Consider the following 144179-nt stretch of genomic DNA (forward strand, 5'->3'; position numbering starts at 1 on the left):
GAGCTTATTCCCTGGCTTCGACTCAAGAAGAATACCAACCTTCCACAAGCACCTCAAGAGGAGGCTTCTCTCAGCTACAGTATGTGATAGGGACCCTGAGTTTGTGGCCTCATGTGGAATGGACACCGAGATGCTCTGACTCGAAGTAAGGCCGGATATCCCTGCAGTGAATTGAATGCAGGCTCGTCTTGCATCTCCCAAGCCGAAGGGATGTCTGAATCCCGTGTGGACACCACAGAGAAAGACCTAGCTCTCCATCTCATAGCGACCGGAGGCCTCACATCCTTTGAAAACTCGAGAGGTCCGCGGAGATCAATGCTTCCAAAGGAGACGATGCCTGACTCCTCTTGAAAATGGATAGGAGTCCCAGGATCCCTGTGGCACGTGGGAAGGGACCCTGGGTCTCCCGCCACACGTGGAGACGCGTCCCAATTGCCATGCCAAGACTCGAGGAGAATCCCGAGGTTTCCCTCGCACCTAGGCCCGAGTCCTTACGTTGCTGAACAAACACGTGTCTGGAAGGGCCCTCCCCGTTGTAACTCGAGAATATACCCATGTTTCCGGCCGCTACTTGAGAAAAACTATGAGACTTCCCCCTCGCTGCGAGATGAGGCCCGATTCCCCTGCACTGCATGCAGAGCAATTCCGTGTTCCACATCAAACGTGAAAGGAGCCTTGATTTTCTTGATGGCACTCCAGAGAAAACCCAAGATCACTGTCTCAAGTCTAGAGGGATCCTGAGGTCAATGGAGCAACACGAAAGTGCTCTGTGGACCCCAAATCAACTCGAGATGTGAGCTTAGTCCCTGGCTTCGACTCAAGAGGAATACCAACTTTCCACAAGCACCTCAAGAGGAGGCTTCTCTCAGCTACAGGTATGTGAGAGGGACCCTAAGTTTGTGGCCTCAAGTGGAATGGACACCGAGATGCTCTGACTCGAAGTAAGGCCGGATATCCCTGCAGTGAATTGAATGCAGGCTCGTCTTGCATCTCCCAAGACGAAGGGATGTCTGAATCCCCTTTGTAGACCACAGAGAAAGACCTAGTTCTCCGCCTCATCGCGACCGGAGGCCTCACATCCTTTGAAAACTCGAGAGGTCCGCGGAGATCAATGCTTCCAAAGGAGACGATGCCTGACTCCTCTTGAAAATGGATAGGAGACCCAGGATCCCTGTGGCACGTGGAAAGGGACCCTGGGTCTCCCGCCTCACGTGGAGACGCGTCCCAGTTGCCATGCCAAGACTTTTCGGGAATCCGGAGTTGTCCCTCGCACCTAGGCAGGAGTCCTGACGTCGCTGAACAAACACTTGTCTGGAAGGGCCCTGCCCGTCGTAATTCGAGAATATACCCCAGGTTCCGGCCGCAACTCGAGAAAAACCATGAGACTTCCCCCTCGCCGTGAGATGAGGCCCGATTCCCCTGCATTGCATGCAGAGCAATTCCGTCTACCACATCAAACTTGAAAGGAGCTTTGATTTCCTAGATGGCACTTCAGAGAAAACCCAAGATAACTGTCTCAAGTCTAGAGGGATCCTGAGGTCACAGTAGCAACACGAAAGGGCTCCGTGGAACCCAAATCAACTCGAGATGAGAGCTTAGTCCCTGGCTTCGACTCAAGAGGAATACCAACTTTCCACAAGCACCTCAAGAGGAGGCTTCTCTCAGCTACAAGTATGTTAGAGGGACCTTAAGTTTGTGGCCTCAAGTGGAATGGACACTGAGATGCTCTGACTCGAAGTAAGGCCGGACCCTGCAGTGAATTGAATGCAGGCTCGTCTTGCATCTCCCCAGACGAACGGATGTCTGAATCCCCTGTGGAGACCACAGAGAAAGACCTAGATTTCCGCCTCATCGCGACCGGAGGCCTCACATCCTTTGAAAACTCGAGAGGTCCGCGGAGATCAATGCTTCCAAAGGAGACGATGCCTGACTCCTCTTGAAAATGGATAGGAGTCCCAGGATCCCTGTGGCACGTGGAAAGGGACCCTGGGTCTCCCGCCTCACGTGGAGACGCGTCCCAATTGCCATGCCAAGACTCGAGGAGAATTCCGAGGTGTCCCTCACACCTAGGCAGGAGTCCTGACGTCGCTGAACAAACACGTATCTTGAAGGGCCCTCCCCGTCGTAACTCGAGAATATACCCCAGGTTCCGGCCGCAACTAGAGAAAAACAATTAGATTTCCCCTAGCTGCGAGATGAGGCCTGATTCCCCCGCACTGCATGCAGATCAATTCCGTGTTCCACGACAAACGTGAAAGGAGCGTTGATTTCCTTGATGGCACTCCAGAGAAAACCCAAGATCACTGTCTCAAGTCTAGACGGATCCTGAAGTCACTGGAGCAACACGAAAGGGCTCCGTGGACCCCAAATCAACTCGAGATGAGAGCTTAGTACCTGGCTTCGACTCAAGAGTAATACCAACTTTCCACAAGCACCTCAAGAGGAGTCTTCTCTCAGCTACATGTATGTGAGAGGGACCCTGAGTTTGTGGCCTCAAGTGGAATGGCCACCGAGATGCTCTGACTCGAAGTAAGGCCGGATATCCCTGCAGTGAATTGAATGCAGGCTCGTCTTGCATCTCCCAAGACGAAGGGATGTCTGAATCCCCTGTGGAGGCCACAGAGAAAGTCCTAGTTCTCCGCCTCATCGCGACCGGAGGCCTCACATCCTTTGAAAAATCGAGAGGTCCGCGGAGATCAATGCTTCCAAAGGAGACGATGCCTGACTCCTCTTGAAAATGGATAGGAGTCCCAGGATCCCTGTGGCACGTGGAAAGGGACCCTGGGTCTCCCGCCTCACGTGGAGACGGATCCCAATTGACATGCCAAGACTCGAGGAGAATCCCAAGGTGTCCCTCGCACCTAGGCAGGAGTCCTGACGTCGCTGAACAAACTCGTGTCTGGAAGGGCCCTCCCCGTCGTAACTCGAGAATATACCCCAGGTTCCGGCCGCAACTCGAGAAAAACCATGAAACTTCCCCCGCGCCGCGAAATGAGGCCAGATTCCCCTGCACTGCGTGCAGAGCAATTCCGTGTTCCACATCAAAGGTGAAAGGAGCCTTGATTTCCTTGATGGCACTCCAGAGAAAACCCAAGATCACTGTCTCAAGTCTAGAGGGATCCTGAGGTCACTGGAGCAACACGAAAGGGCTCCTTGGACACCAAAGCAACTCGAGATGAGAGCTTAGTCCCTGGCTTCGACTCAAGAGGAATACCAACTTTCCACAAGCACCTCAAGAGGAGGCTTCTCTCAGCTACAAGTATGTTAGAGGGACCTTGAGTTTGTGGCCTCAAGTGGAATGGACACTGAGATGCTCTGACTCGAAGTAAGGCCGGTCCCTGCAGTGAATTGAATGCAGGCTCGTCTTGCATCTCCCCAGACGAAGGGATGTCTGAATCCCCTGTGGAGACCACAGAGAAAGACCTAGATTTCCGCCTCATCGCGACCGGAGACCTCACATCCTTTGAAAACTCGAGAGGTCCGCGGAGATCAATGCTTCCAAAGGAGCCGATGCCTGACTCCTCTTGAAAATGGATAGGAGTCCGAGGATCCCTGTGGCATGTGGAAAGGGACCCTGGGTCTCCCGCCTCACGTGGAGACGCGTCCCAATTGCCATGCCAAGACTCGAGGAGAATCCCGAGTTGTCCCTCGCATATAGGCAGGAGTCCTGACTTCGCTGAACAAACACGTGTCTGGAAGGGCCCTCCGCGTCGTAACTCGAGAATATACCCCAGGGTCCGGCCGCACCTTGAGACAAACCATGAGACTTCCCCCTCGCCGCGAGATGAGGCCCGATTCCCCTGCACTGCGTGCAGAGCAATTTCGTGTTCCACATCAAACGTGAAAGGAGCCTTGATTTTCTTGATGGCACTCCAGAGAAAACCCAAGATCACTGTCTCAAGTCTAGAGGGATCCTGAGGTCAATGGAGCAACACGAAAGGGCTCCGTGGACCCCAAATCAACTCGAGATGTGAGCTTAGTCCCTGGCTTCGACTCAAGAGGAATACCAACGTTCCACAAGCACCTCAAGAGGAGGCTTCTCTCAGCTACAGGTATGTGAGAGGGACCCTAAGTTTGTGGCCTCAAGTGGAATGGACACCGAGATGCTCTGACTCGAAGTAAGGCCGGATATCCCTGCAGTGAATTGAATGGAGGCTCGTCTTGCATCTCCCAAGACGAAGGGATGGCTGAATCCCCTGTGGAGACCACAGAGAAAGTCCTAGTTCTCCGCCTCATCGCGACCAGAGGCCTCACATCCTTTGAAAACTCGAGAGGTCCGTGGAGATCAATGCTTCCAAAGGAGACGAAGCCTGACTCCTCTTGAAAATGGATAGGAGTCCCAGGATCCCTGTGGCACGGGGAAAGGGACACTGGGTCTCCCGCCTCACGTGGAGACGCGTCCCAATTGCCATGCCAAGACTCGAGGAGAATCCCGAGGTGTCCCTCGCACCTAGGCAGGAGTCCTGACGTCGCTGAACAAACACGTGTCTGGAAGGGCCCTCCCCGTCGTAACTCGAGAATATAGCCCAGGTTCCGGCCGCAACTCGAGAAAAACCATGAGACTTCCCCCTCGCCGCCAGATAAGGCCCGATTCCCCTGCCCTCCGTGCAGAGCAATTCCGTGTTCCACATCAAACATGATAGGAGCCTTGATTTCCTTGATGGCACTCCAGAGAAAACCCAAGATCACTGTCTCAAGTCTAGAGGGATCCTGAGGTCACTGGAGCAACACGAAAGGTCTCCGTGGACCCCAAATCAACTCGAGATGACAGCTTAGACCCTGGCTTCGACTCAAGAGGAATACCAACTTTCCACAAGCACCTCAAGAGGAGGCTTCTCTCAGCTACAGGTATGTGAGAGGGACCCTGAGTTTGTGGCCTCAAGTGGAATGGTCACCGAGATGCTATGACTCGAAGTAAGGCCGGATATCGCTCTAGTGAATTGAATGCAGGCTCGTCTTGCATCTCCCAAGACAAAGGGATGTCTGAATTTTATGTGGAGACCACAGAGAAAGACCGATTTCTCCGCCTCATCGCGACCCGAGATCTCACATCCTTTGAAAACTCGAGAGGTCCGCGGAGGTCAATGCTTCCAAAGGAGACGATGCCTGACTCCTCTTGAAAATGGATAGGAGTCCCAGGATCCCTGTGGCATGTGGAAAGGGACACTGGGTCTCCCACCTCACGTGGAGACGCGTCCCAATTGCCATGCCCAGACTCGAGGAGCATCCAGAGGTGTCGCTCGCACCTAGGCAGGAGTCCTGACGTCGCTGAAAAATCAGGATCTTTAAGGGCCCTCCCCGTCATAACTCAACAATATACCCGAGGTTCCGGCCGCAACTCGAGAAAATCCATAAGTCTTCCCCCTCGCCGAGAGATGAGGCCCGATTCCCCTGCACTGCGTGCAGAGCAATTCCGTGTTCCACATCAAATGTGAAAGGAGCCTTGATTTCCTTGATGACACTCCAGAGGAAATCCAAGATCACTGCCTCAAGTCTAGAGGGATCCTGAGGTCACTGTAGCAACAAGAAAGGTCTACGTGGACCCCAAATCAACTCGAGATGAGAGCTTAGTACCTGGCTTCGACTCAAGAGGAATACCAACTTTCCACAAGCACCTCAAGAGGAGGCTTGTCTCAGCTACAGGTATGTGAGAGAGACCCTGAGTTTGGGGCCTCAAGTAGAATGGACACCGAGATGCTCTGACTCGAAGTAAGGCCGGATATCCTGGCAGTGAATTGAATTCAGGCTCGTCTTGCATCTCCCAAGACGAAGGGATGTCTGAATCCCCTGTGGAGACCACAGAGAAAGACCTAGTTCTCCGCCTCATCTCGACCGGAGGCCTCACATGCTTTGAAAATTCGAGAGGTTCGTGGAGATCAATGTTTCCAAAGGAGACGATGCCTGACTCCTCTTGAAAATGGATAGGAGTCCCAGGATAGCTGTGGCACGTGAAAGGGGTCTCTGGGTCTCCCGCCTCATGTGGAGACGCGTTCCACTTGCCATGCCAAGACTCGAGGAGAATCCCGAGGTGTCCCTCGCACCTAGGCAGGAGTCCTGACGTCGCTGAAGAAACACGTGTCTGGAAGGGCCCTCCCCGTCGTAACTCGAGAATATACCCCAGGTTCCGGCCGCAACTCGTGAAAAACCATGAGACTTCCCCCTCGCCGCGAGATGAGGCCCGATTCCCCTGCACTGCGTGCAGAGCAATTCCGAATTCCATATCAAAAGTGAAAGGAGCCTTGATTTCCTTGATGGCACTCCAGAGAAAACCCAAGATCACTGTCTCAAGTCTAGAGGGATCCTGAGGTCACTGGAGCAACACGAAAGGGATCCGGGGACCCCAAATAAACTCGAGATGAGAGCTTAGTCCCTGGCTTCGACTCAAGAGGAATACCAACTTTCCACAAGCACCTCAAGAGGAGGCTTCTCTCAGCTACAGGTATGTGAGAGGGACCCTGAGTTTGTGGCCTCAAGTGGAAGGGACACCGAGATGCTCAGACTCGAAATAAGGCTGGACATCCCTGCAGTGAATTGAATGCAGTCTCGACTTGCATCTCCCAAGAGGAAGCGTTGTCTGAATCCCCTGTGGAGACCACAGAGAAAGACCTAGTCCTCCGCCTCAACGCGACCGGAGGCCTCACATCCTTTGAAAACTCGAGAGGTCCGCGGAGATCAATGCTTCCAAAGGAGATGATGCCTGACTCCTCTTGAAAATGGATAGGAGTCCCAGGATCCCTGTGGCACGTGGACAGGGAACCTGGGTCTCCCGCCTCACGTGGAGACGCGTTCCAATTGCCATGCCAAGACTCGAGGAGAATCCCGAGGTGTCCCTCGCACCTAGGCAGGAGTCCTGACATCGCTGAACAAACACGTGTCTGGAAGGTCCCTCGCCGTCGTAACTCGAGAATATACCCCAGGTTCCGGCCGCAACTCGAGAAAAACCATGAGACTTCCCCCTGGCAGCGAGATGAGGCCCGATTCCCCTGCACTGCATGCAGAGCAATTCCGTGTTCCACATCAAACGTGAAAGGACCCTTGATTTCCTTGATGGCACTCCAGAGAAAACCCAAGATCACTGTCTCAAGTCTAGAGGGATCCTGAGGTCACTGGATCAACACGAAAGGGCTCCATGGACCCCAAATCAACTCGAGATGAGAGCTTAGTCCCTGGCTTCGACTCAAGAGGAATACCAACTTTCCACAAGCACCTCAAGAGGAGGCTTCTTTCAGCTACAGGTATGTGAGAGGGACCCTGAGTTTGTGGCCTCAAGTGGAATGGACACCGAGATGCTCTGACTCGAAGTAAGGCTGGATATCCCTGCAGTGAATTGAATGCAGGCTCGTCTTGCATCTCCCAAGAAGAAGCGATGTCTGAATCCCCTGTGGAGACCACAGAGAAAGACCTAGATCTCCGCCTCATTGAGACAGGAGGCCTCACATCCTTTGAAAACTCGAGAGGTCCGCGGAGATCAATGCTTCCAAAGGAGACGATGCCTGACTCCTCTGGAAAATGGATAGGAGTCCCAGGATCCCTGTGGCACGTCGAAAGGGACACTGGGTCTCCCGCCTCACGTGGAGACCCGTCCCAATTGCCATGCCAAGACTCGAGGAGAATCCCGAGGTGTCCCTCGCACCTAGGCAGGAGTCCTGACGTCGCTGAACAAACACGTGTCTGGAAGGGCCCTCCCCGTCGTAACTCGAGAATATACCCCAGGTTCCGGCCGGAATTCAAGAAAAACCATGAGACTTCCCCCTCGCCGCGAAATGAGGCCCGATTCCCCTGCACTGCGTGCAGAGCAATTCCGTGTTCCACATCAAGCGTGAAAGGAGCCTTGATTTCCTTGCTGGTACTCCAGAGAAAACCCAAATAACTGTCTCAAGTCTAGAGGGATCCTGAGGTCACTGGAGCAACACGAAAGGGCTCCGTGGACCCCAAATCAACTCGAGATGAGAGCTTAGACCCTGGCTTAGACTCAAGAGGAATAACACTTTCGACAAGCCCCTCAAGAGGAGGCTTCTCTCAGCTACAGGTATGTGAGAGGGACCCTGAGTTTGTGGCCTCAAGTGCAATGGACACCGAGATGCTCTGACTCGAAGTAAGGCCGGATATCCCTGCAGTGAATTGAATGCAGGCTCGTCTTGCATCTCCCAAGACGAAGGGATGTCTGAATCCCCTGTGGAGACCACAGAGAAAGACCTAGATCTACGCCTCATCGAGACAGGAGGCCTCACATCCTTTGAAAACTCGAGAGGTCCGCGGAGATCAATGCTTCCAAAGGAGACGATGCCTGACTCCTGTTCAAAATGGATAGGAGTCCCAGGATCCCTGTGGCAGGTCGAAAGGGACCCTGGGTCTCCCGCCTCACGTGGAGACGCGTCCCAATTGCCATGCCAAGACTCGCGGAGAATCCCGAGGTGTCCCTCGCACCTAGGCAGGAGTCCTGACGTCGCTGAACAAACACGTGTCTGGAAGGGCCCTCCCCGTCGTAACTCGAGAATATACCCCAGGTTCCGGTCGCAACTCGAGAGAAACCATGAGACTTCCCCCTTGCCGCGAGAAGAGGCCCGATTCCCCTGCACAGCGTGCAGAGCAATTCCGTGTTCCACATCAAACGTGAAAGGAGCCTTGATTTCCTTGATGGCACTCCAGAGAAAACCCAAGATCACTGTCTCAAGTCTAGAGGGATCCTGAGGTCACTGTAGCAACACGAAAGGGCTCCGTGGACCCCAAATCAACTCGAGATGAGAGCTTAGTCCTTGGCTTCTACTCAAGAGGAATACCAACTTTCCACAAGCACCTCAAGAGGAGGCTTCTCTCAGCTACAGGTATGTGAGAGGGACCCTGAGTTTGTGGCCTCAAGTTGAATGGACACCGAGATGCTCTGACTCGAAGTAAGGCCGGATATCCCTGCAATGAATTGAATGCAGGCTCCTCTTGCATCTCCCAAGACGAATGGTTGTCTGAATCCCCTGTGGAGACCACAGAGAAAGACCTAGTCCTCCGCCTCAACGCTAACAGAGGCCTCACATCCTTTGAAAACTCGAGAGGTCCGCGGAGATCAATGCTTCCAAAGGAGACGATGCCTGACTCCTCTTGAAAATGGATAGGAGTCCCAGGATCCCTGTGGCACGTGGAAAGGGACCCTGGGTCTCCCGCCTCAGGTGGAGACGCCTCCCAATTGCCATGCAAAGATTCGAGGAGAATCCCGAGTTGTCCCTCGCACCTAGGCAGGAGTCCTGACGTCGCTGAACAAACACGTGTCTGGAAGGGCCCTCCCCGTCGTAACTCGAGAATATACCCCAGGTTCCGGCAGGAACTCAAGAAAAACAATGAGACTTCCCCCTCGCCGCGAGATGAGGCCCGATTCCCCTGCACTGCGTGCAGAGCAATTCCGTGTTTCACATCAAACGTGAAAGGAGCCTTGATTTCCTTGATGGCACTCCAGAGAAAACCCAAGATCACTGTCTCAAGTCTAGAGGGATGCTGAGGTCACTGGAGCAATACGAAAGGGCTCCGTGGACCCCAAATCAACTCGAGATGAGAGCTTAGTCCCTGCCTTCGACTCAAGAGGAATACCAACTTTCCACAAGCATATCAAGAGGAGGCTTCTCTCAGCTACAGGTATGTGAGAGGGACCCTGAGTTTGTGGCCTCAAGTGGAATGGACACCGAGATGCTCTGACTCGAAGTAAGGCCGGATATCCCTGCAGTGAATGGAATGCAGGCTCGTCTTGCATCTCCCAAGACGAAGGGATGTCTGAATCCCCTGTGGAGACCACAGAGAAAGACCTAGTTCTCTGCCTCATCGATACCGGAGGCCTCACATCCTTTGAAAACTCGAAAGGTCCGCGGAGATCAATGCTTCCAAAGGAGACGATGCCTGACTCCTCTTGAAAATGAATAGGAGTCCCAGGATCCCTGTGGCACGTGGAAAGGGACCCTGGGTCTCCCGCCTCACGTGGAGAAGCGTCCCAATTGCCATGCCAAGATTCGAGGAGAATAGCGAGGTGTCCCTCGCACCTAGGCAGGAGTCCTGATGTCGCTGAACAAACACGTGTCTGGAAGGGCCCTCCCCGTCGTAACTCGAGAAAATACCCCAGGTTCCGGCCGCAACTCGAGAAAAACCATGAGACTTCCCCCTCGCCACGAGATGAGGCCTGATTTCCCTGCACTGCGTGCAGAGCAATTCCGTGTTCCACATCAAACGTGAAAGGAGCCTTGATTTCCTTAATGGCACTCCAGAGAAAACCCAAGATCACTGTCTCAAGTCTAGAGGGATCCTGAGGTCACTGGAGCAACACGAAAGGGCTCCATGGACCCCAAATCAACTCGAGATGAGAGCTTAGTCCCTGGCTTCGACTCAAGAGGAATACCAACGTTCCACAAGCACCTCAAGAGGAGGCTTCTCTCAGCTACAGGTATGTGAGAGGGACTCTGAGTTTGTGGCCTCAAGTGGAATGGACAGCGAGATGCTCTGACTCGAAGTAAGGCCGGATATCCCTGCAGTGAATTTAATGCAGGCTCGTCTTGCATCCTCCAAGACGAAGGGATGTCTGAATACCCTGTGGAGACCACAGAGAAAGACCTAGTTCTCCGCCTTATCGCGACCGGAGGCCTCACATCCTTTGAAAACTCGAGAGGTCCACGGAGATCAATGCTTCCAAAGGAGACGATGCCTGACTCCTCTAGAAAATGGATAGGAGTCCCAGGATCCCTGTGGCACGTGGAAAGGGACCCTGGGTCTCCCGCCTCACGTGGAGACGCGTCCCAATTGCCATGCCAAGACTCGAGGAGAATCCCGAGGTGTCCCTCGCACCTAGGCAGGAGTCCTGACGTCGCTGAACAAACACGTGTCTGGAAGGGCCCTCCCCGTCGTAACTCGAGAATATACCCCAGGTTCTGGCCGCACCTCGAGAAAAACCATGAGACTTCCCCCTCGCCGCGAGATGAGCCCCAATTCCCCTTCACTGCGTGCAGAGCAATTCCGTGTTCCACATCAAACGTGAAAGGAGCCTTGATTTCCTTGATGGCACTGCAGAGAAAACCCAAGATCACTGTCTCAAGTTTAGAGGGATCCTGAGGTCACTGGAGCAACACGAAAGGGCTCAGTGGACCCCAAATCAACTCGAGATGAGAGCTTAGACCCTGGCTTCGACTCAAGAGGAACACCAACTTTCCACAAGCATCTCAAGAGGAGGCTTCTCTCAGCTACAGGTATGTGAGAGGGACCCTGAGTTTGTGGCCTCAAGTGGAATGGACACCGAGATTCTCTGACTCGAAGTAAGGCCGGATATCCCTGCAGTGAATTGAATGCAGGCTCGTCTTGCATTTCCCAAGACGAAGAGATGTCTGAATCCCCTGTGTAGACCACAGAGAAAGACCGAGTTCTCCGCCTCATCGTGACCGGAGGCCTCACATCCTTTGAAAACTCGAGAGGTCGGCGGAGATCAATGTTTCCAAAGGAGACGATGCCTGACTCCTCTTGAAAATGGATAGGAGTCCCAGGATCCCTGTGGCACATGGAAAGGGACCCTTGGTCTCCTGCCTCACGTGGAAACGATTCCCAATTGCCATGCCAAGACTCGAAGAGAATACCGAGGTGTCCCTCGCACCCAGGCAGGAGTCCTGAGGTCGCTGAACAAACACGTGTCTGGAAGGGCCCTCATCGTCGTAACTCGAGAATATACCCCAGCTTCCGGCCGCAACTCGAGAAAAACCATGAGACTTCCCCCTCGCCGCGAGATGAGGCCCGATTCCCCTGCACTGCATGCAGAGCAATTCCGTGTTCCACATCAAACGTGAAAGGAGCCTTGATTTCCTTGATGGCACTCCAGAGAAATCCCAAAGTCACTGTCTCAAGTCTAGACGGATCCTGAGGTCACTGTAGCAGCACGAAAGGGCTCTGTGGACCCCAAATCAACTCGAGATGAGAGCTTAGTCCCTGGCTTCGACTCAAGAGGAATACCAACTTTCCACAAGCACCTCAAGAGGAGGCTTCTCTCAGCTACAGGTATGTGAGAGGACCCTGAGTTTGTGGCCTCAAGTGGAATGGACACCGAGATGCTCTGACTCGAAGTAAGGCCGGATATCCCTGCAGTGTATTGAATGCAGGCTCCTCTTGCATGTCCCAAGACGAAGGGATGTCTGAATCCCCTGTGGAGACCACAGAGAAAGACCTAGTTCTCCGCCTCATCGCGACCAGAGGCCTCACATTCTTTGAAAATTCGAGAGGTCCGCGGAGATCAATGCTTCCAAAGGAGACGATGCCTGACTCCTCTGGAAAATGGATAGGAGTCCCAGGATCCCTGTGGCACGTCGAAAGGGACACTGGGTCTCCCGCCTCACGTGGAGACCCGTCCCAATTGCCATGCCAAGACTCGAGGAGAATCCCGAGGTGTCCCTCGCACCTAGGCAGGAGTCCTGACGTCGCTGAACAAACACGTGTCTGGAAGGGCCCTCCCCGTCGTAACTCGAGAATATACCCCAGGTTCCGGCCGGAATTCAAGAAAAACCATGAGACTTCCCCCTCGCCGCGAGATGAGGCCCGATTCCCCTGCACTGCGTGCAGAGCAATTCCGTGTTCCACATCAAGCGTGAAAGGAGCCTTGATTTCCTTGCTGGTACTCCAGAGAAAACCCAAATAACTGTCTCAAGTCTAGAGGGATCCTGAGGTCACTGGAGCAACACGAAAGGGCTCCGTGGACCCCAAATAAACTCGAGATGAGAGCTTAGTCCCTGGCTTCGACTCAAGAGGAATACCAACTTTCCCCAAGCACCTCAATATGAGGCTTTTCTCAGCTACAGGTATGTGAGAGGGACCCTGAGTTTTTGGCCTCAAGTGGAATGGACACCGAGATGCTCTGACTTGAAGCAAGGCCGGATATCCCTGAAGTGAATTGAATGCAGGCTCGTCTTGCATCTCCCAAGACGAAGGGATCTCTGAATCCCCTGTGGGGACCACAGAGAAAGACCTAGTCCTCCGCCTCAACGCGAACGGAGGCCTCACATCCTTTTAAAACTCGAGAGGTCCGCGCAGATCAATGCTTCCAAAGGAGACGATGCCTGACTCCTCTTGCAAATGGATAGAAGTCCCACGATCCCTGTGGCACGTGGAAAGGACTCTGGGTCTCCCGCCTCACGTGGAGACACGTCCCAATTGCCATGCCAAGACTCGAGGAGAATCCCGAGGTGTCCCTCGCACCTAGGCAGGAGTCCTGACGTCGCTGAACAAACACGTGTCTGGAAGGGCCCTCCCCTTCGTAACTCGAGAATATACCCCAGGTTCCGGCCGCAACTCGAGAAAAACCAAGAGACTTCCCCCTCGCCGCGAGATGAGGCCCGATTCCCCTGCACTGCGTGCAGAGCAATTCCGTGTTCCACATCAAATGTGAAAGGAGCCTTGATTTCCTTGATTGCACTCCAGAGAAAACCCAAGATCACTGTCTCAAGTCTAGAGGGATCCTGAGGTCACTGGAGCAACACGAAAGGGCTCCGTGGACCCCAAATCAACTCGAGATGATAGCTTAGTCCCTGGCTTCGACTCAAGAGGAATACCAACTTTCCACAAGCACCTCAAGAGGAGGCTTCTCTCAGCTACAGGTATGTGAGAGGGACCCTGAGTTTGTGGCCTCAAGTGGAATGGACACCGAGATGCTCTGACTCGAAATAAGGCCGGATATCCCTGCAGTGAATTGAATGCAGGCTCCTCTTCCATCTCCCAAGACGAAGGGATGTCTGAATCCCCTGTGGAGACCACAGAGAAAGACCTAGTTCTCCGCCTCATCGAGACAGGAGTCCTCACATCCTTTGAAAACTCGAGAGGTCCGCGGAGATCAATGCTTCCAAAGGAGACGATGCCTGACTCCTCTTGAAAATGGATAGGAGTCCCAGGATCCCTGTGGCACGTGGAATGGGACCCTGGGTCTCCCGCCTCATGTGGAGACGCGTCCCAATTGCCATGCCAAGATTCGAGGAGAATACCGAGGTGTCCTTCGCACCCAGGCAGGAGTCCTGACGTCGATGAACAAACACGTGTCTGGAAGGGCCCTCCGCATCGTAACTCGAGAATATACCCCAGGTTCCGGCCGCAACTCGAGAAAAACCATGAGACTTCCCCCTCGCCGCGAGATGAGGACCAATTCCCCTGCACTGCGTGCAGAGCAATTCCGTGTTCCACATCAAACGTGAAAGGAGCCTTGATTTCCTTGATGGCACTCCAGAGAAAACCCAAGATCACTGTCTCAAGTCTAGAGGGATCCTCAGGTCACTGGAGCAACATGAAAGGGCTCCATGGACCCCAAATCAACTCGAGATGAGAGCTTCGTCCCTGGCTTTGACTCAAGAGGAATACCAACATTCCACAAGCACCTCAAGAGGAGGCTTCTCTCAGCTACAGGTATGTGAGAGGGACCCTGAGTTTGTGGCCACAAGTGGAATGGACACGGAGATGCTCTGACTCGAAGTAAGGCCGGATATCCCTGCAATGAATTGAATGCAGGCTCCTCTTGCATCTCCCAAGACGAAGGGTTGTCTGAATCCCCTGTGGAGACCACAGAGAAAGACCTAGTCCTCCGCCTGAACGCGAACGGAGGCCTCACATCCTTTGAAAACTCGAGAGGTCCGCGGAGATCAATGCTTCCAAAGGAGACGATGCCTGACTTCTCTTGAAAATGGATAGGAGTCCCAGGATCCCTGTGGCACGTGAAAAGGGACCCTGGGTCTCCGCCTCACATGGAGACGCGTCCCAATTGCCATGCCAAGACTCGAGGAGAATCCCGAGGTGTCCCTCGCACCTAGGCAGGAGTCCTGACGTCGTTGAACAAACACGTGTCTGGAAGGGCCCTCCCCGTCGTAACTCGAGAATATACCCCAGGTTCCGGCCGGAACTCAAGAAAAACCATGAGACTTCCCCCTCGCCGCGAGATGAGGCCCGATTCCCCTGCACTGCGTGCAGAGCAATTCCGTGTTCCACATCAAACGTGAAAGGAGCCTTGATTTCCTTGATGGCACTCCAGAGAAAACCCAAGATCACTGTCTCAAGTCTAGAGGGATCCTGAGGTCACTGTAGCAACAAGAAAGGGCTCCGTGGACCCCAAATCAACTCGAGATGAGAGCTTAGTCCCTGGCTTCGACTCAAGAGGAATACCAACTTTCCACAAGCACCTCAAGAGGAGGCTTCTCTCAGCTACAGGTATGGGAGAGGGACCCTGAATTTGTGGCCTCAAGAGGAATGGACACTGAGATGCTCTGACTCGAAGTAAGGCCGGATATCCCTACAGTGAATTGAATGCAGGCTCGTCTTGCATCTCCCAAGACGAAGGGTTGTCTGAATCCCCTGTTGAGACCACAGAGAAAGAACTAGTTCTCCGCCTCATCGCGACCAGAGGCCTCACATGCTTTGAAAACACGAGAGGTCCACGGAGATCAATGCTTCCAAAGGAGACAATGCCTGACTCCTCTGGAAAATGGATAGGAGTCCCAGGATTCCTGTGGCACGTTGAAAGGGACCCTTTGGTCTGCTGCCACACGTGGAGACGCCTCCCAATTGCCATGCCAAGACTTGAGGAAAATCCCGAGGTGTCCCTTGCACCTAGACAGGAGTCCTGACATCCCTGAACAAACAGGTGTCTAGAAGGGCCCTCCCCGTCGTAACTCGAAAATATACCCCAGTTTCCGGCCGCAACTCGAGAAAAACCATGAGACTTCCCCCTCGCCGCGAGATGAGGCCCGATTCCCGTGCACTGCGTGTAGAGCAATTTCGTTTTCCACATCAAACATGAAAGGAGCCTTGATTTCCTTGATGGCACTCCAGAGAAAACCCAAGATCACTGTCTCAAGTCTAGAGGGATCCTGAGGTCAATGTAGCAACACGAAAGGGCTCCGCGGACCCGAAATCAACTCGAGATGAGAGCTTAGTCCCTGGCTTCGACTCAAGAGGACTACCAACTTTCCACAAGCACCTCAAGAGGAGGCTTCTCTCAGCTACAGGTATGTGAGAGGGTCCCTGAGATTGTGGCCTCAAGTGGAATCGACACCGAAATGCTCTGACTCGAAGTAAGGCCGGATATCCCTGCAGTGAATTGAATGGAGGCTCGTCTTGCATCTCCCAAAACGAAGGGATGTCTGAATGCCCTGTGGAGACCACAGAGAAAGACCTAGTTCTCCTCCTCATCGCGACCGGAGACCTCACATCCTTTGAAAACTCGAGAGGTCCGCGGAGATCAATGCTTCCAAAGGAGACGATGCCTGACTCCTCTTGAAAATGGATAGGAGTCCCAGGATCCCTGTGGCACGTGGAAAGGGACGCTGGGTCTCCTGCCTCACGTGGAGACGTGTCCCAATTGGCATGCCAAGACTCGAGGAGAATCCCGCGGTGTCCCTCATACCTAGGCAGGAGTCCTGACGTCGCTCAGCAAACACATGTCTGGAAGGGCCCTCCCGGTCGTAACTCGAGAATATACCCCAGGTTCTGGCCGCAAGTCGAGAAAAACCATGAGACTTCCCCCTCGCCGCGAGATGAGGCCCGATTTCCCTGCACTGCGTGCAGAGCAATTCCGTGTTCCACATCAAACGTGAAAGGAGCCATGATTTCCTTGATGGCACTCCAGAGAAAACCCAAGATCACTGTCTCAAGTCTAGAGGGTTCCAGAGGTCACTGTAGCAACACAAAAGGGCTCCGTGGACCCCAAATCAACTCGAGATGAGAGCTTAGTCCCTGGCTTCAACTCAAGAGGAATACGAACTTTCCACAAGCGCCTCAAGAGGAGGCTTCTCTCAGCTACATGTATGTGAGAGGGACCCTGAGTTTGTGGCCTCAAGTGGAATGGACACCGAGATGCTCTGACTCGAAGTAAGGCCGGATATCCCTGCAGTGAATTGAATGCAGGCTCGTCTTGCATCTCCCATGACAAAGGGATGTCTGAATCCCCTGTGGAGACCACAGAGAAAGACCTAGTTCCCCGCCTCATCGCGACCGGAGGCCTCACATCCTTTGAAAACTCCAGAGGTACGCGGACGTCAGTGCTTCAAAGGAGACGATGCCTGACACCTCTTTAATATGGATAGTAGTCCCAGGATTCCTGTGGCAAGTGGAACGGGACCCCTGGTCTCCCCCCTCAGCTGGAGAGACATCCCAATTGCCCTGCCAAGCCTCGAGGAGAGTCCCGAGGTGTCGCTCACATCTAGGCACAAGTCCTGACGTCGCTCTTCATATTTTTCAGACCTTTTCATGCTCTTCATATGTTTCACACCTTATCATGCTCTTCATATTTTTCACACCTTTTCATGCTGTTAATATTTTTCACACCTTTTTATGCTCCTCATATTTAACACACCTTTCCATGCTCTTCTTATTTTTCAGACCTTTTCATGCTCCTTATATTTTTCAGACCTTTTCATGCTCTTCGTATTGTTCACAACTTTCCTGCTCCTCGTATTGTTCACACCAATTCATGCTCCTCGTATTGTTCACACCGTTTCATGCTCCTCATAATTTTCACACCTTTTCATGCTCTTCATATTTTTCACAGCATTTCATGCTCTTCATATTTTTCACACTTTTTCAATCACTTCATATTTTTCAGATATTTTCATGCTCTTAAAATTTTTCAGACCTTTTCATGCTCTTCATAGTTTTCAGACTGTTTCATGCTCCTCGTATTTTTCTGACCTTTTCATGCTCTTCTTATTTTTCAGATCTTTTCATGCTCCTCGTATTTTTTAGACCTCCTCATGCTCTTAGTATTTTTCAGACCTCTTCATGCTCCTCTGATATTTCAGACCTATTCATGCTCTTCGTATTTTTCAGAACTCTTCATGCTACTCGTATTTTTCAGAAATTTTCATGCTCTTCATACTGTTCACACATTTTCATGCTCTTCGTATATTTCAGACCTTTTCAAGTTCTTGATATTTTTCAGACCTTTTCATGCTCTTCGTATTTTTCAGACCATTTCATGCTCCTCATATTTTTCACACCTTTTCATGCTCTTTGTAATATTTCACACCTGTTCATGTTCTTCGTGTTTTTGACACCTTTTCATACTCCTCGCATTTTTCACACCTTTTTATGCTCCTTCTATTTTTCAGACCTTTTCATGCTCCTCGTATTTTTCACACCGTTTAATGCTGTTCATATTTTTCACACCTTTTCATGCTCTTCGTATATTTCACACCTTTTCATGCTACTCGTATTTTTCAGACCTTTGCAAGCTCCTCGTATTTTTCAGACCTTTGCATGCTCCTCGTATTTTTCAGAACTTTTCACGCTCCTCGTGTTTTTCACAGCTTCTCATGCTCCTCACATTGTTCACACCTTTTCATACTCCTCATATTATTCACACCTTTTTATGCTCCTGGTATTTTTCAGACCTTTTCATGCTCCTCCTATTTTTCAGATCTTTTCATTCTGCTCGTAAATCACAGCTTTTTATGCTCCTGGTATTTTTCACACCTTTTCATGCTCTTCATATTTACACACCGTTTCATACTCTTCATATTTTTCACACCATTTCATGAACCTCATATTGTTCACAACTTTTCATGCTCTTCATAGTTTTCAAACCTTTACATGCTCTTCGTATGTTTCAGAATTTTTCATCCTCTTCGTATTGTTCACAGCTTTTCATGCTCCTGGTATTTTTCACACCTTTTCACGCTCTTCATATTTTTCAGAACTTTTCAAGCTCTTCCTATTTTTCACAGCGTTTCATGCACTTTGTATTTTTCACACCGTTTAATGCTCTTCATATTTTTCACACCTTTTCATGCTCTTCGTATTTTTCACAGCTTTTCATGCTCTTTGTATTTTTCACATCTTTTCATGGTCTTCGTAATTTTTCACAACTTTTCATGCACTTCATAATTTTTCACACCTTTTCATGCTCTTTGTATATTTCACACCTTTTCATGCTTTTTGTATTATTCACACCTTTTCATGCTCCTTGTATGTTTTAGACCCTTTCATGCTCCTCGTATTATTCACACCTTTTCATGCTCCTCGTATATTTTAGACCTTTTCATGCTACTCGTATTTTTCAGACCTTTGCAAGCTCCTCGTATTTTTCAGACCTTTGCATGCTCCTCGTATTTTTCAGACCTTTTCACGCTCCTTGTGTTTTTCACAATTTCCCATGCTCCTCATATTGTTCACACCTTTTCATACTCCTCATATTATTCACAACTTTTTATGCTTCTGGTATTTTTCAGACCTTTTCATGCTCCTCCTATTTTTCAGAACTTTTCATTGTCCTTGTAAATCACAGCTTTTCATGCTCCTGGTATTTTTCACACCTTTTCATGCTCTTCATATTTTTCACACCATTTCATGCTCTTCATATTTTTCACACTGTTTCATGCTCTTCGTATTTTTGACACTTTTTCATGCTCTTCGTATATTTCACACCTTTTCATGCTCTTCATATTTTACACAACTTCTCATGCTCTTCTTATTTTTTAAACCTTTTCTTGCTCTTCTTATTTTTCACACCGTTTCATGCTCTTCATATTTTTCACACCTTGTCATGCTTTTCAAATTTTTCACACCTTTTCATGCTCTTCGTATTTTTTAAACCTTTTCTTGCTCCTCATATTTTACACAACTTTTCATCCTCTTCATATTTTTTAAACCTTTTCTTGCTCTTCATATTTTACACACCGTTTCATGCTCTTCATATTTTTCACACCTTGTCATGCTTTTCAAATTTTTTACACCTTTTCATGCTCTTCGTATTTTTCAGGTTTTATCATTCTCTTCGTATTTTTCAGATCTTTTCATGCTCTTTGTATTTTTCACACCGTTTCATGCTCTTCGTATTTATCAGATGTTTTCATGATCTTCTTATTTTTCACACCGTTTCATGCTTTTCGTATTTATCAGAACTTTTCGTGATCTCCATATTTTTCAGAACTTTTCATGCTCTTCGCATTTTTCACACCGTTTCATGCACTTCATATTTTTCACACCTTTTCATGCTATTCATATTTTTCACACTGTTTCATAATCTTCATATTTTTCACTTCTTTTCATGCTCTTCATATATTTCACACTGTTTCATGCTCTTCATATGTTCACACCATTACATGCTCCTCATATTTATCATAGTTTCATGCTCTTCAAATTTTTCACACCTTTACATGCTCCTCATATTTTTGACACCATTTCTTGCTCCTCATATTTTTCAGAACTTTTCATGCTCTTCATATTTTTCACACCTTTACATGCTCCTCATATTTTTGACACCTTTTCTTGCTCCTCATATTTTTCACACCGTTTCATGCTCTTCATATTTTTCACACCTTTTCCTGCTCTTCATATTTTTCATACCGTTTCATGCTCTTCATATTCTCACACTGTTTCATGCTCCTCATATTTTTCAGACCTTTTCATGGTCCTCGTATTTTTCAGACCTTTTCATGCTCCTCATAATTTTCAGACCTTGGCATGCTCCTCGTATTTTCCAGACCTTTTCATCCTCCTCATATTTTTCACACCTTTTCACGCTCTTCGTATTTTTCAGGCCTTTGCATGCTCCCTGTATTTTTCACACATTTTCATGCTCCTCGTATTTTTCAGAACTTTTCATGCTCCTCATATTTTGCACACCTTTTCATGCTCTTCGTATTTTTCAGACGTTTGCATGCTCTTCGTATTTTTCAGACCTTTTCATGCTCTTGATAGTTTTGAAACCTTTTCAGGCTCCTCGTATTTTTCAGACCTTTTCATGCTCCTCGTATTTTTCACACATTTCCATGCTCCTCGTATTTTGCACACCTTTTCACGACCCTTGTATTTTTCAGACCTTTCCATGCTCCTCGTATTTTTCACACGTTTCATGCTCTTCATATTTTTCAGAAAGCTCTTTGTATTTTTCAGACTTTTTCATGTTCTTGGTAATTTTTCACATCTTTTAATGCTCTCTGAATTTTTCACAACTTTTCATGCTTTTCGTGATTTTTCACAACGTTTCATGCTCTTCATATTTTTCACACCGTTTGATGCGTTTGTACTTTTCACACTTTTTCATGCTCTTTGTATTTTTCACACATTTTAATGCTCTTCGTATATTTCACACCTTTTCATGCACTTCGTATGATTCACACCTTTTCATGCTCTTCATATTTTTCACACCGTTTCATGCTCTTCATATTTTTCACACCTTTTCATGCTCTTCATATTTTTCACACCATTTCATGCTCTTCATATTTTTCACACTGTTTCATGCTCTTCGTATTTTTGACACTTTTTCATGCTCTTCGTATATTTCACACCTTTTCATGCTCTTCATATTTTTCACACCGTTTCATGCTGTTCATATTGTTCACAACTTTTCAGGCTCCCCTATTTTTCAGACCTTTTCATGCTCCTTGTGTTTTTCAGACCTTTTCATGCTCCTCGTATTTTTCAGACCTTTTCATCCTCCTCGTATTTATCAGACCTTTTCATGCTTCTCGTATTTTTCACACCTTTTCATGCTCCTCGTATTTTTCACACTTTTTCATTCTCCTCGTATTTTTCACACCTTTATATGCTCTTTGTATTTTTCACACCTTTTCATGCTCTTCCTGTTTTTCACACCTTTTCATGCTCTTCGTGTTTTTCACTCCTTTTAATGCTCTTCATATTTTTCAGGCCTTTTCATGCTCTTGATATTTTCCACACCTTTTCATGCTGTCCATGTTTTTCACACCGTTTCTTGCTCTTCGTGTTTTTCACACATTTCATGCTCCTATTTTTCACTCTTTTCATGCTCTTCATATTTTCCACACCTTTTCATGCTCCTCGTATTTTTCACACTTTTTCATGCTCCTCATATTTTTCAAACCTTTTCATGCTCTTCGAATTTTTCATTCATTTTCATGCTCTTCGTGTTTTTCACACCTTTTCATGCTCCTCGTATTTTTCACACCTTTTCATGCTCCTCGTATACTTCAGAACTTTTCAAGCTCTTGATATTTTTCAGACCTTTTCAAGCTCTTCGTAGTTTTCACAACCTTTCATGCTCTGCACATTTTTCACACCATTTCAGGCTCTTCGTATGTTTCACACCTTTTCAAGCACTTCGTATTTTTCACAACTTTTCATGCTCTTCGTATTTTTCACACCTCTTCAGGCTCTTCGAAATTTTTCACACCTTTTCATATTTTTCACACCTTTTCATCCTCTTCTCATTTTTCCGTTTCATGCTCTTTGTATTTTTCAGACCTTTTCATGCTCCTCGTATTTTTCAGACCTTTGCATGCTCCTCGTATTTTTCTGAACTTTTCACACTCCTCGTATTTTTCACAACTTCTCATCCTCCTCATATTGTTCACAAATTTCATACTCCTCATATTATTCACGACTTTTCATGCTCATTATATTTTTCACACCTTTTCAGCTCTTCATATTTTTCAGAAATTTTCATGCTCTTCATGCTCTTCGTATTTTCAGAACTTTTCATGCTCCTCATATTTTTCATACCTTTTCATGCTCTTGATATTTTTCAGAAGTTTTCATGTTCTTGATATTTTTCAGACCTTTTCATGCTCTTCAATTTTTCACAACTTTTCATGCCTTTCATATTTTTCCGACCTTTTCAATCTCTTGATATTTTTCAGACCTTTTCATGCTCCTCCTATTTTTCAGAACTTTTCATGCTCTTCGTATTTTTCCCACCTTTTCATGCTCTTTGTATTTTTCACACCTTTTCATGCTCTTCATATTTTTCACACCTTTTCATGCTCTTCATATTTTTTAGAGCATTTCATGCTCTTCTTATTTTTCACACCATTTCATGCTCCTCATATTTTTCACATCTTTTCATGAGCTTCATATTGTCACACCGTTTCATGCTCCTCAGATTTTTCACAGCTTTTCATACTCTTCACATTTTTCAGACCTTTTCATGCTCCACATATTTTTCACACGTTTACATGCTCTTCATATTTTACACAACTTCTCATGCTCTTCTTATTTTTTAAACCTTTTCTTGCTCTTCTTATTTTTCACACCGTTTCATGCTCTTCATATTTTTCACACCTTGTCATGCTTTTCAAATTTTTCACACCTTTTCATGCTCTTCGTATTTTTTAAACCTTTTCTTGCTCCTCATATTTTACACAACTTTTCATGCTCTTCATATTTTTTAAACCTTTTCTTGCTCTTCATATTTTACACACCGTTTCATGCTCTTCATATTTTTCACACCTTGTCATGCTTTTCAAATTTTTTACACCTTTTCATGCTCTTCGTATTTTTCAGGTTTTATCATTCTCTTCGTATTTTTCAGATCTTTTCATGCTCTTTGTATTTTTCACACCGTTTCATGCTCTTCGCATTTATCAGATGTTTTCATGATCTTCTTATTTTTCACACCGTTTCATGCTTTTCGTATTTATCAGAACTTTTCGTGATCTCCATATTTTTCAGAACTTTTCATGCTCTTCGCATTTTTCACACCGTTTCATGCACTTCATATTTTTCACACCTTTTCATGCTATTCATATTTTTCACACTGTTTCATAATCTTCATATTTTTCACTTCTTTTCATGCTCTTCATATATTTCACACTGTTTCATGCTCTTCATATGTTCACACCATTACATGCTCCTCATATTTATCATAGTTTCATGCTCTTCAAATTTTTCACACCTTTACATGCTCCTCATATTTTTGACACCATTTCTTGCTCCTCGTATATTTCAGAACTTTTCATGCTCTTCATATTTTTCACACCTTTACATGCTCCTCATATTTTTGACACCTTTTCTTGCTCCTCATATTTTTCACACCGTTTCATGCTCTTCATATTTTTCACACCTTTTCCTGCTCTTCATATTTTTCATACCGTTTCATGCTCTTCATATTCTCACACTGTTTCATGCTCCTCATATTTTTCAGACCTTTTCATGGTCCTCGTATTTTTCAGACCTTTTCATGCTCCTCATAATTTTCAGACCTTGGCATGCTCCTCGTATTTTCCAGACCTTTTCATCCTCCTCATATTTTTCACACCTTTTCACGCTCTTCGTATTTTTCAGGCCTTTGCATGCTCCCTGTATTTTTCACACATTTTCATGCTCCTCGTATTTTTCAGAACTTTTCATGCTCCTCATATTTTGCACACCTTTTCATGCTCTTCGTATTTTTCAGACGTTTGCATGCTCTTCGTATTTTTCAGACCTTTTCATGCTCTTGATAGTTTTGAAACCTTTTCAGGCTCCTCGTATTTTTCAGACCTTTTCATGCTCCTCGTATTTTTCACACATTTCCATGCTCCTCGTATTTTTCACACCTTTTCACGACCCTTGTATTTTTCAGACCTTTCCATGCTCCTCGTATTTTTCACACCGTTTCATGCTCTTCATATTTTCAGATAGTTTCATGCTCCTCATATTTTTCACACGTTTCATGCTCTTCATATTTTTCAGAAAGCTCTTTGTATTTTTCAGACTTTTTCATGTTCTTGGTAATTTTTCACATCTTTTAATGCTCTCTGAATTTTTCACAACTTTTCATGCTTTTCGTGATTTTTCACAACGTTTCATGCTCTTCATATTTTTCACACCATTTGATGCGTTTGTACTTTTCACACTTTTTCATGCTCTTTGTATTTTTCACACATTTTAATGCTCTTCGTATATTTCACACCTTTTCATGCACTTCGTATGATTCACACCTTTTCATGCTCTTCATATTTTTCACACCGTTTCATGCTCTTCATATTTTTCACACCTTTTCATGCTCTTCATATTTTTCACACCATTTCATGCTCTTCATATTTTTCACACTGTTTCATGCTCTTCGTATTTTTGACACTTTTTCATGCTCTTCGTATATTTCACACCTTTTCATGCTCTTCATATTTTTCACACCGTTTCATGCTGTTCATATTGTTCACAACTTTTCAGGCTCCCCGTATTTTTCAGACCTTTTCATGCTCCTTGTGTTTTTCAGACCTTTTCATGCTCCTCGTATTTTTCAGACCTTTTCATCCTCCTCGTATTTATCAGACCTTTTCATGCTTCTCGTATTTTTCACACCTTTTCATGCTCCTCGTATTTTTCACACTTTTTCATTCTCCTCGTATTTTTCACACCTTTATATGCTCTTTGTATTTTTCACACCTTTTCATGCTCTTCCTGTTTTTCACACCTTTTCATGCTCTTCGTGTTTTTCACTCCTTTTAATGCTCTTCATATTTTTCAGGCCTTTTCATGCTCTTGATATTTTCCACACCTTTTCATGCTCTCCATGTTTTTCACACCGTTTCTTGCTCTTCGTGTTTTTCACACATTTCATGCTCCTATTTTTCACACTTTTCATGCTCTTCATATTTTTCACACCTTTTCATGCTCCTCGTATTTTTCACACTTTTTCATGCTCCTCATATTTTTCAAACCTTTTCATGCTCCTCAGATTTTTCACACCTTTTCATGCTCTTCATATTTTTCAGACCTTTTCATGCTCTTCATATTTTACACAACTTCTCATGCTCTTCTTATTTTTTAAACCTTTTCTTGCTCTTCTTATTTTTCACACCGTTTCATGCTCTTCATATTTTTCACACCTTGTCATGCTTTTCAAATTTTTCACACCTTTTCATGCTCTTCGTATTTTTTAAACCTTTTCTTGCTCCTCATATTTTACACAACTTTTCATGCTCTTCATATTTTTTAAACCTTTTCTTGCTCTTCATATTTTACACACCGTTTCATGCTCTTCATATTTTTCACACCTTGTCATGCTTTTCAAATTTTTTACACCTTTTCATGCTCTTCGTATTTTTCAGGTTTTATCATTCTCTTCGTATTTTTCAGATCTTTTCATGCTCTTTGTATTTTTCACACCGTTTCATGCTCTTCGCATTTATCAGATGTTTTCATGATCTTCTTATTTTTCACACCGTTTCATGCTTTTCGTATTTATCAGAACTTTTCGTGATCTCCATATTTTTCAGAACTTTTCATGCTCTTCGCATTTTTCACACCGTTTCATGCACTTCATATTTTTCACACCTTTTCATGCTATTCATATTTTTCACACTGTTTCATAATCTTCATATTTTTCACTTCTTTTCATGCTCTTCATATATTTCACACTGTTTCATGCTCTTCATATGTTCACACCATTACATGCTCTTCATATTTATCATAGTTTCATGCTCTTCAAATTTTTCACACCTTTACATGCTCCTCATATTTTTGACACCATTTCTTGCTCCTCGTATATTTCAGAACTTTTCATGCTCTTCATATTTTTCACACCTTTACATGCTCCTCATATTTTTGACACCTTTTCTTGCTCCTCATATTTTTCACACCGTTTCATGCTCTTCATATTTTTCACACCTTTTCCTGCTCTTCATATTTTTCATACCGTTTCATGCTCTTCATATTCTCACACTGTTTCATGCTCCTCATATTTTTCAGACCTTTTCATGGTCCTCATAATTTTCAGACCTTGGCATGCTCCTCGTATTTTCCAGACCTTTTCATCCTCCTCATATTTTTCACACCTTTTCACGCTCTTCGTATTTTTCAGGCCTTTGCATGCTCCCTGTATTTTTCACACATTTTCATGCTCCTCGTATTTTTCAGAACTTTTCATGCTCCTCATATTTTGCACACCTTTTCATGCTCTTCGTATTTTTCAGACGTTTGCATGCTCTTCGTATTTTTCAGACCTTTTCATGCTCTTGATAGTTTTGAAACCTTTTCAGGCTCCTCGTATTTTTCAGACCTTTTCATGCTCCTCGTATTTTTCACACATTTCCATGCTCCTCGTATTTTGCACACCTTTTCACGACCCTTGTATTTTTCAGACCTTTCCATGCTCCTCGTATTTTTCACACGTTTCATGCTCTTCATATTTTTCAGAAAGCTCTTTGTATTTTTCAGACTTTTTCATGTTCTTGGTAATTTTTCACATCTTTTAATGCTCTCTGAATTTTTCACAACTTTTCATGCTTTTCGTGATTTTTCACAACGTTTCATGCTCTTCATATTTTTCACACCGTTTGATGCGTTTGTACTTTTCACACTTTTTCATGCTCTTTGTATTTTTCACACATTTTAATGCTCTTCGTATATTTCACACCTTTTCATGCACTTCGTATGATTCACACCTTTTCATGCTCTTCATATTTTTCACACCGTTTCATGCTCTTCATATTTTTCACACCTTTTCATGCTCTTCATATTTTTCACACCATTTCATGCTCTTCATATTTTTCACACTGTTTCATGCTCTTCGTATTTTTGACACTTTTTCATGCTCTTCGTATATTTCACACCTTTTCATGCTCTTCATATTTTTCACACCGTTTCATGCTGTTCATATTGTTCACAACTTTTCAGGCTCCCCGTATTTTTCAGACCTTTTCATGCTCCTTGTGTTTTTCAGACCTTTTCATGCTCCTCGTATTTTTCAGACCTTTTCATCCTCCTCGTATTTATCAGACCTTTTCATGCTTCTCGTATTTTTCACACCTTTTCATGCTCCTCGTATTTTTCACACCTTTTCATGCTCCTCGTATTTTTCACACTTTTTCATGCTCCTCATATTTTTCACACCTTTTCATGCTCCTCGTATTTTTCAGACCTTTTCATGCTCCTCGTATTTTTCAGACCTTGCCTGGTCCTCGTATTTTATAGACCTTTCCATGCTCTTACTATTTTTCAGACATCTTCATGCTCCTCTTATTTTTCAGACCTATTCATGCTCTTCGTATTTTTCAGAACTCTTCATGCTACTCGTATTTTTCAGAACTCTTCATGCTCTTCATACTGTTCACACGTTTTCATGCTCTTCGTATATTTCAGACCTTTTCAAATTCTTGATATTTTTCAGACCATTTCATGCTCCTCATATTTTTCACACCTTTTCATGCTCTTTGTAATATTTCACACCTGTTCATGCTCCTCGTATTTTTCAGACCTTTTCATGCTCTTCATATTTTTCACACCGTTTCATGCTGTTCATATTGTTCACAACTTTTCAGGCTCCCCGTATTTTTCAGACCTTTTCATGCTCCTTGTGTTTTTCAGACCATTTCATGCTCCTCATATTTTTCACACCTGTTCATGCTCTTCGTATTTTTGACACCTTTTCATACTCCTCGTATTTTTCAGACCTTTTCATGCTCCCCGTATTTTTCATACCTTTTTATGCTACTTCTATTTTTCAGACCTTTACATGCTCCTCGTATTTTTCACACCTTTTCATGCTCTTCATGATTTTCACGCATTTTCATGGTTCTCGTATTTTTTACACCATTTCATGTTCCTCGTTTTTTTTCAGACCTTTTCATGCTCCTCGTATTTTTCACACATTTTCATGCTCCTCGTATTTTTCACACCTTTGCATGCTCTTCGTGATTTTCACGCCTTTTCATGCTCTTTGTATTTTTCAGACCTTTTCATGCTCCGGGTATTTTTCAGAACTTTTCATCCTCTTCATATTTTTCAGAATTTTTCAACCTCCTCGTATTTTTCAGATCTTTTCATGCTCCTCAAATTTTTCAGACCTTTCAAGCTCCTCTTATTTTTCAGACCTTTTCATGCTCCTCATATTTTTCACACCTTTTCATGCTCTTCATATAGTTCACACCTTTTCATGCTCTTCATATTGTTCAGAACTTTTCATGCTCCTCGTATTTTTCACAACTTCTCATACTCCTCCTATTGTTCACACCTTTTCATGCTCGTCATAATATTCACACATTTTCATGCTCTTCATATTTTTCACAACTTTTCATGCTCTTCATATTTTTCAGAACTTTTCATTCTCTTCATGCTCTTCGTATTTTCAGACCTATTCATGCTCCTCCTATTTTTCAGACCTTTTCATATTCTGCGTATTTTTCACACCTTTTCTTGCTCTTCATATTTTACACACCGTTTCATGCTCTTCATATTTTTCACACCATTTCATTAACCTTATATTATTCACACCTTTTCATGCTCTTCATATTTTACACACCGTTTCAGGCTCTTCGTATGTTTCACACCTTTTCATGCACTTCGAATTTTTCACAAATTTTCATGCTCTTTGAAATTTTTCACCCCTTTTCATGCTCTTCGTATTTTTCACACCCTGTCGTGCTCTTCATATTTTTTACATCTTTTCATCCTCTTCGTATTTGTCCCATCTTTTCATGTTCTTCGTATTTTTCAGAACTTTTCATGCTCTTCGTATTTTTCACACTATTTCATGCTCTTCGTATTTTTCAGACATTCTGATGCTTCGTATTTTTCACAGCGTTTCATGCACTTCGTATTTTTCACACCGTTTAATGCTCTTCATATTTTTCACACCTTTTCATGCTCTTCGTATTTTTCACACCTTTTCATGCTCTTTTTATTTTTCACATCTGTTCATGGTCTTCGTAATTTTTCACAAATTTTCATGCACTTTGTAATTTTTCACACCTTTTCATGCTCTTCGTATTTTCACACCTTTTCATGCTTTTCGTATTATTCACACCTTTTCATGCTCCTTGTGTATTTTAGACCTTTTCATGCTCCTCGTATTATTCACACCTTTTCATGCTCCTCGTATATTTTAGACCTTTTCATGCTACTCGTATTTTTCAGACGTTTGCAAGCTCCTCGTATTTTTCAGACCTTTGCATGCTCCTCGTATTTTTCAGAACTTTTCACGCTCCTCGTGTTTTTCACAACTTCTCATGCTCCTCATATTGTTCACACCTTTTCATACTCCTCATATTATTCACAACTTTTTATGCTTCTGGTATTTTTCAGACCTTTTCATGCTCCTCCTATTTTCAGAACTTTTCATTGTCCTTGTAAATCACAGCTTTTCATGCTCCTGGTATTTTTCACACCGTTTCATGCTCTTCATATTTTACACACCGTTTCATGCTCTTCATATTTTTCACACCATTTCATGAACCTCATATTGTTCACAACTTTTCATGCTCTTCATAGTTTTCAAACCTTTACATGCTCTTCGTATGTTTCAGAATTTTTCATGCTCTTCGTATTGTTCACAGCTTTTCATGCTCCTGGGATTTTTCACACCTTTTCATGCTCTTCATATTTTTCAGAACTTTTCAAGCTCTTCCTATTTTTCACAGCGTTTCATGCACTTCGTATTTTTCACACCGTTTAATGCTCTTCATATTTATCACACCTTTTCATGCTCTTTGTATTTTTCACCTTTTCATGCTCTTTGTATTTTTCACATCTTTTCATGTTCCTCGTAATTTTTCACAACTTTTCTTGCACTTCGTAATTTTTCACACCTTTTCATGCTACTCGTATTTTTCACAACTTTTCGTGCTTTTTGTATTATTCACACCTTTTCATGCTCCTTGTATATTTTAGACCTTTTCATGCTCCTCGTATTATTCACACCTTTTCATGCTCCTCGTATATTTTAGACCTTTTCATGCTACTCGTATTTTTCAGACCTTTGCAAGCTCCTCGTATTTTTCAGACCTTTGCATGCTCCTCGTATTTTTCAGACCTTTTCACGCTCCTTGTGTTTTTCACAACTTCCCATGCTCCTCATATTGTTCACACCTTTTCATACTCCTCATATTATTCACAACTTTTTATGCTCCTGGTATTTTTCAGACCTTTTCATGCTCCTCGCATTTTTCACACCTTTTCATGCTCCTCCTATTTTTCAGAACTTTTCATTCTCCTCGTAAATCACAGCTTTTCATGCTCCTGGTATTTTTCAAACCTTTTCATGCTCTTCATATTTTACACACCGTTTCATGCTCTTCATATTTTTCACACCATTTCATGAACCTCATATTGTTCACAACTTTTCATGCTCTTCATAGTTTTCAGACCTTTACATGCTCTTCGTATTTTTCAGAATTTTTCTTGCTCTTCGTATTTTTCACAGCTTTTCATGCTCCTGGTATTTTTCACACCTTTTCATGCTCTTCATATACTTCAGAACTTTTCAAGCTCTTGATATTTTTCAGACCTTTTCAAGCTCTTCGTAGTTTTCACAACCTTTCATGCTCTGCACATTTTTCACACCATTTCAGGCTCTTCGTATGTTTCACACCTTTTCAAGCACTTCGTATTTTTCACAACTTTTCATGCTCTTCGTATTTTTCACACCTCTTCAGGCTCTTCGAAATTTTTCACACCTTTTCATATTTTTCACACCTTTTCATCCTCTTCTCATTTTTCCGTTTCATGCTTTTTGTATTTTTCAGACCTTTTCATGCTCTTTGTATTTTTCAAACCTTTTCATGCTCCTCGTATTTTTCAGACCTTTGCATGCTCCTCGTATTTTTCTGAACTTTTCACGCTCCTCGTATTTTTCACAACTTCTCATCCTCCTCATATTGTTCACAACTTTCATACTCCTCATATTATTCACAACTTTTCATGCTCATTATATTTTTCACACCTTTTCAGCTCTTCATATTTTTCAGAAATTTTCATGCTCTTCATGCTCTTCGTATTTTCAGAACTTTTCATGCTCTTCATATTTTTCATACCTTTTCATGCTCTTGATATTTTTCAGAAGTTTTCATGTTCTTGATATTTTTCAGACCTTTTCATGCTCTTCAATTTTTCACTTTTCATGCCTTTCATATTTTTCAGACCTTTTCAATCTCTTGATATTTTTCAGACCTTTTCATGCTCCTCCTATTTTTCAGAACTTTTCATGCTCTTCGTATTTTTCCCACCTTTTCATGCTCTTTGTATTTTTCACACCTTTTCATGCTCTTCATATTTTTCACACCTTTTCATGCTCTTCATATTTTTTAGAGCTTTTCATGCTCTTCTTATTTTTCACACCATTTCATGCTCCTCATATTTTTCACATCTTTTCATGAGCTTCATATTGTCACACCGTTTCATGCTCCTCAGATTTTTCACAGCTTTTCATGCTCTTCACATTTTTCAGACCTTTTCATGCTCCACATATTTTTCACACGTTTACATGCTCTTCATATTTTACACAACTTCTCATGCTCTTCTTATTTTTTAAACCTTTTCTTGCTCTTCTTATTTTTCACACCGTTTCATGCTCTTCATATTTTTCACACCTTGTCATGCATTTCAAATTTTTCACACCTTTTCACGCTCTTCGTATTTTTTAAACCTTTTCTTCCTCCTCATATTTTACACAACTTTTCATGCTCTTCATATTTTTCAGAACTTTTCATTCTCTTCATGCTCTTCGTATTTTCAGACCTATTCATGCTCCTCCTATTTTTCAGACCTTTTCATGCTCTTCGTATTTTTCACTCCTCTTCATGCTCCTCGTATTTTTCAGACCTTTTCATGCTCCACATATTTTTCACACGTTTACATGCTCTTCATATTTTACACAACTTCTCATGCTCTTCTTATTTTTTAAACCTTTTCTTGCTCTTCTTATTTTTCACACCGTTAGATGCTCTTCATATTTTTCACACCTTGTCATGCTTTTCAATTTTTCACACCTTTTCATGCTCTTCGTATTTTTTAAACCTTTTCTTGCTCTTCATATTTTACACAACTTTTCATGCTCTTCATATTTTTCAGAACTTTTCATTCTCTTCATGCTCTTCGTATTTTCAGACCTATTCATGCTCCTCCTATTTTTCAGACCTTTTCATGCTCTTCGTATTTTTCACTCCTCTTCATGCTCCTCGTATTTTTCAAACCTTTTCATGCTCCGCGTATTTTTCACATCTTTTCATGCTCTTCATATTTTTCACACCATTTCATTAACGTCATATTATTCACAACTTTTCATGCTCTTCATATTTTACACACCGTTCAGGCTATTCGTATGTTTCACACCTTTAATGCACTTCGTATTTTTCACAAATTTTCATGCTCTTCGTATTTTTCACACCTTTTCAGGTTCTTCGAAATTTTTCACACCTTTTTATGCTCTTCATATTTTTCACACCTTTTCATCCTCTTCTCTTTTTTCACATCGTTTCATGCTCTACTTATTTTTCACACCTTGTCATGCACTTCATATTTTTTACATCTTTTCATGCTCTTCGTATTTGTCCCATGTTTTCAAGCTCTTCGTATTTTTCAGACCTTTTCATGCTCTTCGTATTTTTCACACTTTTTCATGCTCCTCATATTTTTCACACCTTTTCATGCTCTTCGTATTTTTCACACCTTTTCATGCTCATGTTTTTCACTCCTTTTAATGCTCTTCATATTTTTCAGGCCTTTTCACGCTCTTGATATTTTTCACACCTTTTCATGCTCTCTGTGTTTTTCACACCTTTTCTTGCTCTACGTGTTTTTCACACGTTTTCATGCTCCTCATATTTTTCACACCATTTCATGCTCTTCATATTTTCACACCGTTTCATGCTAGTCATATTTTTGACACCTTTTCATGCTCCTAATATTTTTCAGACCTTTTAATGCTCCTCGTGTTTTTCAGACGTATTCACGCTCCTCATATTTTTCAGACATTCTGGCCCCTCGTATTTTTCAGACCTTTTCATGCTCCTCATATTTTCAGACCGTTTCATGCTCCTCATATTTTTCAAACCGTTTCATGCTCCTCATATTTATCACACCGTTTCGTGCTCCTTGTGTTTTACAGACATTTTCATGCTTCTCGTATTTTTCAGAACTTTTCATGCTCCTCGTGTTTTTCAGACCTTTTCATGCTCCTCGTATTTTTCACACATTTTCATACTCCTCGTATTTTTCACACCTTATCACGCTCATCGTATTTTTCAGACATTAAGGCCCCTCGTATTTTTCAGACCTTTCCATGCTCATCGTATTTTTCATACCTTTTCATGATCCTCATATTTTTCACACCTTTTAATGCTCTTAATATTTTTCAGGCCGTTTCATGCTCTTCATGTTTCCACACTGTTTCATGCTCCTCATAATTTTCAGATATTTTCAAGCTCCTCGTATTTTCCAGACCTTTTCATGCTCCTCGTAATTTTCACAACTTTTCATGCTCCTTGTAGTTTTCAGACCTTTTCATGCTCCTCATATTTCTCACACCTTTCATGTTCTTCATATTTTTCACACCGTTTCATGCTCTTTATATTTTCACACTGTTTCATGCTCCTCATATTTTTGACACCTTTTCATGCTCCTCTTATTTTTCAGACCTTTTCATGCTAGTCGTATTTTTCAGACCTTTTCAGGCTCCCCGTATTTTTCATACGTTTCTTGGTCCTCGTATTTTTCAGAACGATTCATGCTTCTCGTATTTTTCACACCTTTTCTTGTTCCTCGTATTTTTCAGACCTTTTCATGCTCTTCGTATTATATAGACCTTTTCATGCTCCGAGTATTTTTCAGACCTTTTCATGCTCCTCGTATTTTTCAGACCTTTTTTTGCTCCTCGTATTTTTACACCTTTTCATGCTCCTTGTATTTTTCAGACCGTTTCATGCTCCTCGTATTTTTCAGACCTTTTCATGCTCCTCGTATTTTACAGAGCTTTTCATGCTCCTCGTATTTTTCAGAACTTTTCGTGCTCCTCGTATTTTCAGACCTTTTCATGCTCCTCGAATTTTTCACACCTTTTCTTGCTCCTCGTATTTTTCACACCTTTTCATGCTCCTCATGTTTTCCACACCTTTCATGCTCTTCATATTTTTCACAGCGTTTCATGCTCTTCATATTTTCACACCGTTTGATCCTCCTCATATTTTTGAGACCTTTTCATGCTCCTCATGTTTTTCACACATTTTCATGCTCCTCGTATTTTCCAGACATTTTCATGCTCGTCGTATTTTTCACACCTTTTCTTGCTCCTCATATTTTTCAGACCTTTTCATGCTCCTCGTATTTTTCAGACCTTTTCATGCTCCTCGTATTTTTCAGACCATTTCATGCTCCTCATATTTTTCAGACCTTTTCATTCTCCTAGTATTTTTCCGATCTTTTCATGCTCCTTGTACTTTTCAAACCTTTTCATGCTCCTCATATTTCTCACACCTTTCATGCTCTTCATATTTTTCACACGGTTTCATGCTCATGATATTTTCACACCGTTTCATGCTCCTCATATTTTTGATAACTTTTCATGCTCCTCTTATTTTTCACAACTTTTCATGCTCCTCGTATTTTTCAGACCTTTTCATGCTCCCTTTATTTTTCATAACATTCATGGTCCTCGTATTTTTCAGACCGTTTCATGCTTCTCGTATTTTTCACACCTTTTCATGCTCTTCCTGTTTTTCACACCTTTTCATGCTCTTCGTGTTTTTCACTCCTTTTAATGCTCTTCATATTTTTCAGGCCTTTTCACGCTCTTGATATTTTACACACCTTTTCATGCTCTCCATGTTTTTCACACCTTTTCTTGCTCTTCGTGTTTTCCACACCTTTTCATGCTCCTGATATTTCTTCACAGCACTTCATGCTCTTCATATTTTCACAGCATTTCATGCTAGTCATATTTTTGACACCTTTTTATGCTCCTCATATTTTTCAGACCTTTTCATGCTCCTCGTATTTTTCAGACCTTTTCACGCTCCTCGTATTTTTCAGACATTCAGGCCCCTCATATTTTTCAGACATTTTCATGCTCCTCGTGTTTTTCAGACCTTTTCATGCTGCTCGTATTTTTAACACATTTTCATATTCCTCCGATTTTTCACACCTTTTCACGCTCCTCGTATTTTTCAGACATTAAGGCCCCTCGTATTTTTCAGACCTTTTCATGCTCCTCGTATTTTTCACACCTTTTCATGCTCCTCATATTGTTCACAACTTTTCATGCTCTTCATATTTTTCACATCTTTTCATGCTTTTCATATTTTTCATACCTTTTCATGCTCCTCGTATTTTTCAGACCTTTTCATGCTCCCTGTATTTTCATACCTTTCATGGTCCTCGTATTTTTCAGACCGTTTCATGCTTCTCGAATTTTTCACACCTTTTCATGCTCTTCCTGTTTTTCACACCTTTTCATGCTCTTCGTGTTTTTCACTCCTTTTCTTGCTCTTCGTGTTTCCACACCTTGTCCTGCTCCTCATATTCTTCACACCATTTCATGCTCTTCATATTTTCACAGCATTTCATGCTAGTCATATTTTTGACACCTTTTCATGCTCCTCATATTTTTCAGACATTTTCATGCTCCTCGGGTTTTTCAGACCTTTTCACGCTCCTCGTATTTTTCAGACATTCAGGCCCCTCGTATTTTTCAGACATTTTCATGCTCCTCGTGTTTTTCAGAACTTTTCATGCTCCTCGTATTTTTCACACATTTTCATATTCCTCCTATTTTTCACACCTTTTCACGCTCCTCGTATTTTTCAGACATTAAGGCCCCTCGTATTTTTCAGACCTTTTCATGCTCCTCGTATTTTTCACACCTTTTCATGCTCCTCATATTGTTCACAACTTTTCATGCTCTTCATATTTTTCACATCGTTTCATGCTCCTCATATTTTTCATACCGTTTCATGCTCCTCATATTTTTCACATCTTTTTATGTTCGTCATATATTTGATACGATTTAAAGCTCTTCATATTTTTCATACCATTTCATGCTCTTCATATTTTCACAACGTTTCATGCTCCTCATATTTTTCAGACCGTTTCATGTTCCTCATATATTTCACACATTTTCATGCTCCTCATATTTTTGACACCTTTTCATGATCCTCGTATTTTTCACACCTTTTCATGCTCCTCGTATTTTTCACAACTTTTCATGCTCGTCATATTTTTCAAACCTTTTCATGCTCCTCTTATTTTTCACACATTTTCATGCTCTTGTGTTTTTCACTCCTTTTCATGCTCCTCGTATTTTTCCGACCTTTTCATGCTCCTTGTAATTTTCAGACCTTTTCATGCTCCTCGTATTATATAGACCTTTTCATGCTCCTAGTATTTTTCAGACATTTTCATGCTCCTCGTATTTTTCAGACCTTTTTTTGCTCCTCGTATTTTTACACCTTTTCATGCTCCTCGTATTTTTCAGACCTTTTCATGCTCCTCGTATTTTTCAGAACTTTTCGTGCTCCTCGTATTTTCAGACCTTTTCGTGTTCCTCGAATTTTTCACACCTTTTCATGCTCCTCATGTTTTCCACACCTTTCATGCTCTTCATATTTTTCACACAGTTTCATGCTCATGATATTTTCACACCGTTTCATGCTCCTCATATTTTTGATAACTTTTCATGCTCCTCTTATTTTTCACACCTTTTCATGCTCCTCATATTTTTCAGACCTTTTCATGCTCCCTGTATCTTTCATACCTTTCATGGTCCTCATATTTTTCAGACCGTTTCATGCTTCTCGTATTATTCACACCTTTTCATGCTCTTCCTGTTTTTCACACCTTTTCATGCTCTTCGTGTTTTTCACTCCTTTTAATGCTCTTCATGTCTTTCAGGCCTTTTCACGCTCTTGATATTTTTCTCACCTTTTCATGCTCTCCGTGTTTTTCACACCTTTTCTTGCTCTTCGTGTTTTCCACACCTTTTCATGCTCCTCATATTTCTTCACACCATTTCCTGCTCTTCATATTTTCACAGCATTTCATGCTAGTCATATTTTTGACACCTTTTCATGCTCCTCATATTTTTCAGACCTTTTCATGCTCTTCGTGTTTTTCAGACTTTTTCACGCTCCTCATATTTTTCAGACATTCAGGCCCCTCATATTTTTCAGACATTTTCATGGTCCTCGTATTTTTCAGACCATTTCATGCTCCCTGTATTTTTCATACCTTTCATGCTCCTCGTATTTTTCAGACCTTTTCATGCTCCCTGTATTTTTCATACCTTTCATGGTCTTCGTATTTTTCAGACCTTTTCATGCTCCTCGTGTTTTTCAGACCTTTTCACGCTCCTCGTATTTTTAGACATTTAGGCACCTCGTATTTTTCAGACATTTTCATGCTCCTCGTGTTTTTCAGAACTTTTCATGCTCCTCGTATTTTTCACACATTTTCATATTCCTCCTATTTTTCACACCTTTTCACGCTCCTCGTATTTTTCAGACATTAAGGCCCTCGTATTTTTCAGACATTTTCATGCTCCTCGTATTTTTCACACCTTTTCATGCTCCTCATGTTGTTCACAACTTTTCATGCTCTTCATATTTTTCACATCGTTTCATGCTCCTCATATTTTTCATACCGTTTCATGCTCCTCATATTTTTCACATCTTTTTATGTTCGTCATATATTTGATACGATTTAAAGCTCTTCATATTTTTCATACCATTTCATGCTCTTCATATTTTCACAACGTTTCATGCTCCTCATATTTTTCAGACCGTTTCATGTTCCTCATATATTTCACACCTTTTCATGCTCCTCATATTTTTGACACCTTTTCATGATCCTCGTCTTTTTCAGACCGTTTCATGCTTCTCGTATTTTTCACACCTTTTCATGCTCCTCGTATTTTTCACAACTTTTCATGCTCCTCGTATTTTTCAAACCTTTTCATGCTCCTCGTATTTTTCACACATTTTCATGCTCTTGTGTTTTTCACACCTTTTCATGCTCCTCGCATTTTTCAGACCTTTTCATGCTCCTTGTAATTTTCAGACCTTTTCATGCTCCTCATATTTCTCACACCTTTCATGCTCTTCATATTTTTCACACGGTTTCATGCTCATGATATTTTCACACCGTTTCATGCTCCTCATATTTTTGATAACATTTCATGCTCCTCTTATTTTTCACACCTTTTCATGCTTCCTGTATTTTCCAGACCTTTTCATGCTCCTCGTATTTTTCAGACATTTACATGCTCCTCGTGTTTTTCAGACCTTTTCATGCTCCTCGTATTTTTCACACATTTTCATATTCCTCCTATTTTTCACACCTTTTCACGCTCCTTGTATTTTTCAGACATTAAGGCCCCTCGTACTTTTCACACCTTTTCATGCTCCTCGTATTTTTCACACCTTTTCATGCTCCTCATATTGTTCACACCTTTTCTTGCTCTTCATATTTTTCACATCTTTTAATGCTCCTCATATTTTTCATACCTTTTCATGCTCCTCGTATTTTTCAGACCTTTTCATGCTCCCTGTATTTTTCATACCTTTCATGGTCCTCGTATTTTTCAGACCGTTTCATGCTTCTCATATTTTTCACACCTTTTCATGCTCTTCCTGTTTTTCACACCTTTTCATGCTCTTCGTGTTTTTCACTCCTTTTAATGCTCTTCATATTTTTCAGGACTTTTCACGCTCTTGATATTTTTCTCACCTTTTCATGCTCTCCGTGTTTTTCACACCTTTTCTTGCTCTTCGTGTTTTCCACACCTTTTCCTGCTCCTCATATTTCTTCACACCATTTCATGCTCTTCATATTTTCACAGCATTTCATTCTAGTCATATTTTTGACACCTTTTCATGCTCCTCATATTTTTCAGACCTTTTCATGCTCCTCGTGTTTTTCAGACCTTTTCACGCTCCTCATATTTTTCAGACATTCAGGCCCCTCGTATTTTTCAGACATTTTCATGCTCCTCGTGTTTTTCAGATCTTTTCACGCTCCTCGTATTTTTCAGACATTCAGGCCCCTCGTATTTTTCAGAACTTTTCATGGTCCTCGTATTTTTCAGACCTTTTCATGCTCCTCGTATTTTTCACACATTTTCATATTCCTCGTATTTTTCACACCTTTTTACGCTCCTCGTATTTTTCAGACATTAAGGCCCCTCGTATTTTTCAGACCTTTTCATGCTCCTCGTATTTTTCACACCTTTTCATGCTCCTCATATTGTTCACAACTTTTCATGCTCTTCATATTTTTCACATCTTTTCATGCTCCTCATATTTTTCATACAGTTTCATGATCCTCATATATTTCACACCTTTTCATGCTTCTCATATTTTTGACACCTTTTCATGATCCTTGTATTTTTCAGACTGTTTCATGCTTCTCATATTTTTCACACCTTTTCATGCTCCTCGTATTTTTCACAACTTTTCATGCTCATCGTATTTTTCATACCTTTTCATGATCCTCATATTTTTCACACCTTTTAATGCTCTTCATATTTTTCAGGCCGTTTCATGCTCCTCATATTTTTCACACCTTTTCATGCTCTTCATATTTTTCACACCGTTTCATGCTCTTCATGTTTCCATACTGTTTCATGCTCCTCATATTTTTCAGATATTTTCATGCTCCTCGTATTTTCCAGACCTTTTCATGCTCCTCGTACTTTTCACAACTTTTCATGCTCCTTGTACTTTTCAGACCTTTTCATGCTCCTCATATTTCTCACACCTTTCATGCTCTTCATATTTTTCACACCGTTTCATGCTCTTTATATTTTCACACCGTTTCATGCTCCTCATATTTTTGATACCGTTTCATACTCCTCTTATTTTTCAGACCTTTTCATGCTCCTCGTATTTTTCAGACCTTTTCATTCTCCCCGTAATTTTCATACCTTTCATGGTCCTCGTATTTTACAGAACGATTCATGCTCCCCGTATTTTTCATACCTTTCATGGTCCTCGTATTTTTCAGACCTTTTCATGCTCCTCGTATTTTTCACACCTTTTCATGCTCCTCATATTTTTCACACCTTTTCATGCTCCTCATATTTCACAACTTTTCATGCTCTTCATATTTTTTACATATTTTCATGCTCCTCATTTTTCTCATAGCATTTCATGCTCCTCATATTTTTCACATCTTTTCATGGTCCTCATGTTTTTGACACGTTTTAAACGTCTTCATATTTTCACACCGTTTCATGCTCCTCACGTTTTTTAGACCTTTTCATGCTCCTCATATTTTTCAGACCTTTATATGCTCCTCGTATTTTTCACACCTTTTCATGCTTCTAGTATTTTACAGAGCTTTTCATGATACTTGTATTGTTCACACCTTTTCATGCTCCTTGTATTTTTCACACCTTTTCATGCTCCTCGTATTTTTCAGACCTTTTCATGCTCCTCTTATTTTTCAGATCTTTTCATGCTCCCCATATTTTCAGACCTTTTCATGCTCCTACTATTTTTCACACCTTTTTATGCTACTCGTATTTTTCACAACTTTTCATGCTCCTCGTATTTTTCAGACATTTTCATGCTCCTCGTATTTTTCAGACCTTTTCATGCTCCTCGTATTTTTCACACCTTTTCATGCTCCTCGTATTTTTCAGACCTTTTCATGCTCCTACTATTTTTCACACCTTTTCATGCTCCTCACATTTTCACACATTTTCATGCTCTTCGTATTTTTCAGACATTTTCATGCTCTTTGTATTTTTCAGACATTTTCATGCTCTTGGTAATTTTTCACACCTTTTCATGCTCTTCATATATTTCACACCTTTTCATGCTCTTCGTATTTTTCACACCTTTTCCTGCTCTTCATATTTTTCACACCGTTTCATGCTCTTCATATTTTTCACACCTTTTCATGCTCTTCATGTTTTTCACACGTTTTCATGCTCTTCATATTTTTCACACAGTTTCATGCTTTTCATATTTTTCACACAGTTTCATGCTCTTCATATTTTTCACACCTTTTCATGCTCTTCATATTTTTCACTCCGTTCTATGCTCCTCATATTTTCACATCATTTCATGCTCCTCATATTTTTACACCGTTTCATGCTCTTCATCTTTTTCACACCATATCATGCTCTTCGTATTTTTCACACCTTTTCATGCTCTTTATATATTTTACAACTTTTCATGCACTTCGTATGTTTCACACCTTATCATGCTTCTCATATTATTCACACCTTTTCATGCTCATCATATTTTTCACATCTTTTATTGCTCTTCATATTTTTCAGACCTTTTCATGCTCCTCATATTTTTCACACCGTTTCATGCTCCTCATATTTTCACACCGTTTCATGTCTTCATATTTTTCACACCATTTCATGCTTTTCATATTTTTCACACCTTTTCATGCTCTTTGTATATTTCACACCTTTTCATGCACTTCGTATGTTTCACACCTTATCATGCTCCTCATATTATTCACACCTGTTCATGCTCCTCGTGTTTTTCAGAACTTTTCATGCTCCTCATATTTTTCAGACCTTTTCATGCTCCTCGTATTTTTCACACCTTTTCATGCTCCTTGTATTTTTCACAACTTTTCATGCTCCTTGTATTTTTCAGACCTTTTCATGCTCTTCATATTTTTCAAAACATTTCATGCTTTCGCATTTTTCACACCGTTTCATGCTCTGCATATTTTTCACACCTTTTCATGCACTTCGTATTTTTCAAACCTTTTCATGCTCTTTGTTTTTTTCACAACTTTTCATTCTTTTCATAATTTTGCACACCTTTTCATGGTCTTCATATATTTCACACCAGTCATGCTCTTCGTATTTTTCACACTTTTTCAAGCTCTTCATACTTTTCAAACCGTTTCATGCTCTTCATATTTTTCATATCTTTTCATGCTCTTCATATTTTTCACACCGTTTCATGCTCTTCATATTTTTCACACCTTTTCATGGTCTTCATTTTTACACCGTCTCATTTTCCTCATATTTTTCACACGTTTCATGCTCTTCATATTTTTACACCGTTTCATGCTCCTCCTATTTTTCACACATTTTCATGTTCTTTGTATTTTTCAGACATTTTCAAGCTCTTGGTAATTTTTCACACCTTTTCATGCTTTTCGTAATTTTTCACACCTGTAAATGCTCTTCGTATATTTCACACCTTTTCATGTTCCTCATATTTCTCACACAGTTTCATGCTCTTCATATTATTCACACCTTTTCATGCTCTTCATATTTTTCACACTTTTTCATGCTTTTCATATTTTTCACACAGTTTCATGCTCTTCATAATTTTCACACCTTTTCATGCTCTTCATATTTTTCACTCCGTTCTATGCTCCTCATATTTTCACCCCGTTTCATGCTCTTCATATTTTTCAAACCATTTCATGCTCTTCGTATTTTTCACACCTTTTCATGATCTTTGTATATTTCACACCTTTTCATGCTCTTCGTTTTTTTCACACTGTTTCATGTTCTTCATATTTTTCACACAGTTTCATGCTCTTCATATTTTCACACCTTTTCATGGTCTTCATTTTTACACCATTTCATGCTCCTCATATTTTTCACACGTTTCATGCTCTTCATATTTTTACACCGTTTCATGCTCCTCCTATTTTTCACACCTTTTCATGCTCTTCATATTTTTCACACGTTTTCATGCTTTTCATATTTTTCACACAGTTTCATGCTTTTCATATTTTTCACACAGTTTCATGCTCTTCATAATTTTCACACCTTTTCATGCTCTTCACATTTTTCACTCCGTTCTATGCTCCTCATATTTTCAGACCATTTTATGATCCTCATATTTTCACCCCGTTTCATGCTCTTCATATTTTTCAAACCATTTCATGCTCTTCGTATTTTTCACACCTTTTCATGATCTTTGTATATTTCACACCTTTTCATGCTCTTCGTTTTTTTGACACCGTTTCATGTTCTTCATATTTTTCTCACAGTTTCATGCTCTTCATATTTTCACACCTTTTCATGCTCTTCATATTTTTCACACTTTTTCATGCTTTTCATATTTTTCATACAGTTTCATGCTCTTCATAATTTTCACACCTTTTCTTGCTCTTCATATTTTTCACTCCGTTCTATGCTCCTCATATTTTCAGACCTTTTCATGCTCCTCATATTTTCACACCTTTTCATGCTCTTTGTATTTTTCACACATTTTCATGCTCTTTGTATTTTTCAGACATTTTCATGCTCTTGGTAATTTTTCACACCTTTTCATGCTTTTCGTAATTTTTCACACCTTTTCATGCTCTTCATATATTTCACACCTTTTCTTGCTCTTCGTATTTTTCACACCGTTTCATGCTCTTCAGATTTTTCACACCTTTTCATGCTCTTCATATTTTTCACACGTTTTCATGCTTTTTGAATTTTTCATACATTTTCATGGTCTTCGTGTTTTTCACACATTTTCATGCTCTTCGTATTTTTTACACTTTTTCATGGTCCTCATATTTTTCAAACCTTTTCATGCTCATCATAGTTTTCACAGCTTTTCATGGTCCTCGTATATTTCAGACCTTTTCATGCTCCTCGGATTTTTCACACCTTTTCATCCTCTTCGAATTTTTCACACATTTTCATGCACTTTGTTTTATCCACAACTTTTCATGCTGCTAGTGTTTTTCACACCATTTCATGCTCTTCATATTTTTCAGACCGTTTCTTGCTCCTCATATTTATCACACCTTTCTATGCTCTTCATAATTTTCACACCGTTTCATGCTCTTCATTTATTCACACCTTTTCAGGCTCCTCATATTTTTGAGACCTTTTCATGCTCTTCGTATTTTTCACACTTTTTAATGCTCCTCCTGTTTTCCAGACCTTTTCATGCTCCTCGTATTTTTCAGACCTTTTCATGCTCCTCGTCATTTTGACACCTTTTCATGGTCCTCATATTTTTCAGACCTTTTCATGCTCCTCATATTTTTCACACCTGTTCATTCTCCTAGAATTTTTCAGATCTTTTCATGCTCCTAGTATTTTTCAGACCTTTTCATGGTCCTCGTATATTTCAGACTCTTCGTACTCCTCGGATTTTTCACACCTTTTCATGCTCCTCGTATTTTTCCACACATTTTCATGCTCTTCGTGTTTTTCACACCTATTCATGCTCCTCGTGTTTTTCACACCTTTTCATGCTCCTCATATTTTTCAAACCTTTCCATGCTCCTCATGTTTTCCAGACCTTTTCATGCTCCTCGGATTTTTCACACCTTTTCATGCTCCTCGTTTTTTTCACACATGTTCATGCTCTTCGTGTTTTTTCACACCTATTCATGCTCCTCGTGTTTTTCACACCTTTTCATGCCCCTCGTATTTTTCACACCTTTTCATGCTCTTCGTATTTTTCAACCCTTTTCATGCTCTTTGAATTTTTCATACAATTTCATGCTCTTCGTGTTTTTCACACATTTTCATGCTCTTCGTGTTTTTCACACAGTTTCATGCTCTTCGTGTTTTTTACACTCTTTCATGGTCCTCATATTTTTCAAACCTTTTCGTGCTCTTAGTATTTTTCATACCTTTCCATGGTCCTCGTATATTTCAGACCTTTTTGTGCTCCTCGCATTTTTCACACCTTTTCATGCTCTTCGAATTTTTCACACATTCATGCACTTCGTTTTATCCACAACTTTTCATGCTGCTCGTGTTTTTCACACCATTTCATGCTCTTCCTATTTTTCAGACCGTTTCATGCTCCTCCTATTTATCACACCTTTCCATGCTCTTCATAATTTTCACACCGTTTCATGCTCTTCATATTTTCACACCGTTTCATGCTCTTCATACTTTTCAGACCTTCTCATGCTCCTCGTATTTTGCCCACCGTTTCACGTTCTTCGTGTTTTCACACCATTTCAAGCCCTTTGTATTTTTCACACCTTTTCGTGCTCTTCATATTGTTCACACCTTTTCATGCTCCAAGTAATTTTTAGACCTTTTCATGCTCCTCGTGTTTTTCAGAACTTTTCATGCTCCTTGTATTTTTCAGACCTTTTCATGCTCCTCGTATTTTTCAGAACTTTTCATGCTCCTCGTATTTTTCAGACCTTTACATGCTCCTCGTATTTTTCACACATTTTCATGCTCTTCGTGTTTTTCACACCTATTCATGCTCCTTGTGTTTTTAACATCTTTTCATGCTCCTCGTGTTTTGCAGAGCTTTTCATGCTCCTCGTATTTTTCAGACCTTTTCATGTTCCTCGTATTTTTGACACCTTTTCATGCTCCTCATATTTTTCAGAACTTTTCACGCTCCTTGTATTTTTCAGACCTTTTCGGGCTCCTCCTATTTTCAGGCCTTTTCATGCTCCTCGTATGTTTCACACCTTTTCATGCTCCTCATATATTTCACAACTTTTTATGCTCTTCATATTTTTTACATATTTCATGCTCCTCATATTTTTCATACCATTTCATGCTACTCATATTTTTCACATCTTTTCATGCTCCTCATATTTTTGACACCTTTTAAAGGTCATCATATTTTTCTACCGTTTCATGCTCTTGATATTTTCACACGGTTTCATGCTCCTCGTATTTTTCAGACCTTTTCATGCTCCTACTAGTTTTCCCACCTTTTCATGCTCCTCATATTTTTCGCACATTTTCTTTCTCATCGTATTTTTCACACCTTTTCATGCTCCTCGTATTTGTGACACCTTTAATGCTCCTCGTATTTTTCACACCTTTATATGCTCTTCGTATTTTCAATCCTTTTCATGCTCTTCGAATTTTTCACACATTTTCATGCACTTCGTGTTTTCCACATTTTTTCATGCTGCTCGTGTTTTTCACACCATTTCATGCTCTTCATATTTTTAACATCGTTTCATGCTCTTCATATTTTCACACCGTTTCATGCTCCTCATATTTTTCACACCTTTTCATGCTCCTCGTATTTTTCACACCCATTCATGCTCCTTGTATTTTTCAGACCTTTTCATGCTCTTCGTATTTTTCACACCTTTTCATGCTCCTCATATTTTTGAAACCTTTTCATGCTCCTCATATTTTTCAGACATTTTCATGCTCCTAGTATTGTTCACACGTTTTCATGCTCCTCGTTTTTTTCACACCTTTTCATATTCCTCATATTTTTCACACCTATTCATGCTCCTTGTATTTTTCAGACCTTTTCGTGCTCTTCATATTTTTCACAGCATTTCATGCTTTCGCATTTTAACACCGCTTCATGCTCCTCGTATTTTTCACACCTTGTCATGCACTTTGTATTTTTCAAACCTTTTCATGCTCTTTGTATTTTTCACAACTTTTCATGCTTTTCATAATTTTTCACACCTTTTCATTGTCTTCGTATATTTCACACCAGTCATGCTCTTTGTATTTTTCACACCTTTTTAAGCTCTTCATACTTTTAAAACCATTTCATGCTCTTCATATTTTTCACAACTTTTCATGCTCTTCATATTTTTTACATATTTCATGCTTCTCATATTTTTCATACCATTTCATGCTCCTCATATTTTTCACATCTTTTCATGCTCCTCATATTTTTGACACCTTTTGAAGTCTTCATATTTTTCACACCGTTTCATGCTCTTTATATTTTCACACCGTTTCATGTTCCTCGTATTTTTCAGACCTTTTCATGCTCCTACTATTTTTCCCACCTGTTCATGCTCCTTGTATTTTTAGCACATTTTCTTTCTCATCGTATTTTTCACACCTTTTCATGCTCCTCGTATTTTTCACACCTTTAATGCTCCTCGTATTTTTCACACCTTTACATGCTGTTCGTATTTTTCAAACCTTTTCATGCTCTTCGAATTTTTCACACATTTTCATGCACTTCGTGTTTTCCACATTTTTTCTTGCTGCTCGTGTTTTTCACACCGTTTCATGCTCTTCATATTTTTAACACCGTTTCATGCTCTTCATATTTTCACACCGTTTCATGCTCCTCATATTTTTCACACCTTTTCATGCTTCTCATATTTTTAAGATCTTTTCATGCTTCTCGTATTTTTCACACGTTTTCATGCACCTCGTATTTTTCACACCTTTTCATGCTCTTCATAGTTTTCACACCTTTTCATGCTCCTCATATTTTTCAGACCTTTTCGTGCTCCTCATATTTGCAGACCTTTTCGTACTCCTCATATTTTTCACACCTTTTCATGCTCATCATATATTTCACAACTTTTCATGCTCTTCATATTATTGACATATTTTAATGCTTCTCATATTTTTCACATCTTTTCATGCTCCTCATATTTTTGACACGTTTAAAAGGTCTTCATATTTTTCACACCGTTTCATGATCTTCATATTTTCACACCATTTCATGCTCATCAAATTTTTTAGACTTTTTCATGCTCCTCATATTTTTCAGACCTTTATATGCTCCTCGTATTTTTCACACCTTTTCATGCTCCTCGTGTTTTTCACACCTTTTCATGCTCCTCGTATTTTTTTCAGACCTTTTCATGCTCCTGTTTTTTTCACACCTTTTCATGCTCCTCGTATTTTTCATACCTTTTCATGCTCCTCGTTTTTTTCAGAGATTTTCATGCTCCTAGTATTGTTCACACCTTTTCATGCTCCTCATATTTTTCACACCTATTAATGCTCGTTGTATTTTTCAGACCTTTTCATGCTCTTCATATTTTTCACAGCATTTCATGCTTTCACATATTTCACACCGTTTCATGCTCCTCGTATTTTTCACATGTTTTCATGCACTTTGTATTTTTCAAACCTTTTCATGCTCTTTGTATTTTTCACAACTTTTCATGCTTTTCATAATTTTTCACACCTTTTCATTGTCTTCGTATATTTCACACCAGTCATGCTCTTTGTATTTTTCACACCTTTTCAAGCTCTTCATACTTTTAAAACCATTTCATGCTCTTCATATTTTTCACAACTTTTCATGCTCTTCATATTTTTTACATATTTCATGCTTCTCATATTTTTCATACCATTTCATGCTCCTCTTATTTTTCACATCTTTTCATGCTCCTCATATTTTTGACACCTTTTAAAGGTCTTCATATTTTTCACACCGTTTCATGCTCTTTATATTTTCACACCGTTTCATGTTCCTCGTATTTTTCAGACCTTTTCATGCTCCTACTATTTTTCCCACCTTTTCATGCTCCTTGTATTTTTAGCAGATTTTCTTTCTCATCGTATTTTTCACACCTTTTCATGCTCCTCATATTTTTCACACCTTTTCATATTCTCATATTTTTCAGATCATTTCATGCTTCTCGTATTTTTCAGACATTTTCATGCTCCTAGTATTTTTCACACGTTTTCATGCACCTCGTATTTTTCACACCTTTTCATGCTCTTCGTAGTTTTCACACCTTTTGATGCTCCTCATATTTTTCAGACCTCTTCGTGCTTCTCGTATTTGCAGACCTTTTCATACTCGTATTTTTCACACCTTTTCATGCTCCTCATATATTTCACAACTTTTCATGGTCTTCATATTATTGACATATTTTAATGCTCCTCATATTTTTCACATCTTTTCATGCTCCTCATATTTTTGACACGTTTAAAAGGTCTTCATATTTTTACACCGTTTCATGATCTTCATATTTTCACACCGTATCATGCTCCTCAAATATTTTAGACCTTTTCATGCTCCTCATATTTTTCAGACCTTTATATGCTCCTCGTATTTTTCACACCTTTTCATGCTCCTCGTGTTTTTCACACCTTTTCATGCTCCTATTATTTTTCACACCTTTTCATGCTCCTCGTATTTTTCGCACATTTTCTTTCTCATCGTATTTTTCACACCTTTTCATGCTCGTCGTATTTTACAGACCTTTTCATGCTCCTGTTTTTTTCACACCTTTTCATGCTCCTCGTATTGTCACAACTTTTCATGCTCCTCGTATTTTTCAGACCTTTTCATGCTCCTACTATTGTTCCCACCTTTTCATGCTCTTCGTATTTTTCGCACATTTTCTTTCTCCTCGTATTTTTCACACCTTTCCATGCTCCTTGTATTTTTCACACCTCTTCATGGTCTTCGTATTTTTCACACCTTTTCATGCTCCTCATATTTTTCAGACCTTTTCATGCTTCTCATATTTTTCACACCTTGTCATGCTACTCGTATTTTTTAGAACTTTTCATGGTCCTCGTATATTTCAGACCTTTTCGTGCTCCTCGGATTTTTCACATCTTTTCATGCTCCTCGTATTTTACAGACCTTTTCATGCTCCTCGTATTGTTCCCACCTTTTCATGCTCTTTGTGTTTTTCAAACCTTTTCATGCTCTTCGAAATTTATACATTTTCATGCTCTTCGTGTTTTTCACACATTTTCATGCTATTCGTGTTTTTCACACTTTTTCATGCTCCTCATATATTTCACACCTTTTCATGCTCCTCGTATTTTTCACACCTTTTCATGCTCCTCGTATTTTTCTGACCTTTATATGCTCCTCATATTTTATAGACCTTTTCATGCTCCACGCATTTTTCAGACCTTTTCATGGTCCTCGTACTTTCAAACCTTTTCGTGCTCCTCGTATTTTTCACACCTTTTCATGCTCCATGTATTTTTCACACCTTTTCATGCTCCTCATATATTTCACAACTTTTCATGCTCTTCATATTTTTGATACATTTTCATGCTCCTCCTATTTTTCATACCTTTTCATGCTCCTCATATTTTTCACATCTTTTCATGGTCCTCATATTTCTGACATGTTTTAAAGGTCTTCATGTTTTTCACACCATTTCATGCTCTTTATATTTTCACACCGTTTCATGCTCCTCACATTATTTAGACCGTTTCATGCTCCTCATATTTTTCAGACATTTATATGCTCCTCGTATTTTTCACACCTTTTCATGCTCCTCGTATTTTACAGAGCTTTTCATGCTCCTTGTTTTTCTCACACCTTTTAATGCTCTACGTATTTTTCACAACTTTTCATGGTCCTCGTATTTTTCAGACCTTTTCATGCTCCTACTATTTTTCACACCTTTTCATGCTCCTCGTATTTTACAGAGCTTTTCATGCTCCTTGTTTTTCTCACACCTTTTAATGCTCTACGTGTTTTTCACAACTTTTCATGGTCCTCGTATTTTTCAGATCTTTTCATGCTCCTACTATTTTTCACACCTTTTCATGCTCCTCGTATTTTTCACACCTTTAATGCTCCTCGTATATTTCACACCTTTACATGCTCTTCGTATTTTGCAAACCTTTTCATGCTCTTCAAATTTTTCACACATTTACATGCACTTCGTGTTTTCCACAACTTTTCATGCTGCTCGTGTTTTTCACACCATTTCATGCTCTTCATATTTTTCAGACCGTTTCATGCTCCTCAAATTTTTCACACCTTTCCATGCTCCTCGTATTTTTCAAACTTTTTCATGCTCCTGTATTTTTCACACTGTTTCCTGCTCTTCATGTTTTTCACACCTATTCATGCTCCTCGTGTTTTTCACAGCTTTACATGCTCCTCTTTTTTTTCACATCTTTTCATGCTCCTCGTATTTTTCACACCTTTTCATGCTCCTTATATTTTTCACACCTTTTCAGGCTCCTTATATTTTTGAGACCTTTTCATGCTCTTCGTATTTTTCACATCTTTTTATGCTCCTCCTGTTTTCCAGACCTTTTCATGCTCCTCGTATTTTTCAGACCTTTTCTTGCTCCTCGTATTTTTGACACCTTTTCATGCTCCTCGTATTTTTCAGACCTTTTCATGCTCTTTGTATTTTTCACAGCATTTCATGCTTTCGCATTTTTCACACCGTTTCATGCTCCTCATATTTTTCACACCTTTTCATGCACTTTGTATTTTTCAAACCTTTTCATGCTCTTTGTATTTTTCACAACTTCATGCTCCTCGTGTTTTCCAGACCTTTTTATGCTCCTTATATTTTTCACACCTTTTCATGCTCCTCCTATTTTTCACACCTCTTCATGCTCCTTATATTTTTCACACCTTTTCATACTCCTCGTATTTTTCACACCTTTTCATGCTTCTTATATTTTTCACACCTTTTCAGGCACCTCGTATTTTTCACACCTTTTCAGGCTCCTCATATTTTTGAGAACTTTTCATGCTCTTCATATTTTTCACACCTTTTTATACTCCTCCTGTTTTCCAGACCTTTTCATGCTCCTCGTATTTTTCAGACCTTTTCATGCTCCTCGTTTTTTTCAGACCTTGTCATGCTCCTCGTATTTTTCAGACCTTTTCATACTCCTAGTATTTTTCAGATCTTTTCATGCCTCTCGTATTTTTCAGACCTTTACATGGTCCTCGTATATTTCAGACCTTTTCGTTCTTCTCGGATTATTCACACCTTTTCAGGCTCCTCATATTTTTGAGACCTTTTCATCCTGTTCGTGTTTTCACACCTTTTCAAGCTCTTTGTATTTTTCACACTTTTTCGTGCTCTTCATATTGTTCACATCTTTTCATGCTCCACGTATTTTTTAGACCTTCTCATGCTCCTCGTGTTTTTCAGAACTTTTCATGCTTCTCGTATTTTTCAGACCTTTTCATGCTCCTCGTATTTTTCACAGCTTTTCATTCTCCTCGTATTTTTCAGACCTTTTCATGCTCCTCGTATTTTTCACACATTTTCATGCTCTTCGTGTTTTTCACACCTATTCATGCTCCTTATGTTTTTAACACCTTTTCATGCTCCCTATATTTTTCACACCTTTTCAGGCTCCTCATATTTTTGAGACCTTTTCATGTTCTTCGTGTTTTCACACCTTTTCAAGCTCTTTGTATTTTTCACACTTTTTCGTGCTCTTCATATTGTTCACACCTTTTCATGCTCCACGTATTTTTTAGACCTTCTCATGCTCCTTGCGTTTTTCAGAACTTTTCATGCTTCTCGTATTTTTCAGACCTTTTCATGCTCCTCATATTTTTCAGACCTTTTCATGCTCCTCGTGTTTTGCAGACCTTTTCATGCTCCTCGTGTTTTTCAGACCTTTTCATGCTCCTCGTATTTTTGACACCTATTCATGCTCCTCATATTTTTCAGAACTTTTCATGCTCCTGGTATTTTTCAGACCTTTTCATGCTCCTCGTATTTTTCAGACCTTTTCATTCCCCTCCTATTTTCAGACCTTTTTTGCTCCTCATATTTTTCATACCATTTCATGCTACTCATATTTTTCACATCTTTTCATGCTCCTCATATTTTTGACACCTTTTAAAGGTCTTCATATTTTTCACACCGTTTCATGCTCTTTATATTTTCACACCGTTTCATGTTGCTTGTATTTTTCAGACCTTTTCATGCTCCTACTCTTTTTCCTACCTTTTCATGCTCCTCATATTTTTCTCACATTTCCTTTCACATCGTATTTTTCACAGCTTTTCATGCTCCTCGTATTTTTCACACCCATTCATGCTCCTTGTATTTTTCAGACCTTTTCATGCTCTTCGTATTTTTCACACCTTTTCATGCTCCTCATATTTTTGAAACCTTTTCATATTCCTCATATTTATCACACCGTTTCATACTCCTCATATTTTTCACACCTTTTCATGTTCCTCGTATTTTTCAAACCTTTTCATGCTCCTCATATTTTTCAGACATTTTCATGCTCCTAGTATTGTTCACACCTTTTCATGCTCCTCGTTTTTTTCACACCTTTTCATATTCCTCGTGTTTTTCACACCTATTCATGCTCCTTGTATTTTTCAGACCTTTTCATGCTCTTCATATTTTTCACAGCATTTCATGCTTTCGCATTTTTAACACCGTTTCAAGCTCCTCGTATTTTTCACACCTTGTCATGCACTTTGTATTTTTCAAACCTTTTCATGCTCTTTGTATTTTTCACAACTTTTCATGCTTTTCATAATTTTTCACACCTTTTCATTGTCTTCGTATATTTCACACCAGTCATGCTCTTTGTATTTTTCACACCTTTTCAAGCTCTTCATACTTTTAAAACCATTTCATGCTCTTCATATTTTTCACAACTTTTCATGCTCTTCATATTTTTTACATATTTCATGCTTCTCATATTTTTCATACCATTTCATGCTCCTCATATTTTTCACATCTTTTCATGCTCCTCATATTTTTGACACCTTTTGAAGTCTTCATATTTTTCTACCGTTTCATGCTCTTTATATTTTCACACCGTTTCATGTTCCTCGTATTTTTCAGACCTTTTCATGCTCCTACTATTTTTCCCACCTGTTCATGCTCCTTGTATTTTTAGCACATTTTCTTTCTCATCGTATTTTTCACACCTTTTCATGCTCCTCGTATTTTTCACACCTTTAATGCTCCTCGTATTTTTCACACCTTTACATGCTGTTCGTATTTTTCAAACCTTTTCATGCTCTTCGAATTTTTCACACATTTTCATGCACTTCGTGTTTTCCACATTTTTTCTTGCTGCTCGTGTTTTTCACACCGTTTCATGCTCTTCATATTTTTAACACCGTTTCATGCTCTTCATATTTTCACACCGTTTCATGCTCCTCATATTTTTCACACCTTTTCATGCTTCTCATATTTTTAAGATCTTTTCATGCTTCTCGTATTTTTCAGACATTTTCATGCTCCTAGTATTTTTCAGACCTTTTCGTGCTCCTCATATTTGCAGACCTTTTCGTACTCCTCATATTTTTCACACCTTTTCATGCTCATCATATATTTCACAACTTTTCATGCTCTTCATATTATTGACATATTTTAATGCTCCTCATATTTTTCACATCTTTTCATGCTCCTCATATTTTTGACACGTTTAAAAGGTCTTCATATTTTTCACACCGTTTCATGATCTTCATATTTTCACACCATTTCATGCTCCTCAAATTTTTTAGACTTTTTCATGCTCCTCATATTTTTCAGACCTTTATATGCTCCTCGTATTTTTCACACCTTTTCATGCTCCTCGTGTTTTTCACACCTTTTCATGCTCCTCGTATTTTTTTCATACCTTTTCATGCTCCTGTTTTTTTCACACATTTTCATGCTCCTCGTATTTTTCACACCTTTTCATGCTCCTCGTATTTTTCAGCCCTTTTCATGCTCCTACTATTGTTCCCACCTTTTCATGCTCTTCGTATTTTTCGCACATTTTCTTTCTCATTGTATTTTTCACACCTTTTCATGCTCCTTGTATTTTTCACACCTTTTCATGCTCTTCGTATTTTTCACACCTTTTCATGCTCCTCGTATTTTTCAGATCTTTTCATGCTTCTCGTATTTTTCACACCTTGTCACGCTACTCGTATTTTTTAGAACTTTTCATGGTCGTCGTATATTTCAGACCTTTTCGTGCTCCTACTATTGTTCACACCTTTTCATGCTCTTCGTATTTTTCGCACATTTTCTTTCTCATCGTATTTTTCACACCGTTTCATACTCCTCATATTTTTCACACCTTTTCATGCTCCTCGTATTTTTGACACCTTTTGAAGCTCTTCATATTTTTCACACCTTTTCATGCTACTCCTATTTTGCAGACCGTTTCATGCTCCTCCTATTTTTCAGACCGTTTCATGCTCCTCATATTTTTGACACCTTTTGAAGCTCTTAATGTTTTTCAACATCGTTTCATGCTCCTCCTAATTTTCAGACCATTTCATGCTTCTCATTTTTTGACAGCTTTTGAAGCTCTTCATATTTTTCAACACCATTTCATGCTCCTCCTATTTTGCAGACTGTTTCATTCTCCTCATATTTTTCAGACCGTTTCATGCTCCTCATATTTTTGAAACCTTTTGAAGCTCTTCACGTTTTTCAACACCGTTTCATGCTCCTCCTATTTTTCAGAGCGTTTCATGCTCCTCCTATTTTTCAGAGTGTTTCATGCTCCTCCTATTTTTCAGACCATTTCATGCTCCTCTATTTATCAGACCATTTCATGTTCCTCATTTTTGACATTCTTTGAAGCTCTTCATATTTTTCACACCTTTTCATGCTCTTCATGTTTTTCAACATCCTTTCATGCTCCTCATATTTTTCAGATCGTATCGTTGTCCTCATGTTCTTAACACCTTTTGAAGCTCTTCATATTTGTCACACCTTTTCATGCTCTTCAAGTTTTTCAACACCGTTTCATGCTCATGATATTTTTCAGACAGTTTCATGCTCCTCATATTTTTGACACCTTTTGAAGCTCTTCATATTTTTCACACCTTTTCATGCTCTTCAGGTTTTTCAACACCGTTTCATGCTCCTCCTATTTTACAGACCGTTTCATGCTCCTCATATTTTTGACAACTTTTGAAGCTCTTCATGTTTTTGAACACCGTTTCATGCTACTAATATTTTGCAGACTGTTTCAAGCTCCTCATATTTTTTAGACCGTTTCATCCTCCTCAAATTTTTGACACCTTTTGAAGCTCTTCATGTTTTTCAAAACCGTTTAATGCTCCGCCTATTTACCAGACCGTTTCATGCTCCTCCTATTATCAGACAGTTTCATGCACCTCATATTTTGGACACTTTTTGAAGCTCTTCATATTTTTCACAGCTTTTCAGTCTCTTCATGTTTTTCAACATAGTTTCATGCTCCTCCGATTTTTCAGACCGTTTCATGCTCCACATATTTTTGACACCTTTTGAAGCTCTTCATATATTTCTCCACTGTTTCATGCTCCTCCTATTTTTCAGACCGTTTCATGCTCCTCCTATTTTTCAGACAGTTTCGTGCTCCTCATATTTTTCAGACCGTTTCATGCTCCTCGTATAATTGAAACCTTTTGAAGCTCTTCATATTTTACACACCTCTTAGGCCCTTCATGTTTTTCAACACAATTTCATGCTCCTCCTATTTTCAGACTTTTTCATGCTCCTCCTATTTTTCAGACCATTTCATGCTCCTCCTATATTTAAAACCGTTTCATCCTCCTCATATTTTTGACACCTTTTGAAGCTCTTCATATTATTCACACCTTTTCAGGCTCTTTATGTTCTCAACACCTTTTCATGCTCCTCCTATTTTTCAGACCGTTTCATGCTCCTCATATTTTTGACACATTTTGAAGCTATTCATATTTCTCACACCTTTTCTTGCTCTTCATGTTTTCAACACCGTTTCATGCTCCTCCTATTTTTCTGACCGTTTCTTTCTCCTCATATTTTTGACACCTTTTGAAGCTCTTCATATTCTTCACACCTTTTCATGCTCTTTATGTTTTTCACCACCGTTTCATGCTCCTCCTATTTTTCAAACAGTTTCGTGCTCCCCCTATTTTTCAGACCGTTTTGTGCTCCTCTTATTTTTCAGACAGTATCATGCTCTTCCCATTTTTCAGAATGTTTCATGCTCCTCTTATTTTTCAGACAGTATCGTGCTCTTCCTATTTTTGACAACTTTTGAAGCTCTTCATGTTTTTCACCACGTTTCATGCTCCTTCTATTTTTCAAACCGTTTCATGCTCCTTCATATTTTTCAGACCGTTTCATGCTCCTCATAATTTTGACACCTTTTGAAGATTTTCATGTTTTTCACATCTTTTCAGGCTCTTCTTGTTTTTCAGCAATGCTTCAGGCTCCTCCTATTTTTCAGACCGTTTCATGCTCCTCATATTGTTGACACCTTTTGAAGCTCTTCTTATATTTCACAGCTTTTCAGGCTCTTCATCTTTTTCACATCGCTTCAGGCTCCTCCTATTTTTCAGACCGTTTCATGCTCCTCATATTTTTGACACTTTTTGAAGCTCTTCATATTTTTCACACCTTTTCAGGCTCTTCATGTTTTTCACACCGCTTCATGTTTCCCCTATTTTTCAGACCGTTTCATGCTCCTCATATTTTTGACACCTTTTGAAGCTCTTCATATTTTCACACCTTTTCAGGCTCTTCATGTTTTTCATTACAGCTTCATGCTCCTCCTATTTTTCAGACCGTTTCATGCTCCTCATATTTTTGACACCTTTTGAAGCTCTTCATATATTTCTCCACTGTTTCATGCTCCTCCTATTTTTCAGACCGTTTCATGCTTCTCCTATTTTTCAGACAATTTTCTGCTCCTCTTATTTTTCAGACAGTATCATGCTCCTCCTATTTTTCAGACTGTTTCATGCTCCTCTTATTTTTCAGACAGTATCGTGCTCCTCCTATTTTTGACACCTTTTGAAGCTCTTCATGTTTTTCACCACGTTTCATGCCCCTCCTATTTGTCAAACCGTTTCATGCTCTTTCATATTTTTCAGACCGTTTCATGCTCCTCATAATTTTGACACGTTTTGAAGCTCTTCATGTTTTTCAACACCGTTACATGCTCCTTCATATTTTTCAGACCGTTTCATGCTCCTCCTATTTTTGGCAGCTTTTGACGCTCTTCATATTTTTCACAATTTTCAGGCTCTTCATGTTTTTCAACACCGTTTCATGCTCCTCCTATATGGCAGACCGTTTCATGCTCCTCATATGTATCAGACCGTTTCATGCTCCTCAAATTTTGGCCACCTTTTGAAGCTCTTCATATTTTCCACACCTCTTCATGCTCTTCATGTTTCTCAACACCGTTTCATGCTCCTCCTATTTTTCAGACCGTTTCATGCTCCTCATATTTCTGACACATTTTGAATCTCTTCATGTTTTTCAACACCGTTTCATGCTCCTCCTATTTTTCAGACCGTTTCATGCTCCTCATATTTCTGACACATTTTGAATCTCTTCATGTTTTTCAACACCGCTTCATGCTCCTCCTATTTTTCAGACCGTTTCATGCTCCTCATATTTTTGACACCTTTGGAAGCTCTTCATATTTTTCACACCTTATCATGTCTTCATGTTTTTCAACATCGTTTCATGCTCCTCCTATTTTTCAGACCGTTTCATGCTCCTCATTTTTTTGACACCTTTTGAAGCTCTTCATATTTTTCACACCTTTTGAGGCTCTTCATGTTTTTCAACACCATTTCATGCTCGTCATATTTTTAGACGGTTTCATGCTCCTCATATTTTTGAAACCTTTTGAAGCTCTTCATATTTTTCACACCATGTCAGGCTCTTCATGTTTTTCAACACCGCTTCATGCTCGTCCTATTTTTCAGACCATTTCGTCTTCCTCATATTTTTGACACCTTTTGAAGCTCTACGTATTTTTCTCACCTTTTCATGCTCTTCATGTTTTTCAACACCGTTTCATGGTCCTCCTACTTTTCAGAACGTTTCGTGCTCCTCACATTTTCAGACCGTTTCATGCTCATCATATTTTTAACACTTTTTGAAGCTCTTCATATTTTTCACATCTTTTAATGCTCTTCATCTTTTTCAACAACGTTTCATGCTCCTCCTATTTTTCAGACAGTTTCGTGCTCCTCATATTTTTCTGACCATTTCATGCTCCTCATATTTTTGACACCTTTTGAAGCTCTTCAAGATTTTCAACACCGTACATGCTCCTCCTATATTGCAGACCATTTCATGCTCTTCATATTTTTCAGACCGTTTCATACTCCTCATATTTTTAACACCTTTGAAGCTCTTCATATTTTTCACTCCTTTTCATGCTCTTCATATTTTTCAACACCGTTTCATGCTCCCCTTATTTTTCACACCGTTTCAGGCTCCTCCTATTTTTCAGACTGATTCATGCTCCTCCTATTTTTCAGACTGTTTCATGCTCCTAATTTTTTTACTCGTTTTGAAGCTATTCATATTTTTCACACATATTCAGGCTCTTCATGTTTTTCAATACCGTTTCATGCTCCTCCTGTTTTCCAAACTGTTTCATGCTCCTCCTATTTTACAGACTGTTTCATGCTCCTCATATTTTTGAAAACCTTTTGAAGCTCTTCATATATTTCACACCTTTTCAGGCTCTTCATGTTTTTCAACATCGCTTCATGCTCCTCCAATTTATCAGACCGTTTCATCCTCCTAATTTTTTTGACACGCTTTGTAGCTTTTCAAATTTTTCAAACCTTTTCATGCTCTTCATGTTTTTGAACACCGTTCATGCTCCTCCTATTTTTCAGAAGGTTTAATGCTCCTCATATTTTTGACACCTTTTGAAGCTCTTCATATTTTTCACACCTTTTCATGCTCTTCATGTTTTTCAACACCGTTTCATGCTCCTCCTATATTACAGACCGTTTCATGCTCCTCATATTTTTGACAACTTTTGAAGCTCTTCATGTTTTTGAACACCGTTTCATGCTACTACTATTTTGCAGACCGTTTCAAGCTCCTCATATTTTTCAGACCGTTTCATCCTCCTCAAATTTTTGACACCTTTTGAAGCTCTTCATGTTTTTCAAAACCGTTTAATGCTCCGCCTATTTACCAGACCGTTTCATGCTCCTCCTATTATCAGACAGTTTCATGCACCTCATATTTTGGACACTTTTTGAAGCTCTTCATATTTTTCACAGCTTTTCAGTCTCTTCATGTTTTTCAACATAGTTTCATGCTCCTCCGATTTTTCAGACCGTTTCATGCTCCACATATTTTTGACACCTTTTGAAGCTCTTCATATATTTCTCCACTGTTTCATGCTCCTCCTATTTTTCAGACCGTTTCATGCTCCACCTATTTTTCAGACAGTTTCGTGCTCCTCATATTTTTCAGACCGTTTCATGCTCCTCGTATAATTGAAACCTTTTGAAGCTCTTCATATTTTACACACCTCATAGGCCCTTCATGTTTTTCAACACAATTTCATGCTCCTCCTATTTTTCAGACTGTTTCATGCTCCTCCTATTTTTCAGACCATTTCATGCTCCTCCTATATTTAAAACCGTTTCATCCTCCTCATATTTTTGACACCTTTTGAAGCTCTTCATATTATTCACACCTTTTCAGGCTCTTTATGTTCTCAACACCTTTTCATGCTCCTCCTATTTTTTTGACCGTTTCTTTCTCCTCATATTTTTGACACCTTTTGAAGCTCTTCATATTCTTCACACCTTTTCATGCTCTTTATGTTTTTCAACAACGTTTCATGCTCCTCCTATTTTTCAAACAGTTTCGTGCTCCTCCTATATTTCAGACCGTTTTGTGCTCCTCTTATTTTTCAGACAGTATCATGCTCCTCCTATTTTTCAGACTGTTTCATGCTCCTCTAATTTTTCAGACAGTATCGTGCTCTTCCTATTTTTGACAACTTTTGAAGCTCTTCATGTTTTTCACCACGTTTCATGCTCCTCCTATTTTTCAAACCGTTTCATGCTCCTTCATATTTTTCAGACCGTTTCATGCTCCTCATAATTTTGACACCTTTTGAAGCTTTTCATGTTTTTCACATCTTTTCAGGCTCTTCTTGTTTTTCAGCAATGCTTCAGGCTCCTCCTATTTTTCAGACCGTTTCATGCTCCTCATATTTTTGACACCTTTTGAAGCTCTTCTTATATTTCACAGCTTTTCAGGCTCTTCATCTTTTTCTAAACCGATTCATGCTCCTCATATTTTTCAAACTGTTCCATGCTCCTCATATTTTTGACACATTTTTAAGCTCTTCATATTTTTTACACATTTTCAGGCTCTTCATCTTTTTCTAAACCGATTCATACTCCTCCTATTTTTCAGACCGTTTCCTGCTCCTCATATTTTTGACACCTTTTGAAGCTCTTCATATTTTTCACACCTTTTCAGGCTCTTCGTGTTTTTGAAAACCGCTTCATGCTCCTCCTATTTTTCAGACTGTTCCATGCTCCTCATAATTTTGACACGTTTTGAAGCTCTTCATATTTTTCACACATTTTCATCCTCTTCATCTTTTTAAAAACCGTTTCATGCTCATCCTGTTTTTCAGGCTGTTTCGTGCTCCTCATATTTTTGACACCTTTTTAAGCTCTTCATATATTTCAAACCTTTTCAGGCTCTTCAAGTTTTTCATCACCACTTCATGCTCCTCCTATTTTTCAGTCGTTTCATGCTTCTCATATTTTTTAAAACTCTAGAAGCTCTTCATATATTTCAAACCTTTTCAGGCTCTTCAAGTTTTTCAACACCGCTTCATGCTCCTCCTATTTTTCAGGCTGTTTCATGCTCCTCATATTTTTGACACCTTTTTAAGCTCTTCATATTTTTCACAACTTTTCAGGCTCTTCATGTTTTTGAGGACCGCTTCATTCTCCTCCTATTTTTCAGACCGTTTCATGCTCCTCATATATTTGAGATCTTTTGAAGCTCTTCATATTTTTCACACCTTTTCAGGCACTTCATGTTTTTAAACACCGCTTCATGCTCCTCCTATTTTTCAGACCGTTTCATGCTCCTGATATTTATGACACCTTTTGAAACTCTTCATATATTTCACACCTTTTCAGGCTCTTAATGTTTTTCAGCACCTCTTCATGCTCCTCCTATTTTTCATTCGTTTCATGCTTCTCATATTTTTGACACTTTTTGAAGCTCTTCATATTTTTCACACCTTTCCAGGCTCTTCAGGTTTTTGAACACCGTTTCATGCTCCTCCTATTTTTCATTCGTTTCATGCTTCTCATATTTTTGACACCTTTTGAAGCTCTTCATATTTTTCAATTCTTTTTAGGCTATTCATGTTTTTCAACACCGCTTCATGCTTCTCCTATTTTTCAGACTGTTTCATGCTCCTCCTAGTTTTGACACCTTTGAAGCTCTTCATATATTTCAAACCTTTTCAGGCTCTTCATGTTTTTCAACACCGCTTCATGCTCCTCCTACTTTTCAGTCGTTTCATGCTTCTCATATTTTTAACTCATTTAGAAGCTCTTCATGTTTTTCACCCCTTTTCAGGCTTTTCATGTTTTTAACCACCGCTTCATGCTCCTCGTATTTTTCAGACCGTTTCATGCTCCTCATATTTTTGACACCTTTTGAAGCTCTTCATATTTTTCACACCTTTTCATGCTCTTCATGTTTTTCAACATCCTTTCATGCTCCTCATATTTTTCAGATCGTATCGTTGTCCTCATGTTCTTAACACCTTTTGAAGCTCTTCATATTTGTCACACCTTTTCATGCTCTTCAAGTTTTTCAACACCGTTTCATGCTCATGATATTTTTCAGACAGTTTCATGCTCCTCATATTTTTGACACCTTTTGAAGCTCTTCATATTTTTCACACCTTTTCATGCTCTTCAGGTTTTTCAACACCGTTTCATGCTCCTCCTATTTTACAGACCGTTTCATGCTCCTCATATTTTTGACAACTTTTGAAGCTCTTCATGTTTTTGAACACCGTTTCATGCTACTAATATTTTGCAGACTGTTTCAAGCTCCTCATATTTTTTAGACCGTTTCATCCTCCTCAAATTTTTGACACCTTTTGAAGCTCTTCATGTTTTTCAAAACCGTTTAATGCTCCGCCTATTTACCAGACCGTTTCATGCTCCTCCTATTATCAGACAGTTTCATGCACCTCATATTTTGGACACTTTTTGAAGCTCTTCATATTTTTCACAGCTTTTCAGTCTCTTCATGTTTTTCAACATAGTTTCATGCTCCTCCGATTTTTCAGACCGTTTCATGCTCCACATATTTTTGACACCTTTTGAAGCTCTTCATATATTTCTCCACTGTTTCATGCTCCTCCTATTTTTCAGACCGTTTCATGCTCCTCCTATTTTTCAGACAGTTTCGTGCTCCTCATATTTTTCAGACCGTTTCATGCTCCTCGTATAATTGAAACCTTTTGAAGCTCTTCATATTTTACACACCTCTTAGGCCCTTCATGTTTTTCAACACAATTTCATGCTCCTCCTATTTTCAGACTTTTTCATGCTCCTCCTATTTTTCAGACCATTTCATGCTCCTCCTATATTTAAAACCGTTTCATCCTCCTCATATTTTTGACACCTTTTGAAGCTCTTCATATTATTCACACCTTTTCAGGCTCTTTATGTTCTCAACACCTTTTCATGCTCCTCCTATTTTTCAGACCGTTTCATGCTCCTCATATTTTTGACACATTTTGAAGCTATTCATATTTCTCACACCTTTTCTTGCTCTTCATGTTTTCAACACCGTTTCATGCTCCTCCTATTTTTCTGACCGTTTCTTTCTCCTCATATTTTTGACACCTTTTGAAGCTCTTCATATTCTTCACACCTTTTCATGCTCTTTATGTTTTTCACCACCGTTTCATGCTCCTCCTATTTTTCAAACAGTTTCGTGCTCCCCCTATTTTTCAGACCGTTTTGTGCTCCTCTTATTTTTCAGACAGTATCATGCTCTTCCCATTTTTCAGAATGTTTCATGCTCCTCTTATTTTTCAGACAGTATCGTGCTCTTCCTATTTTTGACAACTTTTGAAGCTCTTCATGTTTTTCACCACGTTTCATGCTCCTTCTATTTTTCAAACCGTTTCATGCTCCTTCATATTTTTCAGACCGTTTCATGCTCCTCATAATTTTGACACCTTTTGAAGATTTTCATGTTTTTCACATCTTTTCAGGCTCTTCTTGTTTTTCAGCAATGCTTCAGGCTCCTCCTATTTTTCAGACCGTTTCATGCTCCTCATATTGTTGACACCTTTTGAAGCTCTTCTTATATTTCACAGCTTTTCAGGCTCTTCATCTTTTTCACATCGCTTCAGGCTCCTCCTATTTTTCAGACCGTTTCATGCTCCTCATATTTTTGACACTTTTTGAAGCTCTTCATATTTTTCACACCTTTTCAGGCTCTTCATGTTTTTCACACCGCTTCATGTTTCCCCTATTTTTCAGACCGTTTCATGCTCCTCATATTTTTGACACCTTTTGAAGCTCTTCATATTTTCACACCTTTTCAGGCTCTTCATGTTTTTCATTACAGCTTCATGCTCCTCCTATTTTTCAGACCGTTTCATGCTCCTCATATTTTTGACACCTTTTGAAGCTCTTCATATATTTCTCCACTGTTTCATGCTCCTCCTATTTTTCAGACCGTTTCATGCTTCTCCTATTTTTCAGACAATTTTCTGCTCCTCTTATTTTTCAGACAGTATCATGCTCCTCCTATTTTTCAGACTGTTTCATGCTCCTCTTATTTTTCAGACAGTATCGTGCTCCTCCTATTTTTGACACCTTTTGAAGCTCTTCATGTTTTTCACCACGTTTCATGCCCCTCCTATTTGTCAAACCGTTTCATGCTCTTTCATATTTTTCAGACCGTTTCATGCTCCTCATAATTTTGACACGTTTTGAAGCTCTTCATGTTTTTCAACACCGTTACATGCTCCTTCATATTTTTCAGACCGTTTCATGCTCCTCCTATTTTTGGCAGCTTTTGACGCTCTTCATATTTTTCACAATTTTCAGGCTCTTCATGTTTTTCAACACCGTTTCATGCTCCTCCTATATGGCAGACCGTTTCATGCTCCTCATATGTATCAGACCGTTTCATGCTCCTCAAATTTTGGCCACCTTTTGAAGCTCTTCATATTTTCCACACCTCTTCATGCTCTTCATGTTTCTCAACACCGTTTCATGCTCCTCCTATTTTTCAGACCGTTTCATGCTCCTCATATTTCTGACACATTTTGAATCTCTTCATGTTTTTCAACACCGTTTCATGCTCCTCCTATTTTTCAGACCGTTTCATGCTCCTCATATTTCTGACACATTTTGAATCTCTTCATGTTTTTCAACACCGCTTCATGCTCCTCCTATTTTTCAGACCGTTTCATGCTCCTCATATTTTTGACACCTTTGGAAGCTCTTCATATTTTTCACACCTTATCATGTCTTCATGTTTTTCAACATCGTTTCATGCTCCTCCTATTTTTCAGACCGTTTCATGCTCCTCATTTTTTTGACACCTTTTGAAGCTCTTCATATTTTTCACACCTTTTGAGGCTCTTCATGTTTTTCAACACCATTTCATGCTCGTCATATTTTTAGACGGTTTCATGCTCCTCATATTTTTGAAACCTTTTGAAGCTCTTCATATTTTTCACACCATGTCAGGCTCTTCATGTTTTTCAACACCGCTTCATGCTCGTCCTATTTTTCAGACCATTTCGTCTTCCTCATATTTTTGACACCTTTTGAAGCTCTACGTATTTTTCTCACCTTTTCATGCTCTTCATGTTTTTCAACACCGTTTCATGGTCCTCCTACTTTTCAGAACGTTTCGTGCTCCTCACATTTTCAGACCGTTTCATGCTCATCATATTTTTAACACTTTTTGAAGCTCTTCATATTTTTCACATCTTTTAATGCTCTTCATCTTTTTCAACAACGTTTCATGCTCCTCCTATTTTTCAGACAGTTTCGTGCTCCTCATATTTTTCTGACCATTTCATGCTCCTCATATTTTTGACACCTTTTGAAGCTCTTCAAGATTTTCAACACCGTACATGCTCCTCCTATATTGCAGACCATTTCATGCTCTTCATATTTTTCAGACCGTTTCATACTCCTCATATTTTTAACACCTTTGAAGCTCTTCATATTTTTCACTCCTTTTCATGCTCTTCATATTTTTCAACACCGTTTCATGCTCCCCTTATTTTTCACACCGTTTCAGGCTCCTCCTATTTTTCAGACTGATTCATGCTCCTCCTATTTTTCAGACTGTTTCATGCTCCTAATTTTTTTACTCGTTTTGAAGCTATTCATATTTTTCACACATATTCAGGCTCTTCATGTTTTTCAATACCGTTTCATGCTCCTCCTGTTTTCCAAACTGTTTCATGCTCCTCCTATTTTACAGACTGTTTCATGCTCCTCATATTTTTGAAAACCTTTTGAAGCTCTTCATATATTTCACACCTTTTCAGGCTCTTCATGTTTTTCAACATCGCTTCATGCTCCTCCAATTTATCAGACCGTTTCATCCTCCTAATTTTTTTGACACGCTTTGTAGCTTTTCAAATTTTTCAAACCTTTTCATGCTCTTCATGTTTTTGAACACCGTTCATGCTCCTCCTATTTTTCAGAAGGTTTAATGCTCCTCATATTTTTGACACCTTTTGAAGCTCTTCATATTTTTCACACCTTTTCATGCTCTTCATGTTTTTCAACACCGTTTCATGCTCCTCCTATATTACAGACCGTTTCATGCTCCTCATATTTTTGACAACTTTTGAAGCTCTTCATGTTTTTGAACACCGTTTCATGCTACTACTATTTTGCAGACCGTTTCAAGCTCCTCATATTTTTCAGACCGTTTCATCCTCCTCAAATTTTTGACACCTTTTGAAGCTCTTCATGTTTTTCAAAACCGTTTAATGCTCCGCCTATTTACCAGACCGTTTCATGCTCCTCCTATTATCAGACAGTTTCATGCACCTCATATTTTGGACACTTTTTGAAGCTCTTCATATTTTTCACAGCTTTTCAGTCTCTTCATGTTTTTCAACATAGTTTCATGCTCCTCCGATTTTTCAGACCGTTTCATGCTCCACATATTTTTGACACCTTTTGAAGCTCTTCATATATTTCTCCACTGTTTCATGCTCCTCCTATTTTTCAGACCGTTTCATGCTCCACCTATTTTTCAGACAGTTTCGTGCTCCTCATATTTTTCAGACCGTTTCATGCTCCTCGTATAATTGAAACCTTTTGAAGCTCTTCATATTTTACACACCTCATAGGCCCTTCATGTTTTTCAACACAATTTCATGCTCCTCCTATTTTTCAGACTGTTTCATGCTCCTCCTATTTTTCAGACCATTTCATGCTCCTCCTATATTTAAAACCGTTTCATCCTCCTCATATTTTTGACACCTTTTGAAGCTCTTCATATTATTCACACCTTTTCAGGCTCTTTATGTTCTCAACACCTTTTCATGCTCCTCCTATTTTTTTGACCGTTTCTTTCTCCTCATATTTTTGACACCTTTTGAAGCTCTTCATATTCTTCACACCTTTTCATGCTCTTTATGTTTTTCAACAACGTTTCATGCTCCTCCTATTTTTCAAACAGTTTCGTGCTCCTCCTATATTTCAGACCGTTTTGTGCTCCTCTTATTTTTCAGACAGTATCATGCTCCTCCTATTTTTCAGACTGTTTCATGCTCCTCTAATTTTTCAGACAGTATCGTGCTCTTCCTATTTTTGACAACTTTTGAAGCTCTTCATGTTTTTCACCACGTTTCATGCTCCTCCTATTTTTCAAACCGTTTCATGCTCCTTCATATTTTTCAGACCGTTTCATGCTCCTCATAATTTTGACACCTTTTGAAGCTTTTCATGTTTTTCACATCTTTTCAGGCTCTTCTTGTTTTTCAGCAATGCTTCAGGCTCCTCCTATTTTTCAGACCGTTTCATGCTCCTCATATTTTTGACACCTTTTGAAGCTCTTCTTATATTTCACAGCTTTTCAGGCTCTTCATCTTTTTCTAAACCGATTCATGCTCCTCATATTTTTCAAACTGTTCCATGCTCCTCATATTTTTGACACATTTTTAAGCTCTTCATATTTTTTACACATTTTCAGGCTCTTCATCTTTTTCTAAACCGATTCATACTCCTCCTATTTTTCAGACCGTTTCCTGCTCCTCATATTTTTGACACCTTTTGAAGCTCTTCATATTTTTCACACCTTTTCAGGCTCTTCGTGTTTTTGAAAACCGCTTCATGCTCCTCCTATTTTTCAGACTGTTCCATGCTCCTCATAATTTTGACACGTTTTGAAGCTCTTCATATTTTTCACACATTTTCATCCTCTTCATCTTTTTAAAAACCGTTTCATGCTCATCCTGTTTTTCAGGCTGTTTCGTGCTCCTCATATTTTTGACACCTTTTTAAGCTCTTCATATATTTCAAACCTTTTCAGGCTCTTCAAGTTTTTCATCACCACTTCATGCTCCTCCTATTTTTCAGTCGTTTCATGCTTCTCATATTTTTTAAAACTCTAGAAGCTCTTCATATATTTCAAACCTTTTCAGGCTCTTCAAGTTTTTCAACACCGCTTCATGCTCCTCCTATTTTTCAGGCTGTTTCATGCTCCTCATATTTTTGACACCTTTTTAAGCTCTTCATATTTTTCACAACTTTTCAGGCTCTTCATGTTTTTGAGGACCGCTTCATTCTCCTCCTATTTTTCAGACCGTTTCATGCTCCTCATATATTTGAGATCTTTTGAAGCTCTTCATATTTTTCACACCTTTTCAGGCACTTCATGTTTTTAAACACCGCTTCATGCTCCTCCTATTTTTCAGACCGTTTCATGCTCCTGATATTTATGACACCTTTTGAAACTCTTCATATATTTCACACCTTTTCAGGCTCTTAATGTTTTTCAGCACCTCTTCATGCTCCTCCTATTTTTCATTCGTTTCATGCTTCTCATATTTTTGACACTTTTTGAAGCTCTTCATATTTTTCACACCTTTCCAGGCTCTTCAGGTTTTTGAACACCGTTTCATGCTCCTCCTATTTTTCATTCGTTTCATGCTTCTCATATTTTTGACACCTTTTGAAGCTCTTCATATTTTTCAATTCTTTTTAGGCTATTCATGTTTTTCAACACCGCTTCATGCTTCTCCTATTTTTCAGACTGTTTCATGCTCCTCCTAGTTTTGACACCTTTGAAGCTCTTCATATATTTCAAACCTTTTCAGGCTCTTCATGTTTTTCAACACCGCTTCATGCTCCTCCTACTTTTCAGTCGTTTCATGCTTCTCATATTTTTAACTCATTTAGAAGCTCTTCATGTTTTTCACCCCTTTTCAGGCTTTTCATGTTTTTAACCACCGCTTCATGCTCCTCGTATTTTTCAGACCGTTTCATGCTCCTCATATTTTTGACACCTTTTGAAGCTCTTCATATTTTTCACACCTTTTGAAGCTCTTCATATTTTTCACACTTTTTCAGGCTCTTCATGATTTGCAAAACCTTTTCATGCTCATCATATTTTTCAGACCGTTTCATGCTCCTCATATGTATCAGACCGTTTCATGCTCCTCAAATTTTGGCCACCTTTTGAAGCTCTTCATATTTTCCACACCTCTTCATGCTCTTCATGTTTCTCAACACCGTTTCATGCTCCTCCTATTTTTCAGACCGTTTCATGCTCCTCATATTTCTGACACATTTTGAATCTCTTCATGTTTTTCAACACCGTTTCATGCTCCTCCTATTTTTCAGACCGTTTCATGCTCCTCATATTTCTGACACATTTTGAATCTCTTCATGTTTTTCAACACCGCTTCATGCTCCTCCTATTTTTCAGACCGTTTCATGCTCCTCATATTTTTGACACCTTTGGAAGCTCTTCATATTTTTCACACCTTATCATGTCTTCATGTTTTTCAACATCGTTTCATGCTCCTCCTATTTTTCAGACCGTTTCATGCTCCTCATTTTTTTGACACCTTTTGAAGCTCTTCATATTTTTCACACCTTTTGAGGCTCTTCATGTTTTTCAACACCATTTCATGCTCGTCATATTTTTAGACGGTTTCATGCTCCTCATATTTTTGAAACCTTTTGAAGCTCTTCATATTTTTCACACCATGTCAGGCTCTTCATGTTTTTCAACACCGCTTCATGCTCGTCCTATTTTTCAGACCATTTCGTCTTCCTCATATTTTTGACACCTTTTGAAGCTCTACGTATTTTTCTCACCTTTTCATGCTCTTCATGTTTTTCAACACCGTTTCATGGTCCTCCTACTTTTCAGAACGTTTCGTGCTCCTCACATTTTCAGACCGTTTCATGCTCATCATATTTTTAACACTTTTTGAAGCTCTTCATATTTTTCACATCTTTTAATGCTCTTCATCTTTTTCAACAACGTTTCATGCTCCTCCTATTTTTCAGACAGTTTCGTGCTCCTCATATTTTTCTGACCATTTCATGCTCCTCATATTTTTGACACCTTTTGAAGCTCTTCAAGATTTTCAACACCGTACATGCTCCTCCTATATTGCAGACCATTTCATGCTCTTCATATTTTTCAGACCGTTTCATACTCCTCATATTTTTAACACCTTTGAAGCTCTTCATATTTTTCACTCCTTTTCATGCTCTTCATATTTTTCAACACCGTTTCATGCTCCCCTTATTTTTCACACCGTTTCAGGCTCCTCCTATTTTTCAGACTGATTCATGCTCCTCCTATTTTTCAGACTGTTTCATGCTCCTAATTTTTTTACTCGTTTTGAAGCTATTCATATTTTTCACACATATTCAGGCTCTTCATGTTTTTCAATACCGTTTCATGCTCCTCCTGTTTTCCAAACTGTTTCATGCTCCTCCTATTTTACAGACTGTTTCATGCTCCTCATATTTTTGAAAACCTTTTGAAGCTCTTCATATATTTCACACCTTTTCAGGCTCTTCATGTTTTTCAACATCGCTTCATGCTCCTCCAATTTATCAGACCGTTTCATCCTCCTAATTTTTTTGACACGCTTTGTAGCTTTTCAAATTTTTCAAACCTTTTCATGCTCTTCATGTTTTTGAACACCGTTCATGCTCCTCCTATTTTTCAGAAGGTTTAATGCTCCTCATATTTTTGACACCTTTTGAAGCTCTTCATATTTTTCACACCTTTTCATGCTCTTCATGTTTTTCAACACCGTTTCATGCTCCTCCTATATTACAGACCGTTTCATGCTCCTCATATTTTTGACAACTTTTGAAGCTCTTCATGTTTTTGAACACCGTTTCATGCTACTACTATTTTGCAGACCGTTTCAAGCTCCTCATATTTTTCAGACCGTTTCATCCTCCTCAAATTTTTGACACCTTTTGAAGCTCTTCATGTTTTTCAAAACCGTTTAATGCTCCGCCTATTTACCAGACCGTTTCATGCTCCTCCTATTATCAGACAGTTTCATGCACCTCATATTTTGGACACTTTTTGAAGCTCTTCATATTTTTCACAGCTTTTCAGTCTCTTCATGTTTTTCAACATAGTTTCATGCTCCTCCGATTTTTCAGACCGTTTCATGCTCCACATATTTTTGACACCTTTTGAAGCTCTTCATATATTTCTCCACTGTTTCATGCTCCTCCTATTTTTCAGACCGTTTCATGCTCCACCTATTTTTCAGACAGTTTCGTGCTCCTCATATTTTTCAGACCGTTTCATGCTCCTCGTATAATTGAAACCTTTTGAAGCTCTTCATATTTTACACACCTCATAGGCCCTTCATGTTTTTCAACACAATTTCATGCTCCTCCTATTTTTCAGACTGTTTCATGCTCCTCCTATTTTTCAGACCATTTCATGCTCCTCCTATATTTAAAACCGTTTCATCCTCCTCATATTTTTGACACCTTTTGAAGCTCTTCATATTATTCACACCTTTTCAGGCTCTTTATGTTCTCAACACCTTTTCATGCTCCTCCTATTTTTTTGACCGTTTCTTTCTCCTCATATTTTTGACACCTTTTGAAGCTCTTCATATTCTTCACACCTTTTCATGCTCTTTATGTTTTTCAACAACGTTTCATGCTCCTCCTATTTTTCAAACAGTTTCGTGCTCCTCCTATATTTCAGACCGTTTTGTGCTCCTCTTATTTTTCAGACAGTATCATGCTCCTCCTATTTTTCAGACTGTTTCATGCTCCTCTAATTTTTCAGACAGTATCGTGCTCTTCCTATTTTTGACAACTTTTGAAGCTCTTCATGTTTTTCACCACGTTTCATGCTCCTCCTATTTTTCAAACCGTTTCATGCTCCTTCATATTTTTCAGACCGTTTCATGCTCCTCATAATTTTGACACCTTTTGAAGCTTTTCATGTTTTTCACATCTTTTCAGGCTCTTCTTGTTTTTCAGCAATGCTTCAGGCTCCTCCTATTTTTCAGACCGTTTCATGCTCCTCATATTTTTGACACCTTTTGAAGCTCTTCTTATATTTCACAGCTTTTCAGGCTCTTCATCTTTTTCTAAACCGATTCATGCTCCTCATATTTTTCAAACTGTTCCATGCTCCTCATATTTTTGACACATTTTTAAGCTCTTCATATTTTTTACACATTTTCAGGCTCTTCATCTTTTTCTAAACCGATTCATACTCCTCCTATTTTTCAGACCGTTTCCTGCTCCTCATATTTTTGACACCTTTTGAAGCTCTTCATATTTTTCACACCTTTTCAGGCTCTTCGTGTTTTTGAAAACCGCTTCATGCTCCTCCTATTTTTCAGACTGTTCCATGCTCCTCATAATTTTGACACGTTTTGAAGCTCTTCATATTTTTCACACATTTTCATCCTCTTCATCTTTTTAAAAACCGTTTCATGCTCATCCTGTTTTTCAGGCTGTTTCGTGCTCCTCATATTTTTGACACCTTTTTAAGCTCTTCATATATTTCAAACCTTTTCAGGCTCTTCAAGTTTTTCATCACCACTTCATGCTCCTCCTATTTTTCAGTCGTTTCATGCTTCTCATATTTTTTAAAACTCTAGAAGCTCTTCATATATTTCAAACCTTTTCAGGCTCTTCAAGTTTTTCAACACCGCTTCATGCTCCTCCTATTTTTCAGGCTGTTTCATGCTCCTCATATTTTTGACACCTTTTTAAGCTCTTCATATTTTTCACAACTTTTCAGGCTCTTCATGTTTTTGAGGACCGCTTCATTCTCCTCCTATTTTTCAGACCGTTTCATGCTCCTCATATATTTGAGATCTTTTGAAGCTCTTCATATTTTTCACACCTTTTCAGGCACTTCATGTTTTTAAACACCGCTTCATGCTCCTCCTATTTTTCAGACCGTTTCATGCTCCTGATATTTATGACACCTTTTGAAACTCTTCATATATTTCACACCTTTTCAGGCTCTTAATGTTTTTCAGCACCTCTTCATGCTCCTCCTATTTTTCATTCGTTTCATGCTTCTCATATTTTTGACACTTTTTGAAGCTCTTCATATTTTTCACACCTTTCCAGGCTCTTCAGGTTTTTGAACACCGTTTCATGCTCCTCCTATTTTTCATTCGTTTCATGCTTCTCATATTTTTGACACCTTTTGAAGCTCTTCATATTTTTCAATTCTTTTTAGGCTATTCATGTTTTTCAACACCGCTTCATGCTTCTCCTATTTTTCAGACTGTTTCATGCTCCTCCTAGTTTTGACACCTTTGAAGCTCTTCATATATTTCAAACCTTTTCAGGCTCTTCATGTTTTTCAACACCGCTTCATGCTCCTCCTACTTTTCAGTCGTTTCATGCTTCTCATATTTTTAACTCATTTAGAAGCTCTTCATGTTTTTCACCCCTTTTCAGGCTTTTCATGTTTTTAACCACCGCTTCATGCTCCTCGTATTTTTCAGACCGTTTCATGCTCCTCATATTTTTGACACCTTTTGAAGCTCTTCATATTTTTCACACCTTTTGAAGCTCTTCATATTTTTCACACTTTTTCAGGCTCTTCATGATTTGCAAAACCTTTTCATGCTCATCATATTTTTCAGAACGTTTCATGCTCCTCATATTTTTGACACCTTTTGAAGCTCTTCATATTTTTCACTCCTTTTCAGACTCTTCATGTTTTGAACACCACTTCATGCTCCTCCTATTTTTCAGACCATATCATGCTCCTCATATTTTTGACACCTTTTGAAGCTCTTCATATTTTTCACACCTTTTCAGGCTCTTCATGTTTTTCAACACCACTTCATGCTCCTCCTGTTTTTCAGACCGTTTCAACCTCCTCATATTTTTGACAGCATTTGAAGCTCTTCATATTTTTCACACCTTTTAAGGCTCTTCATGTTTTTCAACATTGTTTCATGCTTCTCCTGTTTTTCAGACCGTTTCAATTTCCTCATATTATTGACACTTTTTGAACCTGCTCATAATTTTCACACCTTTTGAAACTGTTCATATATTTCACACCTTTTCAAACACTTCATGTTTTTCAACACCACCTCATGCTCCTCCTATTTTTCACACCGTTTCATCTCATCTTATTTTCGACACCTTTGGAAGCTCTTCATATTTTTCACACCTTTTGAAGCTCTTCATATTTTTCACACCTTTACAGGCTCTTTATGTTTTTCAACACCTCTTTATGCTCCTCCTATTTTTCAGACCGTTTCAACCTCCTCATATTTTTGACAGCATTTGAAGCTCTTCATATTTTTCACACCTTTTCAGGCTCTTCATGGTTTTGAACACCGTTTCATGCTGCTCCTATTTTTCATACCATTTCATACTCCTCATATTTTTGACACCTTTTGAAGCTCTTCATATTTCTTACACCTTTTCAGGCTCTTCATGATTTTGAACACCGCTTCATGCTCCTTCTATTTTTCAGACCGTTTCATGCTCCTCATATATTTGACACCTTTTGAAGCTCTTCATATTTTTCACACCTTTTCAGGCTCTTCATGGTTTTGAAGAACACTTCATGCTTCTCCTATTTTTCAGACCGTTTAATGCTCCTCAAATTTTTGACACGTTTTGAGGCTTTTCATATTTTTCACAAATTTTCAGACTCTTCATATTTTTGAATATCGTTTCATGCTCCTCCTATTTTTCAGACCGTTTCATGCTCCTCATATTTTTGACACCTTTTGAGGCTTTTCATATTTTTCACAAATTTTCAGTCTCTTCATGTTTTTGCACACCGCTTCATGCTCCTCCTATTTAGCAGACCATTTCATGCTCCTCATTTTTTTGACACCTTTTGAAGCTCTTCATATATTTCACACCTTTTCAGGCTCTTCATGTTTTTGAAACCGCTTCATGCTCCTCCTATTTTTCAGACGGTTTCATGCTCATCTCATTTATGACACCTTTTGAAGCTCTTCATATTTTTCACACCTCTTCATGCTCTTCAAGTTTTTCAACACCATGTCATGCTCCTCCTATTTTTCAAACTGTTTCATGGTCCTCATATTTTTGACACTTTTTGAAGCTCTCCATATATATCACACCTTTTCAGACTCTTCATCTTTTTCAACACCGGTTCATGCTCCTCCTATTTTTCAGACCGTTTCATGCTCCTCATATTTTTGACACCTTTTGAAGCTCTTCATATTTTTCACTCTTTTTCTGGGTTCATGTTTTTGAACACCGCTTCATGCTCCTCCTATATTTCAGACCATTTCATGCTCCTCATATTTTTCACAGCTTTTGAAGCTCTTTATATTTTTCACCCCTTTTCATGATTTTCATGTTTTTGAACACCGTTTCATGCTCCTCATATTTTTGACACCTTTTGAAGTTCTTCATATATTTCACACCTTTTCAGGAATTCATGTTTTTCAAAACCACTTCATGCTCCTCCTATATTTCAGTCCGTTTCATTCTCCTCATATGTTTCACATCTTTTGTAGCTCTTTATTATTTTTCACACCTTTTCAATCTCTTCATTTTTTGGAACACCGTTTCATGCTCCTCCTATTTTTCAGATGTTTCATGCTCCTCATATTTTTGACACCTTTTGAAGCTCTTCATATTTTTCACAACTTTTCAGGCTGTTCATGTTTTCAACACGGCTTCATGCTCCTCCTATTTTTCAGACCGTTTCATGCTCCTCATATTTTTGACACCTTTTGAAGCTCTCAATATATTTCACACCTTTTCAGCCTCTTCATGTTTTTCAACCCTGCTTCATGCTCCTCTCATTTTTTTTAGACCTTTCATGCTCCTAATATTTTTCACACTTATTGAAGCTCTTCATATATATCACACCTTTTCAGGCTCTTCATGTTTTTGAACACCGCTTCATGCTTCTCCTATATTTCAGACCGATTCATGCTCCTCATATTTTTGACACATTTTGAAGCTCTTCAAATATTTCACACATTTTCAGGCTGTTCATGTTTTTCAATACCGCTTCATGCTCCTCTTTTTCAGACCGTTTCTTGCTCCTCATATTATTGACACCTTTTGGAGCTCTTCATATTTTTCACACCTTTTCAAGCTCTTCATGTTTTTGAACACCGCTTCCTGCTCCTCCTATATTTCAGACCGATTCATGCTCCTCATATTTTTGACACATTTTGAAGCTCTTCAAATATTTCACACCTTTTCAAGCTCCTCAGGTTTTTCAGCACCACTTCTTGCTCCTCCTATTTTTCAGACCATTTCATGTTCCTCATCTGTTTCACACCTTTTGAAGCTCTTTATATTCTTTAGGTTATCAGGCCTTTCATGCTTTTGAACACTGTTTCATGCTCCTTATTTTTTTGACACCTTTTGAAGCTCTTCATGTATTTCACACCTTTTCAGGCTCTTCATGTATTTCAACACCGCTTCAGGCTCCTCCTATTTTTCAGACCGTTTCATGCTCCTAATATTTTTGACACCTTTTGAAGCACTTCATATTTTTCACACCATTTCAGGCTCTTCATGTTTTTCAACACCACTTCATTCTCCTCCTATTTTTCAGACCGTTTATTGCTCCTCATATTTTTCACACCTTTTGAAGCTCTATATATTTATCTCAACTTTTCAGGCTTTTCTTGTTTTTAACACCGTTTCATGCTCCTCATATTTTTGACACCTTTTGATGGTCTTCATATATTTCACACCTTTTCAGGCTCTTCATGGTTTTCAAGACCGCTTCATGCTCCTCCTATTTTTCAGACCGTTTCATGCTCCTCATAATTTTGACACCTTTTGAAGCTCTTCATATTTTTCACACCTCTTTGTGGTCTTCATTTTTTCAACACCGTCTCATGCTCCTCCTATTTTTTGACTGTTTTATGCTCCTCATATTTTTGACACCTTTTGAAGTTCTTCATATATTTCACACCTTTTCAGGCTCTTCATGTTTTTGAACACCATTTCATGCTCCTCCTATTTTTCAGACCGTTTCATTCTCCTACAATTTTTCGGACAGTGTCGTGCTCCTCATATTTTTGACACCTTTTGAATCTCTTCCTATATTCACACCTTTTCATGCTCTTCATGTTTTTCATCACCGTTTCATGCTCCTCATCTGTTTCATACCTTTTGAAGCTCTTTATATTCTTCACAGTTTTTCAGGCTTTTCATGTTTTTGAACACTGTTTTATGCTCCTCATATTTTTGACACCGTTTGAAGCCCTTCATATATTTCACACCTTTTCAGGCTGTTCATGTTTTTCAACACCGCTTCGTGCTCCTCCTATTTTTCAGACCATTTCATGCTCCTCATCTGTTTCACACCTTTTGAAGCTCTTTATATTCTTCACAGTTTTTCAGGCTTTTCATCTTTTTGAACACTGTTTCATGCTCCTCATATTTTTGACACCTTTTGAAGCTCTTCATGTATTTCACACCTTTTCAGGCTCTTCATGTATTTCAACACCACTTCCAGCTCCTTCTAATTTACATACAGTTTCATGCTGCTCATATTTTTGACACCTTTTGAAGCTCTTCATATTTTTCACACCATTTCAGGCTCTTCATGTTTTTCAACACCACTTCATTCTCCTCCTATTTTCCAGACCGTTTATTGCTCCTCCTATTTTTCACACCTTTTGAAGCTCTATACATTTATCGCAACTTTTCAGGCTTTTCATGATTTTAACACCGTTTCATGCTCCTCATATTTTTGACACCTTTTGAAGGTCTTCATATATTTCACACCTTTTCAGGCTCTTCATGTTTTTCAACACCGCTTCATGCTCCTCCTATTTTTCAGACCGTTTCATGCTCCTCATATTTTTGACACCTTTTGAAGCTCTTCATGTTATTCACAACTTTTCAGGCTCTTCATGTTTTTCAACACTGCTTCAGGCTCCTCCAATTTTTCAGACCGTTCCATGTTCCTCATGTTTTTCACACCTTTTGAAGCTCTTCATATGTTTCACACCTTTTCTGGCTCTTCATGTTTTTCAACACCACTTCATACTCCTCCTATTTTTCTGACCGTTTCTTTCTCCTCTCATTTTTGACACCTTTTGAAGCTCTTCATATGTTTCACACCTCTTCATGCTCTTCAAGTTTTTCAACACCATGTCATGCTCCTCCTATTTTTCAGACTGTTTCATGCTCCTCATATTTTTGACACCTTTTGAAGCTCTCCATATATATCACACCTTTTCAGACTCTTCATCTTTTTCAACACCGGTTCATGCTCCTCCTATTTTTCAGACTGTTTCATGCTCCTCATATTTTTGACACCTTTTGAAGCTCTTCATATTTTTCGCACCTTTTCAGGCTCTTCATGATGTTCAAAACCGCTTCATGCTCCTCCTATTATTCAGACTGTTTCATGCTCCTCATAATTTTGACACCTTTTGAATCTCTTCATATTTTTCACACCTTTTTAGGCTCTTCATGTTTTTGAACACCGCTTCATCCTCCTCTTATTTTTTCAGACCATTTCATGCTCCTCATCTGTTTCACACCTTTTGAAGCTCTTTATATTTTTCACAGTTTTTCAGGCTTTTCATCTTTTTGAACACTCTTTCATGCTCCTCATATTTATGACACCTTTTGAAGCTTTTCATGTATTTCACACCTTTTCTGGCTCTTCATGTTTTTCAACACCGCTTCATGCTCCTCCTATTTTTCAGACTGTTTCATGCTCCTAATATTTTTTACACCTTTTAACTTCTTCATATTTTTCACACCTTTAAGGCTCTTCATGTATTTCAACACCACTTCCAGCTCCTTCTATTTTTCAGACCGTTTCATGCTGCTCATATTTTTGACTCCTTTTGAAGCTCTTCATATTTTTCACACCTTTTCAGGCTGTTCATGTTTTTCAATGCCGCTTCATGCTCCTCCTCTTTTTCAGACCGTTTCTTGCTCCTCATATTATTGACAACTTTTGGAGCTCTTCATATTTTTCACACCTTTTCAAGCTCTTCATGTTTTTGAACACCGCTTCCTGCTCCTCCTATATTTCAGACCGATTCATGCTCCTCATATTTTTGGCACATTTTGAAGCTCTTCAAATATTTCACACCTTTTCAAGCTCCTCAGGTTTTTCAGCACCACTTCATGCTCCTCCTATTTTTCAGACCGTTTCATGCTCCTAATATTTTTGACACCTTTTGAAGCACTTCATATTTTTCACACCATTTCAGGCTCTTCATGTTTTTCAACACCACTTCATTCTCCTCCTATTTTTCAGACCGTTTATTGCTCCTCATATTTTTCACACCTTTTGAAGCTCTATATATTTATCTCAACTTTTCAGGCTTTTCATGTTTTTAACACCGTTTCATACTCCTCATATTTTTGACACCTTTTGATGGTCTTCATATATTTCACACCTTTTCAGGCTCTTCATGTTTTTCAAGACCGCTTCATGCTCCTCCTATTTTTCAGACCATTTCATGCTCCTCATAATTTTGACACCTTTTGAAGCTCTTCATATTTTTCACACCTCTTTATGGTCTTCATTTTTTCAACACCGTCTCATGCTCCTCCTATTTTTTGACTGTTTCATGCTCCTCATATTTTTGACACCTTTTGAAGTTCTTCATATATTTCACACCTTTTCAGGCTCTTCATGTTTTTGAACACCATTTCATGCTCCTCCTATTTTTCAGACCGTTTCATTCTCCTACAATTTTTCGGACAGTGTCGTGCTCCTCATATTTTTGACACCTTTTGAATCTCTTCCTATATTCACACCTTTTCATGCTCTTCATGTTTTTCATCACCGTTTCATGCTCCTCATCTGTTTCATACCTTTTGAAGCTCTTTATATTCTTCACAGTTTTTCAGGCTTTTCATGTTTTTGAACACTGTTTTATGCTCCTCATATTTTTGACACCGTTTGAAGCCCTTCATATATTTCACACCTTTTCAGGCTGTTCATGTTTTTCAACACCGCTTCGTGCTCCTCCTATTTTTCAGACCATTTCATGCTCCTCATCTGTTTCACACCTTTTGAAGCTCTTTATATTCTTCACAGTTTTTCAGGCTTTTCATCTTTTTGAACACTGTTTCATGCTCCTCATATTTTTGACACCTTTTGAAGCTCTTCATGTATTTCACACCTTTTCAGGCTCTTCATGTATTTCAACACCACTTCCAGCTCCTTCTAATTTACATACAGTTTCATGCTGCTCATATTTTTGACACCTTTTGAAGCTCTTCATATTTTTCACACCATTTCAGGCTCTTCATGTTTTTCAACACCACTTCATTCTCCTCCTATTTTCCAGACCGTTTATTGCTCCTCCTATTTTTCACACCTTTTGAAGCTCTATACATTTATCGCAACTTTTCAGGCTTTTCATGATTTTAACACCGTTTCATGCTCCTCATATTTTTGACACCTTTTGAAGGTCTTCATATATTTCACACCTTTTCAGGCTCTTCATGTTTTTCAACACCGCTTCATGCTCCTCCTATTTTTCAGACCGTTTCATGCTCCTCATATTTTTGACACCTTTTGAAGCTCTTCATGTTATTCACAACTTTTCAGGCTCTTCATGTTTTTCAACACTGCTTCAGGCTCCTCCAATTTTTCAGACCGTTCCATGTTCCTCATGTTTTTCACACCTTTTGAAGCTCCTCATATATTTCACACCTTTTGAAGCTCTTCATGTTTTTCACACCTTTTGAAGCTCTTCATATGTTTCACACCTTTTCTGGCTCTTCATGTTTTTCAACACCACTTCATACTCCTCCTATTTTTCTGACCGTTTCTTTCTCCTCTCATTTTTGACACCTTTTGAAGCTCTTCATATGTTTCACACCTTTTCAGGCTCTTCATGTTTTTCAATTCCATTTCATGCTCCTCATATTTTTCAGCCAGTTCATGCGACTAATTTTTTTCACACCTTTTGAAGCGCTTCTTATATATCACACCTTTTCAGGCTCTTCATGTTTTTGAACACCGCTTCATGCTCCTCCTATATTTCCGACCATTTCATGCTTCTCATCTGTTTCACACCTTTTGAAGCTCTTTAAATTCTTCACAATTTTTCAGGCTTTTCATGTTTTTGAACACTGTTTTATGCTCTTCATATCTTTGACACCTTTTGAAGCTCTTCATATATTTCACACCTTTTCAGGCTGTTCATGTTTTTCAACACCGCTTCATGCTCCTCCTATTTTTCAGACCGTTTCATGCTCCTAATATTTTTGACACCTTTTGTTGCTTTTCGTATTTTTCACACCTTTTCGTACTCTTCATGTTTTTCAACACTGTTTCATGCTCCTCCTATATTTCAGACCGTTTCATGCTGCTCATATTTTTGACACCTTTTGAAGCTCTTCATATTTTTCACACCATTTCAGGCTCTTCATGTTTTTCAACACCACGTCATTCTCCTCCTATTTTTCAGACCGTTTATTGCTCCTCATATTTTTCACACCTTTTGAAGCTCTATACATTTATCGCAACTTTTCAGGCTTTTCATGATTTTAACACCGTTTCATGCTCCTCATATTTTTGACACCTTTTGAAGGTCTTCATATATTTCACACCTTTTCAGGCTCTTCATGTTTTTCAACACCGCTTCATGCTCCTCCTATTTTTCAGACCGTTTCATGCTCCTCATATTTTTGACACCTTTTGAAGCTCTTCATATTTTTCACACCTCTTCATGCTCTTCAAGTTTTTCAACACCATGTCATGCTCCTCCTATTTTTCAGACTGTTTCATGCTCCTCTCATTTTTGACACCTTTTGAAGCTCTTCATATGTTTCACACCTTTTCAGGCTCTTCATGATTTTCAACACCATTTCATGCTCCTCCTATTTTTCAGACCGTTCATGCGACTAATTTTTTTCACACCTTTTGAAGCGCTTCTTATATATCACACCTTTTCAGGCTCTTCATGTTTTTGAACACCGCTTCATGCTCCTCCTATATTTCCGACCATTTCATGCTCCTCATCTGTTTCACACCTTTTGAAGCTCTTTAAATTCTTCACAGTTTTTCAGGCTTTTCATGTTTTTGAACACTGTTTTATGCTCTTCATATTTTTGACACCTTTTGAAGTTCTTCATGTTTTTCACATCTTTTCAGGCTCTTCATGGTTTGTACACCGCTTAATGCTCCTCCTATTTTTCAGACCATTTCATGCTCCTCATATTTTTGACACCTTTGAAGCTCTTCATATTATTCACATCTTTTCAGGCTCTTCATGTTTTTCAACACCGTTTCATGCTCGTCCTATTTTTCAGACCGTTTCATGTTCCTCATATTTTTGACACCTTTTGAAGCTCTTTAGGTTATTCACAATTTTCATGCTCTTCATGTTTTTCAACAACGTTTCATGCTTCTCCTTTTTTTCAGACCGTTTCATGCTCCTCATATTTTTGACACGTTTTGAAGCTCTTCATGTTTTTCACAACTTTTCAGGCTCTTCATGTTTTTTAACAACGCTTCATGCTCCTCCAATTTTTCAGACCGTTCCATGCTCCTCATGTTTTTCACACCTTTTGAAGCTCCTCATATATTTCACACCTTTTGAAGCTCTTCATATTTTTCACACCTTTTGAAGCTCTTCATATGTTTCACACCTTTTCAGGCTCTTCATGTTTTTCAACACCACTTCATACCCGTCCTATTTTTCTGACCGTTTCTTTCTCCTCTCATTTTTGACACCTTTTGAAGCTCTTCATATTTTTCACACCTTTTGAAGCTCTTCATATTTTTCACACCTTTTCAGACTCTTCATGTTTTTCCACACCGCTTCATGGTCCTCCTATTTTCAGCCCGTTTCATGTTCCTCATATTATTGACATATTTTGAAACTCTTCATATTTTTCACATCTTTCCAGGCACTTCATGTTTTTGAACACCTTTTCAGGCTTCTCATGTTTTTCGATACCGCTGCATGCTCCTCCTATTTTTCAGACCGTTTCATGCTCTTCATATTTTTGACACCTTTTGAAACTCTTCATAAATTTCACACTTTTTCAGGCTCTTCATGTTTTTGAACACCGTGTCATGCTCCTTGTATTTTTCAGACCGTTTCATGCTCTTCATATTTTTGACACCTTTTGAAGCTCTTCATATTTTTAACACATTTTCAGGCTCTTCATGATTCTGAACACCGCATCATGCTCCTTGTATTTTTCATACCGTTTAATGCTCCTCATATTTTTGACACGTTTTGAACCTCTTCATATTTTTCACACCTTTTCAGGCTCTTCATGTTTTTCAAAACCGTTTCATGTTCCTCCTATTGTTCAGACCATTTCATACTCCGCATATTTCTGACACCGTTTGAAGCTCTTCATATTTTTACACCTTTTGAGCTCTTCCTATTTTTCACACTTTTTCGGGCTCTTCATGTTTTTCAACACTGCTTCATGCTCCTCCTATTTTCACAAGGTTTCAAGCTACTCTTAATTTTCACACCTTTTGAAGATCCTCATATTTTTCACACCTTTTCAGGCTTTTCATGTTTTTCAACACCGCTTCATGTTCCTCCTATTTTTCAGACCGTTTCATACTCCTCATATTTCTGACACCGTTTGAAGCTCTTCATATTTTTACACCTTTTGAGCTCTTCCTATTTTTCACACGTTTTCGGGATCTTCATGTTTTTCAACACTGCTTCATGCTCCTCCTATTTTCACAACGTTTCAAGCTACTCTTAATTTTCACACCTTTTGAAGCTCCTCATATTTTTCACACCTTTTCAGGCTTTTCATGTTTTTCAACAACGCTTCATGCTCCTCCTATTTTTCAGACCGTTTCATGCTCTTCATTTTATTGACTCCTTTTGAAGCTCTTCATATATTTCACACCTTTTCAGACTCTTCATGTTTTTCAACACCACTTCATGCTCCTCTTATTTTTAAGACCGTTTCATGCTCCTCTCATTTTTGACACGATTTGAAGCTCTTCATATTTTTCACACTTTTTGAAGCTCTTCATATTTTGCACAAGTTTTCAGGCTTTTCATGTTTTTCAACACCGCTTCATGCTCCTCCTATTTTACAGACCGTTTCATGCTCCTCATATTTTTGACACCTTTTGAAGCTCTTCATATTTTTAACACATTTTCAGGCTCTTCAAGTTTTTGAACACCGCTTCATGCTACTCCTATTTTTCACACCTTTTGAAGCTCTTCATATTTTTCAATCCTTTTCATGCTCTTCAAGTTTTTCAACACCGTTTCATGCTCCTCCTATTTTTCAGACCAGTTCATGCTCCTCATATTTTTGACACATTTTTGAAACTCTTGATATTTTTCACACCTTTTCAGGCTCTTCATGTTTTTCAACACCGTTTCATGCTCCTCATATTTTTCAGACTGTTTCATGCTCCTCCTATTTTTGACACATTTTTGTAGCTCTTGATATTTTTCACACCTTTTCAGGCTCTTCACGTCTTACAACACCGTTTCATGCTCCTACTATTTTTCAGACCGTTTCATGCTCCTCCTATTTTTGACACCTTTTGAAGCTCTTCGTATTTTTCACACGTTTTCAGGTTCTTCTTGTTTTTGAACAAAGCTTCATGCTCCTCCTATTTTTCACACCTATTGAAGCTCTTCATATATTTCAAACCTTTTCAAGCTCTTCATGTGTTTGAACACCGCTTCATGCTCCTCCTATTTATCACATCTTTTGAAGCTCTTCATATATTTCACACCTTTTCAAGCTCTTCATGTTTTTCAACACCGCTTCATTCTACTCCTATTTTTCAGAACTTTTCATGCTCCTCCTATTTTTGACACCTTTTGAACGTCTTCATATATTTCACACCTTTTCAGGCTCTTCATGTTTTTCAACACCGCTTCATGCTCCTCCTATTTTTCAGACCGTTTCATGCTCCTTATATTTTTGACTTCTTTTGAAGCTCTTCATCTATTTCACTCCTTTTTAGGCTCTTCGTGTTTTTCAACACCGTTTCATGCTCCTCCTATTTTTCAGAACGCTTCATGCTCCTCATATTTTTGACACATTTTGTAGCTCTTCATATATTTCACACCTTTTCAGGCTCTTCATGTTTTTCAACACCGCTTCATGCTCTTCCTATTTTTACGACAGTTTCATGCGCATCATAATTTTGAAACCTTATGAAGCTCTTCATATTTTTCACACATTTTCAGTCTCTTCATGTTTTTCCACACCGTTTCAGGCTGCTCCTATTTTTCAGAACGCTTCATGCTCCTTATATATTTGACACCATTTGAAGCTCTTCATATTTTTCACTCCTTTTTAGGCTCTTCGTCTTATTCAACACGGTTTCATGCTCCTCCTATTTTTCAGAATGCTTCATGCTCCTCATATTTTTGACACCTTTTGAAGCTCTTCATATTTTTCACACCATTTCAGGCTCTTCATGTTTCTGAACACCGTTTCATGCTCCTCATATTTTTACATGTTTTGAAACTCTTCATATTTTTCACACCTTTTCAGGCTCTTCATATTTTTCAACACCGCTTCATGGTCCTCCTATTTTTCAGACCGTTTCATGCTCCTCATATTTTTGACACATTTTGTAGCTCTTCATATATTTCACATCTTTTCAGGCTCTTCATGTTTTTCAACACCGCTTCATGGTCTTCCTATTTTTAAGACAGTTTCATGCGCATCATAATTTTGAAACCTTTTGAAGCTCTTCATATTTTGCACACATTTTCAGTCTCTTCATGTTTTTCCACACCGTTTCAGGCTGCTCCTATTTTTCAGACCGTTTCATGCTCCTTATATATTTGACACCTTTTGAAGCTCTTCATATTTTTCACTCCTTTTTAGGCTCTTCATGTTTTTCAACACCGTTTCATGCTCCTAATATTTTTCAGACCGTTTCATGCTCCTCATATTTTTGACACCTTTTGAAGCTCTTCATATTTTTCACAGCTTTTCAGGCTCTTAATGATTTTGAACACTGTTTCATTTTCCTCCTATTTTTCAGACCGTTTCATGCTCCTCATATTTTTGACACCTTTTGAAGCTCTTCATATTTTTCACACCTTTTCAGTATCTTCAAGTTTTTGAACACCGATTCATGCTCCTCATATTTTTCACACCTTCTGAAGCTCTTCATATTTTTCACAACTTTTCAGGCTCTTCATGTTTTTGAACACCTTTTCATGCTCCTCCTATTTTTCATACCGTTTCATGCTCCTCATATTTTTGCCACTTTTTGAAGCTCTTCATATTTTTCACCCCTGTTCATTATCTTCAAGTTTTTTATAACCGCTTTATGCTTCTCATATTTTTCACACCTTTTGAAGCGCTTCATATTTTTCACATGTTTTCAGGATCTTCATGTTTTTGAACACCATTTCATGCTCCTCCTATGTTTCAGACCGTTTCATGCTCTTCATGTTTTTCAAGACCGTTTCATGCTCCTCATATTTTTGACACCTTTTGAAGCTCTTCATATTTTTCACACCTTTTCAGGCTCTTCATGTTTTGAACACCACTTCATGCTCCTCCTATTTTTCAGACCGCTTCATGCTCCTCATATTTTTGGCACCTTTTGAAGCTCTTCATATATTTCACCCCTTTTCAGGCTCTTCATGATTTTGAACAGCGCTTCGTGCTCCTCCTATTTTTCAGACCGTTTCATGCTCCTCATATTTTTGCTACGTTTTGAAGGCTTCATATTATTCACACCTTTCAGGCTCTTCATGTTTTTGAACACCCTTCCATGCTCAACCTATTTTTCAGACCATTTCATGTTCCTCATATTTTTGAAACCCTTTAAGCTCTTCATATTTTTAACACTTTTTCAGGCTCTTCAAGTTTTTGAACACCGCTTCAGGCTACTCCTATTTTTCACACCTTTTGAAGCTCTTCATATTTTTCAATCCTTTTCATGCTCTTCATGTTTTTCAACACCGTTTCATGCTCCTCCTATATTTCAGCCCGGTTCATGCTCCTCATATTTTTGACACCTTTTGAAGCTCTTGATATTTTTCACTCATTTTCAGGCTCTTCATGTTTTTCAACACCATTTCATGCTCCTCCTATTTTTCAGACTGTTTCATGCTCCTCCTATTTTTGACACATTTTTGAAGCTCTTGATATTTTTCACACGTTTTCAGGCTCTTCATGTTTTTCAACACCGTTTCATTCTCCTCCTATTTTCAGACCGTTTCATGCTCCTCATATTTTTCACACCTTTTGAAGCTCTTCATATTTTTCACACCTTTTGAAGCTCTTCATATTTTTCAAACCTTTTCAGTCTCTTCATGGTTTTCAACACCACTTCATGCTACTCCTATATTTCAGATCGTTTCATGCTCCTCATATTTTTGACACCTTTTGAAGCTCTTCATATTTTTCACACCTTTTCATGTTCTTCATGTTTTCAACACCGTTTCATGCTCCTCCTATTTTTCAGACCGTTTCATGCTCCTCATATTTTTCACACCTTGTGAAGCTCTTCATATTTTTCACACCTTTTCAGGCTCTTCATGTTTCTGAACACCATTTCATGCTCCTCCTATTTTACACACCGTTTCATGCTCCTCATATATTTCACACCTTTTGAAGCTCTTCATATATTTCACACCTTTTCAGGCTCTTCATGTTTTTGAACACCGCTTCATGCTCCTCCTATTTTTAAGATCGTTTCATGATCCTCATATTTTGACACCTTTTGAAGGTCTTCATATTTTTTCACACCTTTTCAGGCTCTTCATGTTTTTCAACACCGCTTCATGCTCCTCCTATTTTTCAGCCCGTTTCATGCTATTCATATTTTTGACACCTTTTGAAGCTCTTCATATTTTTCACACCTTTCAGGCTCTTCATGTTTTAGAACACCGTTTCATGCTCCTCCTATTTTTCATACCATTTCATGCTCCTCATATTTTTGACACCTTTTAAGCTCTTCATATTTTTCACAGATTTTCAGGCTCTTCAAATTTTTGAACACCGCTTCATGCTACTCCTATTTTTCAGACCGTTATTGCCTCCTCATATTTTTGACACCATTTGAAGCTCTTCATATTTTTCACACCTTTTCAGGGTCTTCATGTTTTTGAACACCGCTTCATGCTACTCCTATTTTTCAGACCATTTCATGTTCCTCATATTTTTGACACCTTTTAAGCTCTTCATATTTTTAACACATTTTCAGGCTCTTCATGTTTTTCAACACCGCTTCATGCTACTGGTATTTTTCAGACCGTTTCATGCTCGTCATAATTTTCACACGTTTTAAAGCCCTTCATATTTTTCACACCTTTCAGACTCTTCATGTTTTTGAACACCGTTTCATGCTCCTCCTATTTTTCAGACCATTTCATGCTCCTCATAATTTTGACACCTTTTAAGCTCTTCATATTTTTAACACATTTTCAGGCTCTTCAAGATTTGGAACACCGCTTCATGCTACTCCTATTTTAGACACCATTTGAAGCTCTTCATATTTTTCACACCATTTCAGGCTCTTCATGTTTCTGAACACCGTTTCATGCTCCTCATATTTTTACATGTTTTGAAACTCTTCATATTTTTCACACCTTTTCAGGCGCTTCAGGTTTTCAACACCGTTTCATGCTCCTAATATTTTTCAGACCGTTTCATGCTCCTCATATTTTTGACACCTTTTGAAGCTCTTCATATTTTTCACACCTTTTCAGTATCTTCAAGTTTTTGAACGCCGCTTCATGTTCCTCATATTATTCACACCTTCTGAAGCTCTTCATATTTTTCACACATTTTCAGGCTCTTCATGTTTTTCAACACCACTTCATGCTCCTCCTATTTTTCAGACCGTTTCATGCTCCTCATATTTTTGACACCTTTTGAAGCTCTTCATATTTTACACACCTTTTCGGGCTCTTCATGTCTTTGAACACGACTTCATTCTCGCCTTTTTTTCAGACCGTTTCATGCTCCTCATATTGTTCACACCTTTTCAGGCTCTTAATGATTTTGAACACCGTTTCATTTTCCTCCTATTTTTCAGACCGTTTCATGCTCCTCATATTTTTGACACCTTTTGAAGCGCTTCATATTTTTCACATGTTTTCAGGATCTTCATGTTTTTGAACACCATTTCATGCTCCTCCTATTTTTCAGACCGTTTCATGCTCTTCATGTTTTTCAAGACCGTTTCATGCTCCTCCTATTTTTCAGACCGTTTCATGCACCTCATATTTTCACACGTGTTGAAGCTCTTCAAATTTTGCACACCTTTTCAGTCTCTTCATGTTTTTGAACACCGTTTCATGCTACTCCTATTTGACACCTTTTGAAGCTCTTCATATGTTTCACACCTTTTCATGCTCTTCATGTATTTCAACACCGTTTCATGCTCCTCCTATTTTCAGACTGTTTCATGCTCCTCATATTTTTGACACCTTTTCAGGCTCTTAATGATTTTGAACACCGTTTCATACTCCTCTTATTTTTCAGACAGTTTCATGCTCCTCATATTTTTGACACCTTTTGAAGCTCTTCATATATTTCACACCTTTTCAGGCTCTTCATGTTTTTGAACACCGCTTCATGCTCCTCCTATTTTTAAGATCGTTTCATGATCCTCATATTTTGACACCTTTTGAAGGTCTTCATATTTTTTCACACCTTTTCAGGCTCTTCATGTTTTTCAACACCGCTTCATGCTCCTCCTATTTTTCAGCCCGTTTCATGCTATTCATATTTTTGACACCTTTTGAAGCTCTTCATATTTTTCACACCTTTCAGGCTCTTCATGTTTTAGAACACCGTTTCATGCTCCTCCTATTTTTCATACCATTTCATGCTCCTCATATTTTTGACACCTTTTAAGCTCTTCATATTTTTCACAGATTTTCAGGCTCTTCAAATTTTTGAACACCGCTTCATGCTACTCCTATTTTTCAGACCGTTATAGCCTCCTCATATTTTTGACACCATTTGAAGCTCTTCATATTTTTCACACTTTTTCAGGGTCTTCATGTTTTTGAACACCGCTTCATGCTACTCCTATTTTTCAGACCATTTCATGTTCCTCATATTTTTGACACCTTTTAAGCTCTTCATATTTTTAACACATTTTCAGGCTCTTCATGTTTTTCAACACCGCTTCATGCTACTGGTATTTTTCAGACCGTTTCATGCTCGTCATAATTTTGACACGTTTTAAAGCCCTTCATATTTTTCACACCTTTCAGACTCTTCATGTTTTTGAACACCGTTTCATGCTCCTCCTATTTTTCAGACCATTTCATGCTCCTCATAATTTTGACACCTTTTAAGCTCTTCATATTTTTAACACATTTTCAGGCTCTTCAAGATTTGGAACACCGCTTCATGCTACTCCTATTTTAGACACCATTTGAAGCTCTTCATATTTTTCACACCATTTCAGGCTCTTCATGTTTCTGAACACCGTTTCATGCTCCTCATATTTTTACATGTTTTGAAACTCTTCATATTTTTCACACCTTTTCAGGCGCTTCAGGTTTTCAACACCGTTTCATGCTCCTAATATTTTTCAGACCGTTTCATGCTCCTCATATTTTTGACACCTTTTGAAGCTCTTCATATTTTTCACACCTTTTCAGTATCTTCAAGTTTTTGAACGCCGCTTCATGTTCCTCATATTATTCACACCTTCTGAAGCTCTTCATATTTTTCACACATTTTCAGGCTCTTCATGTTTTTCAACACCACTTCATGCTCCTCCTATTTTTTAGACCGTTTCATGCTCCTCATATTTTTGACACCTTTTGAAGCTCTTCATATTTTACACACCTTTTCGGGCTCTTCATGTCTTTGAACACGACTTCATTCTCGCCTTTTTTTCAGACCGTTTCATGCTCCTCATATTGTTCACACCTTTTCAGGCTCTTAATGATTTTGAACACCGTTTCATTTTCCTCTTATTTTTCAGACCGTTTCATGCTCCTCATATTTTTGACACCTTTTGAAGCGCTTCATATTTTTCACATGTTTTCAGGATCTTCATGTTTTTGAACACCATTTCATGCTCCTCCTATTTTTCAGACCGTTTCATGCTCTTCATGTTTTTCAAGACCGTTTCATGCTCCTCCTATTTTTCAGACCGTTTCATGCACCTCATATTTTCACACGTGTTGAAGCTCTTCAAATTTTGCACACCTTTTCAGTCTCTTCATGTTTTTGAACACCGTTTCATGCTACTCCTATTTGACACCTTTTGAAGCTCTTCATATGTTTCACACCTTTTCATGCTCTTCATGTATTTCAACACCGTTTCATGCTCCTCCTATTTTCAGACTGTTTCATGCTCCTCATATTTTTGACACCTTTTCAGGCTCTTAATGATTTTGAACACCGTTTCATACTCCTCTTATTTTTCAGACAGTTTCATGCTCCTCATATATTTGACACCTTTTGAAGCTCTTCATATTTTTCACACCTTTTCGGGCTCTTCATGTTTTTGAACACCATCTCATGCGCCTCCTATTTTTCAGACCGTTTCATGCTCCTCATATTTTGACACCTTTTTAATCTCTTCATATTTTTCACACCTTTTCATGCTCTTCATGTTGTTCAACACCGTTTCATACTCCTCTTATTTTTCAGAATGTTTCGTGCTCCTCATATTTTGACACCTTTTGAAGCTCTTCATATTTTTCACATCTTTTCAGTATCTTCAAGTTTTTGAACACCGTTTCATGCTCCTCCTATTTTTCAGACCGTTTCCTGCTCCTCATATTTTTGACAACTTTTGGAGCTCTTCATATTTTTCACACCTTTTCAGGCTCTGCATGTTTTGAACACTCCTTCATGCTCCTCCTATGTTTCAGACCGTTTCATGCTCCTCATATTTTTTCACCTTTTGAAGCTCTTCATATGTTTCACACATTTTCAGACCCTTCATGTTTTTCAACACCGCTTTATGCTGCACCTATTTTTCAGAACAGTTTCATGCTCCTCATATTTTTGACACTTTTTGAACCTCTTCATAATTTTCACACCTTGTCAGGCTCTTCATGTTTTTGAACACCGCTTCATGCTCCACATATTTTTAAAACCGTTTCATGCTCCTCATATTTTTCACACATTTTCAGGCTCTTCATGTTTTTGAACACCATTTCATGCTTCTCATATTTATGACACCTTTTGAAGCTCTTCATGTATTTCACTCCTCTTCAGGCTCTTCGTGGTTTTCAACACCATTACATGCTCCTCCTATTTTTCAGACCATTTCATGCTCCTCATATTTTTGACACCTTTTGAAGCTCTTCATATTTTTCACACCTTTCAGACTCTTCATGTTTTTGAACACCGTTTCATGCTCCTCCTATTTTTCAGACCATTTCATGCTCCTCATAATTTTGACACCTTTTAAGCTCTTCATATTTTTAACACATTTTCAGGCTCTTCAAGATTTGGAACACCGCTTCATGCTACTCCTATTTTAGACACCATTTGAAGCTCTTCATATTTTTAACACATTTTCAGGCTCTTCAAGATTTGGAACACCGCTTCATGCTACTCCTATTTTAGACACCATTTGAAGCTCTTCATATTTTTCACACCTTTTCAGGCTCTTCATGTTTTTCAACATCGATTCATGCTCGTCCTATTTTTCAGACCGTTTCATGCTCCTCATATTTTTAAAAGCTTTTGAAGCTCTTCATGTTTTTCACACCTTTGCAGGCTCTTCATGTTTTGAACACCGCTTGATGCTCCTCCTATTTTTCAGATCGTTTCATGCTCCTCATATTTTTGACACCTTTTGAAGCTCTTCATATTTTTCACACCTTTTCAGGCTCTTCATGTTTTGAACACCACTTCATGCTCCTCCTATTTTTCAGACCGCTTCATGCTCCTCATATTTTTGACACCTTTTGAAGCTCTTCATATATTTCACCCCTTTTCAGGCTCTTCATGATTTTGAACAGCGCTTCGTGCTCCTCCTATTTTTCAGACCGTTTCATGCTCCTCATATTTTTGCTACGTTTTGAAGGCTTCATATTATTCACACCTTTCAGGCTCTTCATGTTTTTGAACACCCTTCCATGCTCAACCTATTTTTCAGACCATTTCATGTTCCTCATATTTTTGAAACCTTTTAAGCTCTTCATATTTTTAACACATTTTCAGGCTCTTCAAGTTTTTGAACACCGCTTCATGCTACTTCTATTTTTCACACCTTTTGAAGCTCTTCATATTTTTCAATCCTTTTCATGCTCTTCATGTTTTTCAACACCGTTTCATGCTCCTCCTATTTTTCAGCCCGGTTCTTGCTCCTCATATTTTTGACACCTTTTGAAGCTCTTCATATATTTCACACCTTTTCAGGCTCCTCATGTTTTTCAACACCGCGTCATGCTCCTCCTGTTTTTCAGACCGTTTCATGCTCCTCATATTTTTGACACCTTTTGAAGCTCTTCTTATTTTTCACACCTTTTCAGGCTTTTCATGTTTTTCAACACCGCTTCATGCTCCTCCTATTTTTCAGACCGTTTCATTCTCGTTATATTATTGACAAGTTTTCAAGCTCTTCATATTTTTAACACCTTTTCAGGCTCTTCATGTTTTTGAAGACCGTTTCATGCTCCCCCTAATATTCAGAGCGTTTTATGCTCCTCATATTTTTGACACCTTTTGAAGCTCTTCATATATTTCACACCTTTTCAGGCTGTTTATGTTTTTTAACACCGCTTCATGCGGCTCCTCTTTTTCAGACCGTTTCATGCTCCTCATATATTTGACACGTTTTGAAGTTCTTCATATATTTCACAACTTTTCAGGCTCTTCTTTTTGTCAACACCGATTCTTGCTTCTCCTATTTTTCAGACCGTTTCATGTTCCTCATATTTTTGACAACTTTTGAAGCGCTTCATGTTTTTCACACCTTTTCAGGCTCTTCACTTTTCAACACCGCTTCATGCTCCTCCTATTTTTCAGACCGTATCATGCTCCTCATACTTTTGAAAACTTTTGAAGCTCTTCATATATTTCACACCTTTTCCGGCTCTTCATGTTTTGCAACACCGTTTCATGCGCCTCCTATTTTTCAGACCGTTTCATGCTCCTCATATATTTGACTCCTTTTGAAGCTCTTCATATTATTCACACCTTTTCAGGCTCTTCATGTTTTTCAACACCACTTCATGCTCTTCCTATTTTTCAAACTGTTTCATGCTCCTCCTATTTTTGACACCTTTTGAACGTCTTCATATATTTCACACCTTTTCAGGCTCTTCATGTTTTTCAACACCGCTTCATGCTCCTCCTATTTTTCAGACCGTTTCATGCTCCTTATATTTTTGACTTCTTTTGAAGCTCTTCATCTATTTCACTCCTTTTTAGGCTCTTCGTGTTTTTCAACACCGTTTCATGCTCCTCCTATTTTTCAGAACGCTTCATGCTCCTCATATTTTTGACACATTTTGTAGCTCTTCATATATTTCACACCTTTTCAGGCTCTTCATGTTTTTCAACACCGCTTCATGCTCTTCCTATTTTTAAGACAGTTTCATGCGCATCATAATTTTGAAACCTTATGAAGCTCTTCATATTTTTCACACATTTTCAGTCTCTTCATGTTTTTCCACACCGTTTCAGGTTGCTCCTATTTTTCAGAACGCTTCATGCTCCTTATATATTTGACACCATTTGAAGCTCTTCATATTTTTCACTCCTTTTTAGGCTCTTCGTCTTATTCAACACCGCTTCATGCTCCTCCTATTTTTCAGAATGCTTCATGCTCCTCATATTTTTGACACCTTTTGAAGCTCTTCATATTTTTCACACCATTTCAGGCTCTTCATGTTTCTGAACACCGTTTCATGCTCCTCATATTTTTACATGTTTTGAAACTCTTCATATTTTTCACACCTTTTCAGGCTCTTCATATTTTTCAACACCGCTTCATGGTCCTCCTATTTTTCAGACCGTTTCATGCTCCTCATATTTTTGACACATTTTGTAGCTCTTCATATATTTCACACCTTTTCAGGCTCTTCATGTTTTTCAACACCGCTTCATGGTCTTCCTATTTTTAAGACAGTTTCATGCGCATCATAATTTTGAAACCTTTTGAAGCTCTTCATATTTTTCACATATTTTCAGTCTCTTCATGTTTTTCCACACCGTTTCAGGCTGCTCCTATTTTTCAGACCGTTTCATGCTCCTTATATATTTGACACCTTTTGAAGCTCTTCATATTTTTCACTCCTTTTTAGGCTCTTCATGTTTTTCAACACCGTTTCATGCTCCTAATATTTTTCAGACCGTTTCATGCTCCTCATATTTTTGACACCTTTTGAAGCTCTTCATATTTTTCACACCTTTTCAGGCTCTTAATGATTTTGAACACTGTTTCATTTTCCTCCTATTTTTCAGACCGTTTCATGCTCCTCATATTTTTGACACCTTTTGAAGCTCTTCATATTTTTCACACCTTTTCAGTATCTTCAAGTTTTTGAACACCGATTCATGCTCCTCATATTTTTCACACCTTCTGAAGCTCTTCATATTTTTCACAACTTTTCAGGCTCTTCATGTTTTTGAACACCGTTTCATGCTCCTCCTATTTTTCATACCGTTTCATGCTCCTCATATTTTTGCCACTTTTTGAAGCTCTTCATATTTTTCACCCCTGTTCATTATCTTCAAGTTTTTTATAACCGCTTTATGCTTCTCATATTTTTCACACCTTTTGAAGCGCTTCATATTTTTCACATGTTTTCAGGATCTTCATGTTTTTGAACACCATTTCATGCTCCTCCTATGTTTCAGACCGTTTCAGGCTCTTCATGTTTTTCAAGACCGTTTCATGCTCCTCATATTTTTGACACCTTTTGAAGCTCTTCATATTTTTCACACCATTTCAGGCTCTTCATGTTTCTGAACACCGTTTCATGCTCCTCATATTTTTACATGTTTTGAAACTCTTCATATTTTTCACACCTTTTCAGGCGCTTCAGGTTTTCAACACCGTTTCATGCTCCTAATATTTTTCAGACCGTTTCATGCTCCTCATATTTTTGACACCTTTTGAAGCTCTTCATATTTTTCACACCTTTTCAGTATCTTCAAGTTTTTGAACGCCGCTTCATGTTCCTCATATTATTCACACCTTCTGAAGCTCTTCATATTTTTCACACATTTTCAGGCTCTTCATGTTTTTCAACACCACTTCATGCTCCTCCTATTTTTCAGACCGTTTCATGCTCCTCATATTTTTGACACCTTTTGAAGCTCTTCATATTTTACACACCTTTTCGGGCTCTTCATGTCTTTGAACACGACTTCATTCTCGCCTTTTTTTCAGACCATTTCATGCTCCTCATATTTTTCACAACTTTTCAGGCTCTTAATGATTTTGAACACCGTTTCATTTTCCTCCTATTTTTCAGACCGTTTCATGCTCCTCATATTTTTGACACCTTTTGAAGCGCTTCATATTTTTCACATGTTTTCAGGATCTTCATGTTTTGAACACCATTTCATGCTCCTCCTATTTTTCAGACCGTTTCATGCTCTTCATGTTTTTCAAGACCGTTTCATGCTCCTCCTATTTTTCAGACCGTTTCATGCACCTCATATTTTCACACGTGTTGAAGCTCTTCAAATTTTGCACTCCTTTTCAGGCTCTTCATGTTTTTGAACACCGTTTCATGCTCCTCCTATTTTTAAGACCGTTTCATGCTTCTTATATTTTTGACACCTTTTGAAGCTCTTCATATATTTCACACCTTTTCAGGCTCTTCATGTTTTTCAACACCGCTTCATGCTCCTCCTATGTTTCAGACCGTTTCATGCTCCTCATATTTTTTCACCTTTTGAAGCTCTTCACATGTTTCACACATTTTCAGACCCTTCATGTTTTTCAACACCGCTTTATGCTGCACCTATTTTTCAGAACAGTTTCATGCTCCTCTATTTTTGACACTTTTTGAACCTCTTCATAATTTTCACACCTTGTCAGGCTCTTCATGTTTTTGAACACCGCTTCATGCTCCACATATTTTTAAGACCGTTTCATGCTCCTCATATTTTTCACACATTTTCAGGCTCTTCATTTTTTTGAACACCTTTTCATGCTTCTCATATTTATGACACCTTTTGAAGCTCTTCATGTATTTCACTCCTCTTCAGGCTCTTCGTGGTTTTCAACACCATTACATGCTCCTCCTATTTTTCAGACCATTTCATGCTCCTCATATTTTTGACACCTTTTGAAGCTCTTCATATTTTTCAAACCTTTTCAGGCTCTCCATGTTTTTCAGCACCATTTGATGCTCCTCCTATTTTCAGAGTGTTTCATGCTCCTAATATTTTTCACACCTTTTCAGGCTATTCATTTTTTTCAACTTCACTTCATGCTCCTCCTATTTTTCAGACCGTTTCATGTTCCTCCTATTTGTGACACTTTTGAATTTCTTCATATATTTCACACCTTTCCAGGCTCTTCATGTTTTTCAACACTGCTTCATGCTCCTCCTATTTTTGAGACCATATCATGCTCCTCATATTTTTGACACATTTTGAAGCTCTTCATGTTTTTCAACTCCGCTTCATGCTCCTTCTATTTTTGACACCTTTTGAAGCTCTTCATATATTTCACACCTTTTCAGGCTCTTCATGTTTTTCAACACCTCTTCTTACTCCTCCTATTCTTCAGACCTTTTCATGCTCCTCATATTTTTGACACCTTTTGAAGCTCTTCATTTATTTCACACCTTTTCAGGCTCTTCATGTTTTTCAACACCTTTCATGCTCCTCCTATTTTTCAGACCGTTTCATTCTCCTCATATTTTTTACACCTATTGAAACTCTTCATATTTTTCACACCTTTTGAAGGTCTTCATGTTTTCACACGTTTTCAGACTCTTCATGTTTTTCAACACCGCTTCATGCTCCTCCTATTTTTCACACCATTTCATGCTCCTCATATTTTTGAAACCTTTTAAGCTTTCATATTTTTAACACATTTTCAGGCTCTTCAAGTTTTTGAACACCGCTTCATGCTACTCCTATTTATGAAAACTTTTGAAGCTCTTCATATTTTTCAATCCTTTTCATGCTCTTCATGTTTTTCAACACCGTTTCATGCTCCTCGTATTTTTCAGACCGGTTCATGCTCGTCATAATTTTGACAAGTTTTGAAGCTCTTCATGTTTTCACACATTTTCAGGCTCTTCATGTTTTTCAACACCGCTTCATGCTACTCGTATTTTTCAGACCGTTTCATGCTCGTCATAATTTTGACACGTTTTGAAGCCCTTCATATTTTTCACACCTTTCAGACTCTTCATGTTTTTGAACACCGTTTCATGCTCCTCCTATTTTTCAGACCATTTCATGCTCCTCATAATTTTGACACCTTTTAAGCTCTTCATATTTTTAACACATTTTCAGGCTCTTCAAGATTTGGAACACCGCTTCATGCTACTCCTATTTTAGACACCATTTGAAGCTCTTCATATTTTTCACACCTTTTCAGGCTCTTCATGTTTTTCAACATCGATTCATGCTCCTCCTATTTTTCAGACCGTTTCAGGCTCCTCATATTTTTAAAACCTTTTGAAGCTCTTCATGTTTTTCACACCGCTTGATGCTCCTCCTATTTTTCAGATCGTTTCATGCTCCTCATATTTTTGACACCTTTTGAAGCTCTTCATATTTTTCACACCTTTTCAGGCTCTTCATGTTTTGAACACCACTTCATGCTCCTCCTATTTTTCAGACCGCTTCATGCTCCTCATATTTTTGACACCTTTTGAAGCTCTTCATATATTTCACCCCTTTTCAGGCTCTTCATGATTTTGAACAGCGCTTCGTGCTCCTCCTATTTTTCAGACCGTTTCATGCTTCTCATATTTTTGCTACGTTTTGAAGGCTTCATATTATTCACACCTTTCACGCTCTTCATGTTTTTGAACACCCTTCCATGCTCAACCTATTTTTCAGACCATTTCATGTTCCTCATATTTTTGAAACCTTTTAAGCTCTTCATATTTTTAACACATTTTCAAGCTCTTCAAGTTTTTGAACACCGCTTCATGCTACTCCTATTTTTCACACCTTTTGAAGCTCTTCATATTTTTCAATCCTTTTCATGCTCTTCATGTTTTTCAACACCGTTTCATGCTCCTCCTATTTTTCAGCCCGGTTCATGCTCCTCATATTTTTGACACCTTTTGAAGCTCTTGATATTTTTCACACATTTTCAGGCTCTTCATGTTTTCCAACACCGTTTCATGCTCCTCCTATTTTTCAGACTGTTTCATGCTCCTCCTATTTTTGACACATTTTTGAAGCTCTTGATATTTTTCACACGTTTTCAGGCTCTTCATGTTTTTCAACACCGCTTCATGCTCCTCCTATTTTTAAGATCATTTCATGATCCTCATATTTTGACACCTTTTGAAGCTCTTCATATTTTTCACACCTTTCAGGCTCTTCATGTTTTATAACACCGTTTCATGCTCCTCCTATTTTTCAGACCATTTCATGCTCCTCATATTTTTGACACCTTTTAAGCTTTTCATATTTTTCACAGATTTTCAGGCTCTTCAAGTTTTTGAACACCGCTTCATGCTACTCCTATTTTTCAAACCGTTATAGCCTCCTCATATTTTTGACACCATTTGAAGCTCTTCATATTTTTCACACTTTTTCAGGGTCTTCATGTTTTTGAACACCGCTTCATGCTCCTCCTAATTTTCAGACCATTTCATGTTCCTCATATTTTTGACACCTTTTAAGCTCTTCATATTTTTAACACATTTTCAGGCTCTTCATGTTTTTCAACACCGCTTCATGCTACTGGTATTTTTCAGACCGTTTCATGCTCGTCATAATTTTGACACGTTTTGAAGCCCTTCATATTTTTCACACCTTTCAGACTCTTCATGTTTTTGAACACCGTTTCATGCTCCTCCTATTTTTCAGACCATTTCATGCTCCTCATAATTTTGACACCTTTTAAGCTCTTCATATTTTTAACACATTTTCAGGCTCTTCAAGATTTGGAACACCGCTTCATGCTACTCCTATTTTAGACACCATTTGAAGCTCTTCATATTTTTCACACCTTTTCAGGCTCTTCATGTTTTTCAACATCGATTCATGCTCGTCCTATTTTTCAGACCGTTTCAGGCTCCTCATATTTTTAAAACCTTTTGAAGCTCTTCATGTTTTTCACACATTTGCAGGCTCTTCATGTTTTGAACACCGCTTGATGCTCCTCCTATTTTTCAGATCGTTTCATGCTCCTCATATTTTTGACACCTTTTGAAGCTCTTCATATTTTTCACACCTTTTCAGGCTCTTCATGTTTTGAACACCACTTCATGCTCCTCCTATTTTTCAGACCGCTTCATGCTCCTCATATTTTTGACACCTTTTGAAGCTCTTCATATATTTCACCCCTTTTCAGGCTCTTCATGATTTTGAACAGCGCTTCGTGCTCCTCCTATTTTTCAGACCGTTTCATGCTTCTCATATTTTTGCTACGTTTTGAAGGCTTCATATTATTCACACCTTTCACGCTCTTCATGTTTTTGAACACCCTTCCATGCTCAACCTATTTTTCAGACCATTTCATGTTCCTCATATTTTTGAAACCTTTTAAGCTCTTCATATTTTTAACACATTTTCAGGCTCTTCAAGTTTTTGAACACCGCTTCATGCTACTCCTATTTTTCACACCTTTTGAAGCTCTTCATATTTTTCAATCCTTTTCATGCTCTTCATGTTTTTCAACACCGTTTCATGCTCCTCCTATTTTTCAGCCCGGTTCATGCTCCTCATATTTTTGACACCTTTTGAAGCTCTTGATATTTTTCACACATTTTCAGGCTCTTCATGTTTTCCAACACCGTTTCATGCTCCTCCTATTTTTCAGACTGTTTCATGCTCCTCCTATTTTTGACACATTTTTGAAGCTCTTGATATTTTTCACACGTTTTCAGGCTCTTCATGTTTTTCAACACCGCTTCATGCTCCTCCTATTTTTAAGATCATTTCATGATCCTCATATTTTGACACCTTTTGAAGCTCTTCATATTTTTCACACCTTTCAGGCTCTTCATGTTTTATAACACCGTTTCATGCTCCTCCTATTTTTCAGACCATTTCATGCTCCTCATGTTTTTGACACCTTTTAAGCTCTTCATATTTTTCACAGATTTTCAGGCTCTTCAAGTTTTTGAACACCGCTTCATGCTACTCCTATTTTTCAAACCGTTATAGCCTCCTCATATTTTTGACACCATTTGAAGCTCTTCATATTTTTCACACTTTTTCAGGGTCTTCATGTTTTTGAACACCGCTTCATGCTCCTCCTAATTTTCAGACCATTTCATGTTCCTCATATTTTTGACACCTTTTAAGCTCTTCATATTTTTAACACATTTTCAGGCTCTTCATGTTTTTCAACACCGCTTCATGCTACTGGTATTTTTCAGACCGTTTCATGCTCGTCATAATTTTGACACGTTTTGAAGCCCTTCATATTTTTCACACCTTTCAGACTCTTCATGTTTTTGAACACCGTTTCATGCTCCTCCTATTTTTCAGACCATTTCATGCTCCTCATAATTTTGACACCTTTTAAGCTCTTCATATTTTTAACACATTTTCAGGCTCTTCAAGATTTGGAACACCGCTTCATGCTACTCCTATTTTAGACACCATTTGAAGCTCTTCATATTTTTCACACCATTTCAGGCTCTTCATGTTTCTGAACACCGTTTCATGCTCCTCATATTTTTACATGTTTTGAAACTCTTCATATTTTTCACACCTTTTCAGGCGCTTCAGGTTTTCAACACCGTATCATGCTCCTAATATTTTTCAGACCGTTTCATGCTCCTCATATTTTTGACACCTTTTGAAGCTCTTCATATTTTTCACACCTTTTCAGTATCTTCAAGTTTTTGAACGCCGCTTCATGTTCCTCATATTATTCACACCTTCTGAAGCTCTTCATATTTTTCACACATTTTCAGTCTCTTCATGTTTTTCAACACCACTTCATGCTCCTCCTATTTTTCAGACCGTTTCATGCTCCTCATATTTTTGACACCTTTTGAAGCTCTTCATATTTTACACACCTTTTCGGGCTCTTCATGTCTTTGAACACGACTTCATTCTCGCCTTTTTTTCAGACCGTTTCATGCTCCTCATATTGTTCACACCTTTTCAGGCTCTTAATGATTTTGAACACCGTTTCATTTTCCTCCTATTTTTCAGACCGTTTCATGCTCCTCATATTTTTGACACCTTTTGAAGCGCTTCATATTTTTCACATGTTTTCAGGATCTTCATGTTTTTGAACACCATTTCATGCTCCTCCTATTTTTCAGACCGTTTCATGCTCTTCATGTTTTTCAAGACCGTTTCATGCTCCTCCTATTTTTCAGACCGTTTCATGCACCTCATATTTTCACACGTGTTGAAGCTCTTCAAATTTTGCACACCTTTTCAGGCTCTTCATGTTTTTGAACACCGTTTCATGCTACTCCTATTTGACACCTTTTGAAGCTCTTCATATTTTTCACACCTTTTCGGGCTCTTCATGTTTTTGAACACCACCTCATGGGCCTCCTATTTTTCAGACCGTTTCATGCTCCTCATATTTTGACACCTTTTTAATCTCTTCATATTTTTCACACCTTTTCATGCTCTTCATGTTGTTCCACACTGTTTCATACTCCTCTTATTTTTCAGAATGTTTCGTGCTCCTCATATTTTGACACCTTTTGAAGCTCTTCATAGTTTTCACATCTTTTCAGTATCTTCAAGTTTTTGAACACCGTTTCATGCTCCTCCTATTTTTCAGACCGTTTCCTGCTTCTCATATTTTTGACAACTTTTGGAGCTCTTCATATTTTTCACACCTTTTCAGGCTCTGCATGTTTTGAACACTCCTTCATGCTCCTCCTATGTTTCAGACCGCTTCATGCTCCTCATATTTTTTCACCTTTTGAAGCTCTTCATATGTTTCACACATTTTCAGACCCTTCATGTTTTTCAACACCGCTTTATGCTGCACCTATTTTTCAGAACAGTTTCATGCTCCTCATATTTTTGACACTTTTTGAACCTCTTCATAATTTTCACACCTTGTCAGGCTCTTCATGTTTTTGAACACCGCTTCATGCTCCACATATTTTTAAGACCGTTTCATGCTCCTCATATTTTTCACACATTTTCAGGCTCTTCATATTTTTCACACCATTTCAGGCTCTTCATGTTTCTGAACACCGTTTCATGCTCCTCATATTTTTACATGTTTTGAAACTCTTCATATTTTTCACACCTTTTCAGGCGCTTCAGGTTTTCAACACCGTTTCATGCTCCTAATATTTTTCAGACCGTTTCATGCTCCTCATATTTTTGACACCTTGTGAAGCTCTTCATATTTTTCACAACTTTTCAGGCTCTTCATGTTTTTCAACATCGATTCATGCTCCTCCTATTTTTCAGACCATGTCATGCTCCTCATATTTTCACACCTTTTGAAGCTCTTCATATTTTTTACACCTTTTGAAGATCTTCATATTTTTCACACTTTTTCAGGCTCTTCATGTTTTTGAACACCGCTTCATGATCCTCCTATTTTTCAGACCGTTTCATGCTCCTCATATTTTTGACACCTTTTGAAGCTCTTCATATTTTTCAAACTTTTTGAACCTCTTCATATTTTTCACACCTTTTCAGGCTCTTCATGTTTTTCAACACTGCTTCATGCTCCTCCTATTTTTCAGACCATGTCATGCTCCTCATATTTTTGACACCTTTTGAAGCTCTTCATATTTTTCACTCCTTTTCAGACTCTTCATGTTTTTCAACACCGTTTCATGCTCCTCCTATTTTTAAGACCGTTTTATGCTTCTTATATTTTTGACACCTTTTGAAGCTCTTAATATATTTCACACCTTTACAGGCTCTTCATGTTTTTCAACACCGATTCATGCTCCTCCTATTTTTCTGACCATGTCATGCTCCTCATATTTTTGACACCTTTTGAAGCTCTTCATATATTTCACACCTTTGCAGGCTCTTCATGTTTTTGAACAACGCTTCATGCTCCTACTAAGTTTCAGATCGTTTCATGCTCCTCATATTTTTGACACTTTTTGAAGCTCTTCATATTTTTCACACCTTTTCAGGCTCTTAATGTTTTTGAACACCATTTCATGCTCCTCCTATTTTTCAGACCGTTTCATGCTCTTCATGTTTTTCAAGACCGTTTCATGCTCCTCCTATTTTTCAGACCGTTTAATGCACCTCATATTTTCACACGTTTTGAAGCTCTTCAAATTTTGCACATCTTTTCAGGCTCTTCATGTTTTTGAACACCGTTTCATGCTACTCCTATTTGACACCTTTTGAAGCTCTTCATATTTTTCACACCTTTTCATGCTCTTCATGTTTTTCAACACCGTTTCATGCTCCTCCTATTTTAAGACTGTTTCATGCTCCTCATATTTTTGACACCTTTTCAGGCTCTTAATGATTTTGAACACCGTTTCATACTCCTCTTATTTTTCAGACAGTTTCATGCTCCTCATATATTTGACACGTTTTGAAGCTCTTCATATTTTTCACACCTTGTCAGGCTCTTCATGTTTTTGAACACCGCTTCATGCTCCACATATTTTTAAGACCGTTTCATGCTCCTCATATTTTTCACACATTTTCAGGCTCTTCATGTTTTTGAACACCATTTCATGCTCCTCCTATTTTTCAGACCATTTCATGCTCCTCATATTTTTGACACCTTTTGAAGCTCTTCATATTTTTCAAACCTTTTCAGGCTCTCCATGTTTTTCAGCACCATTTGATGCTCCTCCTATTTTCAGACTGTTACATGCTCCTAATATTTTTCACACCTTTTCAGGCTATTCATTTTTTTCAACTCCACTTCATGCTCCTCCTATTTTTCAGACCGTTTCATGTTCCTCCTATTTGTGACACTTTTGAATCTCTTCATATATTTCACACCTTTCCAGGCTCTTCATGTTTTTCAACACAGCTTCATGCTCCTCCTATTTTTGACACCTTTTGAAGCTCTTCATATATTTCACACCTTTTCAGGCTCTTCATGTTTTTCAACACCGCTTCATGCTCCTCCTATTTTTCAGACCATGTCATGCTCCTCATATTTTTGACACCTTTTGAAGCTCTTCATATATTTCACACCTTTTCAGGCTCTTCATGTTTTTGAACAACGCTGCATGCTCCTACTATGTTTCAGATCGTTTCATGCTCCTCATATTTTTGACACTTTTTGAAGCTCTTCATATTTTTTACACCTTTTCAGACTCTTCATGTTTTTCACACCTTTTCAGGCTCTTCATGTTTTGCAACACCCCTTCATGCTCTTCCTATTTTTCGGACCCTTTGAAACTCCTCCTATTTTTGACACGTTTTTAAGTTCTTCATATTTTTCACACCATTTCAGGTTCTTCATGTTTTTGAACGCCGTTTCATGCTCCTCATATTTTTCAGACTGTTTCATGATCCTCATATTTTTGACACCATTTGAAGCTCTTCATATATTTCACACATTTTCAGGCTCTTCATGTTTTTCACACCTTTTCAGGCTCTTCATGTTTTGCAACACCGCTTCATGCTCCTCCTCTTTTTCAGACCGTTTCATGCTCTTCATATTTTTGACAATTTTGAAGCTCTTCATGTATTTCACACCTTTTCAGGCTCTTCATGTTTTTCAACACCGCTTCTTACTCCTCCTATTCTTCAGACCTTTTCATGCTCCTCATATTTTTGAAACATTTTGAAGCTCTTCATATATTTCACACCTTTTCAGGCTCCTCATGTTTTTCAACACCGCCTCATGCTCCTCCTGTTTTTCAGACCGTTTCATGCTCCTCATATTTCTGACACCTTTTGAAGCTCTTCTTATTTTTCACACCTTTTCAGGCTTTTCATGTTTTTCAACACCGCTTCATGCTCCTCCTATTTTGCAGACCGTTTCATTCTCGTTATATTATTGACAAGTTTTGAAGCTCTTCATATTTTTAACACCTTTTCAGGCTCTTCATGTTTTTGAAGACCGTTTCATGCTCCCCCTAATATTCAGAGCGTTTTATGCTCCTCATGTTTTTGACACCTTTTGAAGCTCTTCATATATTTCACACCTTTTCAGGCTGTTTATGTTTTCTAACACCGCTTCATGGGGCTCCTATTTTTCAGACCGTTTCATGCTCCTCATATATTTGACACGTTTTGAAGTTCTTCATATATTTCACAACTTTTCAGGCTCTTCTTTTTGTCAACACCGATTCTTGCTCCTCCTATTTTTCAGATCGTTTCATGTTCCTCATATTTTTGACAACTTTTGAAACGCTTCATGTTTTTCACACCTTTTCAGGCTCTTCACTTTTCAACACCGCTTCATGCTCCTCCTATTTTTCAGACCGTATCATGCTCCTCATACTTTTGAAAACTTTTGAAGCTCTTCATATATTTCACACCTTTTCAGGCTCGTCATGTTTTGCAACACCGTTTCATGCTCCTCCTATTTTTCAGACCGTTTCATGCTCCTCCTATTTTTCAGACAGTTTCATGCACCTCATATATTTGACTCCTTTTGAAGCTCTTCATATTATTCACACCTTTTCAGGCTCTTCATGTTTTTCAACACCACTTCATGCTCTTCCTATTTTTCAAACTGTTTCATGCTCCTCCTATTTTTGACACCTTTTGAACCTCTTCATATATTTCACACATTTTCAGGCTCTTCATGTTTTTCAACACCGCTTCATGCTCCTCCTATTTTTCAGACCGTTTCATGCTCCTTATATTTTTGACTTCTTTTGAAGCTCTTCATATATTTCACTCCTTTTTAGGCTCTTCGTGTTTTTCAACACCGTTTCATGCTCCTCCTATTTTTCAGAACGCTTCATGCTCCTCATATTTTTGACACCTTTTGAAGCTCTTCATATTTTTCACTCCTTTTTAGGCTCTTCGTCTTATTCAACACCGTTTCATGCTCCTCCTATTTTTCAGAACGCTTCATGCTCCTCATATTTTTGACACCTTTTGAAGCTCTTCATATTTTTCACACCATTTCAGGCTCTTCATGTTTCTGAACACCGTTTCATGCTCCTCATATTTTTACATGTTTTGAAACTCTTCATATTTTTCACACCTTTTCAGGCTCTTCATATTTTTCACACCGCTTCATGCTCCTCCTATTTTTCAGACCGTTTCATGCTTCTTATATTTTTGACTTCTTTTGAAGCTCTTCATATATTTCACTCCTTTTTAGGCTCTTCATGTTTTTCAACACCGCTTCATGCTCTTCCTATTTTTAAGACAGTTTCATGCGCATCATAATTTTGAAACCTTTTGAAGCTCTTCATATTTTTCACACATTTTCAGTCTCTTCATGTTTTTCCACACCGTTTCAGGCTGCTCCTATTTTTCAGACCGTTTCATGCTCCTTATATATTTGACACCTTTTGAAGCTCCTCATATTTTTCACTCCTTTTTAGGCTCTTCGTGTTTTTCAACACCGTTTCATGCTCCTAATATTTTTCAGACCGTTTCATGCCCCTCATATTTTTGACACCTTTTGAAGCTCTTCATATTTTTCACACCTTTTCAGGCTCTTAATGATTTTGAACACCGTTTCATTTTCCTCCTATTTTTCAGACCGTTTCATGCTCCTCATATTTTTGACACCTTTTGAAGCTCTTCCTATTTTTCACACCTTTTCAGGCTCTTCATGTTTTTGAACAATGCTGCATGCTCCTACTATGTTTCAGATCGTTTCATGGTCCTCATATTTTTGACACTTTTTGAAGCTCTTCATATTTTTTACACCTTTTCAGGGTCTTCATGTTTTGCAACACCCCTTCATGCTCTTCCTATTTTTCGGACCCTTTGAAACTCCTCCTATTTTTGACACGTTTTTAAGTTCTTCATATATTTCACACCATTTCAGGTTCTTCATGTTTTTGAACACCGTTTCATTCTCCTCATATTTTTCAGACTGTTTCATGATCCTCATATTTTTGACACCATTTGAAGCTCTTCATATATTTCACACATTTTCAGGCTCTTCATGTTTTTCACACCTTTTCAGGCTCTTCATGTTTTGCAACACCGCTTCATGCTCCTCCTATTTTTCAGACCATTTCATCCTCTTCATATTGTTGACAATTTTGAAGCTCTTCATGTATTTCACACCTTTTCAGGCTCTTCATGTTTTTCAACACCGCTTCTTACTCCTCCTATTCTTCAGACCTTTTCATGCTCCTCATATTTTTGAAACCTTTTGAAGCTCTTCATATATTTCACACCTTTTCAGGCTCCTCATGTTTTTCAACACTGCGTCATGCTCCTCCTGTTTTTCAGACCGTTTCATGCTCCTCATATTTTTGACACCTTTTGAAGCTCTTCTTATTTTTCACACCTTTTCAGGCTTTTCATGTTTTTCAACACCGCTTCATGCTCCTCCTATTTTTCAGACCGTTTCATTCTCATTATATTATTGACAAGTTTTGAAGCTCTTCATATTTTTAACACCTTTTCAGGCTCTTCATGTTTTTGAAGACCGTTTCATGCTCCCCCTAATATTCAGAGCGTTTTATGCTCCTCATATTTTTGACACCTTTTGAAGCTCTTCATATTTTTCACATCTTTTCAGGATCTTCATGTTTTTAAACAATGTTTCTGCTCCTCCTATTTTTCAGACCGTTACATGCTCCTCATATATGTGACACCTTTTGAAGCTCTTCATATTTTTCACACCTTTTCAGGCTCTTCATGTTTTTCAACACCTCTTCATGCTCATCCTTTTTTTCACTCATTGCATGCTTCTCATATTTTTAACACCTTTTGAAACTCTTCATATTTTTCACAGGTTTTCATGCTCTTCATATTCTTCAAAACCATTTCATGCTCATCCTATTTTTCAGACTGTTTCATGCTCCTCATATTTTTGACACCTTTTGAAGCTCTTCATATTTTTCACACGTTTTCAGGCTTTTCATGTTTTTCAACACCACTGCATGATCCTCCTATTTTTCAGACCGTTTCATGCTCATCTCATTTTTGACACATTTTGAAGCTCTTCATAGTTTTCACACCTTTTGAAGCTCTTCATATTTTTCACACGTTTTCAGGCTCTTCATGTTTTTCACAACCGCTTCATGCTCCTCCTATTTTTCAGACAGTTTCATTCCTCTCATGTATTTCACACCTTTTGAAGCTCTTCATATTTTTCACACCTTTTCAGGCTCTTCATGTTTTTGAGCACCACTTCATGCTCCTCCTATTTTACACACAGTTTCATGCTCCTCATGTATTTCACAACTTTTGAAGCTCTTCTTATTTTTCACACCTTTTCAGGCTCTTAATTTGTTTGAACACCGTTTCATGCTCCTCCTAATTTTCAGACCGTTTCATTCTCATCTCATTTTGACAGCTTTTGAAGCTCTTCATATTTTCACTCCTTTTGAAGCTCTTCATATATTTCACAACTTTTCAGGCTCTTCATATATTTCAAAACCACTACATGCTCCTCCTAATTTTCAGACCGTTTCATGATCATCTTATATTGACAGCTTTTGAAGCTCTTCATATTTTCACACCTTTTGAAGCTCTACATATTATTCACACCTTTTCAGGCTCTTCATGTTTTTCAACACCGATTCATGCTCCTCCTATGTTTCAGACCGTTTCATTCTCCTTATATGTTTGACACCTTTTGAAGCTCTTCATATATTTCACAACTTTTCAGGCTCTTCATTTTTTTCAACACCACTTCATGGTCCTCCTATTTTTCAGACCGTTTCATGCTCCTCATATATTTGACACGTTTTGAAGTTCTTCATATATTTCACAACTTTTCAGGCTCTTCTTTTTGTCAACACCGATTCTTGCTCCTCCTATTTTTCAGACCGTTTCATGTTCCTCATATTTTTGACAACTTTTGAAACGCTTCATGTTTTTCACACCTTTTCAGGCTCTTCACTTTTCAACACCGCTTCATGCTCCTCCTATTTTTCAGACCGTATCATGCTCCTCATACTTTTGAAAACTTTTGAAGCTCTTCATATATTTCACACCTTTTCAGGCTCTTCATGTTTTGCAACACCGTTTCATGCTCCTCCTATTTTTCAGACCGTTTCATGCTCCTCCTATTTTTCAGACAGTTTCATGCTCCTCATATATTTGACTCCTTTTGAAGCTCTTCATATTATTCACACCTTTTCAGGCTCTTCATGTTTTTCAACACCACTTCATGCTCTTCCTATTTTTCAAACTGTTTCATGCTCCTCCTATTTTTGACACCTTTTGAACCTCTTCATATATTTCACACATTTTCAGGCTCTTCATGTTTTTCAACACCGCTTCATGCTCCTCCTACTTTTCAGACCGTTTCATGCTCCTTATATTTTTGACTTCTTTTGAAGCTCTTCATATATTTCACTCCTTTTTAGGCTCTTCGTGTTTTTCAACACCGTTTCATGCTCCTCCTATTTTTCAGAACGCTTCATGCTCCTCATATTTTTGACACCTTTTGAAGCTCTTCATATTTTTCACTCCTTTTTAGGCTCTTCGTCTTATTCAACACCGTTTCATGCTCCTCCTATTTTTCAGAACGCTTCATGCTCCTCATATTTTTGACACCTTTTGAAGCTCTTCATATTTTTCACACCATTTCAGGCTCTTCATGTTTCTGAACACCGTTTCATGCTCCTCATATTTTTACATGTTTTGAAACTCTTCATATTTTTCACACCTTTTCAGGCTCTTCATATTTTTCACACCGCTTCATGCTCCTCCTATTTTTCAGACCGTTTCATGCTTCTTATATTTTTGACTTCTTTTGAAGCTCTTCATATATTTCACTCCTTTTTAGGCTCTTCATGTTTTTCAACACCGCTTCATGCTCTTCCTATTTTTAAGACAGTTTCATGCGCATCATAATTTTGAAACCTTTTGAAGCTCTTCATATTTTTCACACATTTTCAGTCTCTTCATGTTTTTCCACACCGTTTCAGGCTGCTCCTATTTTTCAGACCGTTTCATGCTCCTTATATATTTGACACCTTTTGAAGCTCCTCATATTTTTCACTCCTTTTTAGGCTCTTCGTGTTTTTCCACACCGTTTCATGTTCCTCCTTTTTTTGAGACCATTTCATTCTCCTCATGTTTTTGACACCTTTTGTAGCTCTTCATATTTTTCACACCTTTTCAGGCTCTTCATGTTTTTGGGCACTGCTTCATGCTCCTCCTATTTTTCAGACCGTGTGATGCTACTCATATATTTGAAAGCTTTTGAAGCTCTTCATATTTTTCACACCTTTTCAGGCTCTTCATGTTTTTCAACACCGCTATATGCTCCTACTAATTTTCAGACTGTTTCATGCTCCTCGTATTTTTCACACCTTTTGAAGCTCTTCATATTTTTCACACCTTTTCAGGCTCTTCATGTTTTGGAGCACACCTTCATGCTCCTCCCATTTTTCAGACCGTTTCATGCTCCTCATGTATTTCACACCATTTGAAGCACTTCATATTTTTCACACCTTTTCAGTCTCTTCATGTTTTTCAACACCACTTCATGTTCCTCCTATTATTCAGACAGTTTCATGCTCATCTCATTTTTGACACCTTTTGAAGCTCTTGATATTTTTCACACCATTTGAATCTCTTCATATTTTTTCACACCTTTTCGGACTCTTCATGTTTTTGAACACTGCTTCATGCTCCTCCTATTTTTCAGACCGTATAATGCTCCTCATGTATTTGACAACTTTTGAAGCTCTTCATATTTTTCACACTTTTTCAGGCTCTTCATTATTCTGAACAGCGCTTCTTGCTCCTCCTATTTTTTAGACCGTTTCATGCTCCTCATATTTCTGACACCTTTTGAAGCTCTTCATATTTTTCACACCTTTTCAGCTCTTCATATTTTTGAACACCGTTTCATGCTCCTCCTATTTTTCAGACCATTTCATGCTCCACTTGTATTTCACCCCTTTTGAAGCTCTTCATATATTTCACACCTTTTCAGGCTCCTCATGTTTTTGAACAGCATTTCATGCTCCTTCTATTCTTCATACCGTTTCATGCTCTTCATATTTTTGACACCTTTTGAAGCTCTTCAATTTTTTCACACCTTTTCAGGTTCTTCATGTTTTTCAACACCACTTCATACTCCTCCTATTTTTCATACTGTTTCTTGCTTCTCTTGTCTTTCACACCTTTTGAAGCTCTTCATATTTTTCACACCTTTTCAGGCTCTTCATGTGTTTGAACACCGCTTCATGCTCATCCTCTTTTTCAGACAGTTTCATGCTCCTCATATTTTTCACACGTTTTGAAGCTCCTCAGATTTTTCACACCTTTTCAGGCTCTTCATGTTTTTCAACACCACTTCTTGCTTCTCCTATTTTTCAGACCGTTTCCTGCTCATCTCATTTTTGACAACTTTTGAAGCTCTTCATATTTTTCACACCTTTTGAAGCTCTTCATATTTTTCACACGTTTTCAGGCTTCATGTTTTTCACCACCGCTTCATGCTCATCCTATTTTCCAGACCGCTTTATGTTCCTGATATTTTTGACACGTTTTGAAGCTCTTCATATATTTCACTCCTTTTTAGGCTCTTCGTGTTTTTCAACACCGCCTCATGCTCCTCCTGTTTTTCAGACCGTTTCATGCTCCTCATATTTTTGACACGTTTTGAAGCTCTTCATATTTTTCACACCTTTTCAGGCTTTTCATGTTTTTCAACACCGCTTCATGCTCCTCCTATTTTGCAGACCGTTTCATTCTCGTTATATTATTGACAAGTTTTGAAGCTCTTCATATTTTTAACACCTTTTCAGGCTCTTCATGTTTTTGAAGACCGTTTCATGCTCCCCCTAATATTCAGAGCGTTTTATGCTCCTCATGTTTTTGACACCTTTTGAAGCTCTTCATATATTTCACACCTTTTCAGGCTGTTTATGTTTTCTAACACCGCTTCATGGGGCTCCTATTTTTCAGACCGTTTCATGCTCCTCATATATTTGACACGTTTTGAAGTTCTTCATATATTTCACAACTTTTCAGGCTCTTCTTTTTGTCAACACCGATTCTTGCTCCTCCTATTTTTCAGATCGTTTCATGTTCCTCATATTTTTGACAACTTTTGAAACGCTTCATGTTTTTCACACCTTTTCAGGCTCTTCACTTTTCAACACCGCTTCATGCTCCTCCTATTTTTCAGACCGTATCATGCTCCTCATACTTTTGAAAACTTTTGAAGCTCTTCATATATTTCACACCTTTTCAGGCTCGTCATGTTTTGCAACACCGTTTCATGCTCCTCCTATTTTTCAGACCGTTTCATGCTCCTCCTATTTTTCAGACAGTTTCATGCACCTCATATATTTGACTCCTTTTGAAGCTCTTCATATTATTCACACCTTTTCAGGCTCTTCATGTTTTTCAACACCACTTCATGCTCTTCCTATTTTTCAAACTGTTTCATGCTCCTCCTATTTTTGACACCTTTTGAACCTCTTCATATATTTCACACATTTTCAGGCTCTTCATGTTTTTCAACACCGCTTCATGCTCCTCCTATTTTTCAGACCGTTTCATGCTCCTTATATTTTTGACTTCTTTTGAAGCTCTTCATATATTTCACTCCTTTTTAGGCTCTTCGTGTTTTTCAACACCGTTTCATGCTCCTCCTATTTTTCAGAACGCTTCATGCTCCTCATATTTTTGACACCTTTTGAAGCTCTTCATATTTTTCACTCCTTTTTAGGCTCTTCGTCTTATTCAACACCGTTTCATGCTCCTCCTATTTTTCAGAACGCTTCATGCTCCTCATATTTTTGACACCTTTTGAAGCTCTTCATATTTTTCACACCATTTCAGGCTCTTCATGTTTCTGAACACCGTTTCATGCTCCTCATATTTTTACATGTTTTGAAACTCTTCATATTTTTCACACCTTTTCAGGCTCTTCATATTTTTCACACCGCTTCATGCTCCTCCTATTTTTCAGACCGTTTCATGCTTCTTATATTTTTGACTTCTTTTGAAGCTCTTCATATATTTCACTCCTTTTTAGGCTCTTCATGTTTTTCAACACCGCTTCATGCTCTTCCTATTTTTAAGACAGTTTCATGCGCATCATAATTTTGAAACCTTTTGAAGCTCTTCATATTTTTCACACATTTTCAGTCTCTTCATGTTTTTCCACACCGTTTCAGGCTGCTCCTATTTTTCAGACCGTTTCATGCTCCTTATATATTTGACACCTTTTGAAGCTCCTCATATTTTTCACTCCTTTTTAGGCTCTTCGTGTTTTTCAACACCGTTTCATGCTCCTAATATTTTTCAGACCGTTTCATGCCCCTCATATTTTTGACACCTTTTGAAGCTCTTCATATTTTTCACACCTTTTCAGGCTCTTAATGATTTTGAACACCGTTTCATTTTCCTCCTATTTTTCAGACCGTTTCATGCTCCTCATATTTTTGACACCTTTTGAAGCTCTTCATATTTTTCACACCTTTTCAGTATCTTCAAGTTTTTGAACACCGCTTCATGCTCCTCATATTATTCACACCTTCTGAAGCTCTTCATATTTTTCACAACTTTTCAGGCTCTTCATGTTTTTCAACACCACTTCATGCTCCTCCTATTTTTCAGACCGTTTCATGCTCCTCATATTTTTCACAGCTTTTCAGTCTCTTAATGATTTTGAACACCGTTTCATTTTCCTCCTATTTTTCAGACCGTTTCATGCTCCTCATATTTTTCACAGCTTTTCAGGCTCTTCATGTTTTTGAACACCGTTTCATGCTCCTCCTATTTTTCATACCGTTTCATGCTCCTCATATTTTTGCCACTTTTTGAAGCTCTTCATATTTTTCACACCTTTTCATGCTCTTCATGTTTTTCAACACCGTTTCATGCTCCTCCTATTTTCAGACTGTTTCCTGCTCCTCATATTTTTGACACCTTTTCAGGCTCTTAATGACTTTGAACACCGTTTCATACTCCTCTTATTTTTCAGACAGTTTCATGCTCCTCATATATTTGACACCTTTTGAAGCTCTTCATATTTTTAACACTTTTTCGGGCACTTCATGTTTTTGCACACTACTTCATGCGCCTCCTATTTTTCAGACCGTTTCATGCTCCTCATATTTTTTCACCTTTTGAAGCTCTTCATATGTTTCACACATTTTCAGACCCTTCATGTTTTTCAACACCGCTTTATGCTGCACCTATTTTTCAGAACAGTTTCATGCTCCTCATATTTTTGACACTTTTTGAACCTCTTCATATTTTTCACACCTTGTCAGGCTCTTCATGTTTTTGAACACCGCTTCATGCTCCACATATTTTTAAGACCGTTTCATGCTCCTCATATTTTTCACACATTTTCAGGCTCTTCATGTTTTTGAACACCATTTCATGCTTCTCATATTTATGACACCTTTTGAAGCTCTTCATGTATTTCACTCCTCTTCAGGCTCTTCGTGGTTTTCAACACCATTACATGCTCCTCCTATTTTTCAGACCATTTCATGCTCCTCATATTTTTGACACCTTTTGAAGCTCTTCATATTTTTCAAACATTTTCAGGCTCTCCATGTTTTTCAGCACCATTTGATGCTCCTCCTATTTTCAGACTGTTTCATGCTCCTAATATTTTTCACACCTTTTCAGGCTATTCATTTTTTTCAACTCCACTTCATGCTCCTCCTATTTTTCAGACCGTTTCATGTTCCTCCTATTTGTGACACTTTTGAATCTCTTCATATATTTCACACCTTTCCAGGCTCTTCATGTTTTTCAACACCGCTTCATGCTCCTCCTATTTTTGAGACCGTATCATGCTCCTCATATTTTTGACACATTTTGAAGCTCTTCATGTTTTTCAACACCGCTTCATGCTCCTCCTATTTTTCAGACCATGTCATGCTCCTCATATTTTTGACACCTTTTGAAGCTCTTCATATATTTCACACCTTTTCAGGCTCTTCATGTTTTTGAACAATGCTGCATGCTCCTACTATGTTTCAGATCGTTTCATGGTCCTCATATTTTTGACACTTTTTGAAGCTCTTCATATTTTTTACACCTTTTCAGGGTCTTCATGTTTTGCAACACCCCTTCATGCTCTTCCTATTTTTCGGACCCTTTGAAACTCCTCCTATTTTTGACACGTTTTTAAGTTCTTCATATATTTCACACCATTTCAGGTTCTTCATGTTTTTGAACACCGTTTCATTCTCCTCATATTTTTCAGACTGTTTCATGATCCTCATATTTTTGACACCATTTGAAGCTCTTCATATATTTCACACATTTTCAGGCTCTTCATGTTTTTCACACCTTTTCAGGCTCTTCATGTTTTGCAACACCGCTTCATGCTCCTCCTATTTTTCAGACCATTTCATCCTCTTCATATTGTTGACAATTTTGAAGCTCTTCATGTATTTCACACCTTTTCAGGCTCTTCATGTTTTTCAACACCGCTTCTTACTCCTCCTATTCTTCAGACCTTTTCATGCTCCTCATATTTTTGAAACCTTTTGAAGCTCTTCATATATTTCACACCTTTTCAGGCTCCTCATGTTTTTCAACACTGCGTCATGCTCCTCCTGTTTTTCAGACCGTTTCATGCTCCTCATATTTTTGACACCTTTTGAAGCTCTTCTTATTTTTCACACCTTTTCAGGCTTTTCATGTTTTTCAACACCGCTTCATGCTCCTCCTATTTTTCAGACCGTTTCATTCTCATTATATTATTGACAAGTTTTGAAGCTCTTCATATTTTTAACACCTTTTCAGGCTCTTCATGTTTTTGAAGACCGTTTCATGCTCCCCCTAATATTCAGAGCGTTTTATGCTCCTCATATTTTTGACACCTTTTGAAGCTCTTCATATTTTTCACATCTTTTCAGGATCTTCATGTTTTTAAACAATGTTTCTGCTCCTCCTATTTTTCAGACCGTTACATGCTCCTCATATATGTGACACCTTTTGAAGCTCTTCATATTTTTCACACCTTTTCAGGCTCTTCATGTTTTTCAACACCTCTTCATGCTCATCCTTTTTTTCACTCATTGCATGCTTCTCATATTTTTAACACCTTTTGAAACTCTTCATATTTTTCACAGGTTTTCATGCTCTTCATATTCTTCAAAACCATTTCATGCTCATCCTATTTTTCAGACTGTTTCATGCTCCTCATATTTTTGACACCTTTTGAAGCTCTTCATATTTTTCACACGTTTTCAGGCTTTTCATGTTTTTCAACACCACTGCATGATCCTCCTATTTTTCAGACCGTTTCATGCTCATCTCATTTTTGACACATTTTGAAGCTCTTCATAGTTTTCACACCTTTTGAAGCTCTTCATATTTTTCACACGTTTTCAGGCTCTTCATGTTTTTCACAACCGCTTCATGCTCCTCCTATTTTTCAGACAGTTTCATTCCTCTCATGTATTTCACACCTTTTGAAGCTCTTCATATTTTTCACACCTTTTCAGGCTCTTCATGTTTTTGAGCACCACTTCATGCTCCTCCTATTTTACACACAGTTTCATGCTCCTCATGTATTTCACAACTTTTGAAGCTCTTCTTATTTTTCACACCTTTTCAGGCTCTTAATTTGTTTGAACACCGTTTCATGCTCCTCCTAATTTTCAGACCGTTTCATTCTCATCTCATTTTGACAGCTTTTGAAGCTCTTCATATTTTCACTCCTTTTGAAGCTCTTCATATATTTCACAACTTTTCAGGCTCTTCATATATTTCAAAACCACTACATGCTCCTCCTAATTTTCAGACCGTTTCATGATCATCTTATATTGACAGCTTTTGAAGCTCTTCATATTTTCACACCTTTTGAAGCTCTACATATTATTCACACCTTTTCAGGCTCTTCATGTTTTTCAACACCGATTCATGCTCCTCCTATGTTTCAGACCGTTTCATTCTCCTTATATGTTTGACACCTTTTGAAGCTCTTCATATATTTCACAACTTTTCAGGCTCTTCATTTTTTTCAACACCACTTCATGGTCCTCCTATTTTTCAGACCGTTTCATGCTCCTCATATATTTGACACGTTTTGAAGTTCTTCATATATTTCACAACTTTTCAGGCTCTTCTTTTTGTCAACACCGATTCTTGCTCCTCCTATTTTTCAGACCGTTTCATGTTCCTCATATTTTTGACAACTTTTGAAACGCTTCATGTTTTTCACACCTTTTCAGGCTCTTCACTTTTCAACACCGCTTCATGCTCCTCCTATTTTTCAGACCGTATCATGCTCCTCATACTTTTGAAAACTTTTGAAGCTCTTCATATATTTCACACCTTTTCAGGCTCTTCATGTTTTGCAACACCGTTTCATGCTCCTCCTATTTTTCAGACCGTTTCATGCTCCTCCTATTTTTCAGACAGTTTCATGCTCCTCATATATTTGACTCCTTTTGAAGCTCTTCATATTATTCACACCTTTTCAGGCTCTTCATGTTTTTCAACACCACTTCATGCTCTTCCTATTTTTCAAACTGTTTCATGCTCCTCCTATTTTTGACACCTTTTGAACCTCTTCATATATTTCACACATTTTCAGGCTCTTCATGTTTTTCAACACCGCTTCATGCTCCTCCTACTTTTCAGACCGTTTCATGCTCCTTATATTTTTGACTTCTTTTGAAGCTCTTCATATATTTCACTCCTTTTTAGGCTCTTCGTGTTTTTCAACACCGTTTCATGCTCCTCCTATTTTTCAGAACGCTTCATGCTCCTCATATTTTTGACACCTTTTGAAGCTCTTCATATTTTTCACTCCTTTTTAGGCTCTTCGTCTTATTCAACACCGTTTCATGCTCCTCCTATTTTTCAGAACGCTTCATGCTCCTCATATTTTTGACACCTTTTGAAGCTCTTCATATTTTTCACACCATTTCAGGCTCTTCATGTTTCTGAACACCGTTTCATGCTCCTCATATTTTTACATGTTTTGAAACTCTTCATATTTTTCACACCTTTTCAGGCTCTTCATATTTTTCACACCGCTTCATGCTCCTCCTATTTTTCAGACCGTTTCATGCTTCTTATATTTTTGACTTCTTTTGAAGCTCTTCATATATTTCACTCCTTTTTAGGCTCTTCATGTTTTTCAACACCGCTTCATGCTCTTCCTATTTTTAAGACAGTTTCATGCGCATCATAATTTTGAAACCTTTTGAAGCTCTTCATATTTTTCACACATTTTCAGTCTCTTCATGTTTTTCCACACCGTTTCAGGCTGCTCCTATTTTTCAGACCGTTTCATGCTCCTTATATATTTGACACCTTTTGAAGCTCCTCATATTTTTCACTCCTTTTTAGGCTCTTCGTGTTTTTCCACACCGTTTCATGTTCCTCCTTTTTTTGAGACCATTTCATTCTCCTCATGTTTTTGACACCTTTTGTAGCTCTTCATATTTTTCACACCTTTTCAGGCTCTTCATGTTTTTGGGCACTGCTTCATGCTCCTCCTATTTTTCAGACCGTGTGATGCTACTCATATATTTGAAAGCTTTTGAAGCTCTTCATATTTTTCACACCTTTTCAGGCTCTTCATGTTTTTCAACACCGCTATATGCTCCTACTAATTTTCAGACTGTTTCATGCTCCTCGTATTTTTCACACCTTTTGAAGCTCTTCATATTTTTCACACCTTTTCAGGCTCTTCATGTTTTGGAGCACACCTTCATGCTCCTCCCATTTTTCAGACCGTTTCATGCTCCTCATGTATTTCACACCATTTGAAGCACTTCATATTTTTCACACCTTTTCAGTCTCTTCATGTTTTTCAACACCACTTCATGTTCCTCCTATTATTCAGACAGTTTCATGCTCATCTCATTTTTGACACCTTTTGAAGCTCTTGATATTTTTCACACCATTTGAATCTCTTCATATTTTTTCACACCTTTTCGGACTCTTCATGTTTTTGAACACTGCTTCATGCTCCTCCTATTTTTCAGACCGTATAATGCTCCTCATGTATTTGACAACTTTTGAAGCTCTTCATATTTTTCACACTTTTTCAGGCTCTTCATTATTCTGAACAGCGCTTCTTGCTCCTCCTATTTTTTAGACCGTTTCATGCTCCTCATATTTCTGACACCTTTTGAAGCTCTTCATATTTTTCACACCTTTTCAGCTCTTCATATTTTTGAACACCGTTTCATGCTCCTCCTATTTTTCAGACCATTTCATGCTCCACTTGTATTTCACCCCTTTTGAAGCTCTTCATATATTTCACACCTTTTCAGGCTCCTCATGTTTTTGAACAGCATTTCATGCTCCTTCTATTCTTCATACCGTTTCATGCTCTTCATATTTTTGACACCTTTTGAAGCTCTTCAATTTTTTCACACCTTTTCAGGTTCTTCATGTTTTTCAACACCACTTCATACTCCTCCTATTTTTCATACTGTTTCTTGCTTCTCTTGTCTTTCACACCTTTTGAAGCTCTTCATATTTTTCACACCTTTTCAGGCTCTTCATGTGTTTGAACACCGCTTCATGCTCATCCTCTTTTTCAGACAGTTTCATGCTCCTCATATTTTTCACACGTTTTGAAGCTCCTCAGATTTTTCACACCTTTTCAGGCTCTTCATGTTTTTCAACACCACTTCTTGCTTCTCCTATTTTTCAGACCGTTTCCTGCTCATCTCATTTTTGACAACTTTTGAAGCTCTTCATATTTTTCACACCTTTTGAAGCTCTTCATATTTTTCACACGTTTTCAGGCTTCATGTTTTTCACCACCGCTTCATGCTCATCCTATTTTCCAGACCGCTTTATGTTCCTGATATTTTTGACACGTTTTGAAGCTATTCATATTTTTCACACATTTTGAAGCTCTTCATGTTTTACACAATTTCAGGCTCTTCATGTTTTTCAAAACCGCCTCATGCTCCTCCTATTTTTCAGACCGATTCATGCTCCTCATATTTTTCACACCTTTTGAAGTTCTTCATATTTTTCACAAGATTTCAGTCTCTGCATGTTTTTGAACACCGCTTCATGCTCCTCCTATTTTATAGACCGTTTCATGCTCCTCATGAATTTCACACCATTTGAAGCTCTTCATATTTTTCACACCTTTTCAGGCACTTCATGTTTTTCCACACCACTTCATGCTCCTCCTATTTTTCAGACCGTCTCATGCTCCTCATATTTTTGACACCTTTTGAAGCTTTCATATTTTTCACACCTTTTCAGGCTCTTCTTGTTTTTCAACACTGCTTCATGCTCCTCCTATTTTTCAGACCGTTTAATGCTCCTCATGTATTTCACACCTTTCGAAGCTCTTCATATTTTCACACCTTTTCAGGCTCTTCATGTTATTCAACAACACTTTATCCTCCTCTTATATTTCAGACCGCTTCATCCTGATCATTTTTGACACTTTTTGAAGCTGTTCATATTTTTCACACCTTTTGAAGCTCTTCATAATTTTCACAAGTTTTCATGCTCTTTATGTTTTTCAACACCGCTTCATGTGCCTCCTATTTTTCAGACCGTTTCATGCTCCTCATATTTTTGACACCTTTTGAAGCTCTTCTTATTTTTCACACCTTTTCAGGCTCTTCATGTTTTTGAACACTGCTTCTTGATCCTCCTATTTTTCAGATCGTTTCTTGCTCCTCATGTATTTCACACCTTTTGAAGCTCTTCATATTTTTCACACCTTTTCAGGCTCTTGATGTTTTTCCACACCACTTCATGCTTCTCCTATTTTTCAACCCGTTTCATGCTCCTCATGTATTTCACACCTTTTGAAGCTCTTCATATTTTTCACACCTTTTCAGGCTCTTCATGTTTTTCAACACCGCTTCATGCTCCTCCTATTTTTCAGACCGTTACATGCACTTCATATTTTTCTCACCTTTTGAAGCTCTTCATATTTTTCACACCTTTTCAGGCTCCTCATGTTTTGCAACACCGCTTCATGCTCCTACTATTTTTCAGACCGTTTCATGCTCCTCATATTTTTGACAACTTTTGAAGCTTTTCATATTTTTCACACATTGTCAGGCTCTTCAAGTTTTTCAAAACCACTTCATGCTCCTCCTTTTTTGCAGACCGTTTCATGCTCCTCATATTTTTGACACCTTTTGAAGCTCTTCATATTTTTCACACCTTTTCAGGCTCTTCATGTTTTTGAACACCGCTTCATGATCCTCCTATTTTTCAGAACGTTTCATGATCCTCGTATTTTTGACACCTTTTGAAGTTCTTCATATTTTGCACACATTTTCAGGCTCTTCATGTTTTTGACCACCGCTTCATGATCCTCCTATTTTTCTGACCTTTTCATGCTCCTCATGTTTTTGACAACTTTTGAAGCTCTTCATATTTTTCACAACTTTTCAGGCTTTTCCTGTTTTTGAACACCGCTTCATGCTCCTCCTATTTTTCAAACCGTTTAATGCACCTCATGTATTTCACACCTTTTGAAGCTCCTCATATTTTTCACACGTTTTCAGGCTCTTCATGTTTTTGAACACCGCTTCATTCTCCTCCTATTTTTCAGACCGTTTCATGCTCCTCATATTTTTGACACCTTTTGAAGCTCTTCATATTTTTCACACCTTTTCAGGCTCTTCATGTTTTTGAACAGCGCTTCATGCTCCTCCTATTTTTCAGACCGCGTCATTCTCCTCATATTTTTGACACCTTTTGAAGCCCTTCATATATTTCACACCTTTTCCGTCTCTTCTTTTTTTTCAACACCACTTCATGCTCCTCCTATTTTTCAGACCGTTTCATGCTCATCTCATTTTTGACACCTTTTGAAGCTCTTCATATTTTTCACACCTTTTCAGGCTCTTCATGTTTTTGAACACCGCTTCATGCTCCTCCTATTTTTCAGACCGCTTCATACTCCTCTCATTTTTGACACCTTTTGAAGCTCTTCATATTTTTGACACCTTTTGAAGCTCTTCATATTTCTCACACGTTTTCAGGCTCTTCATGAATTTCAACACCGATTCATGCTCCTCCTGTTTTTCAGACCGTTTCATGCTCCTCATATTTTTGACACCTTTTGAATCTCCTCATATTTTTTTTTTTATTTTTTTTTTAATTTTTATTATTATTATTTTTTTTTCCCAGTTGGTTTTGTCATACATTGATATGAATCAGCCATGGATTTACATGTATTCCCAATCCCGATCCCCCCTCCCACCTCCCTCTCCACCCGATTCCTCTGGGTCTTCCCAGTGCACCAGGCCCGAGCACTTGTCTCGTGCATCCCACTTGGGCTGGTGATCTGTTTCACCATAGATAGTATACATGCTGTTCTTTTCTAATATCCCACCCTCACATTCTCCCACAAAGTTCAAAAGTCTGTTCTGTGTTTCTGTGTCTCTTTTTCTGTTCTGCATTTAGGGTTATCGTTATCACCTTTCTAAATTCCATATACATGTGTCAGTATGCTGTAATGTTCTTTATCTTTCTGGCTTACTTCACTCTGTATAATGGGCTCCAGCTTCATCCATCTCATTAGGACTGTTTCAAATGAATTCTTTTTAATGGCTGAGTAATATTCCATGGTGTATATGTACCACAGCTTCCTTATCCATTCATCTGCTGATGGGCATCTAGGTTGCTTCCATGTCCTGGCTATTATAAACAGTGCTGCGATGAACATTGGGGTGCACGTGTCTCTTTCAGATCTGGTTTCCTCAGTGTGTATGCCCAGAAGTGGGATTGCTGGGTCATATGGCAGTTCTATTTCCAGTTTTTTAAGAAATCTCCACACTGTTTTCCATAGCGGCTGTACTAGTTTGCATTCCCACCAACAGTGTAAGAGGGTTCCCTTTTCTCCACACCCTCTCCAGCATTTATTGCTTGTAGACTTTTGGATAGCAGCCATCCTGACTGGCGTGTAATGGTACCTCATTGTGGTTTTGATTTGCATTTCTCTAATAATGAGTGATGTTGAGCATCTTTTCATGTGTTTGTTAGCCATCTGTATGTCTTCTTTGGAGAAATGTCTGTTTAGTTCTTTGGCCCATTTTTTGATTGGGTCATTTATTTTTCTGGAATTGAGCTGCAGGAGTTGCTTGTATATTTTTGAGATTAATCCTTTGTCTGTTTCTTCATTTGCTATTATTTTCTCCCAATCTGAGGGCTGTCTTTTCACCTTACTTATAGTTTCCTTTGTAGTGCAAAAGCTTTTAAGTTTCATTAGGTCCCATTTGTTTAGTTTTGCTTTTGTTTCCAATATTCTGGGAGGTGGGTCATAGAGGATCTTGCTTTGATTTATGTCGGAGAGTGTTTTGCCTATGTTCTCCTCTAGGAGTTTTATAGTTTCTGGTCTTACATTTAGATCTTTAATCCATTTTGAGTTTATTTTTGTGTATGGTGTTAGAAAGTGTTCTTGTTTCATTCTTTTACAAGTGGTTGACCAGTTTTCCCAGCACCACTTGTTAAAGAGGTTGTCTTTTTTCCATTGTATATCCTTGCCTCCTTTGTCAAAAATAAGGTGTCCATAGGTTCGTGGATTTATCTCTGGGCTTTCTATTCTGTTCCATTGATCTATATTTCTGTCTTTGTGCCAGTACCATACTGTCTTGATGACTGTGGCTTTGTAGTAGAGTCTGAAGTCAGGCAGGTTGATTCCTCCAGTTCCATTCTTCTTTCTCAAGATTACTTTGGCTATTCGAGGTTTTTTGTATTTCCATACAAATTGTGAAATTCTTTGGTCTAGTTCTGTGAAAAATACCGTTGGTAGCTTGATAGGGATTGCATTGAATCTATAGACTGCTTTGGGTAGAATAGCCATTTTGACAATATTAATTCTTCCAATCCATGAACACGGTATGTTTCTCCATCTGTTTGTGTCCTCTTTGATTTCTTTCATCAGTGTTTTATAGTTTTCTATGTATAGGTCCTTTGTTTCTTTAGGTAGATATACTCCTAAGTATTTTATTCTTTTTGTTGCAATGGTGAATGGTATTGTTTCCTTAATTTCTCTGTCAGTTTTTTCATTGTTAGTATATAGGAATGCAAGGGATTTCTGTGTGTTAATTTTATATCCTGCAACTTTACTATATTCACTGATTAGCTCTAGTAATTTTCTGGTAGAGTCTTTAGGGTTTTCTATGTAGAGGATCATGTCATCTGCAAACAGTGAGAGTTTTACTTCTTCTTTTCCTATCTGGATTCCTTTTACTTCTTTTTCTGCTCTGATTGCTGTGGCCAGCACTTCCAACACTATGTTGAATAGTAGTGGTGAGAGTGGGCACCCTTGTCTTGTTCCTGATTTCAGGGGAAATGCCTTCAATTTTTCACCATTGAGGGTGATGCTTGCTGTGGGTTTGTCATATATAGCTTTTATTATGTTGAGGTATGTTCCTTCTATTCCTGCTTTTTGGAGAGTTTTAATCATAAATGAGTGTTGAATTTTGTCAAAGGCTTTCTCTGCATCTATTGAGATAATCATATGGTTTTTATCTTTCAATTTGTTAATGTGGTGTATTACATTGATTGATTTGCTTATATTAAAGAATCCTTGCATTCCTGGGATAAAGCCCACTTGGTCATGGTGTATGATGTTTTTAATATGTTGTTGGATTTTGTTTGCTAGAATTTTGTTAAGGATTTTTGCATCTATGTTCATCAGTGATATTGGCCTGTAGTTTTCTTTTTTTGTGGCATCTTTGTCTGGTTTTGGAATTAGGGTGATGGTGGCCTCATAGAATGAGTTTGGAAGCTTACCTTCTTCTGCAATTTTCTGGAAGAGTTTGAGTAAGATAGGTGTTAGCTCTTCTCTAAATTTTTGGTAGAATTCAGCTGTGAAGCCATCTGGTCCTGGGCTTTTGTTTGCTGGAAGATTTTTGATGACAGTTTCGATTTCCTTGCTTGTGATGGGTCTGTTAAGATCTTCTATTTCTTCCTGGTTCAGTTTTGGAAAGTTATACTTTTCTAAGAATTTGTCCATTTCATCCAAGTTGTCCATTTTATTGGCATAGAGCTGCTGGTAGTAGTCTCTTATGATCCTTTGTATTTCAGTGTTGTCTGTTGTGATCTCTCCATTTTCATTTCTAATTTTGTTAATTTGGTTCTTCTCTCTTTGTTTCTTAATGAGTCTTGCTAATGGTTTGTCAATTTTGTTTATTTTTTCAAAAAACCAGCTTTTAGCTTTGTTGATTTTTGCTATGGTCTCTTTAGTTTCTTTTGCATTTATTTCTGCCCTGATTTTTAAGATTTCTTTCCTTCTGCTAACTCTGGGGTTCTTCATTTCTTCCTTCTCTAATTGCTTTAGGTGTAGAGTTAGGTTATTTAATTGGTTTTTTTCCTGTTTCTTGATGTAAGCCTGTAATGCTATGAACCTTCCCCTTAGCACTGCTTTTACAGTGTCCCATAGGTTTTGGGTTGTTGTGTTTTCATTTTCATTCATTTCTATACATATTTTGATTTCTTTTTTGATTTCTTCTATGATTTGTTGGTTATTCAGAAGCGTGTTATTTAGCCTCCATATGTTTGAAGTTTTAACAATTTTTTCCCTGTAATTGAGATCTAATCTTACTGCACTGTGGTCAGAAAAGATGACTGGAATGATTTCAATTTTTTTGAATTTTCCAAGACCAGATTTATGGCCCAGGATGTGATCTATTCTGGAGAATGTTCCGTGTGCACTTGAGAAAAAGGTGAAGTTGATTGTTTTGGGGTGAAATGTCCTATAGATATCAATTAGGTCTAGCTGGTCCATTGTGTCATTTAAGGTTTGTGTTTCCTTGTTAATTTTCTGTTTAGTTGATCTATCCATAGTTGTGAGTGGGGTATTAAAGTCTCCCACTATTATTGTGTTACTATTAATTTCCTCTTTCATACTTGTTAGTGTTTGCCGTACATATTGCGGTGCTCCTATGTTGGGTGCATATATATTTATAATTGTTATATCTTCTTTTTTGATTGATCCTTTGATCATTATGTAGTGTCCTTCTTTGTCTCTTTTCACTTCCTTTATTTGAAAGTCTATTTTATCTGATATGAGTATTGCGACTCCTGCTTTCTTTTGGTCTCCGTTTGCATGAAATACTTTTTTCCAGCCCTTCACTTTTAGTCTGTATGTGTCTCTTGTTTTGAGGTGGGTCTCTTGTAGACAGCATATATAGGGGTCTTGTTTTTGTATCCATTCAGCCAATCTTTGTCTTTTGGTTGGGGCATTCAACCCATTTACATTTAGGGTAATTATTGATAGGTGTGGTCCCGTTGCCATTTACTTTGTTGTTTTGGGTTCACGTTTATACAACCTTTCTGCATTTCCTGTCTAGAGAAGATCCTTTAGCATTTGTTGAAGAGCTGGTTTGGTGGTGCTGAATTCTCTCATCTTTTGCTTATCTGTAAAGCTTTTAAATTCTCCTTCATATCTGAATGAGATCCTTGCTGGATACAGTAATCTAGGTTGTAGGTTATTCTCTTTCATTACTTTCAGTACGTCCTGCCATTCCCTTCTGGCCTGGAGGGTTTCTATTGATAGATCAGCTGTTATCCTTATGGGAATCCCTTTGTGTGTTATTTGTTGTTTTTCCCTTGCTGCTTTTAATATTTGTTCTTTGTGTTTGATCTTTGTTAATTTGATTAATATGTGTCTTGGGGTGTTTCGCCTTGGGTTTATCCTGTTTGGGACTCTCTGGGTTTCTTGGACTTGGGTGGCTATTTCCTTCCCCATTTTAGGGAAGTTTTCAGCTATTATCTCCTCGAGTATTTTCTCATGGCCTTTCTTTTTGTCTTCTTCTTCTGGAACTCCTATGATTCGAATGTTGGGGCGTTTCACAGTGTCCCAGAGGTCCCTGAGGTTGTCCTCATTTCTTTTGATCCTTTTTTCTTTTTTCCTCTCTGCTTCATTTATTTCCACCATTTTATCTTCTACCTCACTTATCCTATCTTCTGCCTCCGTTATTCTACTCTTGGTTCCCTCCAAAGTGTTTTTGATCTCATTCATTGCATTATTCATTTGTAATTGACTCTTTTTTATTTCTTCTAGGTCTTTATTAAACAGTTCTTGAATCTTTTCAATCTTTGTTTCCAGGCTATTTATCTGTAACTCCATTTTGTTCTCAAGATTTTGGATCATTTTTATTATCATTATTCTAAATTCTTTTTCAGGTAGATTCCCTATCTCCTCCTCTTTTGTTTGACTTGGTGGGCATTTTTCATGTTCCTTTACCTGTTGGGTATTTCTTTGCCTTTTCATCTTGTTTAGATTGCTGTATCTGGAGTGGGCTTTCTGTATTCTGGAGGTCTGTGGTTCCTTTTTGTTGTGGAGGATTAACCCAGTGGGTAGGGTTAGACGATTGGCTTGTCGAGATTTCCTGGTTAGGGAAGCTTGCGTCAGTGTTCTGGTGCGTGGAACTTGATTTCTACTCTTTGGAGAGCAATGGAGTGCCCAGTAATGTGTTTTGAGATGGGTCTATGTGTTAGGTGTGACCTTGGGCAGCCTGTATGTTGATGTTCAGGGCTATGTTCCTGCGTTGCTGGAGAATTTGCGTGGTATGTCTTGCTCTAAAACTTATTGGCTCTTGTGTGGTGGTTGGTTTCAGTGTAGGTATGGAGGCTTTTGGACAGTCACTTATTACTTAAAGTTCCTTGTAGTCAGGAGTTTTCTGGTGTTCTCAGGTTTTGGGCTTAAGTCTCCTGCCTCTGGATTTCAGTTTTATTCTTCCTGTAGTTTCAGGACTTCTCCAACTATGCAGCCCTCCTTTCGAAGACAATGGGCTGCTTTTCTGGGCGCCTGATGACCTCAGCTAGCGATCAGAAGTTGTTTTGCGAAGTTTGCTCTGCGTTCAGTTATTCTTTTGATGAATTTGTAGGAGAGAAAGTGGTCTCCCCGTCCTACTCCTCCGCCATCTTGGCTCCTCCCCTCCTCATATTTTTTACACCTTTTGAAGCTCTTCATGTATTTCACACTTTTTCAGGCTCTTCATGTTTTTGAACACCACTTCATGCTCCTCCTATTTTTCAGACCGTTTCATGCTCCTCATATTTTTGACACCTTTTGAAGCTCTTCATATTTTTCACACCTTTTCAGGCTCTTCATGTTTTTGAACACCACTTCATGCTCCTCCTATTTTTCAGACCTTTTCATGCTCCTCATATTTTTGACACCTTTTGAAGCTCTTCATATTTTTCACACCTTGTCAGGATCTTCAAGTTTTTCAACACCACTTCATGCTCCTCCTTTTTTGCAGACCGTTTCATGCTCCTCATATTTTTGACACATTTTGAAACTCTTCATATTTTTCACGCCTTTTCAGGCTCTTCATGTTTTTGAACACCGCTTCATGATCCTCCTATTTTTCAGACCTTTTGATGATCCTCGTATTTTTGACACCTTTTGAAGTTCTTCATATTTTGCACACATTTTCAGGCTCTTCATGTTTTTGAACACCGCTTCATGATCCTCCTATTTTTCTGACCTTTTCATGCTCCTCATATTTTTGACAACTTTTGAAGCTCTTCATAATTTTCACAACTTTTCAGTCTTTTCCTGTTTTTTAACACCGCTTCATGCTCCTCCTATTTTTCAAACAGTTTAATGCACCTCATGTATTTCACACCTTTTCAAGCTCTTCAAATTTTTCACACGTTTTCAGGCTCTTCATGTTTTTGAACACCGCTTCATGCTCCTCCTATTTTTCAGACCGTTTCATGCTCCTCATATTTTTGACACCTTTTGAAGCTCTTCATATTTTTCATACCTTTTCAGGCTCTTCATGTTTTTGAACACCGCTTCATGCTCCTCCTATTTTTCAGACCGCATCATTCTCCTCATATTTTTGACACCTTTTGAAGCCCTTCATATATTTCACACCTTTTCCGTCTCTTCTTTTTTTTCAACACCACTTCATGCTCCTCCAATTTTTCAGACCGTTTCATGCTCATCTCATTTTGACACCTTTTGAAGCTCTTCATATTTTTCACACCTTTTCAGGCTCTTCATGTTTTTGAACCCCGCTTCATGCTCCTCCTATTTTTCAGACCGCTTCATACTCCTCTCATTTTTGACACCTTTTGAAGCTCTTCATATTTTTGACACCTTTTGAAGCTCTTCATATTTCTCACACGTTTTCAGGCTCTTCATGATTTTCAACACAGATTCATGCTCCCCCTTTTTTCAGACCGTTTCATGCTCCTCATATTTTTGACACCTTTTGAATCTCCTCATATTTTTTACACCTTTTGAAGCTCTTCATGTATTTCACAATTTTTCAGGCTCTTCATGTTTTTCAACACGGCTTCATGCTCCTCCTATTTTTCAGACCGTTTCATGCTCCTCATATTTTTCACACCTTTTGAAGCTCTTCATATTTTTCACACCTTTTAAGCCTCTTCATGTTTTTTAACACCGCTTCATGCTCCTCCTATTTTCAAGACAGTTTCATACTCCTCATGTATTTCATACCTTTTGAAGCTCTTAATATTTTTCACACCTTTTCAGGCTCTTCATATTTTTGAACACCGCTACATGCTCCTCCTATTTTTAAGACCGTTTCATGCTCCTCATATATTTCACACCTTTTGAAGTTCTTCATATTTTTCACACCTTTTCAGGCTCTGCATGTTTTTCAACACCGTTTCATGCTCCTCCTATTTTTCAGACTGTTTCATGCTCCTCATTTTTTTGACACCTTTTGAAGCTCTTCATATATTTGACACCATTTGAAGCTCTTCATATTTTTCACAACTTTTCAGGCTCCGCATATTTTTGAACACCGTTTCATGCTACTCCTATATTTCAGACCGATACTTGCTGCTCATATATTTGACACCTTTTGAAACTCTTCATATTTTTAACACCTTTTCAGGATCTTCATGTTTTTCAACACCGCTTCATGCTTCTCCTATTTTTCAGACCGTTTCATGCTCCTCATATTTTTGACACCTTTTGATGCTCTTCATATTTTTCACACCTTTTCAGGCTTTTCATGTTTTTGAACACCGCTTCATGCTCCTCCTATTTTTCACACCTTTTAAAGCTCTTCATATTTTTCAAACCTTTTCAGGCTCTTTATGTTTTTGAACACTGCTTCATGCTCCTCGTATTTTTCAGACGGTTTCATGCTCCTCATGATTTTGACACCTTTTGAAACTCTTCATATTTTTCAAACCTTTTCAGGCTCTTCATGTTTTTGAACACCGCTTCATGCTCCTCCTATTTTTCAAACCATTTCATGATCCTCATGTATTTCACACCTTTGAACCTCTTCATATTTTTCACACCTTTTCAGGCTATTAATGTGTTTCAACACCACTTCATGCTTCTCATCTTTTTCAGACCGTTTCATGCTCATCTCATTTTTGAAACATTTTGAAGCTCTTCAACTTTTTCACACCTTTTGAATCTCTTCATATTTTTGACACCTTTTCAGGCTCTTCATGTTTTTGAACACCGCTGCATGCTCCTCCTATTTTTCAGACCGTTTAATGCTCCTCATGTATTTCACACCTTTTGAAGCTCTTCATATTTTTCTCACCTTTTCAGGCTCTTCATGTTTTTGAACACCGCTTCATGCTCCTCATATTTTTCAGACCGTTTCATGCTCCTCATATATTTCAAACCTTTTGCACCTCTTCATATTTTTCACACCTTTTCAATGTCTTCATGTTTTTGAACACCGTTTCATGCTGCTCCTATTTTTCACAACGTTTCATGCTCCTCATATTTTTGACACCTTTTGAAGCTCTTCATATTTTTCACGCCTTTTCAAGCTCTTCATGATTTTCAACACCGCTTCATGCTCCTTGTATTTTTCAGACCCTTTCATGCTCATCTCATTTTTGACACCTTTTGAAGCTCTTCATATTTTTCACACCTTTTGAAGCTCTTCATATTTTTCATATTTTTGAAGCTCTTCATATTTTCACACGTTTTCATACTCTTCATGTTTTTCAACACCGATTCATGATCCTGCTATTTTTCAGACCGTTTAATGCTCCTCATATATTTCAAACCTTTTGCACCTCTTCATATTTTTCACACCTTTCAAGCTCTTCATGTTTTTGAACAACGTTTCATGATCTTCCTATATTTCAGAACGTTTCATGCTCCTCATATTTTTGACACCTTTTAAAGCTCTTCTTATTTTTCACACCTTTCAAGCTCTTCATGTTTTTGAACACCGCTTCATGCTCCTCCTATTTTTCAGACCGTTTCATGCTCCTCATATTTTTGACACCTTTTGAAGCTCTCATAGTTTTCAAACCTTTTCAGGCTCTTCATGTTTTTGAACACCGCTTCATGCTCCTCCTATTTTTGAGACCGTTTCATGCTCCTCATATTTTTGACACATTTTGAAGCTCTTCATATATTTCACACCTTTGAAGCTCTTCATATTTTTCACACCTTTTAAAGCTCTTCATATTTTTCACACGTTTTCAAGCTCTTCATGTTTTTCAACACGACCTCATGCTCCTCCTATTTTTCAGACGGTTTCATGTTCTTCATATTTTTGACCCCTTTTGAAGCTCTTCATATTTTTCACAAGTTTTCAGGCTCTTCATGTTTTTGAACACTGCTTCTTGCTCCTCCTAATTTTCAGAGAGTTTCATGCACCTCATGTATTTCACACCTTTTGAAGGTCTTCATATTTTTCACACCTTTTCAGGCTCTTGATGTTTTTCAACACTGCTTCTTGCTCATCCTAATTTTCAGAGAGTTTCATGCGCCTCATCTATTTCACACCTTTTGAAGCTCTTCATATTTTTCACACGTTTTCAGGCTCTTCATGTTTTTGAACACTGCTTCTTGCTCCTCCTAATTTTCAGAGAGTTTCATGCGCCTCATGTATTTCATACCTTTTGAAGCTCTTCATATTTTTCACAAGTTTTCAGGCTCTTCATGTTTTTGAACAGTGCTTCTTGCTCCTCCTATTTTTCAGAGAGTTTCATGCTCCTCATGTATTTCACACCTTTTGAAGCCTTTCATATTTTTCACACCTTTTCAGGCTCTTCATGTTTTTGCACACCACTTCATGGTTCTCCTATTTTTCAGCCCGTTACATGCTCCTCATGTATTTCACGCCTTTTGAAGCTCTTCATATTTTTCACACCTTTTCAGGCTCTTCATGTTTTTGATCAGCATTTCATGCTTCTCCTATTTTTCAGACCGTTTCATGCTCCTCCTATTTTTGACACCTTTTAAAGCTCCTCATATTTTTCACACCTTTTCAGGCTCTTCAAGTTTTTCAACACCACTTCATGCTCCTCCTTTTTGCAGACCTTTTCATGCTCCTCATATTTTTCACACCTTTTAAAGCTCTTCACATTTTTCACACCTTTTCAGTCTCTTCTTTTTTTTCAACACCAATTCATGCTCCTCCTATTTTTCAAACCGTTTCATGCTCATCTCATTTTTGAAACCTTTTGAAGCTTTTCATATTTTTCAGAACTTTTCAGGCTCTTCATGTTTTTGAACACCGCTTCATGCTCCTCCTATATTTGAGACCGTTTCATTCTCCTCATATTTTTGACACCTTTTGATGCTCTTCATATTTTTCACACCTTTTGAAGCTCTTCATATTTTTCACACCTTTTAAAGCTCTTCATATATTTCACAACTTTTCAGGCTCTTCTTTTTTTTCAACTCCACTTCATGCTCCTCTTATTTTTCAGACCGTTTCATGCTCATCTCATTTTTCACACATTTGAAGCTCTTCATATTTTTCACACTTTTGAAGCTCTTCATATTTTTCACACGTTTTCAGGCTCTTCATGTTTTTCAACACCGCTTCATGCTCCTCCTATTATTCAGATCGTTTCATTCTCCTCATATTTTTTACACCTTTTGAAGGTCTTCATATATTTCACACCTTTTCAGCCTCTTCTTTTTTTTCAACACCACTTCATGCTCCTCTTATTTTTCAGACCGTTTCATGCTCATCTCATTTTTGACACATTTGAAGCTCTTCATATTTTTCACACCTTTTGAAGCTCTTCATATTTTTCTCAACTTTTCAGGCTCTTCATGTTTTTGAACACCGCTTCATGCTCCTCCTATTTTTCAGACCGCTCCATGCTCCGCATATTTTTACCACCTTTTGAAGCTTTTCATATTTTTCACACATTTTCTGGCTGTTCAAGTTTTTCAACACCACTTCATGCTCCTCCTTTTTTGCAGACCGTTTCATGCTCCCCATATTTTTTACACCTTTTGAAGCTCTTCATATTTTTCACACGTTTTCAGGCTCTTCATGTTTTTCAAGACCGCTTCATGCTCCTCCTATTTTTCAGACCGTTTCATGCTCCTCATATTTTTGACACTTTTTGAAGCTCTTCATATTTTTCACATCTTTTCAGACTCTTCATGTTTTTGAACACCACTACATGCTCCTCCTATTTTTCAGAGAGTTTCATGCTCTTCATGTATTTCACACCTTTTGAAGCTCTTCATATTTTTCACACGTTTTCAGGCTCTTCATGTTTTTGAACACTGCTTCTTGCTCCTCCTAATTTTCAGAGAGTTTCATGCGCCTCATGTATTTCACACCTTTTGAAGCTCTTCATATTTTTCACAAGTTTTCAGGCTCTTCATGTTTTTGAACAGTGCTTCTTGCTCCTCCTCTTTTTCAAAGAGTTTCATGCTCCTCATGTATTTCACACCTTTTGAAGCCTTTCATATTTTTCACACCTTTTCAGGCTCTTCATGTTTTTGCACACCACTTCATGGTTCTCCTATTTTTCAGCCCGTTACATGCTCCTCATGTATTTCACGCCTTTTGAAGCTCTTCATATTTTTCACACCTTTTCAGGCTCTTCATGTTTTTGATCAGCATTTCATGCTTCTCCTATTTTTCAGACCTTTTCATGCTCCTCATATTTCTGACACCTTTTAAAGCTCCTCATATTTTTCACACCTTTTCAGGCTCTTCATGTTTTTGAACACCGTTTCATGCTTCTCCTATTTTTCAGATCGTTTCATGCTCCTCATATATTTGACACCTTTTGAAGCTCTTCATATTATTCACAACTTTTCAATCTCTTCATGTTTTCAAAAACACTTCATGCTCCTCGTATTTTTCAGACTGTTTCATTCTCCTCATAAATTTGACACCTTTAGAAGCTCTTCTTATTTTTCACACCTTTTCAGGCTCTTCATGTTTTCAACACAGCTTCATGCTCCTCCTATTTTTCAGACTGTTTCATTCTCCTCATAAATTTGACACCTTTTGAAGCTCTTCATATTTTTCACACCTTTTCAGGCTCGTCATGTTTTTGAACACCGCTTCATGCGCCTCCTATTTTTCAGACCGTTTCATGCTCCTCATATTTTTGACAGATTTTGAAGCTTTTCATATTTTTCACACCTTTTCAGGCTCTTCAAGTTTTTCAAGACCACTTCATGCTCCTCCTTTTTGCAGACCTTTTCATGCTCCTCATATTTCTGACACCATTTGATGATCCTCATATTTTTCACACCTTTTCAGTCTCTTCTTTTTTTTCAACAACACTTCATGCTCCTCCTTTTTTTCAAACCGTTTCATGCTCATGTCATTTTTGACACCTTTTGAAGCTTTTCATGTTTTTCACAACTTTTCAGGCTCTTCATGTTTTTGAACACCACTTCATGCTCCTTCTATTTGTGAGACCGTTTCAGTCTCCTCATATTTTTGACACCTTTTGATGCTCTTCATATTTTTCACACCTTTTCAGTCTCTTCTTTTTTTTCAACACCACTTCATGCTCCTCCTATTTTTCAGACCGTTTCATGCTCATCTCATTTTTGACACATTTGAAGCTCTTCATATTTTTCACACCTTTTGAAGCTCTTCATATTTTTCACACCTTTTGAAGCTCTTCATATTTTTCACACGTTTTCAGGCTCTTCATGTTTTTCAACACCGCTTCATGCTCCTCCTATTTTTCAGACCATTTCATGCTCCTCATATTTTTGACACTTTTTGAAGCTCTTCATATTTTTCACACCTTTTCAGACTCTTCATGTTTTTGAACACCACTACATGCTCCTCCTATTTTTCAGATCGTTTCATGCTCCTCATGTATTTCACACCTTTTGAAGCTCTTCATATATTTCAAAGCTTTTCAAGCTCTTCATGTTTTTCAACATACCTTCATGCTCCTCATATTTTTCAGACCGTTTCATGCTCCTCATATTTTTTATACCTTTTGAAGCTCTTCATATTTTTCACAACTTTTCAGGCTCTTTATGTTTTTGAACACCGCTTCATGCTCCTCCTATTTTTCAGACCGTTTCATGCTCCTCATATTTTTGACACGTTTTGAAGCTCTTCATATTTTTCACACGTTTTCAGTCTCTTCATGTTTTTGAACACCGCTTCATGCTCCTCCTATTTTTCATACCGTTTCATGCTCCTCATATTTTTTACTCCTTTTGAAGCTTTTCATATTTTTCACACCTTTTCAGGGTCTTTATTTTTTTCAACAGCTTTTCATGATCCTCCTTTTTTTCAGACCGTTTCATGCTCATCTAATTTTTGACACCTTTTGAAGCTCTTAATATTTTTCACACCTTTTGAAGCTCTTCATATTCTTCACACGTTTTCAGGCTCTTCATGTTTTTCAACACCGCATCATGCTGCTTCTATTTTTCAGATCGTTTCATGCTCCTCATATTTTTGACACGTTTTGAAGCTCTTCATACTTTTCACACCTTTTCAGGCTCTTCATGTTTTTGAACACCGCTTCAGTCTCCTCCTATTTTTCACACCGTTTCATGCTCTGCATATATTTGACACCTTTTTAAGCTCTTCATATTTTTCACACCTTTTCCTGCTCTTCATCTTTTTCAAAACCGTTTCATGCTCATCCTGTTTTTCAGAGTGTTTCATGCTCCTCATATGTTTGACACCTTAAGAAGCTCTTCATATTTTTCACACCTTTTCAGGCTCTTCATGTTTATCAAGACCGTTTCATGCTCATATTATTTTTCAGAACGTTTCATGCTCCTCATATTTTTGACACCTTTTGAAGCTCTTAATATTTTTCACACCTTTTCATGCTTTTCATCTTTTTCAAAACCGTTCCATGCTCCTCCTATTTTTCAGACTGTTTCATGCTCCTCATATGTTTGACACCTTTTGAATCTCTTCATATTTTTCACACCTTTTCAGGCTCTTCATGTTTGTCAACACCGCTTCATGATCCTCCTATTTTTCAGACCATTTCATCCTCCTCGTATATTTGACACCTTTTGAAGCTCTTCATATTATTCACAACTTTTCAATCTCTTCATGTTTTCAAAAATACTCCTGCTCCTCCTGTATTTCAGACCGTTTCATGCTCCTCATATATTTGACACCTTTTGAAGCTCTTCATATTTTTCACAACATTTCAATCTCTTCATGTTTTCAACAACACTTCATGCTCATATTATTTTTCAGACTGTTTCATGCTCCTCATATTTTTGACACATTTTGAAGCTCTTCATATTTTTCACACCTTTTCCGGCGCTTCATGTTTTTCAACACCGCTTCATGCTCCTGCTATTTTTCAGACCGTTTCATACTCATCTCATTTTTGACACCTTTTGAAGCTCTTCATATTATTCACAACTTTGAAGCTCTTCATATTTTTCACACGTTTTCAGGCTCTTCATGTTTTTCAACACCGCTTCATGCTGCTTCTATTTTTCAGACCGTTTCATGCTCCTCATGTATTTCACACCTTTTGAAGCTCTTCATATTTTTCAACACGGCGTCATGCTCCTCCTAATTTTCAGACCGTTTCATGCTCCTCATATATTTGACACCTTTTGAAGCTCTTCATATTTCTCACAGCTTTTCAGGCTCTTCATGTTTTTAAACACCGCTTCATGCTCCTCCTATTTTTCAGGCCGTTTCATGCTCATCTCATTTTGACACCTTTTGAAGCTCTTCATATTTTTCACACATTTTGAATCTCTTCATATTTTTCACACGTTTTCAGGCTCTTCATATTTTTCAACACCACTTCATGCTACTCCTATTTTTCAGACCGTTTCATGCTCATCTAATTTTTGACACCTTTTGAAGCTCTTCATATTTTTCACACCTTTTCAGGCTCTTCATGTTTTTCAACACCGCTTCATGCTTCTCCTATTTTTCAGATCGTTTCATGCTCATCTCATATTTTGACACCTATTGAAGCTTTTCATATTTTTGACAACTTTTCAGGCTCTTCATGATTTTGAACACCGATTCATGCTCCTCCTATTTTTCAGACCGTTTCAAGCTCCTCATATATTTCACATCTTTTGAAGCTCTTCATATTTTTCACACCTTTTGAAGCTCTTCATATTTTTCACACCTTTTGAAGCTCTTCATATTTTTCACACCTTTTCAGGCTCTTCATGTTTTTGAACACCGTTTCATGCTCCTCCTGTTTTTCAAAACGTTTCATGCTCCTCATATTTTTGACACTTTTTGAAGCTCTTCATATTTTTCACACCTTTTCAGGCTCTTCATGTTTGCAACACCGCTTCATGCTCCTCCTAATTTTCAAAACGTTTCATGCTCCTCATATTTTTGACACATTTTCAAGCTCTTCATATTTTTCACACCTTTACCGGCTCTTCATGTTTTTAAACAAGGCTTCATGATGCTCGTATTTTTCAGACCGTTTCATTCTCCTCATATTGTTGTCACCTTTTGAAGCTCTTCATATTTTTCACAACTTTTGAATCTCTTCATATATTTCACACTTATTCAGGCTCTTCATGTTTTTCAACACCACTTCATGCTCCTCCTATTTTTCAGACCGTTTCATGCTCCTCATATTTGTGACATCTTTTGAAGCTTTTCATATTTTTCACACCTTTTAGGCTCGTCATGTTTTTCACACCATTTCAGGCTCTTCCTGTTTTTGAACACGGCTTCATGTTCCTCCTATTTTTCAGACCGTTTCATGCTCCTCATATTTTTGACAGCTTTTGAAGCTCTTCATATTTTTCACACCTTTTCAGGCTCTTCATGGTTTTCAACACTGCTTCATGCTCCTCCTTTATTTGAGACAGTTTCATTCTCCTCCTATTTTTGACACCTTTTGAAACTCTTCATATATTTCACAACTTTTCAAGCTCTTCATGGTTTTGAACACGGATTCATGCTCCCCCTATTTTTCATACCGTTTCATGCTCCTGCTATTTTTCAGGCCGTTTCATGCTCCTCATATTTTGACACCTTTTGAAGCTCTTCGTATTTTTCACACATTTTCAGGCTCTTCATGTTTTTGAACACTACTGCATCTCCTCTTATTTTTCAGAACGTTTCATGCTCCTCATATTTTTGACACCTTTTGAAGCTCTTCATATTTTTCACTACTTTTCATGCTCTTCATGTTTTTTAACACCTTTTGAAGCTCTTCATATTTTTCACACCATTTCAGGCTCTTCATGTTTTTCAACACCGCTTCATGCTCCTCCTTTATTTCAGAAAGTTTCCTTCTCCTCCCATTTTTCACACCTTTTGAAGCTCTTATTATATTTCACACCTTTTCAAGCTCGTCATGTTTTTGAACACTGCTTCATTCTCCTCCTCTTTTTCTGACCGTTTCATGGTCCTCGTATTTTTGACACCTTTTGAAGCTCTTCATATTTTTCACACCTTTACAGGCTCTTCATGTTTTTGAACACCGCTTCATGCTCCTCCTACTTTTCAGACCGTTTCCTGCTCCTCATATTTTTGACACCTTTTAAAACTCTTCATATTTTTCACACCTTTTAAAACTGTTCATGTTTTTGAACACCGCTTCATTCTCCTCCTTTTTTTTCAGACTGTTTCGTGCTCCTCATGTATTTCACACCTTTTGAAGCTCTTCATATATTTCATACCTTTTCAGGCTCTTCATGTTTTTGAACACCACTTCATGCTCCTCCTATTTCTTAGACCGTTTCATGCTCCTCATGTATTTCACACTTTTGAAGCTCTTCATATTTTTCACACATTTCCAGGCTCTTCATTGTTTTGAACATCGTTTCCTGCTCCTCCTATTTTTCAGACCATTTCATACTCCTCATATTTTTGTCACATTTTGAAGCTCTTCATATTTTTCACAACTTTTCAGTCTCTTCATGTTTTTTAACACCGTTTCATGCTCCTCCTATTTTTCAGACCCTTTCATGCTCCTCATATATTTGACTCCTTTTGAAGCTCTTCATATTTTTCACACCTTTTCAGGCTCTTCATCTTTTTCAACACCACTTTATGCTCCTCATATTTCTCAGACCGTTTCATGCTCCTCATATTTTTGACAACTTTTGAAGCTCTTCATATTTTTCACATCTTTTCAGGCTCTTCATCTTTTTCAACACCGCTTCATGCTCCTCCTTTTTTTCAGACAGTTTCATTCTCCTCCTATTTTTGACACCTTTTGAAGCTCTTCATATATTTCACACTTTTTCAAGCTCTTCATGTTTTTGAACACTGCTTCATGCTCCTCCTATTTTTCAGACCGTTTCTTGCTCCTCATATATTTGACTCCTTTTGAAGCTCTTCATATTTTTCACACCTTTTCAGGCTCTTCATGTTTTTCAACACCGCTTCATGCTCCTCCTATGTTTCAGACCGTTTCATGCTCCTCGTATTTTTGACACGTTTTGAAGCTCTTCATATATTTCACATCTTTTCAGGCTCTTCATGTTTTTCAACACCGCTTCATGCTCCTCCTATTTTTCAGACAGTTTCATGCTCATAATATTTTTGACACCATTCGAAGCTCTTCATAATTTTGACACCTTTTGATGCTCTTCATGTTTTTCAACACCGCTTCATGCTCCTCATTTTTTTCAGACAGTTTCTTGCTCCTCATATTTTTGACACCTTTTGAAGCTCTTCATTTATTTCACTCCTTTACAGGCTCTTCATGTTTTTCAACACAGCTTCATGCTCCTCCTATTTTTTAGAGCGTTTCATGCTCCTCATATATTACACACCTTTTGAAGCTCTTCATATTTATCACACTTTTCCAGGCTCTTCATGTTTTTGAAACCGTCTCATGTTCCTCCTATTTTTCAGACTGTTTCCTGCTCCTAATATTTTTGACACATTTTGAAGCTCTTCATATTTTTCACACCTTTTCAGGCTCTTCATGTTTTTGAACACCGCTTCATGCTCCTCCTTTTTTTCAGACCGTTTCGTACTCCTCATGTATTTCAATCCTTTTGAAGCTCTTCATATTTTTCACACCTTTTCAGGCTCTTCATGTTTTTGAACACCGCTTCATGCTCCTCCTTTTTTTCAGACCGTTTCGTACTCCTCATGTATTTCAATCCTTTTGAAGCTCTTCATATTTTTCACACCTTTTCAGGCTCTTCATATTTTTCAACACCACTTCATGCTACTCCTATTTTTCAGACCGTTTCATGCTCATCTAATTTTTGACACCTTTTGAAGCTCTTCATATTTTTCACACCTTTTCAGGCTCTTCATGGTTTTCAACACCGCTTCATGCTCCTCCTTTATTTGAGACAGTTTCATTCTCCTCCTATTTTTGACACCTTTTGAAACTCTTCATATATTTCACAACTTTTCAAGCTCTTCATGGTTTTGAACACGGATTCATGCTCCTCCTATTTTTCATACCATTTCATGCTCCTGCTATTTTTCAGGCCGTTTCCTGCTCCTAATATTTTTGACACGTTTTGAAGCACTTCATATTTTTCACACCTTATCAGGCTCTTCATGTTTTTGAACACGGCTTCATGCTCCTCCTATTTTTCAGACAGTTTTATGCTCCTCCTATGTTTGACACCTTTTGAAGCTCTTCATATTTTTCACACTTTTCAGGTTCTTCATGTTTTTCAACACCACTTCATGCTCCTCCTATTTTTCAGACCTTCATGCTCCTCATATTTTTCACACCTTTAGAAGCTCTTCATATTTTTCACACCTTTTCAGGCTCTTCATTTTCTTCAACACCTCTTCATGCTCCTCGTATTTTTCAGACCGTTTCTTGCTCCTCATATTTTTGACACTTTTTGAAGCTCCTCATATTTTTCACACATTTTGAGGCTCTTCATATATTTCACACCATTTCAGGCACTTCATGTTTTTCAACAACCTTTCATTCCTCTCCTATTTTTCAGACCGTTTCATGCTCCTCCTATTTTTCAGACCGTTTCATTCTCCTCATATTTTTGACACCTTTTGAAGCTCTTCATATTTTTTACACATTTTCTGGCTCTTCTTGTTTTTCAACACCTCTTCATGCTCCTCCTATTTTTCAGACCGTTTCATGCTCCTCTTATTTTTGACACCTTTTGAAGCTCTTCATATTTTTTCACACCTTTTCAGGCTATTCATGTTTTTGAACACCGTTTCATGCTATTCCTATTTTTCAAACTGTTTCATGGTCCTCATATTTGTTACACCTTTTGAAGCTTTTCATATATTTCACACCTTTTCAGGCTCTTCTTGTTTTTCAACACAGCTTCATTCTCCTCCTATTTTACAGACCGTTTCATGCTCCTCATATTTTTGACACTTTTTGAAGTTCTTCATATTTTTCACACTTTTCAGGCTCTTCATTTATTTGAAAACCGCCTCATGCTCCTCCTATTTTTCAGACCGTTTCATGCTCATCTCATTTTTGACACCTATTGAAGCTTTTCATATTTTTGACAACTTTTCAGGCTCTTCATGATTTTGAACACCGATTCATGCTCCTCCTATTTTTCAGACCGTTTCAAGCTCCTCATATATTTCACATCTTTTGAAGCTCTTCATATTTTTCACACCTTTTGAAGCTCTTCATATATTTCACACTTATTCAGGCTCTTCATGTTTTTCAACACCACTTCATGCTCCTCCTATTTTTCAGACCGTTTCCTGGTCCTCATATTTGTGACATCTTTTGAAGCTTTTCATATTTTTCACACCTTTTAGGCTCGTCATGTTTTTCACACCATTTCAGGCTCTTCCTGTTTTTGAACACGGCTTCATGTTCCTCCTATTTTTCAGACCGTTTCATGCTCCTCATATTTTTGACACCTTTTGAAGCTCTTCATATTTTTCACACCTTTTCAGGCTCTTCATGGTTTTCAACACTGCTTCATGCTCCTCCTTTATTTGAGACAGTTTCATTCTCCTCCTATTTTTGACACCTTTTGAAACTCTTCATATATTTCACAACTTTTCAAGCTCTTCATGGTTTTGAACACGGATTCATGCTCCCCCTATTTTTCATACCGTTTCATGCTCCTGCTATTTTTCAGGCCGTTTCATGCTCCTCATATTTTGACACCTTTTGAAGCTCTTCGTATTTTTCACACATTTTCAGGCTCTTCATGTTTTTGAACACTACTGCATCTCCTCTTATTTTTCAGAACGTTTCATGCTCCTCATATTTTTGACACCTTTTGAAGCTCTTCATATTTTTCACTACTTTTCATGCTCTTCATGTTTTTTAACACCTTTTGTAGCTCTTCATATTTTTCATGCCTTTTCAGGCTCTTCATGTTTTTGAACACCTCTTCATTCTCCTCCTATTTTTCAGACCGTTTCAAGCTCCTCATATATTTCACATCTTTTGAAGCTCTTCATATTTTTCACACCTTTTGAAGCTCTTCATATTTTTCACACCTTTTGAAGCTCTTCATATTTTTCACACCTTTTCAGGCTCTTCATGTTTTTGAACACCGTTTCATGCTCCTCCTGTTTTTCAAAACGTTTCATGCTCCTCATATTTTTGACACTTTTTGAAGCTCTTCATATTTTTCACTCCTTTTCAGGCTCTTCATGTTTGCAACACCGCTTCATGCTCCTCCTATTTTTCAAAACGTTTCATGCTCCTCATATTTTTGACACATTTTCAAGCTCTTCATATTTTTCACACCTTTACCGGCTCTTCATGTTTTTAAGCAAGGCTTCATGATGCTCGTATTTTTCAGACCGTTTAATTCTCCTCATATTGTTGTCACCTTTTGAAGCTCTTCATATTTTTCACAACTTTTTAATCTCTTCATATATTTCACACTTATTCAGGCTCTTCATGTTTTTCAACACCACTTCATGCTCCTCCTATTTTTCAGACCGTTTCATGCTCCTCATATTTGTGACATCTTTTGAAGCTTTTCATATTTTTCACACCTTTTAGGCTCGTCATATTTTTCACACCATTTCAGGCTCTTCCTGTTTT

This window comes from Dama dama, unplaced genomic scaffold (assembly GCF_033118175.1).
Source record: "Dama dama isolate Ldn47 unplaced genomic scaffold, ASM3311817v1 ptg000085l, whole genome shotgun sequence".
NCBI lineage: Eukaryota > Metazoa > Chordata > Mammalia > Artiodactyla > Cervidae > Dama > Dama dama.